Genomic DNA, 144179 nt, shown 5'->3' on the forward strand with positions numbered 1-144179 from the left:
GTTATTATTTGTTCATTGTTTTCTCGTCCAGCTTGCTATCATGATTTTGTTTTGCTAGCTGGAAGCTCTGGGATGCAGAGTGGCACCTCCGCACCGTGAGTCGGTGCGGAGATCTTTTTGCACACTCTGCGTGGTCTTTTTGTAGTTTTTTGTGCTGACCGCAAAGATACCTTTCCTATCCTCAGTCTGTTTAGTAAGTCGGGCCTCTCTTTGCTGAAACCTGTTTCATTTCTGTGTTTGTGACTTTCATCTTTACTCACAGTCAATATATGTGGGGGGCTGCCTTTTCCTTTGGGGAATTTCTCTGAGGCAAGGTAGGCTTTATTTTCTATTTCTAAGGCTAGTTAGCTCTTAGGCTGTGAAGAGGCATCTAGGCCATGTTAGGTACGCTCCATGGCTATTTCTAGTTGTGTGATAGGATTAGGGGTTGCAGTCAGCAGAATTCCCACTTCCCAGAGCTTGTCTTGTGTGAGTTTAACCATCAGGTCGTTCCTGGTGCTCCTAACCACCAGGTCCATAACAAAGGCCATTTTATGCCTGTACTGTGTGGTGACAGGAGATGAGAGCAAGCAGGATTAAGATTGAATAAAGCTTTATGTGATTGGGATAATGAAGCAGATTGAAAATGGGAGTGATAGTCTCAGTCTGTGAATACTAATCCCAAGATTCAAGCGATATATAGGGAACTGCTTTAGTTATATACTCTGTTTGACTGTGAATTGATTGATCTAATATATGCTCCAGTAATATAACCTTAATATTGCATTTTTCACACAGTGTTTGAAAGGAGGGTCAGCATTAAACCTCTCTTTGCTAATTTTGAAACTCATACCAAAATCTGAATTCAAATCTTCTTATGTCACGGAAAGTGTCATTTATGTATTTTGAGATGCACGAGTCAAAGTTTTTTGGGGAATTTAAAGAAAAATCTCATTAAAGGGAACCCGTCACCCCTCCCAGGCGTTTGTAACTAAAAGAGCCATTTTGTGCAGGATTCATGCTGCATTCTGACAAGGTGGCTCTTTTAGTTCTTGTTCCTGCCACTGCTCAAAGAATCGTTTATCAAATTTGTCCCTCATAACTGTTAGAATCTGTTTTGTTTTGACCATCTGCCATCTTGTGGTTTTCTGGTTGCTGGTTCTTTTCCCCTGGTGCTGGGTTGTCTGCACAGGGCGAATCTCGAACCATGTCTGCTTAAGTTTCCCATTCTCCTCCAGCCGCAGTGGAGCCTGCTCAGTGGAGACGTCAGTCCCGGTGTCTGGCTCAGGCTGATACTGGACAACTGGTTACTACTGCCCTTCCTGGCTCTGTTTTTGTAGCCAGTAATGTTCAGCAGCGAGCAGGTCTTTCTGGACCTAAGTCCCACTTTTCCCATACTGAACATGCCCACGGGGTGACCTTCCATTGGAGGTCTGGGGTCACATGCTCAGGTCCGGTAGCAGCTCCTATTGGCCCACCAGGAATGTCCTTGTCTGCTACAGCTATAAAAGGTTCACATGGCCGCACGGCCATGCGCTAGTATCAACCTATGTTTTGAGCCTTGCTGCTGTGTGGTCATGCTTGCATGTGGTCAGGGTTGGCTGAAATAAGCCCCTTGAATACCGGCACCTCCGGTGAGGAGTTGTTTGTGTGCTATGCAGACTGCATGACCACAGTTTTGCTATGTTTGGTAGCTGTGTTCCTCTATGAAGTTAACAGGGCACAGCGTTTCCCTATCCTAGCGATTCTGTGAAGTAACAGAGTTTGCTATTACTGCCATATAGCCCACCAATTGCTAGGAGCAGGTTCCTCTCCTGTACGGTGGACCCCGGGTTGCGAACGCACCTATTATTACATATATTTATACTCGGTGCGTTCCGCCAACCCTAACAGTCAATAGAATAACATTCAAGATACAACTCATATACAGTACAGACCTAAAGTTTGGACACACCTTCTCATTTAAAGATTTTTCTCTATTTTCATGACTATCAAAATTGTACATTCACACTGAGGGCATCAAAACTATGAATTAACACATGTGGAATTATATACTTAACAAAAAAGTGTGAAACAACTGAAATTATGTCTCATATTCTAGGTTCCTCAAGGTAGCTACCTTTTGCTTTGATAACTGCTTTGCACACTCTTGGCATTCTCTTGAGGAGCTTCAAGAGGTAGTCACCAGGAATGGTTTTCACTTCACAGGTGTGCCCTGTCAGGTTTAATAAGTGGGATTTCTTGCCTTTTAAATGGGGTTGGGACCATCAGTTGTGTTTTGCAGAAGTCTGGAGGATACACAGCTGATAATCCTACTGAATAGACTGTTAGAATTTGTATTATGGCAAGAAAAAGGAAGCTAAGTAAAGAAAACAACTGGCCATCATTACTTTAAGAAATGAATGTCAGTCAGTCTGAAAAATTGGGAAAACTTTGAAAGTGTCCCCAAGTGCAGTGGCAAAAACCATCAAGCGCTACAAAGAAACTGGCTCACATGAGGACCGCATCAGGAAAAAAGGACCAAGAGTCCACCTCTGCTTCTGAGGATAAGTTTATCCGAGTCACCAGCCTCAGAAATCGCAGGTTGAGAGCAGCTCAGATTAGAGACCAGGTCAATGCCACACAAAGTTCTAGCAGCAGACACATCTCTACAACTGTTAAGAGGAGACTTTGTGCAGCAGGCCTTCATGGTAAAATAGCTGCTAGGAAACCACTGCTAAGGACAGGCAACAAGCAGAAGAGACTTGTTTTGGCTAAAGAACACAAGGAATGGACATTAGACCAGTGGGAATCTGTGCTTTGGTCTGATAAGTCCAAATTTGAGCTCTTTGGTTCCAACCATCGTGTCTTTGTGTGACGGAGAAAAGGTAAACGGATGGACTCTACATGCCTAGTTCCCACCGTGAAGCATGGAGGAGGAGATGTGATGTGTGGGGGTGCTTTGCTGTTGACACTGTTGGGGATTTATTCAAAATTGAAGGCATACTGAACCAGCATGGCTACCACAGCATCTTGCAGCGGCATGCTACTCCATCCAGTTTGCGTTTAGTTGGACCAACATTTATTTTTCAATGGGATATTAACCCCAAACACACCTCCAGGCTGTGTAAGGGCTATTTGACCAAAAAGGAGAGTAATGGGGTGCTACGCCAGATGACCTGGTCTCCACAGTCACCAGACCTGAACCCAATCGAGATGGTTTGGGGTGAGCTGGACCGCAGAGTGAAAGCAAAAGGGCCAACAAGTGCTAAGCATCTCTGGGAACTCCTGCAATATTGATGGAAGACCATTCTCGGTGACTACCTCTTGAAGATCATCAAGAGAATGCCAAGAGTGTGCACAGCAGTCATCAAAGCAAAAGGTGGCTACTTTGAAGAACATAGAATATAAGACATAATTTCAATTGTTTCACAGTTTTTTGTTAAGTATATAATTCCACGTGTTAATTCATAGTTTTGATGCCTTCAGTGTGAATGTACATTTTTGATAGTCATCAAAATACAGAAAAATCTTTAAATGAGAAGGTCTGTCCAAACTTTTGGTCTGTACTGTAGGTTAAGCTCATATTTTCAAAGAGATGAACACTGTTGGAAAAGTAAAATTACTTTCTGAATTATTTAAGACAAAGACAGGAGATAAACCTTCTTAGTCATTTCCGTGAAATGAGTAATGTATTGTGATCAATAAATGTTGCATATTCTCTTGTTAACTTTAAAAGGAAGTTTATGAGTACACAATCAAATATGTGAAATTGCAGGTGCCATCACTTATTCAGAGGTTAAACCTATTTGCCAATTAAGTGCAATTGGAATTTCTATGTAGATGTTTTCAGTTCATTTAAAAAGGAAGAACTAGAAATATTAATCATTTATTTATTATGAATAAAGTATTTCTACTAAACTTGCTTTATGATCATGTGCAGGTCAGATCATAAGTGCATGGAATATTTTTTCTCCAAAATAAATTAAATCCTATTACTTTATATCTAGAAATATGTTGTTTGGATACAATATTTCTAAAATCAGATTTTTTAGATTTTCCATTGTCCCATACCTGAGCTCAGCACATAGCAGAGGTGGAGTGCTAAGAATGAGGATATACTGTTTTGATTTTGTAGTTTCATGTTTAAATTAAACATATGAGTGCTTGTCCCCCCACTGGCACCAAGTTAACAACTTTGCATATATGCAAACTCAAACAAGGAAAGATGTCAATCAGTTTTCTTCTTGATCAAGTTTCTTTCTTTATCAATTGTTCTTAAAAACCTTGACAAATCACCCTTAAAAATATTATTTTTCCTGTTTTATAATCTGTAACAAAACCAATAGGCAAAAATATAGCAAAAAATAACAACCATTTGTAAAGAATAATTAGCATCAGAATATTATAATTACAGAGTTTAAAAATTAGAATGCTTGGTGGTTGTGCAAAGAATTCAATTATTTCAGTGCAAAAGTTTGAGAAGAATTTGAAGATGTTGATATTTTTGCTAACATTATTCTGGAAGCCAAACTGATCTTACTAATGACAATTCTGTAATATATTGACCAAACAATAAGCCGAAGTAGTAAATTGGATATATAGTATAAAAAAAATTGTTGCCAGAATGCAGGTCAAGAGTCCATCAAATGTGGAAATAGATGACGACTATTATCCCTATGTAAGAAGTTAGATCCTGATGAATTAGTGTTAGAAATTCTGAATGAGCTAATATATCATTATAACAAACATTTTTGAAATTACCAGGAAGAAAAGATTTTTGATGTTTTATTTTTCACAAAACCTAGATCTCTGTGCCAATCAGAAAAAGATCTAGTGCCATGTGATGCAAAATGCCTTATAAGAATCCCAATCTTCCTCAATTATAGTACTGCGACAGTTTGAGAAAGATTCTGAGAATAAAAACATCACTTATGGTCGTAATCAAGACGCACTGTCCGATTTTCTACATCATGTACTAGTTGAACCTAAGATAAAAACAAAATCATCAAATACCTTTTAATGAGTAAAAGTAAATAGTAATGGTAATGGTACAGCATAATAATACTTAAATAACACTTTTGATCAAAAAAGCATAAAAGTCATCCCACTGTGACAAAATGTACCCTAATGAGGATGGTAAATAACTCTTGTAGTTCACCTCAGTATGTGTCAGAAGTAGTGTTGAGCATTCCGATACTGCAAATATCGGGTATCGGTCAATATTCGTTGTATCGGATTTCCGATACTGAGTTCTGATACTTTTACGATATCGAATACCGGAATCGGAAGTTCCTATAGTGCAATGATGCACTACAATGGAGTGTGGGAGTGCGGTGAGACTTTGTGTCTGTGTGTGTGGGCAGGGTCTGTGCGTGACCGTGGGGGTCTGTGCGGGCCTGCTGGGGGTCAGTACGGGCCTGCCAGGGGTCTGTGCGGGCCTGTCAGGAGTCTGTACGGGCCTGCTGGGGGTCTGTGTGGGCTGCAAGGGTTCTGTGCAGGCCTGCCGGGGGTCTGTATGGGCCTACCGGGGGTCTGTGCAGGCTGCCGGGGGTCTGTGCGGGCCTGCCAGGGGTCTGTTTGGACTTCCGAGCATCTGTGCGGGCTGCCGGGGGTCTGTGCCGGCCTCTCGGGGGATGTGTGTGTGTGTGTGCAGGCATCGTCCGATGGGACTACAAGTCCATTCGGGCTATGCCTGCTATAATGACAGTGATTGACACATTAGCCAATGATGGGACAGTAGTAGTCCCATCAGCCGGCTAATCTGTTGAATGTAAAAAAACCACAAGCATACATACTACATACAACATACTACATACTAGATACATACAACATACATACTACATACTACATACATACTACATAAATACATACAACATACTACATACATACTTCATACATGCAACATACATATTGCATGCATACTACATACATACTACATACTACATACATACAACATACAACATACATGCTACATACATACAACATACTACATACATACTACATACTATATACAATACATTCATACATTACATACAATACATACAGTACATATAACAGAGTACATACTCACCATCACTTGTCACTTTGTTCCCCGAAGCCAGTGTCAGCTGTAAAAAATATTAAAATAACAAACAATATACTCCCTGATCTGCAGAAATCCACGAGTGTCTCACCACGATCTCCTGTGGAGAACGGCAGCATCAGCTGATGCAACCACTCTCTCGGGGCTCCAGGAATACAATGACGGGAGGAAGGTATCCTTCCGCACTGTATTCCTCCGCCGCTGTAAAAAAATAGTCCCTAGTCTCACTTTTGGCATTGCTGTGTGAGAAATTTCCCACGCAGCAAATGCCATAAAGTGAGACTCTGAACTATAGTAACCTCTCAGTGATGCACTGCAGGAGCCATTGTCTTCTGTCAGTGTGTCACTGAAGGACCTATAGAGCAGTTACATCACCCGATGTCACTGTTTTATTGGGGAGATCGTCGTGGGACACTAGTTATTACTTGGACTACAGCGGACAGGTAGTATACGGTTTATTATTTTACGTTTTTTGTAGGCGCTAAAGTATGGTAAGTATAGTTAAATGAAAAATATTAAAATACTGTTTTCTGGCTGTGTCTATTTTTTTTAACTCTTTCACTATACTAGGATTAATAATGGATAAGCGTTTTATTCTGCCTCTTCATTATTAACCCAGCTTAATGTCACCTTACAATAGCAAGGTAACATTAACCCCTTATTACCCCATATCCCACCACTACACGGGAGTGGGAAGAGAGGGGCTAAGTGCCGGAATTGGTGCATCTTACAGATGCGCCATTTCTGGGTCGGCTGTGGACTGGTATTTGTAGCCGGGGGCCAATATCCATGGCACCTCTCTAGGCTATGAATATCAGCCCGCAGCTGTCTGCGTAGCCTTTCTGGCTATAAAATATAGGGGGACCCAATGTCATTTTTGGGGGGTCCCCCTATTTTAGTAGACTGTAGAGGCTACGCAGAAAGCTTTGGGCTGATATTCATAACCTGGGAGGGGCCAAGGTATTACCCCTTCCCAGGTTACAAATATTGGCCCCCGGCTGTCGACTTTCCCCCTCTGGTGCAGAAAATTGCGCGGGAGCCATGCCGTTTTTTTTTTTTCAAATTAAACGCTCATTAATGCCTCTTTTGCATTTGCATCGGTACAGGTCCGTCGCTATGCGTCGGGCTGATGTACCGACGCACGTTGTTAAATTTGTGCACGACATGGGCAGCGGATGTAGTTTTTCAATGCATCCAGTGCCCATTCTGAAGTTCGGGAAGGAGGGGGCGGAGTTTCAGCCGCACATGTGCGGTAGAAAATGGAGGACGCGATGGACAAAAAAAGTTCACTTGAATGTTTTCGTGCCGATGGTCCGCCAAAACACGACGGATCCGTTGCACGACGGACGCGACATGTTAGGGCAAGTTAGGTTAGAACCAAGAAAAGAAAAAAAGTAAGCGGCACAGCTCGACTTTCCAGAGATTAATAACTCGATGTGGAGAGTTTCCCAACAATAGGTAGTCCGGTCAGATGAAAGGCAGTGCTTGCGTGAAACAAAGTGTCCATATAAATAAAAAAGTAGAAAAAACGCAATAGCACTCACCAATCAGTGGCAATTCAAACGTCCTTTATTGGAGGATATAGCAAAACATCTTCGCGGTTCAAGGGAGGGAGTGAGAGAGGGAGTGCGACAGGCAAGACGACGACGGCCGTTTTGCGCTAATACCGAGCGCTTCCACGGGTCTGAGTCCAGGAGGAAGTGACGCCTAGATAAGCAGGTAAGAAACAACCGGCTCCTCCCGCGCCACCTCCCCCCGAAACACCCAAAGTGCACAGTGCGTGTTAAATTGACACAAAAACAAAACAATTAAAAACAACCACAGTTAGAGCACCTTATTACATACGGCAATATAGAATAATAATGGTAACCAATTATATCTGTCCAATCTATCCAGAATGCTGATAGTGTCCTCTATTCAAAGGTAAACTAAAGAATCCACTCCTGAAATTATCTCACTCATCAGGAGAAAAAAAAAAAAAAAGACAGAGAAAAATGTAGGCGGCTAGCAAATACTCACTGACATGACTTGTACAAAGCATAAGAGAACAAGAAAGGGATCGATCTAGGATGACAATCAAAACAGAGCAACAACAATAATCAATGACAACATTAGTATTTTATAAAAAAACAGACATATCAACACGATCATTGAGCCCTGCTGCACCAGTAGCTCTTGTCCGTATAATCCATTTAGTTTCTTGCCTCAATCGGATTCTATGCAGATCACCACCCTGCGTTGGTAGATTAACTCTTTCAAGGCCTGCAAACCTTAATACCTCTGGGTTACCCTGATGTTCTTCCCTTATGTGCTCAATTAATCTAGGGACACCTTTCCCTGTTGCAATAGATTTAAAGTGTTCACGGAAGCGTACATATAGGCAGCGAATCGTCTTACCGATGTAGAACCTCTTGCAAGGACAGAAGACTACATACACCACGTATTGCGTCTTACATGAAATGATGTGCCGTACTTGATGCATAATGGGGCCAATGTGTACCGTAGGACCTTGCACATGAAACTGACAAAACCGACAGTGACCGCAGCGGTAATTTCCCACTGGTGTGGTAAGTTCTAACCATGTAGATCTCTCTTTCGTGATCCGATTATGGACTAGCGAATCTCTGATACGTGCACTTTGTCTATTGGATACTAAAGGGCCCCCCATGGTCCTCCCCATGAGATCTCTATCTCTCTCCAATACATGCCAGTGCCTACGAATAGACGCTCTTATTTCTCTATCCAGAGGGCCGTATTGAAAACAGAAGGTAAATCATTGTCCGGAGGCACCAGATCGCCTCCCCCCACTCACCGGTGGTGACATTTCAACCCATTTTACGTCGGACGTCAATAGTTCCTCTGGGTAACCTCTATTCCGGAACCTCTCACAAAGCTCCTTGGATTGACGATCATAGCCTTCTTGTGTGTTATTTACTCGCCGTATTCTCAGCAGTTGACTATATGGCAGAGAACCCATAGTGTGGTATGGGTGAAAACTATTGAAATGAAGGATGGAATTCCCTGCAGTAGGCTTACGGAATAGGGAAGTATGTATGTTACCATCTATCACCTCTACCATAATGTCTAAAAAGTCAAGCTGAAGACCCCCGAATCTGTGGGTGAAGGACATCCCCATATTATTATTACCATTAAGCTAACTAACGAAAGAGTCAAATTCCGCTTCAGTGCCGTCCCATACCAAGAACAAATCATCGACATATCTTAAAAGACGTTTGATGTGTTTCAAAAAAATATTATTAATAGAATAGATGAAATCTTCTTCGAAAACGGCCATGTACAGATTAGCAAAAGTACATGCAGCCGGGGTCCCCATGGCGGTCCCCGTGGTCTGTCTGTACCAGGTGTCTAGGAAAGTGAAAGCATTGTGGGTAAGGATAAAATCCAAACCTCCACACACAAAGTTGATATAAGCCTGGCTCTTATCTGTAGATTTCAAAATTCGTTCAATGGTATCAACACCCATTTTTTGGGGGATCTGGGTGTACAGACTGACCACGTCAATAGACGCCAGGGAGAACCCCGGCTGCCATACAAAATCCTGCACATGCCTGAGAAAAGAATTAGTGTCCTTGATATAGGACGGCACTGTAGAAAGTAGAGGGCGTAGCAACCAGTCAATATATTGGGATAGGGGCTCAGTAAGAGACCCCACCCCCGACACAATAGGTCTGCCAGGAGGAGCAGTGGAGGATTTATGAACCTTAGGAAGGTAATACCAGTGAGGTTTTACTGGAAAACTAGGAAGCAACCTTTCAGCCTTCCTTTGAGAAATAACACCAACCTCCACTGCCCTTCTGAGGAAAGTACACAACTCCCCCTTAAATTTCTGAGTGGGATCACCACTTAACCGGACATAGGTTGTGGTGTCGGACAATTGACGATGCGCTTCTGTCAGATAGGATTCCCTAGGCAACAAGACCGTCTTACCCCCCTTATCAGCGGGGCGTATAATCACGTCAGTCCAGCTGGCCATCTCTCTCAAAGCTTGAGTTTCGCTCTGAGTGAGATTAGGAATGGCCTGCTTATATACCAGCGCTTCCATGTCTTTTAAGACTAATGTTTCAAAGAGATCGATCATGTTGCCAAGGGAAACCGGGGGTATAAATGAAGGAGGGATACCGCCCGTAAACGGAGGAATGGTACTGGGCCCAGAAATATCTACCTCATGTTCTACATTGGCCAGACTCAGCAAGCATGCAGCCTCATCATGTACAACCGCCAACGTGTCCTCTTGAGCATTAGCCATGAAACCTAATGGTCCAACCGCACATGGACATTCACCCTCTAACCTTGTAGATTCCATAGAATTAGATAGGAAATTCTTATAAAGATGTATTTTCCGTGTGGCCTTAAATAAATCAATCTGAAAAGAAACAAAGTCAAAACCCTCAGGTATACAATAGTTAAGTCCTTTGGACAAAACAGAAAGTTTAGCTGAGTCCAAGTCACGAGATGTCAAGTTGATCACAGAGTCCTCCAAGGAGGTCTTTAATGCTGCTCCTGTCTCCACGAGACGAACTTCCTTTTGCGCCACCTCTCGGGGCCGGCGTTTGCACTTACGCCTCCGTGTCTTTTTTTTTGCGGGACAAGAACGATTACGATTCTGGTAATATATTCACTTGGAATAAAGTGTCAAAGGATAACTCATCCTCTCAGACTCAAGGTGGAAGATTCAGACAGAGGAAATTTAATTCCAGGAGAAGGAGATGCCAGCAACACAATAATAGAGACTATTTGACAACGGAATCAGACTCCAGTCAGAGTGAAGGTCCGGGACCTCAAGGGGGATCCTCTGAGGATTTATCCGCAGGCACCTCAGTCTCTGCTCCAGCCCCTTTAGGAGGAAGACACGGAGGGGTAAGTGCAAACGCCGGCCCCGAGAGGTGGCGCAAAAGGAAGTTCATCTCGTGGAGACAGGAGCAGCATTAATGACCTCCTTGGAGGACTCTGTGATCAACTTGACATCTCGTGACTTGGACTCAGCTAAACTTTCCGTTTTGTCCAAAGGACTTAACTATTGTATACCTGAGGGTTTTGACTTTGTTTCTTTTCAGATTGATTTATTTCAGGCCACATAGAAAATACATCTTTATAAGCATTTCCTATCTAATTCTATGGAATCTACAAGGTTAGAGGGTGAATGTCCATGTGCGGTTGGACCATTAGGTTTCATGGCTAATGCTCAAGAGGACATGTTGGCGGTTGTACATGATGAGGCTGCATGCTTGCTGAGTCTGGCCAATGTAGAACATGAGGTAGATATTTCTGGGCCCAGTACCATTCCTCCATTTACGGGCGGTATCCCTTCTTCATTTATGCCCCCGGTTTCCCCTGGCAACATGATCGATCTCTTTGAAACATTAGTCTTAAAAGACATGGAAGCGCTGGTATATAAGCAGGCCATTCCTAATCTCACTCAGAGCAAAACTCAAGCTTTGAGACAGATGGCCAGCTGGACTGACGTGATTATACGCCCCGCTGATAAGGGGGGTAAAACGGTCTTGTTGCCTAGGGAATCCTATCTGACAGAAGCGCATCGTCAATTGTCCAGCACCACAACCTATGTCCGGTTAAGTGGTGATCCCACTCAGAAATTTAAGGGGGAGTTGTGTACTTTCCTCAGGAGGGCAGTGGAGGTTGGTGTTATTTCTCAAAGGAAGGCTGAAAGGTTGCTTCCTAGTTTTCCAGTAAAACCTCACTGGTATTACCTTCCTAAGGTTCATAAATCCTCCACTGCTCCTCCTGGCAGACCTATTGTGTCGGGGATGGGGTCTCTTACTGAGCCCCTATCCCAATATATTGACTGGTTGCTACGCCCTCTACTTTCTACAGTGCCGTCCTATATCAAGGACACTAATTCTTTTCTCAGGCATGTGCAGGATTTTGTATGGCAGCCGGGGTTCTCCCTGGCGTCTATTGACGTGGTCAGTCTGTACACCCAGATCCCCCAAAAAATGGGTGTTGATACCATTGAACGAATTTTGAAATCTACAGATAAGAGCCAGGCTTATATCAACTTTGTGTGTGGAGGTTTGGATTTTATCGTTACCCACAACGCTTTCACTTTCCTAGACACCTGGTACAGACAGACCACGGGGACCGCCATGGGGACCCCGGCTGCATGTACTTTTGCTAATCTGTACATGGCCGTTTTCGAAGAAGATTTCATCTATTCTATTAATAATATTTTTTTGAAACACATCAAACTTCTTTTAAGATATGTCGATGATTTGTTCTTGTTATGGGACGGCACTGAAGCGGAATTTGACTCTTTCGTTAGTTATCTTAATGGTAATAATAATATGGGGATGTCCTTCACCCACAGATTCGGGGGTCTTCAGCTTGACTTTTTAGACGTTATGGTAGAGGTGATAGATGGTAACATACATACTTCCCTATTCCATAAGCCTACTGCAGGGAATTCCATCCTTCATTTCAATAGTTTTCACCCATACCACACTAAGGGTTCTCTGCCATATAGTCAACTGCTGAGAATACGGCGAGTAAATAACACACAAGAAGGCTATGATCGTCAATCCAAGGAGCTTTGTGAGAGGTTCCGGAATAGAGGTTACCCAGAGGAACTATTGACGTCCGCCGTAAAACGGGTTGAAATGTCACCACCGGTGAGTGGGGGGAGGCGATCTGGTGCCTCCGGACAACGATTTACCTTCTGTTTTCAATACGGCCCTCTGGATAGAGAAATAAGAGCGTCTATTCGTAGGCACTGGCATGTATTGGAGAGAGATAGAGATCTCATGGGGAGGACCATGGGGTGCTCTTTAGTATCCAATAGACGAAGTGCACGTATCAGAGATTCGCTAGTCCATAATCGGATCACGAAAGAGAGATCTACATGGTTAGAACGTACCACACCAGTGGGAAATTACCGCTGCGGTCACTGTCGGTTTTGTCAGTTTCATGTGCAAGGTCCTACGGTACACATTGGCCCCATTATGCATTAAGTACGGCACTTCATTTCATGTAAGACGCAATACGTGGTGTATGTAGTCTTCTGTCCTTGCAAGAGGTTCTACATCGGTAAGACGATTCGCTGCCTATATGTACGCTTCCGTGAACACTTTAAATCTATTGCAACAGGGAAAGGTGTCCCTAGATTAATTGAGCACATAAGGGAAGAACATCAGGGTAACCCAGAGGTATTAAGGTTTGCAGGCCTTGAAAGAGTTAATCTACCAACGCAGGGTGGTGATCTGCATAGAATCCTATTGAGGCAAGAAACTAAATGGATTATACGGACAAGAGCTACTGGTGCAGCAGGGCTCAATGATCGTGTTGATATGTCTGTTTTTTTATAAAATACTAACGTTGTCATTGATTATTGTTGTTGCTCTGTTTTGATTGTCATCCTAGATCAATCCCTTTCTTGTTCTCTTATGCTTTGTACAAGTCATGTCAGTGAGTATTTGCTAGCCGCCTACATTTTTCTCTGTCTTTTTTTTTTTTTTTCTCCTGATGAGTGAGATAATTTCAGGAGTGGATTCTTTAGTTTACCTTTGAATAGAGGACACTATCAGCATTCTGGATAGATTGGACAGGTATAATTGGTTACCATTATTATTCTATATTGCCGTATGTAATAAGCTGCTCTAACTGTGGTTGTTTTTAATTGTTTTGTTTTTGTGTCAATTTAACACGCACTGTGCACTTTGGGTGTTTCGGGGGGAGGTGGCGCGGGAGGAGCCGGTTGTTTCTTACCTGCTTATCTAGGCGTCACTTCCTCCTGGACACAGACCCGTGGCAGCGCTCGGTATTAGCGCGAAACGGCCGTCGTCGTCTTGCCTGTCGCACTCCCTCTCTCACTCCCTCCCTTGAACCGCGAAGATGTTTTGCTATATGCTCCAATAAAGGACGTTTGAATTGCCACTGATTGGTGAGTGCTATTGCGTTTTTTCTACTTTTTTATTTATATGGGCAAGTTAGGTTAGGCTATGGGTTGAACTAGATGGACTTAAAGTCTTCCTTCAACCTTAATAACTATGTAACTATGTAACATGTGGCCATCCATCATGATCCATCGCTAATACAAGTCTATGGGTAAAAAACGCATCCTGTGAGCACATTTGCAGGATCCGTTTTTTTCCCAAAACGACAGATTGCGACAGATTGCTAAAAACGCAAGTGTGAAAGCAGCCTTAGAAACATCGGCCTTTCTATTATATATCAATGGATATATAAATCTATCGATATATTTATAGATATAATTCCAAAAAAGAGGAAGCACTCCATTGTTTCAGTAGAAAAATGTGCAGGATTTTAATCAACCGACATGTCTTGGTGATCAGCTACAAATGAGCCTTTCTCAAGCAGTGGGTGTATCTACATAATGTGTATTTATAGGTATCTTAACCATCCTTAATTATAGCTGATTATGATATACATTATAATAGTGCATAACATATTGTTAAAAGTGCATCATAACAAATTTGAATCAAAGTGCATAAGAGCAAATGTGCTTAATATCACTCTAAAACATATTATATTACTTATTGCTTATTTCAGATTGTATCCTATGCTGCACAACAGATCGCTATGTTATTTCTTTTGTTTTGTTTACACTCACCCTGTAAAACACATGTTATTCATGGAGGACACCATCCTCTCTATTCAGTGTTCTGCCTAGCCTATTGCTCATGTCTGAGCAAGTCATCAACAGGGAATGGATTACCAGCCAATAAACTCCTTTGTGTGGCATGTTTAGACAGAGGATGTGCCTGTCCTCTCTGAGTGGCCATGTTTGTTGTGGCACTTATCTTATAATCCTTTATCTCCCATTGTTTTTAACAAAGAAAGCCATATACACACATTTTAGTTCATAGCAAGCTCTTCTAGGTGGCATGTGTTAATTACCATAAGGACCTGTTGAGTGTATAATCCCACCCTGACTCACCAGACAGCACCTTAGGCCGCCTTCACATTGTGTTAACAGCAGCCCATTGAACACATACGTTACCGGGCTGCTGTTAACGCCAATATGACTGCCAATATGTAAGGACCCTTGACGTGGGTTGGCAGCTTAAATATTGTGGCCATAATATCGACCAATACCTTGCATACATTGTTATGTTTTTGGTGCACTGTATATTTTTCCAGGGTGCGGCTGGATGGCTCTGTATACTGTGGCCTCTGTTCACACAGGATGCATTATGGTTAGCCCGCTATATGGCATCATTAATAAGCTTTGAGCCATATATTTTGCATTCCTGTGTGAACATGCCACATACAGACTATTTGTTTGCACAGGTGCCCCAAGTGGCCAATTCCTGATCGTAGGGTGGCTGCTAGTGTTGGGCGATACCGTCCGATACTTGAAAGTATCGGTATCGGATAGTATCGGCCGATACCCGAAAAGTATCGGATATCGCCGATACCGATATCCGATACCAATACAAGTCAATGGGACACCAAGTATCGGAAGGTATCCTGATGGTTCCCAGGGTCTGAAGGAGAGGAAACTCTCCTTCAGGCCCTGGGATCCATATTAATGTGTAAAATAAAGAATTAAAATAAAAAATATTGATATATTCACCTCTCCGGCGGCCCCTGGACATCACTCGGTTAACCGGCAGGCTTCTTTGTTTAAAATGAGCGCGTTTAGGACCTGAGGAATGACGTCGCGGCTTCTGATTGGTCGCGTGCCGCCCATGTGACCGCGACGCGACCAATCAGAAGCCGCGACGTCATTCCTCAGGCCCTAAATTCCTAGAATGAGGAGTTTAGTGCCTGAGAATGATGTCGCGGCTTCTGATTGGTCGCGTCGCGGTCACATGGGCGGCACGTGACCAATCAGAAGCCGCGACATCATTCCTCAGGTCCTAAACGCGCTCATTCTAGGAATTTAGGGCCTGAGGAATGACGTCGCAGCTTCTGATTGGTCGCGTCGCGGTCACATGGGCGGCACGTGACCAATCAGAAGCCGCGACGTCATTCCTCAGGTCCTAAACGCGCTCATTTTGAACAAAGAAGCCTGCCGGTTACCCGCGTGATGTCCAGGGGCCGCCGGAGAGGTGAATATATCAATATTTTTTATTTTAATTCTTTATTTTACACCTCACTATGGATCCGATACCGATACCCGATACCACAAAAGTATCGGATCTTGGTATCGGAATTCCGATACCGCAAGTATCGGCCGATACCCGATACTTGCGGTATCGGAATGCTCAACACTAGTGGCTGCCTTATCGGTATTACTGCAGCTGTGTATCTGCCATCTTTACTTGGGTCCGCTGCACCTTGGCTAGTGCAATTGTTGGAGGCCTTGGACAGGGAAGCATCTCTGCCTGTGTACTGGTGTTTTTTGTTGTTTTTTTTTCGTGAAAATATTAAAACTGGGCCAAAATTGTTTTTGCTCATTTCAACTCCCAAGAATTTAAAATAAAGAAGTAATTAAAAGTCATATGTGTTCCAATATGGTACAAATACAAACTACAACAGGTTATGCAAAAGCAAGCCCTTCTACAGTCCTGTAAACTGAAAATTGAGCACAATATGGCTGTGAAAATAAAGTGATTTTGTTTTTGTCATGATCCTACATATCAATATAGCTATGTGAATTACTGTTGAATGACTGTCCTGTAGTCCAGTCTTGAGCAGGATATGCTGAGCTATCAGTATAGCGATAGGCAGCTTAGCCATCCAATCAGGAGCTGGAGTATGCTGAGTTGTGAGACGGAGCCTTGCCATTGAAACAGTTTGTGGATGACTTCTATATTAAAGGTTTGCTCATTTTAATCATATAATGTATTTTACGGACTATAAGACGCACCGTACCATAAGACGCTGTTAAGGACCGGCGGAACGCACCAAGTATAGATAATAAGAAACTAGGTGCGTTCGCAGTCCGAGGTCCACCGTGCAGGTAAAAGACCCTGCTGCTAGTAAGACGGACTATATGGCGGTACTAAGTATACACACATGGGTTAACTTCACCCTGCATGAAGGAAGCGATCCTGTTGCGTCACAGGACCTCAGTACCGCACATAAAGCGCGAGCAAGAAGTCAGCGGACTCAACCGCTACACAGGATTGAAGTCCGATTAGACACTTGCTGGCACAACACCGCAACTGGGTGTGTCAGAGGAACATAAATAATAATATAAAGGCACAAGAGTGCGTGCGGTGCCGCACTGACGGACGCCACTAACCACCCACGCTTGGGTCAGGAAAGCGCAGAGCAAGCGCACGGCGCCGTACTGGCGGACACAGCAACTGGTAGCTGTAATGTGTGTTTCGTGCTGTTGGATAAGTCGGGCGCTAGATAGCAAACATACACCTTCCGCGAACAGACATTCAATATGGAGGGTTATTTAAAGAGCGACTATCACTCACAACACACACACATATTTACAAGACAATACTAGCGCATGGCCGTGCGGTCATGCGCAGTTTATATAGTAGCAGCACAGGAAGCGGCTCTAGAAGTTTTGCCCTTTCAGGACCTGCCAAGAGGACCAATGGGATGTGCTGCAATACCTGAGCATGTGACCCTCGATCTCCAACGGGAGATCCTGCCCTGGGCATGCTCAGACAGAGAAAAGCAGGACTTAGATCCAGAAACGTCCACTCGCCGCTGCCCAGCACTGGCTTCAATGGCAGAAGCAGGAAAAGCAGCAGTAACTCTTCGCACAGAGTCAGACTGAGCGAGACGCTGTGATCGACGTCCCTGCTGAGCAGACTCCACCGCGGCTGGAGAAGAATGGGAGACCGCAGCGGAGACGGATCGAGATTCCCCCAGTGCAGCAGAGGAAACTCGACTCCTAACATGCCCCCCCTCCTTGGGCCTCGCCACGTTCGAAGGCAGCAATGAGCTGCGGGGCCCGAATGTGCTCAACAGGCTCCCAGGACCTGTCCTCGGGGCCATAACCCTTCCAGTCCACCAAATAAAATTTTTTGCCACATACCACCTTGCACCCCAAAATAGCGTTCACCTCATAATCGTCCGTAGACGAACCCGATGTCCCAGCAGATGACTCGGAAAACCGTGACATATACACAGGTTTCAAGAGGGACACATGAAAGGTGTCGGTGATACCCAGGCGTGGCGGAAGGGCCAAACGATAGACCACAGGATTAACCTGCTCGAGGACCTTGAACGGACCCAAGTAGCGAGGAGCAAATTTAGTGGACTCAACTCGCAGCCTGATGTTACGGGCGGAGAGCCACACCAAGTCGCCAGGAGCAAAGGTCGGAGCGGGGCGCCGATGAGCATCGGCGGAGGACCTCATTCTCTCCTTAGAGGCCCGAATGGCATCCTGAGTGCGGTCCCAAATATCCCGTGCCTCCACAAACCAGTCTGCCACCCTGGAGTCTGCGGAAGACACGGGCATAGGCACAGGTACCCGTGGATGCTGACCATAGTTGAGGAGGAATGGGGTTTGTCCAGTGGAGTCGGCTACAGCGTTGTTCAGTGCAAACTCTGCCCATGATAGCAAGGATGCCCAGTCATCCTGCCTGGCTGAAACAAAATGTTGCAGGTATGTGACCAAGGTCTGGTTGGCCCTCTCTACCAACCCATTCGTCTCGGGATGATAAGCGGAAGAGAGATTCAACTCAATACTGAGAAGACGACAAAGCTCTCTCCAGAACCGAGACGCAAACTGGGGACCCCGGTCACTGACAATTTTGTCAGGCATACCATGTAGGCGGAAGATGTGTTTGATGAACAACGCTGCCAAGGCCCATACAGAAGGTAACTGTGGTAGCGGCACCAAATGCACCATTTTTGAGAAATGATCGGTGATGACCCAAATGATGGTACAGCCGCGAGACTTGGGTAAACCCACAACAAAGTCCATCCCGACCATCTCCCAGGGCCTATCTGCCACCGGCAAGGGATAGAGCAACCCAGCTGGCCTTTGATGCGGAGATTTATTTTTGGCGCAGGAGACACACGCCAGAATATAATCCCTGACATCCCGGACCATATATGCGGCCACCAGTACGTCCTCGCCAGTAGCTCAGATGTCCTCTTTGTCCCAAAGTGTCCACCCACCCTGGACGAATGAGCCCAAGAGAGAACCTCCGGTCGCAAATTAATGGGCACAAAAGTCTTGCCCGGAGGCACAGACTCTAGCGAAACCGGCGCTACGGTTCTCAGGCTCTCGGAAGGGACAATAAGCCGAGGCTCCTCTTCCTCCTCCCCAGTTGACATGAGGGAGCGAGAGAGAGCGTCAGCACGGATATTCTTCTCCCCGGCGAGATAATGAAGGGAAAAGTGGAACCGGGAGAAGAACAGGGACCATCTGGCCTGGCAAGAATTTAGCCGCTGGGCTGTTTGTAAATAGACCAAATTTTTGTGGTCCGTGTAAACTTGGAAGGGAAACCGCGCACCCTCCAGAAGGTGTCTCCACTCCGAAATGGCCAACTTCATTGCTAGCAACTCCCTGTTCCCGATGGAGTAGTTTCTCTCTGCTGGCGTGAAGGTCTTAGAGAAAAAGAAGCATGGATGCTTCCGACCTTGAGCATCCTTTTGATAGAGGACTGCTCCAGCACAGCACCAACGGACGAGGCATCCACCTCCATTAGGAATGGCTTATCCACGTCGGGACAATGTAAGATGGGAGCGCTAGCAAAATGGGACTCAATAGAAGTGAAGGCCTTGGAGACCTCTTCCGACCACAATTTGGGATTCGCTCCCTTCTTGGTGAGGGCCACCAAGGGAGCTACCAGAGTTGAGAAGTGGGGAATGAACTGGCGGTAATAGTTTATGAACCCCATAAAGCGCTGCACCGCTTTAAGAGAATGGGGCTCTTGCCAGTCCATCACAGCCTGTAGCTTGGCAGGATCCATAGCCAATCCCTGGGCGGAGATGATATAGCCCAGGAAAGGTAAGGACTCCTGCTCAAACACACACTTCTCCAACTTCGCATAAAGAGAGTTTGCCAGTAGGAGGTCGAAGACTCTGCCAACATCTCTCCGGTGGGAGTCAATATCTGGAGAAAAGATGAGGATATCATCCAGATAGACTACAACCGAGGTGGAAAGCATATCCCGGAAGATGTCGTTGACAAAGTCTTGGAAAACGGCAGGTGCATTACAGAGTCCAAAGGGCATCACCAGATACTCATAGTGCCCATCTCTGGTGTTAAACGCCGTTTTCCATTCGTCCCCCTCACGGATGCGAATCAGGTTATAAGCATCCCGCAGATCTAGTTTAGTAAACACTCTAGCTCCCCGAAGCCTATCGAAAAGCTCAGATATCAAAGGCAAAGGGTACTTGTTCTTAACTGTGATAGCATTAAGACCCCTGTAGTCTATGCATGGACGTAGTTCTCCACTCTTTTACTGCACGAAAAAGAACCCTGCCCCAGCAAGTGACACTGACTTCCTGATGAACCCTCTTGCCAAATTCTCTTGAATGTACTGAGACATTGCCTCCGTTTCCGGGAGAGATAATGGATAGACTCGACCCCGGGGAGGCTCAGCACCAGGCAAGAGATCAATAGGACAGTCATAGGGGCGATGGGGCGGAAGGGTCTCCGCTGCCTTTTTGGAGAACACGTCTGCATAAGACCAATATTGCTTGGGGAGAGAGGAAAGATCTGCGGGTACCTCTGTAGTAGCAACCTGAACGCACTCTCGATGACACCTGTTCCCACAAGATTCACCCCATCCCAGAATTCTGCCTGAGGACCACTCGATGTGAGGAGAGTGGTACCGTAACCAAGGTATCCCTAAGAGAACCTCATCAACTCCCTCAGGAATGATGAGTAGAGATATAACCTCCTGATGAGATGGTGACATGGACAGAGTAAAAGGGATAGTTTGATGTGTAATCTGTGCGGGCAGTGTCGACCCATTCACCACTCGTACCGTTACTGGTTGAGATAGCATGACCAGAGGAATTGCGTGACGTTGGGCGAAGGCTGAAGACATAAAATTGCCCTCCGCCCCAGAATCCACGCAGAGTTCTACCGAGTGACAGGATGAGCCCAATGTTATTGTCCCCTTAAAGGACAATTTGGAGGCAAATGTCGCCGTGTCTAGTGCACCTCCACCAACTACCACTAGACGCTGACGTTTCCTCGACCGCTGGAGACATCTGGAGGCAAGATGTCCTGACTGTTGGCAAAGATGACAAATCTGGAGTGCACGAGCGGTGCGGGACTTAGATCCCGCTCGTGACTCTACCACAGGCTCATGGCACTCAGGAGCCTGGTCTGGAGATTCCAAAGATTTGGCGAAGGTGGGAGCCAGCCGAAACCTCTGCCTACACTGGGCTCGTTCTAACCTCCGCTCGTGAAAACGGAGATCAATACGAGTGGATAGAGTTATTAATTCCTCCAGTGTGGCGGGAATCTCCCTAGTGGCCAGGGCGTCCTTAACGTGGTTAGCCAGCCCCCTCCAAAATATTGGAATGAGAGCTTTATCCGACCACTCCAGCTCAGATGCTAAGGTGCGGAAGTGGACGGCAAAATGACTGACCAAGGACGAGCCCTGAGTCAATGCCAACAATTGGAGCGCCGTATCATGGGTGACACGAGGTCCTAAAAAGACCTGTTTCAGAGTGCTCAGAAACAACGGAGCACTCTGTACCACATGATCGTTACGCTGCCATAGCGGCGTAGCCCACTGCAACGCCCTGTCCGATAGAAGAGACACTATAAATCCCACCTTAGCCCGCTCTGTAGGGAAACGAGAGGCCAGAAGCTCGAGATGGATAGAGCACTGACTCACGAAACCCCTACAAGACTTACTGTCACCAGAGAATTTCTCTGGAAGCGGGAGGCGAGTTAGAGTCGGGACAGGAGCGGCAGTGGACAAGGTGGCTGCAGCAACACTAGCAGCCTGAACAGCGACAGCAGTGACATCCACAGCTGAGGTTGAACGCTCAAGAGCCGCCAACCTTCCCTCCAGCTGCTGGATGTACCGCTGTGAACGCTGATCGTCCATCATTTACTAGCCAGACCTTGGCGCTAGTATTATGTTAAGGACCGGCGGAACGCACCAAGTATAGATAATAAGAAACTAGGTGCGTTCGCAGTCCGAGGTCCACCGTGCAGGTAAAAGACCCTGCTGCTAGTAAGACGGACTATATGGCGGTACTAAGTATACACACATGGGTTAACTTCACCCTGCGTGAAGGAAGCGATCCTGTTGCGTCACAGGACCGCAGTACCGCACAAAAAGCGCGAGCAAGAAGTCAGCGGACTCAACCCCTACACAGGATTGAAGTCCGATTAGACACTTGCTGGCACAACACCGCAACTGGGTGTGTTAGAGGAACATAAATAATAATATAAAGGCACAAGAGTGCGTGCGGTGCCGCACTGACGGACGCCACTAACCACCCAGGCTTGGGTCAGGAAAGCGCAGAGCAAGCGCACGGCGCCGTACTGGCGGACACAGCAACTGGTAGCTGTAATGTGTGTTTCGTGCTGTTGGATAAGTCGGGTGCTAGATAGCAAACATACACCTTCCGCGAACAGACATTCAATAGGGAGGGTTATTTAAAGAGCGACTATCACTCACAACAAACACACATATTTACAAGACAATACTAGCGAATGGCCGTGCGGTCATGCGCAGTTTATATAGTAGCAGCACAGGAAGCAGCTCCAGAAGTTTTGCCCTTTCAGGACCTGCCAAGAGGACCAATGGGATGTGCTGCAATACCTGAGCATGTGACCCTCGATCTCCAACAGGAGATCCTGCCCTGGGCATGCTCAGACAGAGAAAAGCAGGACTTAGATCCAGAAACGTCCACTCGCCGCTGCCCAGCACTGGCTTCAATGGCAGAAGCAGGAAAAGCAGCAGTAACTCTTCGCACAGAGTCAGACTGAGCGAGACGCTGGGATCGACGTCCCTGCTGAGCAGACTCCATCGTGGCTGGAGAAGAATGGGAGACCGCAGCGGAGACCGATCGAGATTCCCCCAGTGCAGCAGAGGAAACTCGACTCCTAACAGACGCACCCCAAATTTGGGGTAATAATTGCAGGAAAAAAGATTTTTTATAAGATGGGGGTCCGTCTTATTATCCGAATTTAAGGTATCTTACCTGAGGGCAGGCGGTGGCAGAGCAGGGTCACAGGAGGCATGGTGTCAGCAGAGGCACGGTGGGTGGTATGCCGTGCACCTGAGCAGGGTCCGATCCTGCTTAGGTGGACAATGCCATGGAATGGTGTCCATGGGGGGTTTGTGGCAGTGTTGTGCGGTCACTTCCTCGGGTGTGGTGATGTCATGGCAAGGTATCCAAGGTGAGCATCAGAGCTGTGATAATCACCAGTTTCTCGGTGGTGGCGGCCATCTTCCTGAGGCCGCACATGCACAGATTGAGTACTCTGCTTCCCAGGGCTTCAGGAAAATGGCTGCGTGAGGCCATGAGTGCGCAGATGGAAATCGCGGCAGCCATTTTCCTGAAGCCGAGATCTCAATCTGTGAACTTGGCTTCAGGAAAATGGCCACCGCAATCTCAATGTGCGCATGCGTGGCCTCCCCTGGCCATTTTCCTGAAGCCCCGGGAAGCAGAAAACTCAATCTGTGCACGCGCGGACTCAGGAAGATGCCACCGCCACACAAGAAGCCAGGATTCACCCAGCTCTGTTGCTTGCCTTTGCCGCAGTGTCACCTCACCTGTGGAAGAGGCCCGGCTCACACCATACCGATCACCGTGCCTCATCATCCCCGTACCTCTGCCTCCACCATACTGCCGGTAAGCCTGCATTCCAACTATAAGATGCACCCCCATTTTCCTCACAATTTTTTTGTGCGTCTTATAGTCTGAAAAATACGGTATGCCTTTTTCATCCCCAGCCTAAGCGCTCCATTAAGAGCGCGACTCTTCTTTATTCAGTGTCTTAACTGACCGCTTAGCCATCCAATCTGGGCCAGGTTGTGTTGGACCTTCCCAACCTGCCTTCTGGTCAGGGTAATTACCTGGTTATTTAGCTGGCTCTCTGCCTTAAGGTACCATCACACTCAGCGACACTGCAGCGATATAGACAACGAGCTGACCTAAACTAGATTGCTGGAGCGTCGCTGTTTAGGTCACTATAGAGACGTCAAACACAGCAACTCCAGAACGATGCAGGAGCGATCCAGTGACGTAACGGTGACTCACTTCTCGTTCTTGCTGGTTGTTAGCTCCATGTCAAACAGCCGGAGTGTACCGATCCGACACACATCTAGGGGCCTTATGCTCGTTGCTGGCGTCATTGCTTTTGATGTCAAACATGATGATACACGCCGACCTGGCGACGAAATAAAGTTCTGGACTTCTAGCTCCGACAAGCGATGGCACAGCAGGATCCAGATCGTTGCTGCGTGTCAAACACAACGAGATCGCTATCGAGGATGCTGCGACGTCACGGATTGTTGTCGTTCTCTTTGCAAAGTTGCTGAGTGTGACGGTACCTTTAGATTTCTGCCAATTGTAGCCTAGCTCAAGTGGTGTATGTTTGCTCTGTGCTCCCAGTTTTGAACTCTGATCTTTGTTGCTCGACCTTGTTTTTATCTTGTCCATCGTTTTGCATAGCTCTTTTGTCATGAATTCTTGGAATTCTGACATCAGACTGTGTCCCCACTATGCCTTTTTCTCATCCTCTGTTTCTGATGTACCCTCTGACTTTTGATCTTGGCCATTTTGACTACCCAGCCTAACAACCTTTCTATGTGTAGTGATTAGCATCACAGTTTTGTAGTAGAACTTAAAAAAATGTGTATTATGGGTTCCATCTGTATTATTTGACTGTGAAAAAACAAATCTTTGCACAGTTTTATCTATAGAAAAAAGTTATGGGTTTTTTAAGTGATTTTTAGTGCAAAAGTAGTACAATTTTAATTAAACTATAGAAATTTAGTATACATGAATTCACCTACAGAATAAAGTATGTTTATGAAACTGAAAGGTAAACAGTGTTTAAAAAAATCAAGGATTACTTTACTTTTTGTTTAGTTCACCACACAAAAAGTGCGTTAAAAAGTCATCAAAACGTCACATGTATATCAAAATTGTGCAATTGAAAACTATAGGTACTAAAACTACACAGAAAACCCTCATTCAGTTCTGTTGATAGGAAATGTGAAGCTTGTGGCTCTCAGAACTTGGTGACTCAAAATCAAATTATTTTATTTTAAACAGTATATTTACTGAATCAGCAAGTAATGAAATATGAAACTATGAATTTGTCAGCAATGTAATTGCATTGACTCACAGACTAAAGTTAATACTTTATTTGTGCAGCACTTGATTAAATAGTATGAGATTAGCCATTTATTTATCATGAGAGTTAATAAGAGTTATTTGTTAAGTTATTTTTATTCTACAAAAGTGCCATTGACAAATACAACTCATCCCATTAAAAAAACAAGTCTTATATTGCTACGGCGACAAAAAAAAATGGCTTCAGGAATGTAATGGTGAAAAAAACTAAAAAGGCCCATTTTTAAAAGACTAACTATCACATATACAGTGGGGAAAAAGTATTTAGTCAGCCACCATTTGTGCAAGTTCCCCCACGTCAAAATTGACAAAACAAATCTAGAAAACCACCTTGTCTGATTTTTGTGATAGTTTTTACCCCATGAGGTGAGATCTTGCTTGGAGCCCTAGATCAAGGGAGATTATCAGTGGTCTTGTATGTCTTCCATTTTCTTATTGCTCCCACAGTTGACTTCATCACACCAAGCTGCTAGCCTATTGCAGATTCAGTCTTTCCAGCCTGGTGCAGGGCTACAATTTATTTTCTGATGTTCTTTGACAACTCTTTGCTCTTCACTATAATGGAGTTTGGAGTGTGACTATTTGAGGTTGTGGACAGGTGTCTCTTCTACTGATAACAAGTTGAAACAGGTGCCATTACTACAGGTAATGAGTGGAGGACAGAGGAGCCTCTTAAAAAATAAGTTGCAGGTCTGTGAGAGCCAGAAATCTTGCATGTTTTTAGGTGACAAAATACTTATTTTCCACATAATATTCAAAATCTTTTCAAGTCAGACAAGGTGATTTTTTTTTTTTTTTTTTTCTCAGTTTTGACTCTCATAGTTGTGGTTTACCTATGATGTCAATTACAAGCCTCTCTCATCTTTTTAAGTGAGAGAACTTGCACAATTGGTGGCTGACAAAACACTTTTTCCCCACTGTTTATAGCTGAGCATTCAGCTTATATTAGGTTCCAATGATAGTAGGAAAATCCACAAAAATAGATGATTTTTCATTAGTACTGTCATCCATATGCAATTATTATGTCAACCGTATGTCAGATTTTAACTTCTGCATGACATACGAATGATATCCTATTTTAAACCTTCATTTTAAAATAAAATACATCACCATATACAGTCAGTTACATATCTTAATAATTGCAATGGAGACATGAAAACTGTAGCCATACAGATGGTAACCCGCTTGTGATCCATGTTTTGAAAAATTGAAAAATAAATAAGATTTTTTCTAACAGAACGTCATTCCGTGTGTAAAAACATTTATGTAAAATACCTTTTTGACTTGGAATGGTCTTTTCTGATATCCATAGGCTACCTGCTTTGCAAGCAGACAGCACAGGGACATTTAATACGCTCATCTGAATGAGCTGATTAGACTATTGAATGTCCTGCTATTAATAAGATGAATATAATACTCTCATTTTGCTACAGAAATTAAAAGTACATGTAATTCTAATTCAACAATCCTGTTTGCATTTTTCATTTCAGTATCTCATTAAATAGTGTTTGTTAACACCAGATTAAACAACATTAATTTCTTAAAAATATCAGATAAGCATTTGCCTTGATAACTGTGACTTAATATCCTTATCATTTACATTTTATGCATTTTCTCAAAGCTAAAGTAGCACAGGCAATATTTCATTGTTAATTAAGTCATCATTAAGATTGTACTTTGATATTATTACACGTCTTGCTATAACATTTTTATATAGAAAGGATATTATTTAAAAGGAGTTTAATTAAATATGTGCCTTACAGATTCATTAATGAGGGCACTTTTAGATTAGTTTCACACATGTTTCTGTGATGTATGGACTGGCCATGCTCCCTGACCCAAACTCAGCAACCTTCTAGGCATCTATGAGGCTGTGAAGTTTGGTTCAGGAGACCCATCCCCAGTACCTCTATTGTGGTCTGGATAGAGACCACAAAACATCGATGTGTGAAATTGGCCTTGTTTTAACATTTTTTTTTGTAACACTTTGAGAGCTTCTCGGTATGTACCAAACCAGTTTTGAGCTCTGAAATACAAAAACATGTCCAAATAACATCAAGATAACTGTGTATACCTTTTTTATGTATATTAACCCCTTCATGGCCACAGCTGTTTCCGGTTTTGTGTTTTAGTTTTTCGCTCCTCTCTTTCCCAGAGCCATAACTTTTTTTATTTTTCCTCCAATATGGCCATGTGAGGGCTTATTGTTTGAGGGACAAGTTGTACTTTTGAATGACTACATTGGTTTTAGCACGTCATGTACTAAAAAATGGGAAAAACGTTCCAAGTGCGGTGAAATTGCTAAAAAAGTGCAATCCCACACTTGTTTTTTGTTTGGCTTTTTTGCTAATAATAATAATAATTTTTATTTATATAGTGCCAACATATTCCGCAGCACTTTACAATTAAGCGAGGACATGTACAGACAATAATTTCAGTACAATTTAAGACAATTTAAACAGTGACATTAGGGGTGAGGTCCCTGCTCGCAAGCTTACAATCTACAAGGTTGCTAGGTTGATTAAATGCTAAAACTGACCTGCCATTTTGATTCTCCAGGTCATTACCAGTTCATAGGCACCAAACATGTCTAGGTTATTTTTTATCTAAGTGGTAAAAAGTTTTTACAAACTTTGCTAAAAAAAAAGCGTAATTTTCCGATACCCGTAGCGTTTCCATTTTTCGTGATTTGGGGTTGCGTGAAGGCTTATTTTTTGTGTGCCAAGCTCAAGTTTTAATTATACCATTTTGGTGCAGATACGTTCTTTTGATCGTCCGTTATTGCATTTTAATGCAATGTCACGGCGATCAAAAAAACGTAATTCTGACATTTCTAATTTTTTTCTCACTACACTGTTCAGGTAAATCCTTTTTTTTATTGATAGATAGGGTGATTCTGAACGTGGAGATACCAAATATATGTATATTTGTTATTTTATTGTTTTATTTTGAATGGGGCGAAAGGGGGGTGATTTAAACTTTTATATTTCTTAAATTTTTTTCATATTTTTAAAAACTTTTTTTTACTTTTGCCATGCCTCAATAGCTTCCATGGAACGCTATAAGCTGGCGTGGCATGATCGGCTCTGCTACATAGGAGCACTGCTCAGATTGCTCCTATGTAGTAGAATTGCTATGAATGCCGACCACAGGGTGGCGCTCACAGCAAGCCGGCATCAGCAACCATAGAGGTATTCAATAGAGCTCTGGTTGTCATGCCGATGCATTGCTCACCCGAGATCACGTGATGATGGCTGGAAGCGCTAGTTAAATGCCGCTGTCAGCGATTAACAGCGGCATTTAACTAGTTAATAGCGTCGGGTGGATCGCAATTCCACCCACCACTATTGCGAGCACATATCAGCTGTACAAAACAGCTGACATGTCCTGGCTTTGATGCTGGCTCACCGCCGGAGTCGGCATCAAAGCGGGGATTCTGACCTCGGATGTACTTTCCCGTCCGAGGTCAGAAAGGGGTTAAAAACTGTAATATAACCTAGGTGCCAATCAATGAGTTGTTTATGCTTACGTAATTAAGCATCTCTTAGTCTATTGCTGTAGAGTCTACAGATAGAACAAAAAAATGAAGCTAGCACAAAATGTAAAATATGGACAAGCTCAGGCACCTCTTTAGTGAAATACTAAAACCATGGATGAGTTGTGTTTTATTGATAACAATTACACTAAAAGTAAAACACACATTTTTCTAAGGTAAACCTAGATCTTTTGCCATTTTGGCAAAAAAGGGTTGTCAGAAAGCAAAATAATTTTGCTGCTAATTAATCTATTTAATGCTGTAATCTAAGCTATTTTCTTATATGCTTGCCTTAAAAATTCCCTACTGTTCCCGAAGTACACTGTCTAACAGCTATTGTTTTTTCTCTACTTACTGTTTAATGATTACTCATTTGAGTATCCCAGTGCATGCTGGGATATTCAGACAAAGCATCATCAGAGCAGGGGGCATAGGCTGCTTTCACAGTCACTGTCACGGTCCTTGTCCCCTCCTTGAAATGAAGCCTCATCAGTGATGCTCATTTCAGTGGTGGTGCTGTCCCTGCTGTGTCCTCCATGTGCTCTCTCCACTGTACATTGTGTCTTCACTTGTCGGGGTAGATAGATAGTAATAAGCCGAGAACAGAGGTGGTGTCACTATACTGTGAGGTGCAGAAGACTAGAGGCACCCCGACGAGTGACGTCACTGATTTCTGCCGGGTATAGTGAAACCACTCAGTTCCCACTTTATTACTACTCATCTAGGCAAGACAACAGAGTGCACACAGAGGAGATCCTGCATTCATTGAACTGTGAGTGGGGGATATAGCAGGGAAACCACCACCCCTGAAAACAGCATCACTAAGGCTACGTTCACATTAGCGTCGCGTCGCTGTTGCGTCGGCGACGCAGCGGCGACGCACGGAAAAACGTGCGTCGTTTTTTGACGAAATCGGACGCACAGAAAATGCAACTTGTAGCGTTTTCTTGCGTCCGACGCTAGCGTCTAAAACGACGCACGTGTCGGAAAACGCGTGCAAAAAGACGCACGCGTCCCCTATGTTAAACATAGGGGCGCGTCGCCGCTGCGTCGCCGCTGCGTCGCCGACGCAACAGCGACGCACATTAGCGTAACGCTAATGTGAACGTAGCCTAACGGTGCTTTGTGTCACGGTGGGGCAGGGGCTGTGACAGTGACAGGAGACTCTGCCTCCTGCTCCGATGATGCTTCGTTTCAGTATCGCAGCATGCACTAACATACCCAAAAGAATCGTCATCACACAGGAAGTAGAGAAAAAAAAATAATGGCGATTAGATATCATAGTTAGGGAACGAAAGGGAATTTTTACAGCAAGTATATTAGAAAATAACTTAGATTGTAATATCAAATAGATAGGTACTTAGAAGCAAAATCACTTTGCTTATGGACCACCCAGTTAAACTAAATTCATAAAAAGCTTTAAGCCAAAACATAATTCCAAATTAGATAAACCAGCAGGGAGCAATAATCTTGCAGAATAAACGGTAAAAAACTGTTTCTAGATGGGAATCCCAATGCAGACTTTATATCCATTATTAATATGTATTCATTTTGATTTGGATTTAACAGCATAATGCATTGTCCTATATAAATTTATGTGCTTACCATCCGTGACCATTGACGTGCATGATATTCCTGAATATGTGACTATATGTAACTTTAATCTACAAGTATCAGCAGCCTTAAGGCCCCTTCACATTAAGCGACACTGCAGCGATTCCGACAACGATCCGGATCGCTGCAGCGTCGCTGTTTGGTCGCTGGAGAGCTGTCACACAGACCGCTCTCCAGCGACCAACGATGCCGGTAACCAGGGTAAACATCGGGTAACTAAGCGCAGGGCCGCGCTTAGTAACCCGATGTTTACCCTGGTTACCATCCTAAAAGTAAAAAAAACAAACAGTACATACGTACCTAACGCTGTCTGTCCTCCAGCGCTGTGCTCTGCACTCCTCCTGTACTGTCTGTGTGAGCACAGCGGCCGGAAAGCAGAGCGGTGACGTCACCGCTCTGCTTTCCGGCTGACCGACGCTCACAGCCAGTGCAGGAGGAGTGCAGAGCACAGCGCTGGAGGACAGACAGCGTTAGGTAAGTATGTACTGTTTGTTTTTTTTACTTTTAGGATGGTAACCAGGGTAAACATCGGGTTACTAAGCGCGGCCCTGCGCTTAGTTACCCGATGTTTACCCTGGTTACCAGTGAAGACATCGCTGGATCGGTGTCACACACGCCGATCCAGCGATGTCAGCAGGGAGTCCAGCGACGAAATAAAGTTCTGGACTTTCCTCAGCGACCAACGATCTCCCAGCAGGGGCCTGATTGTTGGTCACTGTCACACATAACGATTTTATTAACGATATCGTTGCTACGTCACAAAAAGCAACGATATCGTTAACAATATCGTTATGTGTGAAGGTACCTTTACAATGTAAATCATTTGAAAGTTTTATGTTCATTTCTAAAATAAAATTAATAAAACACATAATATCGTTGCAAAAAATAAAAATAACCCATTGATATAAAAAAGTATGTGTGCTGACTTTCTCATTTTTCCACAGTAAGCATCAATTCATTTTTCTAAATGATGTTTTCAACTTTTCAATATATAAAACTTTGCTCTTTGTCTTTAAGAAACTCTATTGATATGGATTCATGTTGATGCTATTCTATGTTCAACAATCAATAAAAAAATTAATTGCTATATTTTGTTTCCATTTTCAAACTGCCTATATAAAATAAATTACTTGTAGTTGATTCATTGGATTTTGTTATGGCACAAGCATTCTTTTACAATCAATGGAAGTTAAAGAAGTTGTCCACTACTATAACTTTTTTTTTCATAAATCTTGCTATTATGTGCCACTGAAAACATCTACTGTTTATTTTAGCAATATTACCTTCTATCATGCTGTAGCGGCACATCTTCAGTGCTGGATCCGGCTCTCATGGGGTTAATCGACAACTTCCTTTCACCTGACTTATTGTGCTCTAATACTACAAGTTCCATGATGCATTGCACTGCCCTCTAAGCCTGAACCTAGCACACCCACTCCAAAACACAACAAAACCCCTCCCTGCTCTCCCTCCTCTCTCTTCAAAAAGATTTGTGATGTAATTTCTGTCCAACCTCCTTTTTTACATTTGTCCAACCCACACTCCATTACACATAGATCGATAGATAGATATGGGATGGATAAATAGATACATACAGAGATATATCTACAGTATATCTATATCTATTTCCATAGATATGTCCATATCCATGTTTCTAAACTCCTTCACCCCTGAGGCTTTTTTTGTTTTTGTTAATCGCTCACCTTCCTTCCAGGGCCATAATATTCCCGTCAATATGGCCATGTGAGGGCTTGTCTTTTGCAGGACAAGTTCTACTTTTGAACGATATCATTGGTTTTACCATGTTGTGTAACAGAAAATGTGAAAAAAATTTAAAGTGCGATGAAATTGCAAAAAAAGTGCAATCCCACACTTGTTTTTTGCTTGGCTTTTTTGCTAGGTTCACTAAATTCTAAGGCTATGTACACACATTGCGGATTTGATTGTAGATCACAGCGTTTTTTGCCGCACGGAATTGCATCAAATCCGCAGTGTAGTGCCCTACCAATGTAAGTCTATGGGAGCCGCAGACTTGTTTTGCACATGCTGGGGATGTGTGTATGTGCAGGCATCATCCGATGGGACTACAAGTATGCAGCATCCAATCTGCAGCTAATCACGATGAAATCTGGACAGTGGACACGCACCCTACACTATCCATATATCTATCAATAGATATATCTATCCAGATATATCTATAGATATATATGAATATATAAGTGTATGTGTTAGGAGTCGAGTTTCCTCTGCTGCACAGGGGGAATCTCGATCCGTGTCTGCTGCGGTCTTTCATTCGGTATCGGCCGCAGTGGGCTCTGCTCAGCGGAGACGTCGCTCACAGCGTCTCGCTGAGGCTGATTCGGTGCATAGGGTCACTACTTCCTTTTCTGGCTTTCCTATGGTACCCTGCACTGATCTGCGGCGAGCGAGCCTCTCTGGGACTAAGTCCTTGTTTACTCACACTGAGCATGCCCAGGGCAGGGTCTCCCATTGGAGGTCGAGGGCCACATGTTCGCTCACATGCTCAGGTGCTGCAGTACATTCCATTGGTCCTCCTGGAAGGTCCTGAAAGGGCAAAACATGCTCAGGTACTGCAGCACTTTCCATTGGTCCTTCTGGAAGGTCCTGAAAGGGCAAAAACTTCAGTAGCAGCTTCCTGTGCTGCAACTATATAAACTGCGCATGACCACACGGCCATGCGCTAGTATTGTCTTGAAAATATGTGTGTGTGTAGATGGATGTATGTCGAAGGATGAAAGCTCCTAAATATCCCTCCCTAGTGTTGTTGACTGTTTGCGGATGATGGTAGCTATCTAGCGCCCGACTAGCCATCAGCACAAAACACACATAACAGCGTCTAGTTGCTGTGACCGCCTGTACGGCGCCGTGCGCTTTCCTTACCCAAGCCTGGGTGGTTAGCGGCGTCCGTTTGTGCGGCACCGCACGCACTCTCGTGCCTTTATTTACTATTTCAATAGTTTCCTTACACACCCAGTTGCGGTGTTGTGCCAGCAGTGGTCTAATCGGACTTCAATCCTAGTTGGGGTTGTGTTCGCTGACTTATTGCTCGCGCTCTATGTGCGGTACCGCGGTCCTGTGACGCAACAGGATTGCTTCCTTCACGCAGGGTGAAGTTAACCCCTGTATGTATACTTATAGTACCGCCATATAGTCCGTCTTACTTAGCAGCAGGTACTTTCCTGCACGGTGGATCCCGGGTTGCGAACGCACCAATTCGATCTAATAAACTATATATTTGGTGCGTTCCGCCAACCCTAACAGAATACTAGCGCCAGGATCTGGCTAAGTAATGGAGGATGAACAGCGATTGCAGGGGTACATCCAGCTGCTGGAGGGTCGGTTGGCGTCTCTTGAGCGTGCAACCTCGGCGGTGGATGTTACCGCAATAGCTGTTCCGGCTGCTAGCGTGGCTGCAGCAGCTTTACCCACTGCAACCTCTGTTCCGACCCTATCTCACCTTCCTTTGCCTGAGAGATACTCTGGGGACAGTAAGTCCTGTAGGGGTTTCATGAGCCAATGTGGTATACACCTCGAGCTCCTGGCTGCACGTTTCCCTACTGAGCGGGCAAAGGTGGGATTCATAATCTCCCTCTTGTCGGACAGAGCGTTGGAGTGGGCTACGCCGCTGTGGGAGCGCAACGATCATGTGGTGCGGAGTGTTCCTCGGTTTCTGGACTCTCTGAAACAGGTCTTTTTAGGACCTCAAGTCACCCATGATACAGCGCTCCAGCTGCTGGCTTTGACTCAGGGTTCAACCATGGTCAGCCATTTTGCTGTTCTCTTCCGGACATTAGCGTCTGAGTTGGAATGGTCAGATAAAACCCTCATTCCCGCATTTTGGAGGGGGCTGGCTGACCATGTGAAAGACGCTTTGGCCACTAGGGAGATTCCCGCCACACTGGAGGAGCTCATAGCCATATCTACTCGCATAGACCTTCGTTTTCACGAGCGAAGGTTGGAGCGAGCCCAGTGTAGGCAGAGGTTTCGGCTGGCTCCCACCTTCGCCAAACCTTTGGAATCTCCAGTCCAGGCGTCCGAGTCACATGAGGCCTTAGAGGTGACACGAGCGGGATCCAAGTCTCAGTCCGCCCGTGCACATAAGGTCCGTCATGTTTACCAGCAGTCAGGACATCTTGCCTCCAAGGGTCCTCAGCGGTCGGGGAAACGTCAGCGTTTAGTGGCAGTTGGAGGAGGTACACTAGACACGGTGACGTTTGCCTCAAAGTTGTCCTTCAAGGGGACAATTACCATAGGACCATCCACTCTTATGGTCGAGCTATGCGTGGATTCTGGGGCAGAGGGTAATTTTATGTCTTCCTCTTTTGCCCAGCATCACGCAATACCCTTGGTGATGCTCGCCAAGCCTGTGACCGTTCGAGTGGTAAATGGGTCAACACTACCCTCACAGATTACCCACCAAACCATTCCTTTCACGCTTTCTGTGTCTCCATCACATCAGGAGATAATCTCCCTATTAGTCATTCCTGAGGGAATTGATGAGGTCCTGTTGGGGATACCATGGCTTCGCTACCATTCTCCTCATATTGAGTGGTCCTCTGGGAGAATTTTGGGATGGAGTAAATCCTGCAAGGGTAGATGTCAGAGGGAGTGCGTTCAGGTTGCTACTACACAGGTACCCGCAGATCTTTCCTCTCTCCCCAAGCACTATTGGCCCTATGCAGACGTGTTCTCCAAAAGAGCTGCGGAGACCCTTCCGCCTCACCGCCCCTATAACTGTCCTATTGACCTCTTGCCTGGTGCTGAGCCTCCCCGGGGTCAAGTCTATCCGTTATCTCTCCCGGAGACGGAGGCAATGTCTCAGTACATCCAAGAGAATTTGGCAAGAGGATTCATTAGGAAGTCAGTGTCACCGGCAGGGGCTGGGTTCTTCTTCGTACAGAAGAAGACTGGAGACTTACGTCCATGCATAGATTACAGGGGTCCTAACGCCATCACCGTCAAGAACAAGCACCCATTACCCCTGATATCTGAGCTGTTTGATAGGCTACGGGGAGCGAGGGTATTTACGAAGTTAGATCTGCGGGGTGCCTACAACCTGATTCGCATCCGTGAGGGGGATGAATGGAAGACGGCTTTTAACACCAGGGATGGGCACTATGAATATCTGGTGATGCCCTTTGGGCTCTGTAATGCCCCAGCCATTTTCCAAGACTTTGTGAACGACATCTTCCGGGATATGCTCACCACCTCGGTCGTAGTCTATCTGGATTATATTCTCATATTCTCTCCAGATATTGACTCCCATCGGAGAGATGTTCGCAAAGTCTTCGACCTCTTAGGGGCAAACTCCCTCTACGCCAAGTTGGAGAAGTGTGTGTTTGAGCAGGAGTCCTTGCCTTTCCTTGGTTATATCATCTCTGCCCAGGGTTTGGCTATGGATCCTGCCAAGCTACAGGCTGTAATGGACTGGCAGGAACCCCATTCTCTTAAAGCGGTGCAGCGCTTTATGGGGTTCATTAATTATTATCGCCAGTTCATTCCACACTTCTCAACTTTGGTAGCTCCCTTGGTTGCCCTCACCAAGAAGGGAGCAAATCCCAAGTTGTGGTCAGAGGAGGTCTCCAAAGCCTTTCTCTCGATCAAGTCACACTTTGCTAGCGCTCCCATCCTACATCGCCCCGATGTTGATAAGCCATTTATCTTGGAGGTGGATGCCTCATCCGTTGGTGCTGGAGCAGTCCTTTTCCAAAAGGATGCTCAAGGTCGGAAGCATCCTTGCTTCTTCTTCTCCAAGACCTTCACACCAGCGGAGAGGAATTATTCCATCGGGGACAGGGAGTTGCTGGCCATGAAGTTGGCTTTTTCGGAGTGGAGACATCTCTTGGAGGGAGCGCGCTTTCCCTTCCAAGTCTTCACTGACCACAAGAACTTGGTGTATCTGCAAACGGCCCAGCGGCTGAATTCTCGCCAGGCTAAATGGTCCCTGTTCTTCTCCCGGTTCCATTTTACTCTCCATTTCCTCTCCGGAGAGAAGAACGTTCGTGCTGACGCTCTCTCATGCTCCGTGGTGTCATCGGAGGAGGAGGAGCCTCGGCTTATTGTCCCTTCTGAGAGCCTGAGAACTGTAGCTCTGGTTTCGCTAGAGTCTGTGCCCCCGGGCAAGACTTTCGTACCAGCTAACTTGCGACCGGAGGTTCTCTCTTGGGCTCACTCCTCCAGAGTGAGTGGGCATTTTGGGACCAAGAGGACATCTGAGCTTCTGGCGAGAACATACTGGTGGCCGCATATGGCCCGAGATGTCAAGGACTATATTCAGGTGTGCGTTTCTTGCGCCCAGAATCGGTCTCCTCGGCAACGGCCTGCTGGGTTGCTTTACCCTCTACCGGTGGCAGACAGGCCCTGGGAGATGGTCGGGATGGACTTTGTGGTGGGTCTACCCAAGTCGCGTGGCTGCTCCATTATTTGGGTTGTCACCGACCATTTCTCCAAGATGGTGCATTTGGTGCCGCTTCCTCGGTTACCCTCAGCACGGGCCTTGGCGGTGTTGTTCATTAAACACGTTTTCCGATTGCATGGTATGCCTGATAAGATTGTCAGCGATCGGGGTCCCCAGTTCGCATCTCGGTTTTGGAGAGAGCTCTGCCGTTTACTCAGCATAGAGTTAAACCTCTCCTCTGCATACCATCCCGAGATGAATGGGTTGGTGGAGAGAACCAACCAGACTCTGGTGACATATTTGTGACATTTCGTCTCTGCTCGGCAGGTGACTGGGCATCTTTTGTTGTGAATTCTGTGGCTGAATTCACTCCTGTGGTCACAAGTGGTACTGCAGCTTCTGAGCTTCCTCCCTCAGGTGTTCTGGTGAGCTCGTTAACTGCTTCATTACTTAACTCCGCCTGATGCTGCTATTCTTGCTCCTTGTCAATGTTTCAGTGTTGGATCTGAGCTTCTCCTGATTGTTCCTGTGACCTGCTGCTCTGTATAGCTAAGTGCCTTTTGTTTTTTTTGTTGTTTTTTTTTTCTCTGTCCAGCTTGTCTTTTGTTTTGCTGGAAGCTCTGAGACGCAAAGGGTGTACCGCCGTGCCGTTAGTTCGGCACGGTGGTTTTTTTTTGCCCCCTTTGCGTGGTTTTGCTTTAGGGTTTTTTGTAGACTGCAAAGTTCGCTTTACTGTCCTCGCTCTGTCCTAGAATATCGGGCCCCACTTTGCTGAATCTATTTCATCCCTACGTTTTGTCTTTTCATCTTACTCACAGTCATTATATGTGGGGGGCTGCCTTTTCCTTTGGGGAATTTCTCTGGGGCAAGTCAGGCCTATTTTTCTATCTTCAGGCTAGCTAGTTTCTTAGGCTGTGCCGAGTTGCCTAGGTAGTTGTTAGGCGCAATCCACAGCCGCTTTTAGTTGTGTTTAGGATAGGATCAGGTGTGCAGTCTACAGAGTTTCCACGTCTCAGAGCTCGTTCTTGTATTTTTGGGTATTTGTCAGATCACTGTGTGCGCTCTGATCGCTAAGCACACTGTGTTTCTGGATTGCCTTCATAACACCTGTCATTAGCAAACATAACAGTACAAGGAGCCCAAACTAATGATTCTCAATAGAGGGAAAGAAAAAGTTCTGACATCATTTTTTTTTTTTCCCCTAGACATTTGGGTGATTCTGGACACAGGTGTGGACATGGATATTCAGGGTCTGTGCTCTTCAATGGATAATCTCGTTATAAATGTACAAAAAATTCAAGATACTATTGATCAGAAATCTATGTTAGAACCAAGAATTCCTATTCCTGATTTGTTTTTTGGAGATAGAACTAAGTTTCTAAGTTTCAAAAATAATTGTAAGCTATTTCTGGCCTTGAAACCTCATTCTTCTGGTAATCCTATTCAACAGGTTTTGATTATTATTTCTTTTTTGCGCGGCGACCCTCAAGACTGGGCATTTTTTCTTGCGCCAGGAGACCCTGCATTGAGTAGTGTCGATGCGTTTTTCCTGGCGCTCGGATTGCTGTACGATGAGCCTAATTCAGTGGATCAGGCTGAGAAAAATTTGCTGGTTTTGTGCCAGGGTCAGGATGATATAGAAGTATATTGTCAGAAATTTAGGAAATGGTCAGTACTCACTCAGTGGAATGAATCTGCGCTGGCAGCTTTGTTCAGAAAGGGTCTCTCTGAGGCTCTTAAGGATGTCATGGTGGGATTTCCTATGCCTGCTGGTTTGAATGAGTCTTTGTCTTTGGCCATTCAGATCGGTCGACGCTTGCGCGAGCGTAAATCTGTGCACCATTTGGCGGTAATGCCTGAGGTTAAACCTGAGCCTATGCAGTGCGATAGGACTATGACTAGAGTTGAACGGCAGGAATACAGACGTCTGAATGGTCTGTGTTTCTACTGTGGTGATTCCACTCATGCTATTTCTGATTGTCCTAAGCACACTAAGCGTTCTGCTAGGTCTGCCGTCATTGGTACTGTACAGTCCAAATTCCTTCTGTCCATTACCTTGATATGCTCTTTGTCGTCGTTTTCTGTCATGGCGTTTGTGGATACGGGCGCTGCCCTGAATCTGATGGATTTGGATTATGCTAAACGTTGTGGGTTTTTCTTGGAGCCTTTGCGGTGTCCTATTCCATTGAGAGGAATTGATGCTACACCTTTGGCCAAGAATAAACCTCAATACTGGGCCCAGCTGACCATGTGCATGGCTCCTGCACATCAGGAAGTTATTCGCTTTCTGGTGTTGCATAATCTGCATGATGTGGTCGTGTTGGGGTTGCCATGGCTACAAACCCATAATCCAGTATTGGATTGGAATTCCATGTCGGTATCCAGCTGGGGTTGTCAGGGGGTACATGGTGATGTTCCCTTTTTGTCGATTTCGTCATCCACCCCTTCTGAGGTCCCAGAGTTCTTGTCTGATTATCAGGATGTATTTGAAGAGCCCAAGTCCGATGCTCTACCTCCGCATAGGGATTGTGATTGTGCTATCAATTTGATTCCTGGTAGTAAATTCCCTAAAGGTCGATTATTTAATTTATCCGTGCCCGAACACGCCGCTATGCGCAGTTATGTGAAGGAATCCCTGGAGAAGGGACATATTCGCCCATCGTCATCACCACTGGGAGCAGGGTTCTTCTTTGTAGCCAAGAAGGATGGTTCGCTGAGACCGTGTATTGATTACCGCCTTCTTAATAAGATCACTGTTAAATTTCAGTATCCCTTGCCATTGTTATCTGACTTGTTTGCTCGGATTAAGGGGGCTAGTTGGTTCACTAAGATAGATCTTCGTGGTGCGTATAATCTGGTGAGAATCAGGCAAGGAGATGAATGGAAAACTGCATTCAATACGCCCGAGGGTCATTTTGAGTATCTAGTGATGCCGTTCGGACTTGCCAATGCTCCATCTGTGTTTCAGTCTTTTATGCATGACATCTTCCGTGAGTATCTGGATAAATTCCTGATTGTTTACTTGGATGACATTTTGATCTTCTCAGATGATTGGGAGTCTCATGTGAAGCAGGTCAGAATGGTTTTTCAGGTCCTGCGTGCTAACTCTTTGTTTGTGAAGGGATCAAAGTGTCTCTTCGGTGTGCAGAAAGTTTCATTTTTAGGGTTCATCTTTACCCCTTCTACTATCGAGATGGATCCAGTTAAGGTCCAAGCCATCCAGGATTGGATTCAGCCGACATCTCTGAAAAGTCTGCAAAAGTTCCTGGGCTTTGCTAATTTTTATCGTCGCTTCATCTGTAATTTTTCTAGCATTGCCAAACCATTGACCGATTTGACCAAGAAGGGTGCTGATTTGGTTAATTGGTCTTCTGCTGCTGTGGAAGCTTTTCAGGAGTTGAAGCGTCGTTTTTGTTCTGCCCCTGTGTTGTGTCAGCCAGATGTTTCTCTTCCGTTCCAGGTCGAGGTTGATGCTTCTGAGATTGGAGCAGGGGTGGTTTTGTCACAGAGAGGTTCTGATTGCTCAGTGATGAAACCATGTGCTTTCTTTTCCAGGAAGTTTTCGCCCGCTGAGCGTAATTATGATGTGGGCAATCGAGAGTTGCTGGCCATGAAGTGGGCATTCGAGGAGTGGCGTCATTGCCTTGAAGGAGCTAAGTATCGCGTGGTGGTATTGACTGATCATAAGAACTTGACTTATCTCGAGTCTGCCAAGCGCTTGAATCCTAGACAGGCCCGTTGGTCGTTATTTTTTGCCCGCTTCGACTTTGTGATTTCGTACCTTCCGGGCTCTAAAAATGTGAAGGCGGATGCTCTGTCTAGGAGTTTTGTGCCCGACTCTCCGGGTTTATCTGAGCCAGCGGGTATCCTCAAGGAAGGAGTCATTGTGTCTGCCATCTCCCCTGATTTGCGGCGGGTGCTGCAAAAATTTCAGGCGAATAAACCTGATCGTTGTCCAGCAGAGAAACTGTTCGTCCCTGATAGGTGGACTAATAAACTTATCTCTGAACTTCATTGTTCGGTGTTGGCTGGGCATCCTGGAATCTTTGGTACCAGAGAGTTAGTGGCTAGATCCTTCTGGTGGCCATCTCTGTCACGGGATGTACGTACTTTTGTGCAGTCCTGTGGGATTTGTGCTAGGGCTAAGCCCTGCTGTTCTCGTGCCAGTGGGTTGCTTTTGCCCTTGCCGGTCCCAAAGAGGCCTTGGACACATATTTCGATGGATTTCATTTCTGACCTTCCCGTTTCTCAAAAGATGTCAGTCATTTGGGTGGTCTGTGATCGCTTTTCTAAAATGGTCCATCTGGTGCCCTTGGCTAAATTGCCTTCCTCCTCTGATTTGGTACCTTTGTTCTTTCAGCATGTGGTTCGGTTGCATGGCATTCCTGAGAATATTGTTTCTGACAGAGGTTCCCAGTTTGTTTCAAGGTTTTGGCGAGCCTTTTGTGGTAGGATGGGCATTGACCTATCTTTTTCCTCGGCTTTCCATCCTCAGACTAATGGCCAGACCGAACGAACCAATCAGACCTTGGAAACATATCTGAGATGTTTTGTTTCTGCAGACCAGGATGATTGGGTGTCCTTTTTGCCGTTGGCTGAGTTCGCCCTTAATAATCGGGCCAGCTCGGCTACCTTGGTTTCTCCATTTTTTTGCAATTCTGGGTTCCATCCTCGTTTCTCTTCAGGACAGGTTGAGTCTTCGGACTGTCCTGGTGTGGATTCTGTGGTGGATAGGTTGCAGCAGATCTGGACTCAGGTAGTGGACAATTTGATCTTGTCCCAGGAGAAAGCTCAACTTTTCGCTAATCGCAGACGCCGTGTGGGTCCCCGACTTCGTGTTGGGGATCTGGTTTGGTTATCTTCTCGTCATATTCCTATGAAGGTTTCCTCTCCTAAATTTAAACCTCGTTTTATTGGTCCGTATAGGATTTCTGAGGTTCTCAATCTTGTGTCTTTTCGTTTGACCCTCCCAGACTCCTTTTCCATACATAATGTATTCCATAGGTCGTTGTTGCGGAGATACGTGGCACCTATGGTTCCATCTGTTGAGCCTCCTGCCCCGGTTTTGGTGGAGGGGGAATTGGAGTATATTGTGGAGAAGATTTTGGATTCTCGTGTTTCTAGACGGAAACTCCAGTATCTGGTTAAATGGAAGGGTTATGCTCAGGAAAATAATTCCTGGGTTTTTGCCTCTGATGTTCATGCTTCCGATCTTGTTCGTGCCTTTCATGCGGCTCATCCTGGTCGGCCTGGGGGCTCTGGTGAGGGTTCGGTGACCCCTCCTCAAGGGGGGGGTACTGTTGTGAATTCTGTGGCTGAATTCACTCCTGTGGTCACAAGTGGTACTGCAGCTTCTGAGCTTCCTCCCTCAGGTGTTCTGGTGAGCTCGTTAACTGCTTCATTACTTAACTCCGCCTGATGCTGCTATCCTTGCTCCTTGTCAATGTTTCAGTGTTGGATCTGAGCTTCTTCTGATTGTTTCTGTGACCTGCTGCTCTGTATAGCTAAGTGCCTTTTGTTTTTTTTGTTGTTTTTTTTTTCTCTGTCCAGCTTGTCTTTTGTTTTGCTGGAAGCTCTGAGACACAAAGGGTGTACCGCCGTGCCGTTAGTTCGGCACGGTGGTTTTTTTTTGCCCCCTTTGCGTGGTTTTGCTTTAGGGTTTTTTGTAGACTGCAAAGTTCGCTTTACTGTCCTCGCTCTGTCCTAGAATATCGGGCCCCACTTTGCTGAATCTATTTCATCCCTACGTTTGTCTTTTCATCTTGCTAACAGTCATTATATGTGGGGGGCTGCCTTTTCCTTTGGGGTATTTCTCTGAGGCAAGTCAGGCTTGTTTTTCTATCTTCAGGCTAGTCAGCTCCTCAGGCTGTGCCGAGTTGCATAGGTAGTGACAGGCGCAATCCACAGCTGCCTTTAGTTGTGTTTAGGATAGGTTCAGGTATTGCGGTCTACAGAGATTCCACGTCTCAGAGCTCGTTCTATTGTTTTTGGGTTATTATCAAATCACTGTATGTGCTCTGATTGCTGGCACACTGTGTCACTGGATTGCCTACATAACAGTACAAGGAGCCAACCTAATGATTCTCAATAGAGGGAAAAAAGAAGTTCTGACATCATTTTTTTTTCTCAGCTCTGTGTTCAGTCTTTTTTTTCCCCTAGACATTTGGGTGTTTCAGGACACAGGTGTGGCATGGATATTCAGGGTCTGTGCTCTTCAATGGATAATCTCGTTACAAATGTACAAAGGATTCAAGATACTATTGATCAGAAATCTATGTTAGAACCAAGAATTCCTATTCCTGATTTGTTTTTTGGTGATAGAACTAAGTTTCTTAGTTTCAAAAATAATTGTAAGCTATTTCTGGCCTTGAAACCTCATTCTTCTGGTAATCCTATTCAACAGGTTTTGATTATTATTTCTTTTTTGCGTGGCGACCCTCAGGACTGGGCATTTTCTCTTGCGCCAGGAGACCCTGCATTGAGTAATGTAAATGCGTTTTTCCTGGCGCTCGGATTGCTTTATGATGAGCCTAATTCAGTGGATCAGGCTGAGAAAAATTTGCTGGCTTTGTGCCAGGGTCAGGATGATATAGAAGTATATTGTCAGAAATTTAGGAAGTGGTCTGTACTCACTCTGTGGAATGAATCTGCGCTGGCAGCTTTGTTCAGAAAGGGTCTCTCTGAGGCTCTTAAGGATTTCATGGTGGGTTTTCCTATGCCTACTGGTTTGAATGAGTCTATGTCTTTGGCCATTCAGATCGGTCGACGCTTGCGCGAGCGTAAATCTGTGCACCATTTGGCGGTATTGTCTAAGATTAAACCTGAGCCTATGCAGTGCGATAGGACTATGACCAGAGTTGAACGGCAAGAACACAGACGTCTGAATGGTCTGTGTTTCTACTGTGGTGATTCCACTCATGCTATTTTTGATTGTCCTAAGCGCACTAAGCGGTTCGATAGGTCTGCCGTCATTGGTACTGTACAATCCAAATTCCTTCTGTCCATTACCTTGATATGCTCTTTGTCATCGTATTCTGTCATGGCGTTTGTGGATTCAGGCGCTGCCCTGAATCTGATGGATTTGGATTATGCTAAACGTTGTGGGTTTTTCTTGGAGCCTTTGCGGTGTCCTATTCCGTTGAGAGGAATTGATGCTACACCTTTGGCCAAGAATAAACCTCAGTACTGGACCCAGCTGACCATGTGCATGGCTCCTGCACATAAGGAAGTTATTCGCTTTCTGGTGCTACATAATCTGCATGATGTGGTCGTGTTGGGGTTGCCATGGCTGCAAACCCATAATCCAGTATTGGATTGGAACTCTATGTCGGTATCCAGCTGGGGTTGTCAGGGGGTACATGGTGATGTTCCATTTTTGTCTATTTCGTCATCCACTCCTTCTGAGGTCCCAGAGTTCTTGTTTGATTATCAGGATGTATTTGAAGAGCCCAAGTCCGATGCCCTACCTCCGCATAGGGATTGTGATTGTGTTATCAATTTGATTCCTGGTAGTAAATTCCCTAAAGGTCGATTATTTAATTTATCTGTGCCTGAACACTCCGCTATGCGCAGTTATGTGAAGGAATCCCTGGAGAAGGGACATATTCGCCCATCGTCATCACCACTGGGAGCAGGGTTCTTTTTTGTAGGCAAGAAGGATGGTTCGCTGAGACCATGTATTGATTACCGCCTTCTTAATAAGATCACTGTTAAATTTCAGTATCCCTTGCCATTGTTATCTGACTTGTTTGCTCGGATTAAGGGGGCTAGTTGGTTCACTAAGATAGATCTTCGTGGTGCGTATAATCTGGTGAGAATCAGGCAAGGAGATGAATGGAAAACTGCATTTAATACGCCCGAGGGTCATTTTGAGTATCTAGTGATGCCGTTCGGACTTGCCAATGCTCCATCTGTGTTTCAGTCTTTTATGCATGACATCTTCCGTGAGTATCTGGATAAATTCCTGATTGTTTACTTGGATGACATTTTGATCTTCTCAGAGGATTGGGACTCTCATGTGAAGCAGGTCAGAATGGTTTTCCAGGTCCTGCGTGCTAATTCTTTGTTTGTGAAGGGATCAAAGTGTCTCTTCGGTGTGCAGAAAGTTTCATTTTTGGGGTTCGTCTTTTCCCCTTCTACTATCGAGATGGATCCGGTTAAGGTCCAAGCCATCCAGGATTGGACTCAGCCGACATCTCTGAAAAGTCTGCAAAAATTCCTGGGCTTTGCTAATTTTTATCGTCGCTTCATCTGTAATTTTTCTAGCATTGCCAAACCATTGACCGATTTGACCAAGAAGGGTGCTGATTTGGTTAATTGGTCTTCTGCTGCTGTGGAAGCTTTTCAGGAGTTGAAGCATCGTTTTTGTTCTGCCCCTGTGTTGTGTCAACCAGATGTTTCTCTTCCGTTCCAGGTCGAGGTTGATGCTTCTGAGATTGGAGCAGGGGCGGTTTTGTCACAGAGAGGTTCTGGTTGCTCAGTGTTGAAACCATGTGCTTTCTTTTCCAGGAAGTTTTCGGCTGCTGAGCATAATTATGATGTGGGCAACTGAGAGTTGCTGGCCATGAAATGGGCATTCGAGGAATGGCGTCATTGGCTTGAAGGAGCTAAGCATCGCGTGCTGGTATTGACTGATCATAAGAACCTTACTTATCTCGAGTCTGCCAAGCGCTTGAATCCTAGACAGGCCCGTTGGTCGTTGTTTTTTGCCCGCTTCGATTTTGTGATTTCGTACCTTCCGGGCTCTAAAAATGTGAAGGCGGATGCTCTGTCTAGGAGTTTTGTGCCCGACTCTCGGGGTTCATCTGAGCCGGCGAGTATCCTCAAGGAAGGAGTCATTGTGTCTGCCATCTCCCCTGATTTGCGGCGAGTGTTGCAAAAATTTCAGGCGAATAAACCTGATTGTTGTCCGGTGGAGAAACTGTTCGTCCCTGATAGGTGGACTACTAAAGTTATCTCTGAACTTCATTGTTCGGTGTTGGCTGGTCATCCTGGAATATTTGGTACCAGAGAGTTAGTGGCTAGATCCTTCTGGTGGCCATCTCTGTCACGGGATGTACGTACTTTTGTGCAGTCCTGTGGGATTTGTGCTAGGGCTAAGCCCTGCTGTTCACGTGCCAGTGGGTTGCTTTTGCCCTTGCCGGTCCCAAAGAGGCCTTGGACACATATTTCGATGGATTTCATTTCTGACCTTCCCGTTTCTCAAAAGATGTCAGTCATTTGGGTGGTCTGTGATCGCTTTTCTAAAATGGTCCATCTGGTGCCCTTTGTTAAATTGCCTTCCTCCTCTGATTTGGTGCCTTTGTTCTTCCAGCATGTGGTTCGTTTGCATGGCATTCCTGAGAATATTGTTTCTGACAGAGGTTCCCAGTTTGTTTCGAGGTTTTGGCGAGCCTTTTGTGACAGGATGGGCATTGACCTGTCTTTTTCCTCGGCTTTCCATCCTCAGACTAATGGCCAGACCGAACGAACCAATCAGACCTTGGAGACATATCTGAGATGTTTTGTTTCTGCAGACCAGGATGATTGGGTGTCCTTTTTGCCGTTGGCTGAGTTCGCCCTTAATAATCGGGCCAGCTCGGCTACCTTGGTCTCTCCATTTTTCTGCAATTCTGGGTTCCATCCTCGTTTCTCTTCAGGACAGGTTGAGTCTTTGGACTGTCCTGGTGTGGATTCTGTGGTGGACAGGTTGCAGCAGATCTGGACTCAGGTAGTGGACAATTTGGCCTTGTCCCAGGAGAAGGCTCAACTTTTCGCTAATCGCAGACGCCGTGTGGGTCCCCGACTTCGTGTTGGGGATCTGGTTTGGTTATCTTCTCGTCATATTCCTATGAAGGTTTCCTCTCCTAAATTTAAACCTCGTTTTATTGGTCCGTATAGGATTTCTGAGATTCTCAATCCTGTGTCTTTTCGTCTGACCCTCCCAGACTCCTTTTCCATACATAATGTATTCCATAGGTCGTTGTTGCGGAGATACGTGGCACCTATGGTTCCATCTGTTGAACCTCTTGTCCCGGTTTTGGTGGAGGGGGAATTGGAGTATATTGTGGAGAAAATTTTGGATTCTCGTGTTTCTAGACGGAAACTCCAGTATCTGGTTAAATGGAAGGGTTATGCTCAGGAAGATAATTCCTGGGTTTTTGCCTCTGATGTCCATGCTCCAGATCTTGTTCGTGCCTTTCATGTGGCTCATCCTGGTCGGCCTGGGGGCTCTGGTGAGGGTTCGGTGACCCCTCCTCAAGGGGGGGGGGGGGTACTGTTGTGAATTCTGTGGCTGAATTCACTCCTGTGGTCACAAGTGGTACTGCAGCTTCTGAGCTTCCTCCCTCAGGTGTTCTGGTGAGCTCGTTGGCTGCTTTGTTATTTAACTCCACCTGATTCTGTCTTCCTTGCTCCTTGTCAATGTTCCAGTGTTGGACCTGAGCTTCTGGATCTTTCCTGTGGCCTTCTGCTCTGCTTAGATAAGTGTTTCTTTGCTTTTGTTGCTACTTTTTCTGTCCAGCTTGTCTATTCATTTTTGCTGGAAGCTCTGAGACGCAAAGGGTGCACCGCCGTGCCGTTAGTTCGGCACGGTGGGTCTTTTTGCCCCCTTTGCGTGGTTTTTTGCTTTAGGGTTTTTTGTAGACTGCAAAGTTCTCTTTGCTATCCTCGCTCTATCTAGAATATCGGGCCTCACTTTGCTGAATCTATTTCATCCCTACGTTTGTCTTTTCATCTTGCTAACAGTCATTATATGTGGGGGGCTGCCTTTTCCTTTGGGGTATTTCTCTGAGGCAAGTCAGGCTTGTTTTTCTATCTTCAGGCTAGTCAGCTCCTCAGGCTGTGCCGAGTTGCATAGGTAGTGACAGGCGCAATCCACAGCTGCCTTAAGTTGTGTTTAGGATAGGTTCAGGTATTGCGGTCTACAGAGATTCCACGTCTCAGAGCTCGTTCTATTGTTTTTGGGTTATTATCAAATCACTGTATGTGCTCTGATTGCTGGCACACTGTGTCACTGGATTGCCTACATAACACTAGTGGTCCAGGGTATCTCTTTTCAAATTGAACTTACGTTCGAATGAGTAAGTTTGATCATGCGCGACATAAGCGATTTACGTGAATAACTTCTGAACTACACATAGAGTTGATAATTTTTTTGGAAAATGTTATTCAGGACATTGATATGTTCATTTTGAGTGCTATTGGTCCAGGGTACCTCTTTTTAAATTGAACTTATGTACGATTGAGTGCGTTTGATTATGCATGACATAAGCGATTTATGTGAATAACCCAGGACCACAAGTAGTCAAAATAAACATCTCAAAGCCCTGAAAATTTTTTTACTTAAACAATATCCACTCTATGTATAATTCATCATACATGAAAATCTAATAGCTAACTAATAACTAATAGCTAACTGCCATACATGAAAATCTAATAGCTAACTAATAACTAATAGCTAACTGCAGACTAACTTGAGTTCGGTAAATAATTAGTGACCTGTTAAACAGTATAAAATGCTATCGGGTCATATTGACCAGAACAGTACAAGTGTAACAATCAGAGTGTAGCAAAAAGTAAACAAAATAACAACACTCATAGTAAGAACCCCTCAAATGAGGAAATGTTAATTAATCACAAATTTCAGATCCGCCTACTAAATAATCTGCAAGGTCTCAAATTTAATTTCGTTTCATATGGACCCAAACAGAACAGCAGGGTTAAATAAACATGGGCTTTTAAATGTTTTTGAATGCTTGACTTGAATGGTCTTCTGACTTTCCCTTGCTGCACATTGAGCTTCTGTGCAAACAATATGCTCCAGGAACGGTGAGCTGACAAATATATTTTTTCTTCTTGGCTACATGAAGTTACAAAATAGAACAGGATAAGGAAAGAAAAAAGCTAGTACCTGTAAGATACTGCTGTATTCAAGAGGCATGTGTAGTAGTCTAATAATAGACTATTACAAAAATGAAGTGATATTTCTTTAGAATGTGACAAAGTTAATAAAATGTGCTTGCCTGTCTTATCATTCAGCTTTCTATAACATATTCCTGTTTTCAGGATTTTGTTTCAGATGCAAAAATAGCACTCAAAGGTTTAAAATTGCTCTCCCTATTTGCAGTGTGTGAAGAATTTAAAAGGTTTTTATTCAGGCGCACTCACTGCAGTATTTCTCAGATCAATCCAGTCCCAGTCACACTGAATTATTTTGCAGCTTCAGCACTTCCTGATATCACTTGAATCTTTTGACTAGCCCTCCCATTTTAATCTGCTTGAGCATTGAAAGTAGTTGACGACAATCATATTAGGCATCGTTCTATAAATAGGTAGAATGAGCTGTATGCTATAACTTCTGTACCTACACTGTGCAAGCATTAAATGGAAGTCTTTGGTTGGCCCCCACCGTTTATACTGCTAGTAATAGCATTCTTTGATTGGTTGCACTAGACCATCTGATGTGATGTAATAGCTGCAAGATAATTTGATGAAGCCTGGACAGTGGCACCTGATGCCATTCTACTCTGTGACTCTTCAGCAGTTTGTGAAATGGCGAAGGGTATTTTTTTGACTGATCTCTAATTGAATTACATAGCGTTCAAATTCATGTTGACCTGTACATTTCAGAAAAGTTGACTTAAAGTCGATCATCCATGGATTGATACACTCATCTCAAACGCGCCACGGCAATTTCTGGAGGCCAGAATCTCGCTGATTTATAAAGAAGGGAAAGACCCCGAACAATGTGGCAGCTACAGGACTATATCTTTACTAAACACGGGTTTAAAATTATATTCAAGAATGCTGGCCAACAGAGTTGCGGTCGTGCTTCCTCAACTCTCAACTAATCTCCTTAAATCAAATTGGTTTTGAGAAATATTTCACTGGCACTAATGAGTTTAGACGCTGAGAAAGCTTTCAATAGGGTGGACTGGCTCTTCCTGCAAGAAACTTTATTAAAATTTGGCTTTTCTTCATCTTCAGTGACAGCAATCATGGGCATGTACATAATCCCCACAGCAAGAATCAGGCTAAATGGATCCCTTACGGAATCGTTCCAAATATTTAACGGAATGAGACAGGGATGCCCCTTGTCCCCGTTACTTTTTGTCTTGTCTCTAGAACCCCTCCTGCAGGCTATTCAACAAAGTGTTGAAATTGATGGTCTACAAATACAGGACAATTACTACAAAACAGCGGCCTTTGCAGATGACCTTCTGTTAGTAATACCAAACCTTTAAGTAGCATTCCTGCAATAATAAAAGTCCTGGATAGATACAGTAAGCTAGCCAATTATAAAATTAACGAAACCAAGTCAGAGATACTGAACTTGGGCTTTCCTAATGATTTGGTGAAGAACATCAAGGCCACCTTTCCCTTTCCCTGGCAATCTAAAAGTATAACATACCTAGGTATTCAGATAAGTGCTTCTCATAAAGACCTTTTTGAACTCAATTACACACAACTATTTCAAACCATATCCGCTAGCCTTCGTTCCTGGAAATATACTTTTCTATCCTGGATAGGAAGGAAGAACAAACTTAAGAGCCTAATACTTCCAAAATTTATCTATGTTTTCAACATGCTCCCAATTGAAATACCCATCTCCTTCCTGACTAAAGTTCATTCCTCTTTTTTAAATACATATGGCAAAAATGCAAACCATGTCTTAACTCTAAATCCCTTACCCTGCCAAAAGACATGGGTGGTAGGGGTGCCCCTGATATAGTTAAATATTATCAAGCCGCTCATCTAGCTAGAACAATATATTGGATTAGAAACATGGGGGATAAACAATGGCTGAATATAGAGAGAGCAATGTCTCCTCATCCCCTGCATGTTATAGTATTGGGATATAATACAATACAGAACCCAACTGAATACAAAAATATACATACATTAGCCACAATCAAAGTATGGAAGAAACTGGGCAATGACTTGTTTGGAAACGTCTACCCATTAACTAAGGTAACAGACCTAATAGATTCTCTCCCTCAACGCGCCACACATACTCCGATTGAGCAATTAGATGGGGCGCTTCTCTCATTACAGGAACTGCACAAGATCCCTGGGATATCGGGTGTCACATTTCTCCAACATGGTAAACTTTCACACATTCTTGGCCCACGAAACCATTCAGCTGAATTAACACTAGAAGTCCCAGAGAGGGGTCATTTAACATTTCTACCTTTGGAACCTTTGGAGCTTGAAATTTCTGGGACTTCTAGTGTTAAACAGAACTCTAACTCCATATGAGGTTTATGCGCCAGTTCGAAGCCCCACACTAAAACCCTCTCAACAATCTACCAACCCCTACTCAAAATAGATGTACCTCTGAAGCGGGCATACTTAGCCCGATGGGAAAGAAACATTGGCTCCCCCTTTACTGAGCAGCAGATTTACCAAATCTATAGTAATTCTCATGGCCATCCGCCTGTGTTCGTATTCAAGAAAATTCTTACAAAATTATTACTAGGTGGTACATCACACCAAAACGGATACAAAGATGGCACCAGATTTCAAACAATAGTTGTTGGAGATGTGGAGATAGCGAAGGCGACTATATACATATCTGCTGGTCTTGTCCACGGCTATATCTATACTGGAAAGAGGTGACCTCAGTTATAAATAAGTTGCTGGGTGGGGGGATCACTTTGAAACCAGAAAATGTTTTCCTGAATCTGCCAATCTGGCCCAATGATAGTCGCGCCAATAAACTAGCTCATTTCATACTAGCAGCCAGGAAATCATTGATCCCAACCAACTGGAACTCATCTACAATACCCTGTAACCAGCAATTGTACTCTAAAATAGATCAGTTGTTCCATGTAGAAGAGCTAGAGCAAGGGTTAACCACACCATCCTTACATTTTTTAATGCATGGACACCATGGATCCAATATAGATCTCAAACAACCTTCTTTGCGGCAATTTCAAGATAACTACATCACATCCCAAGGTGCTCCCTTAACATCCCTACACCTACTTCCCCCCTCATCTTTCCTCCCCTGCTTTCTCCTCTCTCTCCATCTCTCTACATCCTCTACCCGGAGTCCCTCTCCTTGCCTCTTCTACTTTATTTCTTACTCTGATGCTTAAAATACATTTACAAACAAGAAGATAACCGTACATCATTAAAATACGGTGATTTAGTTTAATAACGACAGATATTTGATGTATACTATGCTTGTATTACATTTAATTGACTTTACACTGTCACAGTTATTTTATGAAATGATTGTAATACGCTAATTTTCTCAATAAAAAGAACATTGAAAGAAAGAAAGATACACTCATCTCTACTAAGTAGTCATTGTTCAAGGACATTATAGTTATAAAAGTTATCTGAAGGAGAATGTGTCTGTGTACTAGAGCTGAACTGTTGATAATCACATGAGCACAATTGTAATGTCCGCATTGTCATCTCAACAAAACAGTGTCTCAAGGTAACAAGGTTCTTGTATGAGTTACAAGGTAAAGCCGCATTCACATATCCTCATGTTATGGTCTCAGCGATACAAAGACTGTCTGCAGGACTCCTGACTTGAACTTGAATCTTCATTGGCATATGAGATGCTGTCACGTTCTGGTCAGGAGACTCGCGGCCAATTTAGGCATCATATTCCGTACTCAGATCTTGACACATAGATACGTGAATGCTGCATTATAGATTCACCTTAATCAAAATATCTGATGCGTTGCTACTTGTTTAAAAACTGACCTCTTTCACAAATATATACAATGAAATATCATAAAAGTAACCTGAATGACAGTATACAGGCCTTTAAAATTGAGACTATTAACAATTTTTAACTACTGTCCTTAAAATTCAGTCATGGTCCTTTTTTTCACCACTAAGTGTGCAATTGACTTTTCAAAAGAATAGACTCTAAAGAGCAGCTTTGGGATTTTGGGAAATGTTGGGTTGTGTTCAAATAGGTCAAGTGCTTTTACAATACTCTAGCTAATAAAAGATATGGCAGTAACGCACTAGACATTATATTGCAAACCAAAACAGAAATGATAATGAATGGATGCTCTTCACATTTTGTAACAAGAGATCAAAGATCAATTTAACTAATACCTCTCTAAGGATAGTGCTTGCTGGAAGGATGGTTTACTTAACTTTTTTTGCCACTAGTGAAATCTAGAAAAACATGTATGGAAGGAAGAGTTGGATGATAGCCAGACTGGTAAGAAATGTTATTAAAGAAGGGTGAGTAGCGTTTAGAGCCATTCTTATGTTTAAATGACACTACTACAACTTTAATTCTAATTTTTACTGTTCTCATACTCATTCTCATTTTGTTCTCATTATCCTCATGCCTTATTAAAATTTAAGACAAAGAGGTTACCTCCCTTCTCTAAATATAACTTTGGGAATATCTTATCTCCATAGGATTTAACATTCTATCTTCACAATGATATGCCAATCTGGCCTGTTAGGAGAAACACATTTAATGTCTGCCGGTCTTGTAAATGGTTGACCAGAAGGATATTTGTTTTTATTTTACTTCTTCCTATTCTATTTGACACAAAGAGATCTTCATTAGAGTCGTCCCTTGCATGATCTCCTATGAAAAATAATTGTCTTCAATGTTCAACCTTTAACTCTGGTGTGAACATGTATGGAGCAAGCTCAGAGGCTTAGCCTGTTCCTTAGATGACAGATGACAGCTGAGCTGTACAGCCAGGACATGGATCTAATAGAAATGATCTTACCTAGTTTTGAATGCTGCTGTTTAACCACTTTGAAGCCGCAATTAGTTGATGACAGCAGCATTAAATGGTCTAATCTGTGAAGGAGGATGTGAATGAAGCGTGCTGATGGGATGCCTAAGTAGTCAGAGGCCCATTGGAAGCCTCCATTATTCTTATATTTGTACGCCTATCAAACTTCATAAAAACTAGGCAAAGTGACTATATTAGTGTTACAGTGTATTAAACATGCAAACAGGTTATGATCCCTTAGGGGAAGCTAAGAAAGGTGAAAAAAGATTATGTTGTAAAATATAATAATATATTTGGTATGTCTGTGCCCTGAAAAGGCATAATATATCATAATCTAGTCCATATATGTCTCTCCTTGCTTAAAACAAATAGAAAGTGATTAAAAAGTCATATATGCTACAGAATGTTAAACTACAGCACACGCCCTAAAAAAGTCATAGTGTCATAATGAAAAAAAAAATTGGAACAAAGCAATAGACACAAACCATTTTTTTCTAAAATGTTAAATTTTTTAAAAACAGCAAGCAAAGAAACTATATACATTTGATATCTCTGTAATTATACTGATAAGGCCGGGGACACACACAACGTATAAAAAAATGGTCCGTTTTTGACGGACGAGAATCGCACAAATGTTACCAAAACAGTGATCCATGTGCAGTGCGAGGATGCGATTTTCTCGCATCAAATGATCCGTATGACATCCGTGTGACATCCGTATGGCATCCGTATGGCGAGATTTTCTCACACACTTGCAAAATGAGAAAATAATGGCTGAGCCTTTCCTGTCACCTGCCCAATGCCTGAGAATTTCTTGCAAGTCACACTGATGGTCCGTGTGCTGTGCTATTTTTTCTCACCCCCATAGACTTTCATTGGCGGTTCTCAGCCGAGATACGCGGACAATCGCAGCATGCTGCGATTTCACTTGGATCCTGAATACGGCCGAGAAAATATCGGATGATGGGAGCTGCCCCATAGATTAACATTGGGACGAGTGCTATGCGTTTTGTTATCGCATTGCACTCGTCCGTATTACGGTCTAGTGTGACCCCGGCCTTAGGCAAATAAACTTACACAATCATTTTTACAACACAATAAAAATCCTAAAAACAAAACCCAAAAAAGAAAGAAAAGTAACTGTGCTGTGTATGTTTCACCCTCTTAGGGCAGTTCCACACCTCCAGATAATTTCGGTACCGGAAAAATCTGTACCGGAATTATCCGTGTCCGAGTGCCAGTGCGTTTCTGTGGCACATCAGTGTGGCACACGTGCGGCACACTTGTGCTGCCCGTGTGCCCACTGGGTACCATACGCACCGTGCAGGAGACAGCGCTAGAGTTTAGCGCTGTCCCCTGCATCTGGTGCTGAAGCCACGATTCATATCTTCCGTGCAGCAGCGTTTGCTGTAGAGAAGATATGAATAATCGTGTTTAAAATAAAGCTCCATGTGACCACCCCCCTCCAACCCCCTGTGCGCCCCCCCGCTGTTATTAAAATACTCACCCGGCTCCCTCGCTGGCTGGCGTTGCTTCCTGTCCTGGCCGCAGCTTCTACTGTATGAGCGGTCACGTGGGGCCGCTCATTTACAGTAATGAATATGCGGCTCCACCCCTATGGGAGGTGGAGCCGCTTATTCATGATTGTAATGGGTGGCCCCACGTGACCGCTCATACAGTAGAAGGTGCGGCTAGGACAGGAAGCAGCGCCAGCCAGCGAGGGAGCCGGGTGAATATTTTAATAACAGCGGTGGGCTGGCCCACAGGGGGTGGGAGTGGGCTGGGCACATGGAGCTTTATTTTAAACTTGATTATTCATATCTTCTCTACAGCAAACACTGCTGCAGGGAAGATATGAATCGCGGCTTCAGCACCAGTGGGGGGACAGCGCTTACAGTAGCGCTGTCTCCTGCACAGCACACGGACTGCACACGGACAACGTCTGTGTGCGGTACGTGTTTTACACGGACCCATTGACTTTAATGGGTCCGTGTAATCTGTGTGCTCCCACGAACACTGACATGTCTCCGTGTTTGGCACACGGAGACACGGTCCGCAAAAAATCAATGACATCTGCACAGATGCATTGATTTCACTGTGTCTATGTGAGTCAGTGTCTCCAGTACGTGAGGAAACTGTCACCTCACGTACCGGAGCCACTGACGTGTGAACCTGGCCTTAGGCTATGCTCACACGTTGCATTTTTGCAGCTTTTTATGCAAATTTTTAGCTGTTTTTCACAGCACAAGCAAAGTTTATGACATTTCAGAAATCTCATGCGCACACCTTGTATTTTTTTCCTGACTGTTTTGTCAATGAGCTGCGTTTTTGCAAAATGCAACATGTCACTTCTTTCAGCGTTTTTTCAACGTTCTTGAGTTTTTTCACCCATTGAAAACAATAGGTAGTGTAAAAATGCTGCAAAAACCTTGCAAAAAATGCAGTTATCAGATTTTGCTGCATTTTTGGTGCCAAAATCTCATGAAGTAGAATCAGATTATTTTTTTACTAAACTTTATTGGCATGCACAATAGACAAATGTACCCTGACAAAACTGCAGTAAAAAAAACCCAAAACACACCAAAAAAGCTATAAAAATGCAGCTAACACTCAGCAAAACATGTTTTTTTAGCGTTTTTTCTTTGCTGATAAGAGAGCATGTGTGTTAAAAAAACATCAAAAACGTGTGTGAACATACAGTAGACTTAGAATTGTTAAGCCATTTTTCTGTATGATATGTAGAAAAGTGATCACTGCCATTCAAAACTTCAATGAACACACATGCTCAGTTTAGGGGCACAAGTAGGTGTCCTCTGTGGTATAAAAGAGTAAGGAGCTAATAGACGTCTGACAGCTGTTTATCACTTTTGAGAAGAAAATGGAGCACTTTGTAATTCAAGAAAAGTCTACAGTCAGCAGCATATATGTATATATAATTCTTTAAGACAAATCTTTGTGTAATGATACAATGTCAATGTACTTGAGTGGGAAACAAATAGCTTTAAATGAGTTATAATGAGAGAGATGTCAAAGCTTAACACTTGCAAGTACTTAATTTCATGATATCTGAGTCTGTATTCTCTGATAAGGTATAGCATTTCCTACTCCATCCTTATAATTATGATACTACAAAATGATATAATACATTGTAATCTTTGCACAATAAATAACAGAAGATGACTCATATTGTACTGGATGCATTAGTGTATGGGAATCTTCAATTTGCTCGCCATTAGTGAAACACTATCTGATAATGTTTCCCTTTCTCTTCACTTTTTCATGCTCAAGTCATTTTCTGCTTCTTTCACCATTCAATATATATTGATTTAAGTACATTGAAGTTTCCATTGTCTACAAAAGTTTTGAACATGATACTTAGTAATTGCTTTATTAATATTAAATATACTCTATTTCTAATAACCATTTGGAATAGAAGTAAATGACATAATGCATTTACATTAAGAAAGCAATGTGGGTAACCTTGTCCTCTACTTAAGATGCAATGGCAAACACATTCATTTCTTTATGTCAACCAAATTATTGCAGAGCTAGTATAGCAAATGGTGGAAGCAATAAACATGGAAAAGTAATATATAAAGAGAAATTAGACATAAAAATAAAATGAAAAATGTGTATTTTACATCTTAACCAGAGGCGGTTTAAGAGCAGCCAGGTCTCTGGGCAGTTTAAAGAGTGTGGTCCACCCAGGACATAATATAATATGCCAAATGAGTTTCTTGAACTGTCATGTGATAGGTCACATGATGAACGCACAGGTACTCGATGCCCATGCAGGGACAGAGAGAGGAGCAATTATTTTTCTCCTTTATGTACAGGGCTATACATAATATATCACTATATATAATGATGAGCAAAAACATTCAGCACTATTCATTACTAGTTCAAATAGTACTATGTTAGGGCTATTCGCTACTTGCCCAATAATTAGGCATTTGCCTTGGTATGTTCAAGTGACCAACCCAGCATGTTTGATGCTTTATTTGCAGCCAATGAACATGCTGGGCTGGTTTGTAAATCATACCAATGCCAGTGCCATCTTTGATGTGGCATTATTGTGGTTGGCTGGCCTTCCAGCATCATAGGGATTTTTTAAAGTCAAGTAAATAAGGCAGCACACTGCAGCGCTGAAACATGCAAACATGAAACACAAAAATTGAACTGCATTACTGCACTAGAAATATGAAAAATGTGAGCATTCAGCACATAAAAATGGCCACTTTAGGGCATCTCTCTTATACCAGGTCCTACGCTTACCTTACCTCGCTGAGAATAAACGTCTCCATCTGAATGGGTACCTGTGAAACCTCTTCTTAGACTAAAATTCTCTCTCTCTGTGGAGGGGTTATGGACCTGTTGCAATTAAAACACCTGTGCCTAAGAGGCAGAGTGCTCGGTCAGAAGGCTAAAGAATACATTTAAAAAAACTGACCGTCACATCCAAACATAGACTAAGTGTGAACATTTGCTGAACCTAGAGTCACCAACTCGTATACAGTCAAGTTAATAAGGCAGCACACTGCAGCGCTGAAACATGCAAACATGAAACACGAAAATTGAACTGCATTACTGCACTAGAGATATGAAAAATGAGAATCTCAAACCACCTCCGCTCCGTCTTCCATTCTCCTCCAGCCGCAGTGGAGCCTGCTCAGCAGAGACGTCGGTCCCAGCACCTGGCTTAGGCAGATACTGTGCCTTTGGTTATTGCTGCCCTTCCCAGCTCAGTCATTGTAACCAGCACTGATCAGCAGTGAGCAGGCGCTCCTGGGACTAAGTCCTGCTTTTCTTCTTCTGAGCATGCCCTAGGGACGAACTCTCATTGGAGGTCGGGGGTCACATGCTCAGGTCCTGTGGCAACTCCTATTGGACCACTAGAAAGGTCCTGGACAGCTACAACTATAAAAGGTTTGCATGGCGCCACAGCCATGCACTAATGTAAACCTGTTATGGTGTGTGTGTGGATGTATGCCTGTTCTGTTGAATGCTCCTAAATTATACCCATTCCTAGTGTTGTTGACTGCTCGTGAATGGTGATGCTACCTAGCTTCTGACAGTGCTATCCTAAACACAAAAGCATGATCCCTACTGTGTCAAACCAGCAGTGACCGCCAGTACTGCCCCTTGCACAATTAGTGCACTTTCCTAGCCCTGGTTAGGGTGGTTAGTGGCATCCGCCAGAGCGGTGCTGTATGCACTCTGTGTGGTAAATCTTTAATTAGTCCTGACAACTGGTTAGTGTAGGGTGGGAACTCCGACTTGATCTCAGCATCTGACTCAGGGCATCCTCAGGCGCGGGATCAAAAGCCATTGAGTGTCAGAGCGAGATCAATCACCAGCATAGTGGGGGTGAATTTCAGGGATCTCATTAGCGTCCATCTGCTGCACCCTGTGACTGCTAACAGGGCACAGCATTTCCTTGTTTCCCTGCAACTCTGTGAAGCAACAGAGTTTGCATCGGTTCATACCGGTTGACAGAACCCGTGTTTATTCTGGCGTAGTACCGCCATATAGTGCCACCATTACTTAGCAGCAGGTTCTATCTCTACACGGTGGACCCTGGGCTGCAAACACATCTTATTACTATCTTTATATTTATTCAGTGCATTCTGCCAGCCCTAACACCTTGTTTTTGTTCTCATTACTTGTCCAGCATGGATGGATGAAGAGGAGGAGGAGGATATGCATCGTGAGGAGGAGAGGATGGTTAGTGTTGTTCCTGGTGAGGACACTGAGCGTATTAATTCTTTGTAGTCTGCCGCACATGGCAGAGTTCATGTTCTGATGCCTTTCCCAAGTCCCTCGTATGAAATACATTTTGTTCACCATGAAATACAGGCTGTGCACCTTTCTTGACCCACGGTACAAGGAGAAATTTGCTTCTCTAATGTCAGAGGCAGACGTGGCATTTTTAGTGCATACATGCCAGAGGGCAGAAATGGAAGACTTGCTCAAAAGATTACCCTCAGACAATGCTGGTGGCAGAGGTAAATGCTCTTTTCACCAACCAGGATTGTAGGGGAGAGCCACAAACACCAAGAACAGCTCAGGGTGGAAAAATGTCTACCAACTGGGCTGTTTTCATGAGACCATCCCATTAGCAATGGATACCTGTGGGTGTAACTATGATGAGGAGGGAGATGTTGAAGGACTATTTATGTGACCATACCAACGTCCTTCCGGATTCTTCAGTGCCCTTTAACTATTGGTTGTCCAAGCTGTACATTTGGATCGACTTCTCATTGTACGCCTTGGAGGTGCTACCATGCCCAGCCACGAGTGTGTTGTCTGAGTGGGTTTTTAGCTCAGCAGGTCTAATCCTAAAGGATAGGTGCACATGTCTGTCAATGGAAAATTCAGACACCCTGACTCTTCTAAAATTGAACAAGGGCTGGATTTCCTCTGACATTGTAAGCCCTACCGATGACAGCAATGCCATGTAAATGCAGGCCAAATGTTTTTTTGGGAAGTTGTCTTAACATCCATCCCTTACCATCCAAAATATTTTTTCTCAGGAAATCAACGCCTCCTCCTCCTCCTGCAACAAGTGTTCATATATGTATACCCCACATACTGTAGGTATTGTTTTGTACTCTTTTAAACCATTGGGTATTTTGCAATGATGAAACTTGTACTTTATATCTCTACCTCTTGTAATAACTGCTAAGTGTATTGTGATGTCCCTATCACAACGTCATTCAGCTGGTCTGAGAAAGACCTCTTGGCTAATATTTTTAAACCTTTGACCATTGTGCAGTGTTTAAACTTCTTCTCCCTATCTCTACCTATTCTAATAACTTCAAAATATATTATAATATATTTTTTTACTGTCTTGCCCTTCTCACGGTCTCTTTAAGCATGTATCTGGTAGCCTAGTGTTGTTTTTGGATCTACACTTGGACATTTTTGAGCATAAATGGATTAATATGCTCCACACAATTCTTCAGGCTTCAGCCTTACAGAGAATGAAAATATGAGTAATGAATCATGCTCTATATAAATGTATATACTGCTATTTCAAAATTCTTACCCACACATCTGTTTAAGGCCAGAGTCACACTACAGCGAGATACGGCCGAGTCTCGCAGGTTAAAAACAAGCTCTGGCACCAGCACTCCGGAGCGGAGCGTGCGGCTCCATGTATTGCTGTGCGGCCGCACTGGAGTGGCAGTGCCAGAGCTTGGTTTTAACCTGCGAGACTCAGCCGTATCTCGCTGTAGTGTGATCCCGGCTTAAAAAGGAAAATTCTACATAATACCTCTGTTAGCATATGCCATATACTGTTCATATATACGAAGCTAACCAGTAGGTGGGCGGAACACCTTGGTATAAAATATGTGTCTATGAAACCACTGGCCCTTGCCCTGTGTTATGTTATTCTCACTCTGCTGTCCAGGAAGAAGGCGCTGAGGCCTCCTTTCCACAACCTGCCATTGCACAGACACAACAGTCAGCAACCACGTCCAGTTCGTTGTCACAGTGCAGCATTCAGTTATCCCTTATCAGCTTATACAGCTTTGGCAAAAATTAAGAGACCACCACATCAAAACCCTGTCAGGCAGCCCGATCTCCAGATCTGAGCCCCGTTGAAAACCTCTGAAATGTAATCAAGAGGATGATTGATAGTCACATGCCATCAAACAAAAAAGAATTGCTTACATTTTTGCGCCAGGAGCAGTGTGAAAGACTTGTGGAAAGCATGCCAAGATGCATGAAAGCTGTGATTAAAAATCATGGTTATTCCACAAAATATTGATTTCTGAACTCTTCCTGAGTTAAAACATTAGTATTATTGTTTCTAAATGATTATGATTTTGTTTTCTTTGCATTATTTGAGATCTGAAAGCATTGTTTTTTTTTTAATTTTGATCATTCTCTCCTTTTCAGAAAATGAATACAAAATTTATTGCTTGGAAATTCGGAGACATACTGTATTGTCAGAAGTTTATAGACTAAATGAACACTTTACATTTTACTCAAAAATATATCAATAAAGAGAAAAATTAGGCAAAATGAAAATTTTGCAGTGGTCTCTTAATTTTTGCCAGAGCTGTATGTCTGTGCACAAATTGTTAGATAGGGCATACATAGTAACATAGTAACATAGTTAGTGAGGCCGAAAAAAGACATTTGTCCATCCAGTTCAGCCTATATTCCATCATAATAAATCTCCAGATCTACGTCCTTCTACAGAACCTAATAATTGTATGATACAATATTGTTCTGCTCCAGGAAGACATCCAGGCCTCTCTTGAACCCCTCGACTGAGTTCGCCATCACCACCTCCTCAGGCAAGCAATTCCAGATTCTCACTGCCCTAACAGTAAAGAATCCTCTTCTATGTTGGTGGAAAAACCTTCTCTCCTCCAGACGCAAAGAATGCCCCCTTGTGCCCATCACCTTCCTTGCTATAAACAGATCCTCAGCGAGATATTTGTATTGTCCCCTTATATACTTATACATGGTTATTAGATCGCCCCTCAGTCGTCTTTTTTCTAGACTAAATAATCCTAATTTCGCTAATCTATCTGGGTATTGTAGTTCTCCCATCCCCTTTATTAATTTTCTTGCCCTCCTTTGTACTCTCTCTAGTTCCATTATATCCTTCCTGAGCACCGGTGCCCAAAACTGGACACAGTACTCCATGTGCGGTCTAACTAGGGATTTGTACAGAGGCAGTATAATGCTCTCATCATGTGTATCCAGACCTCTTTTAATGCACCCCATGATCATGTTTGACTTGGTAGCTGCTGCCTGGCACTGGCTGCTCCAGGTAAGTTTATCATTAACTAGGATCCCCAAGTCATAGTAACATAGTAACATAGTAACATAGTTAGTAAGGCCGAAAAAAGACATTTGTCCATCCAGTTCAGCCTATATTCCATCATAATAAATCCCCAGATCTACGTCCTTCTACAGAACTTAATAATTGTATGATATAATGTTGTTCTGCTCCAGGAAGACATCCAGGCCTCTCTTGAACCCCTCGACTGAGTTTGCCATCACCACCTCCTCAAGGCAAGCAATTCCAGATTCTCACTGCCCTAACAGTAAAGAATCCTCTTCTATGTTGGTGGAAAAACCTTCTCTCCTCCAGACGCAAAGAATGCCCCCTTGTGCCCGTCACCTTCCTTGGTATAAACAGATCCTCAGCGAGATATTTGTATTGTCCCCTTATATACTTATACATGGTTATTAGATCGCCCCTCAGTCGTCTTTTTTCTAGACTAAATAATCCTAATTTCGCTAATCTATCTGGGTATTGTAGTTCTCCCATCCCCTTTATTAATTTTGTTGCCCTCCTTTGTACTCTCTCTAGTTCCATTATATCCTTCCTGAGCACCGGTGCCCAAAACTGGACACAGTACTCCATGTGCGGTCTAACTAGGGATTTGTACAGAGGCAGTATAATGCTCTCATCATGTGTATCCAGACCTCTTTTAATGCACCCCATGATCCTGTTTGCCTTGGCAGCTGCTGCCTGGCACTGGCTGCTCCAGGTAAGTTTATCATTAACTAGGATCCCCAAGTCCTTCTCCCTGTCAGATTTACCCAGTGGTTTCCCATTCAGTGTGTAATGGTGATATTGATTCCTTCTTCCCATATGTATAACCTTACATTTATCATTGTTAAACCTCATCTGCCACCTTTCAGCCCAAGTTTCCAACTTATCCAGATCCATCTGTAGCAGAATACTATCTTCTCTTGTATTAACTGCTTTACATAGTTTTGTATCATCCTTCTACCGGTCCTTCTCCCTGTCAGATTTACCCAGTGGTTTCCCATTCAGTGTGTAAAGGTAATATTGATTCCTTCTTCCCATGTGTATAACCTTACATTTATCATTGTTAAACCTCACCTGCCACCTTTAAGCCCAAGTTTCCAACTTATCCAGATCCACCTGTAGCAGAATACTATCTTCTCTTGTATTAACTGCTTTACATAGTTTTGTATCATCTGCAAATATCGATATTTTACTGTGTAAACCTTCTACCAGATCATTAATGAATATGTTGAAGAGAACAGGTCCCAATACCGACCCCTGCGGTACCCCACTGTTCACAGCGACCCAGTTAGAGACTATACCATTTATAACCACCCTCTGCTTTCTATCACTAAGCCAGTTACTAACCCATTTACACACATTTTTCCCCAGACCAAGCATTCTCATTTTGTGTACCAACCTCTTGTGCGGCACGGTATCAAACGCTTTGGAAAAATCGAGATATACCACGTCCAATGACTCACCGTGGTCCAGCCTATAGCTTACCTCTTCATAAAAACTGATTAGATTGGTTTGACAGGAGCGATTTCTCATAAACCCATGCTGATATGGAGTTAAACAGTTTTTCTCATTGAGATAATCCAGAATAACATCCCTCAGAAACCCTTCAAATATTTTACCAACAATAGAGGTTAGACTTACTGGCCTATAATTTCCAGGTTCACTTTTAGAGCCCTTTTTGAATATTGGCACCACATTTGCTATGCGTCAGTCCTGCGGAACAGACCCCGTCGATATAGAGTCCCTAAAAATAAGAAATAATGGTTTACGTATTCGTTAGCAATTAACATTGTCCTGTGCTGGACAAAGACCATGGTTGACTTTTCCAGGCTCCTAAATGAGACTTCTGTCTCTTTATTAAACTGTTGCTTCCCTTACACTTTCTAAATTTGGGACCTTACAGTTTCCGCATATTTTAAGCATGTCTACGAGTCTGGGTTAATATGCTTCACAGATCTATTCAGGCCAAAGCCTTACACATATTGGAACATTGTCATCGCCATGCTAAGGTCTTTAGATGATCTCTGTAGCACTCTCTGTCACCTGAGTAATACACTCCACAAACCTCAACACTGTTGCTGTGAGTGTATACTGTAATTACTCCAATGTTGCTCACAGCCATGCAAAAGACTGCTTTGATGGGTAGTTTTCTGAAGAAGTGAGTAGATTTGTGCAGAATGGTCAATGTGTTATGATCTGGTGATTAAGGAGCGACATGCGTCTAGCTCTGAGCAGGTGGCAACTATACTGACCGCAGTCCCTAAGCTCAACACAACACTAGAAGCAGCCGTGGAATGCTCCTAACTCTGCCTAGGCATCTCGTCACAGCCTAAGAGCTAACTACCCCTAAAGATAGAAGCAGGAAAACTATCTTGCCTGAGAGAAAATCCCCAAAGGATAGATTAGCCCCCCACAAATAATGACTGTGAGAGGAGAAGGAAATGACATACGTAGTATGAAACAAGATTTAGCACAGGAGGCCACTTCTAGCTAGATAGAAATATTACAGGACAGAACGCTGTGCGGTCAGTAATAAAAACTAGAAAAAGTCCACCGCAGAGAAATGCAAAAATCTCCACACCTGACTAAAGGTGTGGAGGGCAAACTCTGCTGCCCAGAGCTTCCAGCTTAGCTGAATAGATCCATACTGAAAAGCTGGACAAATGAACAAAAACAAAGAAAGTGCTGAACAACAAAGTCCACAACAAGAGAACCGCAAAAGGACAAGCAAGGACTTAGCTTTGATGAACTGGTCAGAGTGTCAGGAAAGTCCTAAGAGCATTGACTCCAGGCAGGAACAATTGACAACTGGCATTGAATGAGGGATAAGGCCAGACTAATATAGCCGAGCCAGAAAGACGATCAGTGAAAACAGCTGCTGAAGCTAAATCCAAGAAGCAGCCATACCACTCAAAACCACAGGAGGGAGCCAAAAAGCAGAACTCACAAAAATGCTACTTACAACCACCGGAGGGAGCCCAAGAGCGGAATTCACAACACAATGGCACTCCTGGATCTTTCCCTTGAGAAGGCTGCTTCCAAGTAAAATAAGGCTTTTACATGTTCCTGACATGGGTTTTAGGCCTGACAGACTGACTACAGTACAAACCCTTGCTTGCATACACTGTATTCTGAATTGAATTCTAATGCTTTTGGTGTCTGGTAGAATCCAATTAACTGACATTAACTGACATTGATCATACAGCTCATCCAACTCGTGTATTATATTCACCCTACAATGGCTTCACCTGCTATCACAGTGGTTCCATTGGGATCTGGTGGCAAAAATAAACTGTGGACCTTAAAAAATGCAGGTTTCACAGCACCTGGTGGCCCTCTGAAAACTAAAAGTGAGGGCCACGAAATGCAGTGGACATGGTGGTGGTGGCGGGCAAAGACTAAAATTCAATTGAGCTTTTTTAAAATGGCATGGACAAGTAGATGGGGAATATGTATTCTACCATATGGCTAACTATTTAGCATAAAGGAAGGACCTCTCGAATGTTGGAGTGAAAGCTCTCTCAAATGTACAGTGGATGCGGAAAGAATTTAGACCCCTTTACAATTTTCACTCGCTTTATGGTAGCTATTTGGTAATTTCAAAAAAGTTAATTTTTTTCTCATTAATGTACACACTGAACCCCATCTTGACTGAAGAAAACAGAAATGTAGAAAATTTTGCAAATTTATTAAAAAAGAAAACCTGAAATATCACATGGTCATAAGTATTCAGACCCTTTGCTCAGTATTGAGTAGAAGCACCCTTTTGAGCTAGTACAGCCATGAGTCTTTTTGGGAATGATGCAACAAGTTTTTCACACCTGGATTTGGGGATCCTCTGCCATTCTTCCTTGCAAATCCTCTCCAGTTCTGTCAGGTTGGATGGTGAATGTTGGTGGACAGCCATTTTCAGGTCTCTTCAGAGATGCTCAATTGGGTTTAGGTCAGGGCGCTGGCTGGGCCAGTCAAGAATGGTCACGGAGTTGTTCTGAAGCCACTCCTTTGTTATTTTAGCTGTGTGCTTTGGGTCATTCTATTGTTGGAAGGTGAACCTTCGGCCATCCATTGAGCATCACTACTGGATACTCACAACTTTCATGAGGTAAAATCAGCTTTGTGGAGTGAAATAGCACTTTATAAATAAACAATCTAAATAAATTTGCAGCGAGCACTATACAGAGTAGTAGTAATAAGAGCTTATATAGTACAGAAAAACAGATCTATACTCAAATTCCATCCATCTACAGTAACTTGCAAATAAAGCAGTTTTTTAGTCCAAAATATCAAAAATAGTTTATTAATATAACAAATCAACAAACAGGTGTAAGAAGAGCAGAAGGGAGTCATACACACAGTGTAGCACAGTAGCCCAAACGGAGCAGCTGACGGTACGTGGGGTGAATCATATATATCTTATGGGGAAATTCCACATTATAAGGCTGGCCCAAAGCCACAAGGGGCTGAAACAGTAACAGAGCCACACTCCCATGGTAGATTGTCAAATCGTACTATACCACATAGGGAGAGGAAAAGTCCCCCGATCTTACCCGTAATCAGTGCACCAACCACCGCAGCATCCACTGCTCACCCCGACGCGCGTTTCGGAATGAAACCTTCCTCAGGGGGCGTGTCGTGGTTAGCTGCTCATGGCGTTTTAAAGTGTGTGAAATTGCACTATACCGGAAATAAGGCAGCGTCGCTATGGTGACGAGTATACCAGGCTCCAAGTTGCACCGGAAATGCGTCATCATCACCAAGGTGACAAGGATGCTTAGAAAACACAGCGCCCGCAGAACAGCTGACACCGGCACACGTGGGGCCCCATGTGACCGGACAACAGACCAGCCGCAAGGCACGGAGTCCACCAACCACCCGCGCCTGCGCACCAAGGATACAGCAGGATCCAAACAATCACAGGACTCTGATACACACGCACAAGCGTCACACGGGGCTGGACAAAAGATAACCGCAATAAATAAAAAGGCCGATGGCGCTTGTGCACAACCAGGAATCCAAACACACCAAATTAGCAGGTAACCACTAAACTAGTAAGGAACGTATACAGTATGCAGAAGGATAAACATGTGCATAGTAATGTCATGGCAGTACATATATACGTAATTCCAAAGATCTATGGCAATAATACATAATCTATACACTGTATGGATAAATAGTTACATGAATAAAAATACATGCTAATCATCATAATGAGATAATATACCACGAACGGCGTATTAAATGAGTAGCGAGGACAAGATATCGAACTCAGCAACCATCCAACAATCGAATGGAGAACCATAGAGGGACTAAATTATTTCCTTAATTATATTTAGTTTCTTGTATGTATAATTTTCCTTGTATGAGGACAGTCCACAGAAGCAGAATTTTGTTGACTATGCAGATATAGTGTCCAAGCCAAGGGTCAGACGAAACCGTCGTATCCACAGTGTAAGATGGAATTGGTGTCCTAAAGCCCATGACAATCCAGAGGCACAATGAATATACTACAAAGAATACAAAACAAATATAAACAGTTAAAAACAGTTAAAAACAATACACTGCAGCATGAGCAAGCGTGCAACAGCGGGCGATCACAAAAATGGGGCAAAGGAGAAATTCTCATTTAATCCATGAGGATGAACTCTCCCAAGGGTCCATATCCAGCGCGACTCCATCATACCCAAGCGTTTGGACAGCTGGCCCCCCCCGAATATTAATACGGAGGGCATCGATACCACGTACCCGCAATAGTGAGCCATCACAATCGTGGAAGATCTTAAAATGACGTGGTATCGTCTTGAGGGTGGAAGTGTCCACCTGTGCAGATGCCGCCTGGATGCCCAGGACGTGCTCCCGCACACGGACCTTAAGCTGGCGAGTAGTCAGACCAACGTATATCAGGCCACATGGGCATGATGCATAGTACACCACATATCTTGTAGTACATGTAATATGTTGTCTGATATTGAAGCTATTCTTGCCGCTAGAGTCCGTGAAGGAAGCACACCGATCGATGTTAGGGCAGGCGACACATCTACCACAGGGGACACAACCACCCCCACTCGGACGACCATCCAAAAATGTGTATGGACGTGACCCAACATAATGGCTCTTGGTCAAATGGTCTCTCAGGTTCTTGGAGTGACGGAACGTAATAGACGGCCTAGTAGGGAGAAATTTACTGATTATAGGGTCAACTGTCAGGATAGGCCAAGCTTTTTCTAATGCAGCCCTCACTCTTTTAGATTGTGAACTAAACGTGGTAATAAATCTAACTTCGTTGCCCTGACCACTAGTTTTCATTTTGGCTCCACACAATAGATTGTGGCGAGAGGTGTATTTTGCCCTATGGTATGCTCTTTTTAGCACTCTATTACTGTACCCTCGTAACTTAAACCGCTCCCTTAGTTCCAAGGATCTTTTTTCGAAGTCCGATTCGGTTGAACAGATGCGGCGTAACCGCAAAAACTGTCCGATGGGAATTGATTTAACCATATGGGATGGATGTCCCGAAGAAGCATGAAGGAGTGTATTAGTGGCGGTGGATTTTCTAAAAATGTCTGTCTGTGCCATCCCTACCGCATCCCTAGAAATGGTAACGTCCAAGAAATCTATCTTATTTGTTCTCCATACAAAGGTTAAATGGATATTACGGTCATTACTGTTAAGTGTGGAGATAAATTGCGCAAGGTCGGTGGGTGTGCCCTGCCAGACGAAGAAGATGTCGTCGATGTATCGCGTCCAAAGTGGGACACGGTCCACCAACCCCTGTTCGTCGGACAGGAAGAGGTCTCTCTCCCACAACCCCAGGAAAAGACAAGCATAGGAGGGCGCAAAAGAAGCCCCCATAGCCGTCCCCTGGAGCTGAAGGTAGAAAGACCCCTTAAAAACAAAAAAGTTATGGGTAAGGGTAAACTCCAGTAGTTCCAGCAGTAGGTCCCTCAAACCACGAGAAAGCGTGGACATGGCAAGGTAGTAACGAACGGCAGCAATACCATCAAGATGTTTAATGTTGGTATAGAGGGACTCTACATCAGCTGAAACCAAAAGAGTATCCCCCCCAAAACACAACCCATCCACCTTGCGCAATAACTCCCCAGTATCCTTAAGGAAAGAAGGAAGGTTGATGACCAAGGGTTGGAGGTGGAAATCAATCCATCTATTTATGTTCTCAAGGAAGTTTCCCCTACCTGAAATTATAGGCCTCCCTGGTGGTGACGTGGTATTTTAATGTATTTTCGGGAGGAGATATAGAGTGGCTATGGTAGGTTCAGACACCACCAATGCGGAAGCCAGGTCCTTGGTGATAACGTCGTCCTGTAACGCCTGCTTAATTATGGTCTCCAACTGGGCACAATATGCAGAGAGGGGGTTATAGGTCAGCTTTTTATAACAGGTTGTATTGTTTAACTGCCGAAACGCCTCCCTCTCATACATAGCCGTTGGCCACAGGACGACGTTACCACCTTTGTCCGCTGGCTTCACTAAAACATCCGGTAGTTTCTGAAGGACCCCAAGTCTAACTCTCTCCTCCCGTGATAGATTATCATGGGGAATAAACCCAGGGATTTTATTAAACTCCTCCGTCACCACCTTAACAAAGAGGTCTATGTTCGCACATGATGACAGGGGGGGAAACTTCCTGGACCGGGGGCGTATCGAAGGAGGAACCTTACCTCCTTCGTGCAAGTGCTCCACCGCCAGTTCCTCCAAGATCCTTAGCGCATCTTGTTCCTCCTCGGTAGGAAATAACAATTGTAAGTCGTTGTTATAAAAATATCGCTTAAACAGTAATGACCTTGCAAAGATATTTAAATCTTTCACCGTTGTGAAAACATCAAATTTTGATGCAGGTGAAAAGGACAGACCCTTCCCAAGTAGTTGGAGGTCAGCATCAGACAGACAGTAGCTGCTCAAATTGATCACCTTATTATCCTTGTTATTGGAGTAAGATGATGTCGCAGCAGATCTTTTATAAGGATGGAATGAATGATCACGTAATCTAGTTCTATCCAATCCGCCTACTCCTCCTTCAGATGCAGAAAAAACATCAGACCTTCCACTAGTAGATGATATGGAGGCAGTTGAAGGAGTCCTGCGGAGACCCAGATTATTTTTACTCCTACATAGATACACTCTCTTATTTTGATAATCCCTAAGATCCCTATTATCTTTAAGGATCTGGGATTCTTGGATTTTTTTAACTAGTGTATCCACGGATTTTTCAAGTTCAATTTCAAATTGTTGGATTTTATCCGCAGGACAATTAGCTCGGATATCCACTTGAGCTTTATCAATTATGCCATCAAGTTCAGAGATACCAGTAGCATTGAGATTGATCAAAAGCTGCATCAAGGTCAATGAGCATATATTACAGGCATCCTCCCACTTAGAGATAAATTGCTCATCCTCCACTGGGTACGACGGAATCACACGGACACGAAGACCCCTGGGAATCATCTTGGTATTAACATATTTTTCCATAAAGGATCGATTCCACCAGATCCTGGTACATCTGGCGATCATAGTCTTCATGGATGCCAACTTCTCCTCCCATATAGGATCACCTAGCTGCTGCACGCCACTCCCGCTGCCCCCAAACACCTGATCCATCTGGTTGAGCCAAGATTGTTCTTTGGCTCGGTAGTCCATACTGTCACCAAAGGAACCTGTGCATAACACAGACAAAATTAGTACAAAGTAAAAATACAGTGACATTGTCTAAACATGGGGGCAAAAATAGCCAGTGTTGTAACAAGGGCAATAAAGCCCAAACAATACCCCAATGTAACAGGACAAATAGTGAGACAGACTGCAATATATAGCATAAACAAACAAAAAAAGCACCTAAAGCAGTTTTTTAGTCCAAAATATCAAAAATAGTTTATTAATATAACAAATCAACAAACAGGTGTAAGAAGAGCAGAAGGGAGTCATACACACAGTGTAGCACAGTAGCCCAAACGGAGCAGCTGACGGTACGTGGGGTGAATCATATATATCTTATGGGGAAATTCCACATTATAAGGCTGGCCCAAAGCCACAAGGGGCTGAAACAGTAACAGAGCCACACTCCCATGGTAGATTGTCAAATCGTACTATACATAATGTAAGAGACACCACATAGGGAGAGGAAAAGTCCCCCGATCTTACCCGTAATCAGTGCACCAACCACCGCAGCGTCCACTGCTCACCCCGACGCGCGTTTCGGAATGAAACCTTCCTCAGGGGGCGTGTCGTGGTTAGCTGCTCATGGCGTTTTAAAGTGTGTGAAATTGCGCTATACCGGAAACTTTTTTGTTTTTAAGGGATCTTTCTACCTTCAGCTCCAGGGGACGGCTATGGGGGCTTCTTTTGCGCCCTCCTATGCTTGTCTTTTCCTGGGGTTGTGGGAGAGAGACCTCTTCCTGTCCGACGAACAGGGGTTGGTGGACCGTGTCCCACTTTGGACGCGATACATCGACGACATCTTCTTCGTCTGGCAGGGCACACCCACCGACCTTGCGCAATTTATCTCCACACTTAACAGTAATGACTGTAATATCCATTTAACCTTTGTATGGAGTGCAAATAAGATAGATTTCTTGGACGTTACCATTTCCAGGGATGCGGTAGGGATGGCACAGACAGACATTTTTAGAAAATCCACCGCCACTAATACACTCCTTCATGCTTCTTCGGGACATCCATCCCATATGGTTAAATCAATTCCCATCGGACAGTTTTTGCGGTTACGCCGCATCTGTTCAACCGAATCGGACTTCGAAAAAAGATCCTTGGAACTAAGGGAGCGGTTTAAGTTACGAGGGTACAGTAATAGAGTGCTAAAAAGAGCATAACATAGGGCAAAATACACCTCTCGCCACAATCTATTGTATGGAGCCAAAAGTAAAACTAGTGGTCAGGGCAACAAAGTTAGATTTATTACCACGTTTAGTTCACAATCTAAAAGAGTGAGGGCTGCATTAGAAAAAGCTTGGCCTATCCTGACAGTTGACCCTATAATCAGTAAATTTCTCCCTACTAGGCCGTCTATTACGTTCCGTCGCTCCAAGAACCTGAGAGACCATTTGACCAAGAGCCATTATGTTGGGTCACGTCCATACACATTTTTGGATGGTCGTCCGAGTGGGGGTGGTTGTGTCCCCTGTGGTAGATGCGTCGCCTGCCCTAACATCGATCGGTGTGCTTCCTTCACAAGAATAGCTTCAATATCAGACAACGTATTACATGTACTACAAGATATGTGGTGTACTATGCATCATGCCCATGTGGCCTGATATACGTTGGTCTGACTACTCGCCAGCTTAAGGTCCGTGTGCGGCAGCACGTCCTGGGCATCCAGGCGGCATCTGCACAGGTGGACACTTCCACCCTCAAGACGATACCACGTCATTTTACGATCTTCCACGATTGTGATGGCTCACTATTGCGGGTACGTGGTATCGATGCCCTCCATATTAATATTCGGGGGGGGGCCAGCTGTCCAAACGCTTGGGTATGATGGAGTCACGCTGGATATGGACCCGTGGGACAGTTCATCCTCATGAATTAAATGAGAATCTCTCCTTTGCCCCATTTTTGTGATCGCCCGCTGTTGCACGCTTGCTTATGCTGCAGTGTATTGTTTTTAACTGTTTTTAACTGTTTATATTTGTTTTGTATTCTTTGTAGTATATTCATTGTGCCTCTGGATTGTCATGGGCTTTAGGACACCAATTCCATCTTACACTGTGGATACGACGGTTTCGTCTGACCCTTGGCTATACACTATATCTGCATAGCCAACAAAATTCTGCTTCTGTAGACTGTCCTCATACAAGGGAAATTATACATACAAGAAACTAAATATAATTAAGGAAATAATTTAGTCCCTCTATGGTTCTCCATTCGATTGTTGGATGGTTGCTGAGTTCGATATCTTGTCCTCGCTACTCATTTAATACGCCGTTCGTGGTATATTATCTCATTATGATGATTAGCATGTATTTTTATTCATGTAACTATTTATCCATACAGTGTATAGATTATGTATTATTGCCATAGATCTTTGGAATTACGTATATATGTACTGCCATCACTGCCTAGCGGCCTCGACCAATCAGAGAGGCGGGATTTCCAGGACAGACAGACAGACAGACAAACAAACGGAAAAACCCTTAGACAATTATATATATAGACTTACCTGCTCCCAGCGCTCCTGACGCTCCCTTTGCCTGTCACAGCTGTCTTCGGTGCCGCAGCCTCTTTCTCTATCAGCGGTCACCGGCACCGCTGATTAGAGAAATGAATACGCGGCTCCACCCCTATGGGAGGTGGAGCCGCCTATTCATTTTTCTAATGAGCGGTCCCACGTGACCGCTGAAGAGGGGAAGAAGCTGCAGCACAGAAGACCGTGGGACGGCAGGGGGAGCGCCAGGATCGCTGGGACTAGGTAAGTATACCTCAGCGCCCTCTCCCCCTCACCCGCCGACCCCACCGCTACCGTGACTCGAGTATAAGCCCAGAGGGGCACTTTCAGCCCAAAAATTTGGGCTGAAAATCTCGGCTTATACTCGAGTATATACGGTATATAATTTTACACTAATGGAAATGTGCAAGCCAGGTGTTTCCTTATTTTCTAAAAGTTTCAATATAAATAAAGATAAACATAAAAAATGAAGCAATCCAAGCATGAGAAAAATAAATAGAATATAACATATCCCATTTAGTACAAACTGTGCAAATAGTTTCTCAATGCATATTAATATTAACCTGGTAGTTAAGTTGTTAAACTATTATTGGAACAACATCTTATAACATAAGATCTCAACGCCAATTAAATTTTGCTTTTAAAACTTTGAAACACCTTATTCCATCTTTCATCTCCCGTACTTATCTGTCTGCTAACTAATGTCTGAATTTCAATCTTGGATCTGTGTTAAATGTAGCATTGGAAAAATGAATCCATCTGAAGAATCTTTTAATTAAATTTTCCCTTCTGTCATGTGCTTCTGACAGCAACATTAAATTTTTGCACACATTTGGTAGGAAAGGTATATGAAAAAATAATGAGGCTTGGAAATAGAGTAAGTAGATGAACTTTATCAAGTAAATAAATCTATAACTACAACTTTTATTAAAAAAACACCAAACCCACTTTGTGCTATCATAACGGCTCTGACCCATCACAAAACCTTAAAAGATGGTCAGAAGTATGTGGAATTTTCTGTATATTCCGAGATTTGTCCTACATGGACCAGACTTTTAAAGTATATAGTATTTTTCAGCAAATTGAAGCTGCAGGCTGGGGAGTGACCACATAATGTGTAGTGATGGGCGAGCACTAAAATGCTCGGGTGCTAGTTGCTTGGGTCAAGCAGATTGGAATACTCAGGTACTCGACCAGAGCAAGGAGCCCAATGTAAGTCTATGGGAGACCCAAGTATTATTACCTACCAAGTAGGTCTAAAAACATTTGAAAATGATGGAAACACTGCTTAGATGACATGGAAACATCATGGGGATTGCTCATGGAAGCATTCCTGACTCCTAGTTCACAGCTGTAAACATTTTGTTCCGAGATTCATGCCATTTTTCCCGGTGCAAGAAAAAACACACTAAAATAAAAAAAATGGATTTTTCTGGGAAATATGTTAACCCCTTCCCGACCCATGACGCCACATAGGCATCATGAAAGTCGGTGCAAATCCGACCCATGACGCCTATGTGGCGTCATGGAAAGATTGCATCCCTGCAGATCGGGTGAAAGGGTTAACACCAATTTCACCCAGCCTCCAGGGACAGGGGGAGTGATACTTTAGCCCAGGGGGGGTAGCTTCACCCCCCATGGCTACGATCGCTCTGATTGGCTGTTGAAAGTGAAACTGCCAATCAGAGCGATTTGTAATATTTCACCTAAAAAACTGGTGAAATATTACAATCCAGCCATGGCCGATGCTGCAATATCATCGGCCATGGCTGGAAACACTGATGTGCCCCCCCACCCCACCGATCGCCCGCCCAGTCCACCGATCTGTGCTCCGCTCCCCTCCGTCCTGTGCTCCGCTCCCCCGTCCTCCTGTCCGCTCCCCCGTGCTCCTATGCCACCCCCCATGCTCCGATGCCCCTCGTGCACCCTTGCCCCCCCTTATACTTACCGAGGCTCCCGGTGTCCGTCCGTCTTCTCCATGGGCGCCGCCATCTTCCAAAATGGCGGGCGCATGCGCAGTGCGCCGGCCGAATCTGCCGGCCGGCACATTCGTTCCATGTACATTTTGATCACTGTGATAAAACCTATCACAGTGATCAAAATAAAAAAAAGTAAATGAACCCCCCCTTTATCACCCCCATAGGTAGGAACAATAATAAAATAAAGAATTTTTTTTTTCCACTACAGTTAGAACTAGGGTTAGGGTTAGGGAATGTGCACACGTATTCTGGTCCTCTGCGGATTTTTCCGCAGCGGTTTTTATAAATCCGCAGTGCAAAACCGCTGTGGATTTATTGCGGATTTACCGCGGTTTTTCTGCGGATTTCACTGCGGTTTTCTATTGGAGCAGTTGTAAAACCGATGCGGAATCCGCAGAAAGAAGTGAAATGTGCGGAATGTAAACCGCTGCGTTTCCGCACAGTTTTTTTCTGCAGCATGTGTGCAGCGTTTTTTGTAAACTCATGGGAAACTGCTGCGGACCCGCAGCGACGGAAATGCTGTGGATCTGCAGCGTTTTCCGCATTGTGTGCACATACCCTTAGAATTAGGCTATGTGCACACGATGCGGATTTGGCTGCGGATCCACAGCGTTTCCGCCGCTGCGGGTCCGCAGCAGTTTTCCATGAGTTTACAAAAAACACTGCGCACATGCTGCGGAAAAAAACTGCGCGGAAACGCAGCGGTTTACATTCCGCACATTTCACTTCTTTCTGCGGATTCCGCATCGGTTTTACAACTGCTCCAATAGAAAACCGCAGTGAAATCCGCAGAAAAACCGCGTTTTACACCTGTTCATCAATAGGAATCCGCAGGTGAAATCCGCACAAAAACACTGGAAATCCGCTGGAAATCCGCAGGTAAAACGCAGTGCCTTTTACCCGCAGATTTTTCAAAAATGGTGCGGAAAAATCTCACACAAATCCGCAACGTGGCCACATAGCCTTAGGGTTAGGGTTGAAATTAGAGTTAGGGTTGGAATTAGGGCTAGGGTTGGAAATAGGGTTAATATTAGCTTGTGGTTAGGGTTATGGTTAGAGGTGTGTTGGGGTTAGGGTTGTGGTTAGGGGTGTGTTGGGGTTAGGGTTTGGATTAGGGTTAGGATTATGTTTAGGGTTGGGATTAGGGTTAGGGGTGTGTTGGGGTTAGGGCTGTGGTTAAGGGTGTGTTGGGGTTAGGGTTGTGATTAGGGTTATGGCTAGAGTTGAGATTAGGGTTAGGGGTGTGTTGGGGTTAGTGTTGGGGTTAGAATCGAGGGGTTTCCACTGTTTAGGCACATCAGGGGCCTCCAAACGCAACATGGCACCACCATTGATTCCAGCCAATCTTGCGTTCAAAAAGTCGAATGGTGCTCCCTCCCTTCCGAGCCACGACATGCACCAAAACAGTGGTTTACCCCCACATATGGGGCACCAGCATACTCGGAACAAACTGGGCAACAACTATTGGGGTCCAATTTCTCCTGCTACCCTTGTGAAAACAAAAAACTGCTTGCTAAATCATCATTTTTGAGGAAAGAAAAATTATTTTTTTATTTCCACGGCTCTGCGTTATAAGCTTCTGTGAAGCACTTGGGGGTTCAAAGTGCTCACCACATATCTAGATACGTTCCTTTGGGGGTCTAGTTTCCAAAATAGGGTTACTTGTGGGGGGTTTACTGTTTAGGCACATCAGGGGCTCTGCAAATGCAATGTGACGCCCGCAGACTATTCCATCAAAATTTGCATTTCAAAACGCCACTACTTCCCTTCCGAGCCCCGACGTGTGCCCAGTCAGTAGTTTACCCCCACATATGGGGTATCAACGTACTCAGGACAAACTGGGCAACATTTATTGGGGTCCAATTTCTCCTGTTACCCTTGTGAAAATAAAAAAAACTGCTTGCTAAATCATCATTTTTGAGGAAAGAAAAATTATTTTTTTATTTCCACGGCTCTGCGTTATAAACATCTGTGAAGCACTTGGGGGTTCAAAGTGCTCACCACATATCAAGATAAGTTCTTTGGGGGGGTCTAGTTTTCAAAATGTGGTCACTTGTGGGGGTTTCTACTGTTTAGGCACATCAGTGGTTCTGCAAACGTAACATGATGCCCGCAGACCATTCCATCAAAGTCTGCATTCCAAAACGTTACTACTTCCCTTTTGAGCCCCGACATGTGCCCAAACAGTGGTTCCCCCCCACATATGGGGTATCAGCGTACTCAGGACAAACTGGACAACAACTTTTGGGGTCCAATTTCTCCTGTTTCTCTTGTGAAAATAAAAAATTGCGGCTAAAAAATAATTTTTGAGGAAAGAAAAATGATTTTTTTATTTTCACGGCTCTGCGTTATAAACTTCTGTGAAGCACTTGGGGGTTTAAAGTGGTCACCGCACATCTAGATTAGTTCCATGGGAGGTCTAGTTTCCAAAATGGGGTCACATGTGGGGGAGCTCAAATGTTTAGGTACACAGGGGCTCTCCAAACGCGACATGGTGTCAGCTAACGATTGGAGCTAATTTTTCATTCAAAAAGTCAAATGGCGCTCCTTCCCTTCCGAGCCCGGCCGTGTGCCCAAACAGTGGTTTGTGACCACATATGAGGTATCAGTGTACTCAGGAGAAATTGCCCAACACACTTTAGAATCCATCTTATCCTGTTGCCCATGTGGAAATGAACAAATTGAGGCTAAAATAATTTTTTTGTGAAAAAAAAGTACTTTTTCATTTTTACGGATCAATTTGTGAAGTACCTAGGGATTCACAGTGCTCACTATGCATCTAGATAAGTTCCTTGGGGGGTCTAGTTTCACTTGTGGGGGAGCTCCAATGTTTAGGCACACAGGGGCTCTCCAAACGAGACATGGTGTCCGCTAAAGATTGGAGCCAATTTTTAATTGAAAAAGTCAAATGGCGCTCCTTCCATTCCGAGCCCTGTCGTGCGCCCAAACAGTAGATCCCCCCCACATATGGGGTATGGGCGTACTCAGGACAAATTGTACAATAACTTTTTGGGTTCAGTTTCTCTTTTTACCCTTGGGAAAATAAAAAAATTGTTGCTAAAAGATCATTTTTGTGACTAAAAAGTTAAATGTTCATTTTTTCCTTCCATGTTGCATCTGCCGCTGTGAAGCACCTGAAGGGTTAATAAACTTCTTGAATGTGGTTTTGAGCACCTTGAGGGGTGCAGTTTTTAGAATGGTGTCACTTTTGGGTATTTTCAGCCATACGGACCCCTCAAATTGACTTCAAATGTGAGGTGGTCCCTAAAAAAATGGTTTTGTAAATTTCGTTGTAAAAATGAGAAATCGCTGGTCAAATTTTAACCCTTATAACTTCCTAGCAAAAAAAATGTTTCTTACAAAATTGTGCTGATGTAAAGTAGACATGTGGGAAATGTTATGTTATTTATTAACTATTTTGTGTCACATAACTCTCTCGTTTAACAGAATAAAAATTCAAAATTTTAAAATTGTGAAATTTTCAACATTTTTGCCAAATTTCCATTTTTTTCACAAATAAACGCAAAAATTATTGACCTAAATTTACCACTAACATGAAGCCCAATATGTCACGAAAAAACTCAGAACCGTTAGGATCCGTTGAAGCGTTCCCGAGTTATTACCTCATAAAGGGACATTGGTCAGAATTGCAAAAAACGGCCAGGTCATTAAGGTCAAAATAGGCTGGGTCATGAAGTGGTTAAGGTACATCCTTTGCAGGTTAATGACTTGCCTGTAAGGCCAAATAATTAACCCCAGACCGAAATGTTCCTCCCCCGCTTGGGCTCAGTTCACACACAATTTTTTTAAGCGTTTTTCAACTTTAACATTGCTTTCAGCTAGTACAAATGAATTCACTGGGAAATGCCATTGTAACATTTAACAACCCTAGCTGGCCATGTGGTGTGTGACACATAAGCAGACCCATCTTGTTTTATTTATGAAGGAGGGACTCAAAGTCACAGAGCCTATTTTTACTGGTGCATCAGGCGTCATTAATCTTCTTAAAGGGCCATTATTAAACAGTGGATTTCCCAAACTGTTGTAGCTTATGCTGTGAGTGGATGGGCTGCCAAGAATTATGACGCACCACAGTACTCTTTTCTTAAGATGTCCAGAAGGGCCTCTTGAAAAATGTGGCATTGAATGCAAGGTCTGCCCTGCTACCAATTCATATGCACCCCAATAAGCCTTTGAATACACATACTGGATGGGCCCTGGAAAATCCACTTCACAATATGCATTTTGTACTCCCGTACTCTTTTTGTTACGCATTCACAGCGAGGCCAGCCTTGCTGCATAGTCATATGCGCCCCATTACACCTTGGAACCCACATACTGGATGGGCCCATGAAAATCCACTTCATAATATTTATTTTCTACTCCCCATTCCTTTGTTTACATAGTGACAGCAATGTCTGCCCTGCTGCATAGTCATATGCACCCCATTACACCTTGAAACCCACATACAGTATGGGCCCATGAAAATCCACTTCACAATATGCATTTTGTTCTCCCGTACTCCTTTTTTTACACAGTGAGAGCAATATCTGCCCTGCTGCATAGTCAAATGCATCCATTACACCTTGGAACCCACACACTGGATGGGCCCATGAAAAGCCACTTCACAATATGCATTTTGTACTCCCGTACTCTGTGTTTTACACATTGGCAGCAAGGCCAGCCCTGCTGCATATTCATATGCACCCCATTATGCCTTGGAACCCACATACTGGATGGGCCAATGAAAATCCACTTCACAATATGCATTTTGCATTCCCATACTCTTTTTGTTACGCATTCACAGCAAGGCCAGCCCTGCTGCATAGTCATATGCATCCATTACGCCTTGGAACCCACATTCTGCGTGGGCCCATGAAAATCCACTTCACAATATGCATTTTGTACATCCATAAGTCGCTAATAACAGACATAAAAGGTCTAACATAATCTACCAAAGTGATTATTAATGGGGCTTCAGTGCAAGGTTTCCAACACATAAAAGTAAATGGCATTTCCATGCCCAAAAAAAATTAATTACACCTCCATTTAAAGTTTGCGCTTTCTCCACAGAAACACTTGAAGATCATTATATTTTTTTTCAACTGTTATTGTATTGTATTGTATGTAAGAAAATAATGTTGCTTCCCTGAAATCGTCTTCTGATGTAAAAGAAAAGCATTCAGTAAACTGTTAAACTGTAGGCAAAGATTGTACATTGCAAGATGGTGGACGTTAAAGAAGGCATAGTTCCAAAAGATTATTTTCAAATGTCAGAAAAGTGCGTTCTTCCTTTACCAAATCCATTTCTTAATGTTCAAATAAAAAATCACATATAAAATCACACCAAGTTAAGGAGAACTGACTGCAAGGAAAAAAAGGAAAGAATTGTATCTCTTCCACCAAAACATGCTAAAACTTCAGAGTTGTGGCTGATAGACATATCACCAATGAGTCCAAAAGCGAGTGAAACAGATTACTTTAAATCCTTGCAAAACTATAAAGTTTACTAATGTGACACAAAATGATGTCTGCTTTCAGTTAAGCTTTTGAGAATACCCAGCAATGCAGTCTGAATGACGTGATTGGAGACAGGAGACTGTTAGTTTGAAAAAAAAAGTGTGTACCATGAAACCTCAAGCTGTCAAACCCTTTCCTGGTTTTCAAATGGTAATGGAATCCCAACAACATGTTGAGAGCAAGATGCACTACATTGAAGGACGATCAACGTTTTTGTATTTTTTTAATGGTATGATGGTTCCTTCTTTGCACAATTATTTACAGGAGAATTTGGCACTTTTCTTTGCCAAGTTTTTAACACTAAGGTTCAGATACGGCTTTAAAGAAGGCTAATACTTGCAACACAATGCAATTTTATTTCAAAGTACAAAATTCAAGGAATAGTATGATTGAATAGTATTAGTGCATACACTTTTTTATATGTTAACATACAAAGGATAAACACATGTAAGGATTAAATACAAATAATGAATAAGTACATATAAAGATTAACTACATACAGTGTACTTATATCATCACCAAGAGGCTTTTAAACATCATCCGTCTGGAATATCAGAGAAGCAACACCAAGACAGAGAACTCCTCGGAGATTCACTACATTGCATGGGTGTCCCCAGTTATGCAGGTATGATCACACTGTACATGTACAGGTACCCCAGTTTTTGCATCTGTCTTAGTCATGTTTCTCTGGTCTTATATATTCATTTACACTATGTAGTAACTCTAGTTTCACCCAGCCTTTCAAGTAGCCAGCTTTTAAAGTCGGATGAAACTGAGATATCATGGAGTCATCAGACAAGGGGCTATAAACCCTTAGAATATAAAAGCCACAAGCATTTAGATAAAACCACCACAGGCAGAGGTTCAGTAAAGATTAATGCTTTACAATGACAAACAACAAACATATGGAAGCTTAGAGCTGTTTGTGAAGTGAACAAACAAACATTTCTCAAGATTGTGTCACTAAGAGCATTGTCTGTTACATCTGTAAATGTTTTACAAGAAATGCAGCTATGTAATTGTCTGAATGCATTGGGTATATTTCAATCTGGATTCAAAATGGCCATTTGTATATTCGCACTACACTATTAACAGCAATCATATCCATATTCAGCCTTTCTAGAAAAACTTAAGCTTAACCTATTGAGTACTCTGGATAATCATGACAATCTTCTTGACGAGTATCTATAGGTAAGTAATGTTAAAACTAGCTGCTACTATGCATTCCAAAATAAAAGTGAGAACTGCAAGAATATGAAGATGTTCTAAAACATAACTGTGACCATGCTCAATTTTCCATAACTGTTCCGTTCGGCTGTGTAGTAAATATTGGAGACACAATACATGATCTGACATCCTTTCAAATAATTACTTTACAGATAAAAAGAGCATTTATTATTTTTCCTGTTTATTATCCTTGAAAGAAAAATGGAACATGCAGTCTCCCTCATACAAGTTATCTCAGCCAAAATTGATTAAGTCCTCTGCATCTACAAGCATTCAGCCATCACTTTTTGTATTGAACTCTTACCATTTGATGCAGCCAAAGTTATGGCTCTCAAGGAGAGAAACTAATATAGTGGACAAAGAAATATTTGTAATGAACTACTGAGCCAAACTAACAGCATTGCTTTGCTTTATCAAATTTATATCAAGTGTATTTTGTCCAATGTCAGCAACCAGGCAACACAAAAAGGATCTTTTCAAGTGAGCTCTTTAACCCCTTCATGACCAGGGGATTTTTCGTTTTTCCGTGTTCGTTTTTCGCTCCCCTCCTTCCCAGAGCCATAACTTTTTTATTTTTCCGTCAATTTGGCCATGTGAGGGCTTATTTTTTGCGGGACGAGTTGTACTTTTGAACGACATCATTGGTTTTAACATGTCGTGTACTAGAAAACGGGAAAAAAATTCCAAGTGCGGTGAAATTGCAAAAAAAGTGCAATCCCACATTGGTTTTTTGTTTGGCTTTTTTGCTAGGTTCACTAAATGCTAAAAATGACCTGCCATTATGATTCTCCAGGTCATTACGAGTTCATAGACACCAAACATGACTAGGTTATTTTTTATCTAAGTGGTGAAAAAAAATTCCAAACTTTGCTAAAAAAAAAAAAAAAAAAATTGCGCCATTTTCCGATACTCGTAGCGTCTCCATTTTTCGTGATCTGGGGTCGGTTGAGGGCTTATTTTTTGCGTGCCGAGATGACGTTTTTAATGATAGCATTTCGGTGCAGATACGTTCTTTTGATCGCCCGTTATTGCATTTTAATGCAATGTCGCGGCGACCAAAAAAACGTAATTCTGGCGTTTCGAGTTTTTTTCCCGCTACGCTGTTTAGCGATCAGGTTAATACTTTTTTTTATTTGATAGATCGGGCAATTCTGAGCGCGGCGATACCAAATATGCGTAGATTTGATATTTTTTTTATTGATTTATTTTGATTGGGGCGAAAGGGGGGTGATTTAAACTTTTATGTTTTTTTTATTTTTTTCACATTTTTTTAAACTTTTTTTTTTAACTTTTGCCATGCTTCAATAGCCTCCATGAGAGGCTAGAAGCAGGCACAAGCCGATCGGCTCTGCTACATAGCAGCGATCTGCTGATCGCTGCTATGTAGCAGAATTGCACGTGTGCTGTGAGCGCCGACCACAGGGTGGCGCTCACAGCGACGGGCAATCAGTAACCATAGAGGTCTCAAGGACCTCTATGGCTACAATGGAGACGCATCGCCGACCCCCGGACATGTGACGGGGGTCGGCGATGACGTCATTTCCGGCCGCCCGGCCGGAAGCGGTAGTTAAATGCCGCTGTCTGCGTTTGACAGCGGCATTTAACTAGTTAATAGGTGCGGGCAGATCGCGATTCTGCCCGCGCCTATTACGGGCACATGTCAGCTGTTCAAAACAGCTGACATGTCCCGGCTTTGGTGCGGGCTCACCGCGGAGCCCTGCATCAAAGCAGGGGAGCCGGAATCGGACGGTATAGTACGTCCGATGCCGGTAAGGGGTTAAGGTACACAAATGTTATGAAGTCTTTGCCAGCAAGGATGTGGTTTCACCAATGGGGGGTACCTTTTTAAAAATATATTATGGCCATCACAGTCTCCCTTGCCCAAAATTCACCGGCCTACAACAGTACAGAGCACGTTCACACTGGTCGCACTTTTGTGTGCAGCAGTCCTTTTTATTGCTGCCATACTTGTCCTGAGATCATTGTAGGGAGATTGGAATTTTACTACAGTCCTGGTATTTTTTCATATATCTTCCAGCCACTTTCTGCCAATTTGTTGTTGTTTTATGCACAGGGCCTGAGGTTTTGTTTAGTCTCCCCACCAAAAAAGTGAGATTCAAATGATCACAAAGTGGATATATTTTAGTCCTGTTAGTTTGTGGTATATCAGCCAGCTACTTTCTGCCACTTACATTGTGTTGTTTTATGCACAGGGCCTGAGGTTTGGTTTAGTTTCCTTCTCCTCCCCCCCAAAAAAAGTGAGATTCAAATTATCACAAAGTGGATATATTTCAGACCTGTTAGTTTGTGGTATATCAGCCAGCCACTTTCTGCCAATTACATTGTGTTGTTTTATGCACAGGGCCTGAGGTTTGGTTTAGTCTCCCCCCCAAAAAAGTGAGATTCAAATTATCACAAAGTGGATATACTGCGGTCCTGTTAGTTTGTGGTATATCAGCCAGCCACTTTCTGCCACTTACATTGTGTTGTTTTATGCACAGGGCCTGAGGTTTGGTTTAGTCTCCCCCCAAAAAAATTGAGATTCAAATTATCACAAAGTGGATATATTTCAGGCCAAAAACGTTTGTCAAAAACGAAAACAGTTTTAGGACAGCGTGGCCATCCGGTGAAAGTAGCACAGTGTGCAATCCCTGAAAAGGTATTCCATAGTAGGAAGAGTGCAGTGTGGCAATTTTTTAACCAAGATCCGAATGATCAGTCAAACGTTATCTGTAAGAAATGCTCAAAGACCTTTAGCAGAGGGAAGAATCTTCAAAATTGAAATACAACGTGCATGCTTAGACATTTAACCAGCATGCACTTGCAAGCCTGGACTAACTACCAAACGTCCTGTACCGTTGGTGCACCTGCTCAGAATGAAGGTAGTCAGCAACGCTACATTGCTTTCCTCACTGTAAGCAGACTGGTTAGGATACCACCAGCAGCAAATGTGGAGGTATCATTGCAAGGCCAAAGCAGTCAGGGAATCACAAGGTTATTGGTAGAAAACACTGTATGTAGGCCAACATCGAGAATACCATCATGAACCCTCTCTCAATCCGCCATGTCCACCATCACCACCACCGCTAGTTCCACCATATGCACCTCTCCAGTCCAGCTCACCCTACAGGAGACTCTCGTTAGGAAAAGAAAGTATTCATCCTCTCATCCACGTACACAGTGTTTGAATGTCCACTGTCATGATCCCAATGGCAGGGGATCACAAAAGGACAAGCACAAAAACAAAACAAGCTCTAGGGTGATGGAACCTGAGCTGACCGCGATCCTGAACCTAAACACACAACTAGCAGTAGCCGGGGAACGTGCCTACGATGATTCCTAGACGTCTCGCGCCAGCCGAAGGATTAACTTCCCCTATAAGAAGAAACACAGACCTCACTTGCCTCCAGAGAAACACCCCACAGAAATAGCAGCCGCCCACATGTAATAACGGTGAAATGAGAGGAAAGCACATACGTAGTTATGAAAATAGAATCAGCAAAAATGAGGCCCGCTAAAGCTAGATAGCAGAGGATACAAAAGTGAACTGCGCGGTCAGCGAAAAACCCTTCAAAAAACCATCCTGAAATTACTTGAACTCATGTGCCAACTCATGGAACATGAGGAGTAATTTCAGCCCACTAGAGCAACCAGCAGCAAGGAATCACATATCTGCAAGCTGGACTAAGACAAAAATTAAGCAAAACGTGGAACAGGAAAATCAAAACTTAGCTTGTCCTGAAGATAACAGACGCAGGGAGCAGAGGTAAAAAGACACGCTGATTACATTGATAGCCGGCGAGGAAATGACAAAAAAGCCAGGTTAAATAGGAAACTCCCATAACCTGATGGAACAGGTGGACACCAGAGACCGCAGAGAACACAAGTCACCCAGTACCATCAGTAACCACCAGAGGGAGCCCAAAAACAGAACTCACAACAGTCCACAATGCTAGACTAATGTCGTTAAAGATGATGCCCTACCGGTTGGTTGAAAGCGAAGCTTTCAAAGCCTTGATGGCTTACGCAGTACCACGCTATGACCTACCCAGTCGACACTTCTTTGCGAGAAAAGCCATCCCAGCCCTCCACCAGCATGTCAAAGACCGCATTGTCCATGCACTGAGGCAATCAGTCAGTAGAAAGGTGCACTTCACAACAGATGCATGGACCAGTAGGCGTGGTCAGGGACATTACATGTCCATCACGGCACACTGGGTTAATGTGGTGGATGCAGGGTCCACAGGTGACAGCCACAGTGGCACAGTTCTGCCTAGCCCACAGTCTAGGAAACAGTTGGCTGTAGGCGTTCGCCACCCCTCCTCCTCCTACAGAAGTGAAAGCTCATCCACAGAGCGGTCGCACGACCACTCCATCCGCATCTGCCAGTGTTGCACATGAGGTGTCCCAATATCGAACAGCTAGTGGTAAGCGTCAGCAGGCTATGTTAGAAATTAAGTGTTTGGGCGACAACAGATACACCGCGGAAGTACTGGCCGAGTTCTTGCAGCAACAAACTCAGTCATGGCTGGGCAGTGTACATCTTGAGGCAGGCAAGGTAGTCAGTGATAACGGAAGGAATTTTATGGCTGCCATAGCCCTTTCAGAACTGAAACACATACCTTGCCTGGCTCACACCTTGAACCTGGTAGTGCAGTGCTTCCTCAAAAATTATCCGGAGTTACCAGCCCTGCTCCTGAAGGTGCGAAGACTTTGCTTGCACATCCGCCGGTCGCCCGTACATTCCAGCTGTATGCTGAACCATCAGCACATTAAGCACATTAAGTGCAGACGACGCCATCATAAGCTTGAGCATCCCACTAATGCGTCTGCTGATGCAAAGTTTTATGCACATTAAGGAGCAGGCGTCTGCAGCCAAGGAGGAGGGAAGCCTTGATGACAGTCAGCCACTGTCTGCTCAGGGAACTCTCCTGGACGAGGTGGCAGACGAAGAGGAGGAGGATGATGGGAATGAATATTTATGGGAGGAGGATGCTTCACAGGGGGCAATAGAAACTGGTGGCGTTGCAAGGTTTTTTTGCAGGACACAAGTGATGTTGATTTGAAAGAAAGTACTCCTCAACCCAGCACAAGCGGTGAATTGACACCTGGAACATTGGCCCACATGGCTGAGTATGCCTTGTGTATCCTAAAAAGAGACCCCCGCATTATCAAAATGATGACCGATGACGATTACTGGTTAGCCTGCCTCCTAGATCCACGATATAAAGGAAAATTACAAAATATCATGCCACTTGAGAACCTTGAGCAAATATTGGCTACCAAACAAGCAACTCTTGTAGACCGTTTGGTTCAGGCATTCCCAGCACACAGTGGCGGTGATGGTTCTCACACGAACCATAGGGGGCAATATGGCAGATGTGTTAGAGGTGCACAAATCCGAAGTGGCATTCGACAGAGGGGTTTTATGACCAGGTTGTGGAGTGATTTTGCAATGACCTCTGACACGACAGGTACTGCTGCATCGATTCAAAGTGACAGGAGACAGCATTTGTCCTGTTTGGTTACAAACTACTTTTCCTCCCTTATCAATGTTCTCCCTCACAGGTCATTCCCCTTTGATTACTGGGCATCTAAAATAGACACCTGGCCGGAATTGGCAGAATATGCATTACAGGAGCTCGCTTGCCCTGCTTCTAGTGTGCTATCAGAAAGAGTCTTCAGTGCTGCTGGCTCAATACTGACCGAAAAAAGGACATGTCTGGCTATTCAAAATGTTGATGATCTAACCTTCATTAAAATGAACCAATCATGGATTTCAAATTATTTTGCCCCACCATCTCCTGCTGACACGCAGCTTGCCTGAAAAATGTCTTGCTTTTGGCTTCCTCTTACTGACTTCTTCAATTCCGCCATTTGCAGCTGCTGAATGTCCACCATAGGTCATTTTTATACCTCCCTAAATGGGCTGACTCCCCCCACAGGGCCGTGGTCACCACCTGGTGCAAGCACCCGTGCGAGCGCCGTTTGCCTGGACAGGTGGGTGTGCCCACTCTTGGGTGACGGCACTGGGACAGGGTTCCTCATAGTACAATGAAGTGTCTCTCACGGTGGTGGTGCACAACCAACATCAGACACACCGTCGTAATATGAGGGGCCTTGTGCCAGTACCGCCACCCACAAGAGAGTGTTCCCCCCAGCTCGAGCAGTGCTCTACCACTTGCAATACTTAACTCTCCCTGCTCCACCACTGTGTAGTCTGTGCTGTTAAATCCTTCAATGGCACTGTCAATACAAATTTGTTGAAATGATAGATGATAGTTAAAATATACAGGGGCCCTGGCCTCCATTTAGACCAGTTAGTATTTTACGCGTACTACCACTGTCTGCTACTCTGCAGAGGAGCCCACCCCTGTACCTAGCTATGCCACCTGTTTAGTCCTGTTACCAATTTTGAACTGAATTTAGCCTACTTTTTTATTTTGGGCCTACTAACTGTGTCTGCGCCACTCATTACAATTGTCCTCCACTTAACAAAGCTATGTCGCCTGTTTAGTCCTGTTACCAATTTTGAACTGCATTTAGCCTACTTTTGTATTTTGGGCCTACTACCTGTGTCTGCGCCACTCATTACAATTGTCCTCCACTTAACAAAGCTATGCCGCCTGTTTAGTCCTGTTACCAATTTTGAACTGCATTTAACCTACTTTTGTATTTTGGGCCTACTACTTGTGTCTGCACCACTCTTTACAATTGTCCTCCACGGAACAAAGCAATGCTGCTTGTTTAGTCCTGTTAACAATTTTGAACTGCATTTAGCCTACTTTTAATTTTGGGCCTACTAACTGTGTCTGCGCCACTCATTACAATTGTCCTCCACTTAACAAAGCTATGCCGCCTGTTTAGTCCTGTTACCAATTTTGAACTGCATTTAGCCTACTTTATTATTTCGGCCTATATATGTGTTTCCTCCTTATCCTGCCCATTGCCCAGCCACTGCTAGATGAGATTGCTGGTACATTGACCCAGACCATTACATTCCCCTTGCACTCTACACAGCCTGAATCTGACCCTGCTGAAAGTCAGGTTACCCTTCCCGCATACTATACCACCTTACATGGGGACAAAGACGAAGGTGCAGATGAAAGTGCAGGTTCCTTCATCAGGTGGGGGGGCATACTCGTTGGCGACATCACTGGCACAGGGCCCCTCATAGTATGCAAAAGTGTCTCTGGCAGTGGGAGGCGCCACCCGCCGTCAAACACACCGCTGTACTATGAGGGGGCCTTTGCCAGTGCCAAGTGCCAACGAGTGGGCCCCCCTGCTTGCTCAGGATCACAGCACTTGCAAAGTTGAAATACTTACCTCTCCCTGCTCCACCGCCGTGACGTGTTCCGTGTTTCCTGGGCCCACGAAAATCTTGAGCCAGCCCTACCCCCCAAAACTTTCGCCAAATGACACCCTGTTTTCAATGCCTAACTTCTATTATAAAGTAAATTAAGATTGACAAGCTTAAGAAATAAGTATTGATGTTTTTGGCATTAAAATGGGCACTGTAGGAGTTTTCCTGTCCTCCACTCACTGCCGACTTTGATTCCCCATTGACCTGCATTGGGTTTCGGGCTTCGGTCGGCCACCGACTTTTCGCAATAATCGGCCGATTTCACCCGACCCGACTTTTGACAAAGTTGGGTTTCGCGAAACCCGACTCGATCCTAAAAATGTAAAAGTCGCTCAATTTTCCTTCCGAGCACCAACTGGCAGTATTGGAGCCCAGGGAATCTAGGAGGAGCAGAGTGTAAGCCGAGGACTGCACTGGAGGCAGTTTATTTTCTGTTGTTGTGTCTGCATGGCAGTCGCAGGACCCGTTGCCGGCTACACAGAAGGGTAACAGCTGGCGTTACTGTACCCCACTGACACATGAGCGAGTGTTTTTCTCTGTGCAGGAAGCACTTCCGAGCATTAACTGGCAGTATTGGAGCCCAGGGAATCTAGGAGGAGCAGAATGTAGGCCAAGGCCTGCACTAGAGGCAGTTAAATATCTGTTGTTGTGTCTGTGTGGCGGTCGCAGGACATGTTGCCGGCTACACAGCAGGGGAACTGCTGGCGTTACTGAACCCCACTGACACAGTGGCGAGTGTTTTTATCTTTGCAGCCAGCACTTCCAAGCACCAACTGGCGGTATTGGAGCCCAGGGAATCCATGAGGAGCAGAGTGTAGGCCAATGCCTGCCCTGGAGGCAGTTAAATATCTGTTGTTGTGTCTGCATGGCAGTTGCAGGACATATTGCCAGCTACACAGCAGCGGAGCAGCTGGCGTTACTGAACCCCACTAACACTGGAGCAAGTGTTTTTCTCTGTGCAGACAGCACTTCTGGGCAACAACTGGCAATGTTGAAGCCCAGGGAAAGCAGGAGGAGCAGACTTTATTTTTTGCAGCACACACAGCAGGGGAGCAGCTGGCATTACTGAACCCCAATAACACAGCAGCAAGTGTTGACTGTGCAGACAGAACTTCTGAGCAACAACTGGCGATGTTGAAGCCCAGGGAAAGCAGGAGGAGCAGACTTTAGCTTTTGCCGCACACACAGTAGGGGAGCAGCTGGGGTTACTGAACCCAACTAACACAGGAGCGAATGTTTTTCTCTGTGCAGACAGCACTTCCAGGCAGTGTTGAAGCCCAGGGAAAGCAGGAGGAACAGACTTTAATATTTGCCACACACACAGCAGGGGAACAGCTGGCGTTACTGAACCCCAATAACAGAGGAGCAACTGTTGACTGTGCAGACAGCACTTCCGGGCAACAACTGGTAGTGGTGTTGAAGCCCAGGGAAAGCAGGAGGAGCAGACTTTAGTTTTTGCCGCACACACAGCAGGGGAACAGCTGGCGTTGCTGAACCCCAATAACAGAGGATCAACTGTTGATTGTGCAGACAGCACTTCAGGGCAACAACTGGTGGTGTTGAAGCCCAGGGAAAGCAGGAGGAGCAGACTTTAGTTTTTGCCGCACACACAGCAGGGGAGCAGCTGGTGTTACTGAACCCCAATAACACGGCAGCAAGTGTTGACTGTGCAGACAGCACTTCCGGGCAACAACTGGCGGTGTTGAAGCCCAGTTAAAGCAGGAGAAGCAGAGTGTAGGCCAAGACCTAATTGTAGCAAGTTGAAAGGGAACCTTTAACCCCCAGGCGTTTGTAACTGAAAGAGCCAACTTGTGTAGCAGTAATGCTGCAAAAGGAAAAGGTGGCTCTTTTAATTATGCTCCTTGCAAACGCAAACCTAAACACTTCTAAAATGTGTCCCCTGATACCATGAAACCCTACCGGAGGTGGGACTTCCCTTCGTAATGACACGCAGCACAGCCATCATCCCTACCCCCTTGGCGGTTCCTCAGCGTTGTTTGAATATGTCCCCGAGTCTGCGCTATTATGTTAAACCTTGGCCATGCGCAGTTAGCGCTGCTCGTCTTCTGACAACATTTGGTGTCAGGCGGACTGAACCTGTGCGGCCGCGCAGCCCGAGATCTCGCCTCGCAGTGTCTTCTGATTTAATCGTACTGTGGGCCTGGGATTCACGGGCATGCGCAGTGCATATCTTTGCCTCTCACTCACCTCCTTCTTGCTTCTTCAGACTGTGCAGCATCACGGCCGTGGCATGCTATTAGGGATCAGCTGATGGCACAGTCTGAAGAAGGCAGAGGGAGATGAGTTAGAGCCTGAGGTGAAGATATGCGCTGTGAATGCCCATGAATCCCATGCCCGCAGTGTGATTAAATCAGAAGACACTGCGAGGCGGGATCTCAGGCAGCGCGGCCGCACAGGCACAGTCCGCTTGACACCAAATGATGTCAGAAGACGGGCAGCGCTATCTGCGCATGGCCAAGGTTGAACATAACAGCGCAGGCTATGGGACAGATTAAAACAATGCTGAGAAGACGGCGCCTGGTGCCAAAGGGGTAGGAATGACGGCTGTGTTGCGTCTCATTAGGAAGGAAAGTTCCACCTCTGGGCCGGTTTCACGGTGTGAGGGGACACATTTTATAATTGTTAAGTTCAGCGTGTGCAAGGAGCATAACTAAAAGAGCCACCTTTTCCTTGTGTAGCATTACTGCTGCACAAGGTGGCTCTTTCAGTAACAAATGCCTGGGGGCGCAGGTTGCCTTAAATTTCAGATGTAGTGTCAATGTGGCTGTAGCAGGACACATTGTCGGATACACAGCTGGGGATGAGCTGACGTTACTGAAACCCAATAACACTGGGTCATGTGTTTTGACTGTGCAGACGGCACTTCTGAGCAGCAACTGGTGGTGTTGGAGCCCAGGGATTACAGTTCAGGTGGTAGAAACATGAATGCAACAGGAGACCTGGATACTGTAGCCAACCAATTTATTAATCTGGAAGAGGAGTTGCAAATTCCTGTGAGATCCAGGCCTTGTTCATTTTCAGAAAAGTAAGCTGGTCAATGTTATCGGAGGCTAGTCGCATGCGATGATCTGTTAGTATACCACCTGCGGCACTAAAGACGCATTCCGATAATACACTAGTAGCAGAGCAAGCCAGCACCTCCAATGTATACTAGCTAAGCTCTGGCCATGTATCCAGCTTAGAGACCCAAAACTTGAAGGGGGAAGAGCCGTCTGGGAGTACACTGAGAGGGCAAGCCATGTAGTCTGTCACTATCTTTTGGAAACGTTGCCTTCTGCTGACAGGAGCTGTCAGTAATGGTGTAGACATTTGTGGTGGGCACACAAAAGTTTGCCCCAGTTGGGCCATACTGGTCTTGCCTTGTGCTGAGGGACTGCTTCTGCTCCCTGTTTGTGCTGACCTTCCTCCACTGCCTCGACGCACTGAGCTGCCTTGTAAAGCACTAGCAGCACAGCTCTCAGTTGGACAGGAGAAGATGATGGAATGCACCAGTGTGTCTATGTACTCCCGCATTTTACGCTCCCGGTTCAACGGTGTTATGAGGGTTTGTAAGTTGTCCCGGTAGCACTAATCTAGGAGGGTGTACACCCAATAATCAGTCGTGTTGAGAATGTGGGCAATGCGGCAGTCGTTTTTCAGGCACTGCAGCATGAAATCAACCATGTGCTGCAGACTGCCAACTGGCCAAAAAGCGCTGTCCCCTGCTTGAGGCGTGATCTCTGCCTGCACTGCATCACCCCAGCCTCGCTCTACACACTGACTACTTGAGAATTGTGTAACTCCCTCCTCTGGACCGATGTCTTCCTCCTCCATTGACTCCTCCTCATCCTCCTCACAAAGTGTCCACTGCCTAGGTCTTTGTAAGGAACCACGTTGCGCTGACTGTCCAGAAGCAGATGGAATTGGTGACTCCTCATCCTCCACCTCTTCCACAGCATCATCCCTTAGCGCTTGCAGTGTTCTTTCAAGCAGGCAGATAAGGGGGACTGTCATGCTGAATAGTGCATCATCTGCACTCGCCATCCATGTGGAATCATCGAAGGCATGCAAAACCTGGCAGATGTCCTTCATAGTGGCCCATTCAGTGGTTGTGAAGTCTGAATGGCGCGCAGTGCGACTTCTTTGAGCCTGATGCAGTTGGTACTCCATTACTGCATGCTGCTGCTCACGCAACCGCTCCAACATATGTAACGTGGAATTCCACCTGGTGCGATGTTCCGGAAGGTGGAATCGGCACGGCAGAGCTGTAATGCACGATCTTGCCGTGCTGGAACGTCGCAAGTGAGCACACTCTAGGCGGACCTTGTGCAGCATCGCATCAAGATTCGGATAGCCCCTCAAAAAACTCTGCACAACAAAGTTGAGCACATGTGCCAGACATGGGATGTGAGTGAGGTTGCTTAGGGCCAGAGCTGCCACCAGATTTCGGCCATTGTCACACACTACCATGCCTGGCTGGAGATTCACTGGCACAAACCACACGTCGCTCTCCTGCTTGATGGCATTCCAGAGCTCCTGCGCTGTGTGGCTTCGATTCCCCAAAGAAATTAATTTCAGTACGGCCTGTTGACATTTGGCCACGGCTGTGCTCATATTGGTCGTAACAGGTAAGGGAAACTGAGGGAAAGGTATCACCCCTGTCCATGGTGACTGATCCACGCATCAGTGATGAGGTGGACCTTGCTACTGTCGGCATTCAGTAGTGCGTGTTTTATGTGTCCCTCCACATGCTTTTGCAGGGTAGGGATGGCTTGCCTGCTGAAATAAAAGCGGCTGGGCACATTGTATTGTGGGACTGCCAATGCCATCAAGTTACTGAAGGTGTCAGTCTCCATCAGCCCGAATGACAGCATTTCAAGGGACAGTAGTTTTGCAATGCCAGCATTCAGAGCCTGTGCTCGGGGGTGGTTTGCCGAGAATGGCCACCTTTTCTCCCATGCCTGTGCTACCAATGGCTGTAGACTGGGCTGGGAGTGTGAGGATGACTGGGAACGTGGTGATGTGGGTGGAATTACACAGGGTCCCTGGACAACAGTGCCAGAGGTTCTTCCATGGCGATCCTGTGAGGAAGCCGAACCAGCTGTGTGTGAGTTGGAGGAAGAGGCAGCAACATGAGCTGAAGAGGTGGTAGGTGCCGCTGTAGGTTGGCCTAGGTCTTCAGTGTGTTTTTGTAACTCCACCGCCTGCTTGGTCCGCCCATGTTTCCACATATTTGTGGTATTGAGGTTGCTGACACTTTTCCCTCTTTTGACTTTCTGATGACACACATTGCATTTGACAAAGCAAATGTCATCTGCAACTGTGTCAAAAAAGGACCAGGCACTGCAAGTCTTGGGAGCACCTGTTTTGGCTTTTGGAAGAGCCATGCTCCGAATGGGTGCCAAAGTAGAGGCTACAGGCACCGCAGTCTTCCCCCTCCCTCTCCCTCTTTGGGCCGTTTGGGGAATCTCTTCCTCAGAGCTGCTCCCACCACCTTCCTGTATCTCACGCCACGATGGGTCAAGGACCTCATCATCTACACTACCCTCTTCCACCAACTGCTTCTCCTGGGTAGTCTCAGCAGCACAGTAGGCACCAGAAAGTGGCACCTGAGTCTCATCATCAGATGCGTACTGAGGTGTGCTGACCGGAGGCACTGGCCCACCCGTCTCTTCAGAATCAGAGAGACAAAGCTGTTGGGCATCACTGCATACTGCCTCTTCTTCCATTTCTCCAATGCTGTTTGGCTGGCCCCCGCTTTCCAAGCCAAGAGATTCAGAGAACAGAAGTAGAGATGGCTCCTGTCCTGGGCTCTCTGACTGCCTGGGCAATTTGGCAGGTGGTGAAGAGACAGATGGGTGCTCTCCAGTGCTCTGTGCCTGCGAGGATGTGGCACTAATTGAATTCGATGCGTTAGCTGCCATCCATCTGACAACGGCTTCAATTTGATCTTCCCGCAGCAGCGCGGTACGGCGATCTCCTACAAAGCTGCGCATGAAGGACTGTTCCTTGCTGAAACTGGGTGATGGTGAGTCACCGGTGTCCGCAGCAGGCACAGAATCCCCACGTCCTCTCCCTGCTCCATGCCCACGTGCCTTACTCCATGCCTTCTTCATCTTGGTAGACTGATAAAGATAGGCAGAAAAGTACTAAGGGCTTAGTGTGCTTATTCCTGAACTGCTCCTAACTAGTATAAGAAACACTAATTTTCTAAAGTGTGGACTAGACTTTTATATGAGCTAATGTGGCCTACACAACTGTAAAGTGGTGTGTTTGGTGAACTTTATTTATTTATTTTTTTGCAGAACAGACTACAGAGTGAGCTGCACTCACACACAGACCGTGCAGACAGCTGTGAACGGCGCTGCAAGGCCAAAACAAGCTCCTCTATGTAATCCTATATAGTGTTTTTCCACAATCTAGCTGGATACGGAGGGAAAGCCACTAATAGGATAAATTTGAAAAAATGTGCAGCAGGCTGCACTAATTGAGAAACGGACAATGGAACGGTATGAGGCAGTGACGCACCCTGAGCTGACTACAACCGGCTGTGGCAGTAGAACAGACTACAGAGCAAGCTGCACTCACACACAGACCATGCAGACAGCCATGAACAGCGCTGCAAGGCCAAAACAAGCTCCTCTATATAATCCTATATAGTGTTTTTCCACAATCTAGCAGGATAAGGAGGGAAAGCCACTAATAGGATAAATTTGAAAAAATGTGCAGCAGGCTGCACTAATTGAGAAACAGACATGGAACGGTATGAGGCAGTGACGCACCCTGAGCTGACTACAATCGGCTGTGGCAGTAGAACAGACTACAGAGCGAGCTGCACTCACATACAGACTGTTCAGACAGCCATGAACGGCACTGCAAGGCCAAAACAAGCTCCTCTATGTAATCCTATATAGTGTTTTTCCGCAATCTAGCAGGATACGGATGGAAAGCCACTAATAGGATAAATTTGAAAAAATGTGCAGCAGGCTGCACTAATTGCAAAAAAGGACAATGGATTGAACAGTATGAGGCAGTGACGCACCCTGAGCTGACTACAATCAGCGTTGGCTGCGGACAGACTACAGAGTGAGCTGCTCTCACACACTGAGACCTTACAGACAGCTGTGAACAGCGCTGCAAGGCAAAAACAAGGTTCTCACACATCGGTTGCTAAATTAGCCTGGGTAAAGCACTATGAAGCAAATCGCTATCTCTAAACTGACCCTCAGTCAGAACACAGCATCCTGTCCCTAACTGAATTCACAGCAGAGTGAGCCCAAAATGGCGGCAGCGACTTTCATAGTGCATCATGACATCATTTCAGCAGCCAATCACAGCCATGCCAGTAGTTACATGCCTACCATGCAGAACAGGATGTGCCCACACTTCTAATCATTCCTCATTGGCTGAATTCAGGCTCTTAGAATTATGGGAACTTCCGATTCCAGTATCCGATATACTGAAAGTATTGGAACTCGGTATCGGAATTCCGATACCGCAAATATCGCCCGATACCCGATACTTCCGGTATCAGAATGCTCAACGCTACTCATGAGGTTTCTGATACCCCATAATTGGTGGAAAACTACCATTTGGGTGCATGTCAGGGCTTGGAAGGGATGGAGCATCATTTGACTTTTGGAACTTAAAATTAGCTGGAATCAAGAACGGACTACTGACTTCTTAACATCTCTTAAGAACATAGGGAGACTTCCGATAAATTGTTTGTTAGTCTCTATGGATGTGAACAGCTTGTACACGAGTATAAGACACCAGGATGGGATAGAGTCGGTCATGTCCTTTCTATCCTCCCATACAAACTTCTCCATTCAACAACAAAAATTTTGCAAGGACTTACTCACGTTGGTGTTGACACGTAATTTTTTCATTTTTGAGGATCAGTTTTTCATACAGAGGAATGGGACTGCCATGGGGTCCAACATGGCACCCCCGTATGCGAATATGTTTATGGATCGCTTCGAGTTATCCTATGTCTACACACATCCCAGTTTCATATCTTACGTGATCTATTGGCGGCGCTATATAGACGACGTCTTTCTTATATGGACTGGTGACATAGAAACTCTTTTTAACTTTCACAGAGACCTCAATTCAAGTTTACCTGACCTTACTTTTTCATTGTCTCATGATCCTGTCTCCATGAATTTTTTGGACACTAGAGTCATCATTAATGAATATAGAGAAGTTGAGATGGATCTCTTTGTGAAATCCACAGACAGGAACAGTCTCTTAAAATATGACAGTTGTCATCCTCATCACATTAAAAGAGCTCTCCCTAAATCTCAACATGTTAGGGGTTGTGTTATGAAAGGCAATTCAGTACTACAATGGACATAGCGGTCAGAGCACATACAGTGATCTGACAATAACCCAAAATCATAGAACGAGCTCTGAGACGTGGGAACTCTGCAGACCGCAATCCCTAATCCTCTCCAAACAACACTAGAGGCAGCCGTGGATTGCGCCTAACTCTGCCTATGCAACTCGGCACAGCCTGAGAAACTAACTAGCCTGAAGATAGAAAATAAGCCTACCTTGCCTCAGAGAAATACCCCAAAGGAAAAGGCAGCCCCCCACATATAATGACTGTGAGTTAAGATGAAAAGACAAACGTAGAGATGAAATAGATTCAGCAAAGTGAGGCCCGACTTTCTTAACAGATAGAGGATAGAAAAGGTAACTTTGCGGTCTACACAAAACCCTAAAGAAAACCACGCAAAGGGGGCAAAAAGACCCTCCGTACCGAACTAACGGCACGGAGGTACACCCTTTGCGTCCCAGAGCTTCCAGCAAAAAATTAGACAAGCTGGACAGAAAAAATAGCAAACAAATAGCAAAGAAGAACTTAGCTATGCAGAGCAGCAGGCCACAGGAATGATCCAGGGAAAAGCAAGTCCAACACTGGAACATTGACAGGAAGCCAGGATCAAAGCATTAGGTGGCGTTAAGTAGAGAAGCACCTAACGACCTCACCAGATCACCTGAGGGAGGAAACTCAGAAGCCACAGTACCACTTCGCTCCACCAACAGAAGCTCACAGAGAGAATCAGCCGAAGTACCACTTGTGACCACAGGAGGGAGCTCTGCCACAGAATTCACAACAGTACCCCCCCTTGAGGAGGGGTCACCGAACCCTCACCAGAGCCCCCAGGCCGACCAGGATGAGCCACATGAAAGGCACGAACAAGATCGGGAGCATGGACATCAGAGGCAAAAACCCAGGAATTATCTTCCTGAGCATAACCCTTCCATTTAACCAGATACTGGAGTTTCCGTCTAGAAACACGAGAATCCAAAATCTTCTCCACAATATACTCCAATTCCCCCTCCACCAAAACCGGGGCAGGAGGATCAACAGATGGAACCATAGGTGCCACGTATCTCCGCAACAATGACCTATGGAATACGTTATGTATGGAAAAAGAATCTGGAAGGGTCAGACGAAAAGACACAGGATTAAGAACCTCAGAAATCCTATACGGACCAATGAAACGAGGTTTAAACTTAGGAGAGGAAACCTTCATAGGAATATGACGAGAAGATAACCAAACCAGATCCCCAACACGAAGTCGGGGACCCACACGGCATCTGCGATTAGCGAAACGTTGAGCCTTCTCCTGGGACAAGGTCAAATTGTCCACTACATGAGTCCAAATCTGCTGCAACCTGTCCACCACAGTATCCACACCAGGACAGTCCGAAGACTCAACCTGTCCTGAAGAGAAACGAGGATGGAACCCAGAATTGCAGAAAAATGGCGAAACCAAGGTAGCCGAGCTGGCCCGATTATTAAGGGCGAACTCAGCCAAAGGCAGAAAGGACATACAGTCATCCTGATCGGCAGAAACAAAGCATCTCAGATATGTTTCCAAGGTCTGATTGAATCGTTCGGTCTGGCCATTAGTCTGAGGATGGAAAGCCGAGGAAAAAGACAAGTCAATGCCCATCCTACCACAAAAGGCTCGCCAAAACCTTGAAACAAACTGGGAACCTCTGTCAGAAACGATATTCTCTGGAATGCCATGTAAACAAACCACATGCTGGAAGAACAATGGCACCAAATCAGAGGAGGAAGGCAATTTAGACAAGGGTACCAGATGGACCATCTTAGAAAAGCGATCACAGACCACCCAAATGACTGACATCTTTTGAGAAACAGGAAGATCAGAAATAAAATCCATAGAGATATGTGTCCAAGGCCTCTTCGGGACCGGCAAGGGCAAAAGCAACCCACTGGCACGAGAACAGCAGGGCTTAGCCCGAGCACAAATCCCACAGGACTGCACAAAAACACGCACATCCCGCGACAGAGACGGCCACCAACAGGATCTAGCCACCAACTCTCTGGTACCAAAGATTCCAGGATGACCAGCCAACACCGATCAATGAACCTCAGAGATAACTTTATTGGTCCACCTATCAGGGACAAACAGTCTCTCCGCTGGACAACGATCAGGTTTATTAGCCTGAAATTTTTGCAGCACCCGCCGCAAATCAGGGGAGATGGCAGACACAATTACTCCTTCCTTGAGGATACCCGCCGGCTCAGACAAACCCGGAGAGTCGGGCACAAAACTCCTAGACAGAGCATCCGCCTTCACATTTTTAGAGCCCGGAAGGTACGAAATCACAAAGTCAAAACGGGCAAAAAACAGCGACCAACGAGCCTGTCTAGGATTCAACCGCTTAGCAGACTCAAGATAAGTCAAGTTCTTATGATCAGTCAATACCACCACGCGATGCTTAGCTCCTTCAAGCCAATGACGCCACTCCTCGAATGCCCACTTCATGGCCAGCAACTCTCGGTTACCCACATCATAATTTCGCTCAGCAGGCGAAAACTTCCTGGAAAAAAAGCGCATGGTTTCATCACTGAGCAATCAGAACCTCTCTGCGACAAAACAGCCCCTGCTCCAATCTCAGAAGCATCAACCTCGACCTGGAACGGAAGAGAAACATCTGGTTGACACCACACAGGGGCAGAAGAAAAACGACGCTTCAAGTCTTGAAAAGCTTCCACAGCAGCAGAAGACCAATTGACCAAATCAGCACCCTTCTTGGTCAAATCGGTCAATGGTTTGGCAATACTAGAAAAATTGCAGATGAAGCGACGATAAAAATTAGCAAAGCCCAGGAACTTTTGCAGACTTTTCAGAGATGTCGGCTGAGTCCAATCATGGATGGCTTGGACCTTAACAGGATCCATCTCGATAGTAGAAGGGGAAAAGATGAACCCCAAAAATGAAATCTTCTGCACACCAAAGAGACACTTTGATCCCTTCACAAACAAAGAATTAGCACGCAGGACCTGAAAAACTGTTCTGACCTGCTTCACATGAGACTCCCAATCATCCGAGAAGATCAAAATGTCATCCAAGTACACAATCAGGAATTTATCCAGGTACTCTCGGAAGATGTCATGCATAAAGGACTGAAACACTGATGGAGCATTGGCAAGTCCGAATGGCATCACTAGATACTCAAAATGACCCTCGGGCGTATTAAATGCAGTTTTCCATTCATCTCCTCGCCTGATTCGCACCAGATTATACGCACCACGAAGATCTATCTTGGTGAACCAACTAGCCCCCTTAATCCGAGCAAACAAATCAGATAACAATGGCAAGGGGTACTGAAATTTAACCGTGATCTTATTTAGAAGGCGGTAATCTATACAAGGTCTCAGCGAACCATCCTTCTTGGCTACAAAAAAGAACCCTGCTCCTAATGGTGACGATGACGGGCGAATATGCCCCTTCTCCAGGGATTCCTTCACATAACTGCGCATAGCGGCGTGCTCAGGCACGGATAAATTAAACAGTCGACCTTTTGGGAATTTACTACCAGGAATCAAATTGATAGCACAATCACAATCCCTATGCGGAGGTAGGGCATCGGACTTGGGCTCATCAAATACATCCCGGTAATCAGACAAGAACTCTGGAACCTCAGAAGGGGTGGATGACGAAATTGACAGAAATGGAACATCACCATGTACCCCCTGACAACCCCAGCTGGACACCGACATGGATTTCCAATCTAATACTGGATTATGGGCTTGTAGCCATGGCAACCCCAACACGACCACATCATGCAGATTATGCAACACCAGAAAGCGAATAACCTCCTGATGTGCAGGAGCCATGCACATGGTCAGCTGGGTCCAGTATTGAGGCTTATTCTTGGCCAAAGGCGTGGCATCAATTCCTCTCAATGGAATAGGACACTGCAAGGGCTCTAAGAGAAACCCACAACACTTAGCATACTCCAAGTCCATCAAATTCAGGGCAGCGCCTGAATCCACAAATGCCATGACAGAATACGATGACAAAGAGCAGATCAAGGTAACGGACAGAAGAAATTTTGACTGTACCGTACCAATGGTGGCAGACCTAGCGAACCGCTTAGTGCGCTTAGGACAATCAGAGATAGCATGAGTGGAATCACCACAGTAGAAACACAGCCCATTCAGACGTCTGTGTTCTTGCTGTTTAACTCTGGTCAAAGTCCTATCGCACTGCATAGGCTCAGGTTTAAGCTCAGGTAATACCGCCAAATGGTGCACAGATTTTCGCTCATGCAAGCGTCGACCGATCTGAATGGCCAAAGACATAGACTCATTCAAACCAGCAGGCATAGGAAATCCCACCATGACATCCTTAAGGGCTTCAGAGAGACCCTTTCTGAACATAGCTGCCAGCGCAGATTCATTCCATTGAGTGAGCACGGACCACTTTCTAAATTTCTGACAATATACCTCTATCTCATCCTGACCCTGACAAAGAGCCAGCAAATTTTTCTCTGCCTGATCCACTGAATTAGGTTCATCGTACAGCAATCCGAGCGTCAGGAAAAACGCATCGATATTGCTCAATGCAGGATCTCCTGGCGCAAGAGAAAATACCCAGTCCTGAGGGTCGCCGCGCAAAAAAGAAATAACAATCAAAACCTGTTGAACTGGATCACCAGAGGAGCGAGGTTTCAAGGCCAGAAATAATTTACAATTATTTTTGAAACTCAGAAACTTAGTTCTATCTCCAAAAAACAAATCAGGAATAGGAATTCTTGGTTCCAACATAGCTTTCTGATCAATAGTGTCTTGAATCTTTTGTACTCTTGCCGAGAGCTGATCCACAAATGAAGACAGACTTCTAATGTCCATCGCTACACCTGTGTACTGAACCACCCAAATGTCTAGGGGAAAAAAAAGGCAAAACACAGTGCAAAGAAAAAAAAATGGTCTCAGAACTTCTTTTTTCCCTCTATTGAGAATCATTAGTACTTTTGGCTTCCTGTACTGTTATGAAAGGCAATTCAGTACTACAATGGACATAGCGGTCAGAGCACATACAGTGATCTGACAATAACCCAAAATCATAGAACGAGCTCTGAGACGTGGGAACTCTGCAGACCGCAATCCCTAATCCTCTCCAAACAACACTAGAGGCAGCCGTGGATTGCGCCTAACTCTGCAACTCGGCACAGCCTGAGAAACTAACTAGCCTGAAGATAGAAAATAAGCCTACCTTGCCTCAGAGAAATACCCCAAAGGAAAAGGCAGCCCCCCACATATAATGACTGTGAGTTAAGATGAAAAGACAAACGTAGAGATGAAATAGATTCAGCAAAGTGAGGCCCGACTTTCTTAACAGATAGAGGATAGAAAAGGTAACTTTGCGGTCTACACAAAACCCTAAAGAAAACCACGCAAAGGGGGCAAAAAGACCCTCCGTACCGAACTAACGGCACGGAGGTACACCCTTTGCGTCCCAGAGCTTCCAGCAAAAAATTAGACAAGCTGGACAGAAAAAATAGCAAACAAATAGCAAAGAAGAACTTAGCTATGCAGAGCAGCAGGCCACAGGAATGATCCAGGGAAAAGCAAGTCCAACACTGGAACATTGACAGGAAGCCAGGATCAAAGCATTAGGTGGAGTTAAGTAGAGAAGCACCTAACGACCTCACCAGATCACCTGAGCGAGGAAACTCAGAAGCCGCAGTACCACTTCCCTCCACCAACAGAAGCTCATAGAGAAAATCAGCCGAAGTACCACTTGTGACCACAGGAGGGAGCTCTGCCACAGAATTCACAACAGGGTTGATAGAATTGTGTCCAACCCCGAAGTTAGCTACATCAGACATCAGGAAATGAATGAGAAATTCCGTGCTAGGGGATACCCTGATCATGTCCTTACATCTAGCAGGGATACAACCAGACTTGATGTACGTTCTAAGACCCCTAGGATGGCTTTTGTTAGTACATTTCATCCCTTGAACCATCTTATTAACAAGTGTATCCTTCAACATTGGGATATTTTAAAGAACGCATATCCACAGATCAGAGAGTTTGATTCCAAACCAATAATCTGCAGTAAACGCTGCTCTAACATTAAGGACCACTTAGTTAGGGCTGATGTAGGCCCTAGTAATAGGGGTCTAACACAAAGGGTTTTGACTTCACCTTGCAACGGCACGTTTCCGTGTCTAAGTTGTCACCAGTGCTCTAATGTGTTGAAGGGTGACTCTTTCACACACCCACGTTCGGGGAAGAGATTTCCAATTAGGGGACAGTTTACCTGCAATTCGTCCTTCGTTGTTTATTTAATAAGGTGTCCTTGTGGTCTCGGATATGTTGGGGAGACTACTCAACATATCCGAGACCGCATTTCTAAACATAAATCTACCATCAGGTGTGGTAGGACCCTTTTAGCTATTCCTGCCCATTTTCTACAGAACAACCATAATGTGGCCCAACTTAGGTTCCAAGTAATAGATCATGTACCTGTTCTTAGGAGGGGGGGGGAGACAGGATTAAAAAATTAAAAGAGCGGGAATCCTTTTGGATTTATACGCTACAAACTTTGTTCCCGCATGGTTTGAACAGAGAATATGAGGTCTCTTATTGATTATATTCTTCATTATATTCTTCCTCATACTGAATCAGTTACATGGTATGTTATATTAGATTGTCCGTTTATATGCAAATATATGCCGTGATATTGTGATATACCTTATAACCTTCCCCCTATGTATCCAGCCTTAATCTCCTTGCATTTTCATTGGAGTCCTCCTAGGTTTCTTAATTAATATGAGTTTCTTCTTTTTTTAATATCATACAAGTGCCAGTAAATATACCTAAATGTAACCCTCTATGCATTCACTTGTTATACCGCTAGATCAGCTGTTTGATTTATGGTTCTCTTTCTCTGTTACATCACAGCACTCGGGAGTAAATTAGAGTCCGGGCTTGGGCTCTTCTGTGCAGGCGCACTATTTCGGCTTTCCTCTGCTTTTCCCGTCTCTCTCCGGACCTCTGTGCACACGTCTGTCTCTTGCACTCTCACCCGAAAGTACTCCCACGGGCACGAGCGCCAGAACAGGATAAAAAGCCGGCCGCACATTAGCTATTCACTGCCTCCCGATAGCGGTTCTCCTTTTGGTCGCAGCAGCACCTATACGGCGGTACTCTACACTAGGGTAATTAGTTCATCTTTCTAATTTGTATGCGGTGCGGTCACCATACTGGTCTAGTGCTCTAAAGCGTCTTATGTATATTTGTTCCCACAGTGGGTCTCCCTATCCGGCTCTCTACCCATTTGCAAGTATGAGAACCTTGTCTCTTTTTTTCTCTTTTTTCGCTGTATTTCTATATGACGGACTGTCTGAGGGTCCGCCTGCTGTTTAGACTTTGATGCAGTGTTTTACTCTTATGTCAATCACACCTCCTAATGGAATTAGAATCAGTGTGTGCTTTTATAGTGGTATATTCACATATATGTTATAGTTGAACAAAAGCTTATTCAATATAGGTGTCTCCCCTAAGATGACCGCTTACTTTATAGTTAACACTTTATGGAAACACCATACTATGTGATGCCTCCTCATTAGGTATAATATGTGATTGTCACTCTATGACATTTATATGGTGAATAATGTAAGATTTACACATTAACCCCTTCATGACCCAGCCTATTTTGACCTTAAAGACCTTGCCTTTTTTTGCAATTCTTACCAGTGTCCCTTTATGAGGTAATAACTCAGGAACGCTTCAACGGATCCTAGCGGGTCTGAGATTATTTTTTTGTGACGTATTGGGCTTCATGCTAGTAGTAAATTTAGGTCAATAAATTCTGCGTTTATTTGTGATAAAAACGGAAATTTGGCGAAAATTTTGAAAATTTCGCAATTTTCACATTTTGAATTTTTATTCTGTTAAACCAGAGAGTTATGTGACACAAAATAGTTAAGAAATAACATTCCCCACATGTATACTTTACATCAGCACAATTTTGGAAACAAAATTTTTTTTTACTAGGAAGTTATAAGGGTTAAAATTTGACCAGCGATTTCTCATTTTTACAACGAAATTTACAAAACCATTTTTTTTAGGTACCACCTCACATTTGAAGTCAGTTTGAGGGGTCTATATGGCTGAAAATACCCAAAAGTGACACCATTCTAAAAACTGCACCCCTCAAGGTACTCAAAACCACTTTCAAGAAGTTTATTAACCCTTCAGGTGCTTCACAGCAGCAGAAGGAAACATGGAAGGAAAAAATGAACATTTAACTTTTTAGTCACAAAAATTATTTTTTAGCAACAATTTTTTTATTTTCCCAATGGTAAAAGGAGAAACTGAACCACGAAAGTTGTTGTCCAATTTGTCCTGAGTACGCGGATACCTCATTTGTGGGGGTAAACCACTGTTTGGGCGCAAGGCAGGGCTTGGAAGGGAAGGAGCGCCATTTGACTTTTTGAATGAAAAATTGGCTCCAATCTTTAGCGGACACCATGTCACGTTTGGAGAGCCCCCGTGTGCCTAAAATTTGGAGCTCCCCCACAAGTGACCCCATTTTGGAAACTAGACGCCCCAAGGAACTTATCTAGATGCATAGTGAGCACTTTGAACCCCCAGGTGCTTCACAAATTGATCCGTAAAAATGAAAAAGTACTTTTTTTTCCACAAAAAAATTCTTTTAGCCTCAATTTTTTCATTTTCACATGGGCAACAGGATAAAATGGATCCTAAAATTTGTTGGGCAATTTCTCCTGAGTACACCAATACCTCACATGTGGGGATAAACCACTGTTTGGGGACATGGTAAGGCTCGGAAGTGAAGAAGCGCCATTTGACTTTTTGAATGAAAAATTATCTCCATCGTTAGCGGACACCATGTCGCGTTTGGAGAGCCCCTGTGTGCCTAAACATTGGCGCTCCCCCACAAGTGTCCCCCTTTTGGAAACTAGACCCCCCAAGGAACGTATCTAGATGCCTAGTGAGCACTTTAAACCCTCAGGCGCTTTACAAATTGATCTGTAAAAATGAAAAAGTACTTTTTTTTCACAAAAAATTTTTTTTGCCTCAATTTTTTCATTTTCACATGGGCAATAGGATAAAATGGATCATAAAATTTGTTGGGCAATTTCTCCCGAGTACGCCGATACCTCATATGTGGGGGTAAACCACTGTTTGGGCACACGGCAGGGCTCGGAAGGGAAGGCGCGCCATTTGACTTTTTGAATGGAAAATTAGCTCCAATTGTTAGCGGACACCATGTCGCGTTTGGAAAGCCCCTGTGTGCCTAAACATTGGAGCTCCCCCACAAGTGACCCCATTTTGGAATCTAGACCCCCCAAGGAACTTATCTAGATGCATATTGAGCACTTTAAACCCCCAGGTGCTTCACAGAAGTTTATAACGCAGAGCCATGAAAATAAAAAATAATTTTTCTTTCCTCAAAAATGATTTTTTAGCCTGGAATTTCCTCTTTTGCCAAGGGTAATAGGAGAAATTGGACCCCAAATGTTGTTGTCCAGTTTGTCCTGAGTACGCTGATACCCCATATGTGGGGGTAAACCACTGTTTGGGCGCATGGCAAGGCTCGGAAGGGAAGGCACGCCATTTGGCTTTTTAAATGGAAAATTAGCTTCAATCATTAGGGGACACCATGTCAAGTTTGGAGAGCCCCTGTGTGCCTAAACATTGGAGATCCCCCAGAAATGACCCCATTTTGGAAACTAGACCCCCAAAGGAACTAATCTAGATGTGTGGTGAGGACTTTGAACCCCCAAGTGCTTCACAGAAGTTTATAACGCAGAGCCATGAAAATAAAAAAAAAAAATTATTTTCTCAAAAATGATATTTTAGCCTGCAATTTTTTATTTTCCCAAGGGTAACAGGAGAAATTTGACCCCAAAAGTTGTTGTCCAGTTTCTCCTGAGTACGCTGATACCCCATATGTGGGGGTAAACCACGTATTTGGGCACATGCCGGGGCTCGGAAGTGAAGTAGTGACGTTTTGAAATGCAGACTTTGATGGAATGCTCTGTGGGCGTCACGTTGCGTTTGCAGAGCCCCTGATGTGGCTAAACAGTAGAAACCCCCCACAAGTGACCCCATTTTGGAAACTAGACCCCGAAAGGAACTTATCTAGATGTGTGGTGAGCACTTTGAACCCCCAAGTGCTTCACAGAAGTTTATAATGCAGAGCCGTGAAAATAATAAATACGTTTTCTTTCCTCAAACATAGTTATTTAGCCCAGAATTTTTTAATTTTCCCAAGGGTAACAGGAGAAATTTGACCCCAATATTTGTTGTCCAGTTTCTCCTGAGTACGGTGATACCCCATATGTGGGGGTAAACTACTGTTTGGGCACATGCCGGGGCTCGGAATTGAAGTAGTGACGTTTTGAAATGCAGACTTTGATGGAATGCTCTGCGGGCATCACGTTGCGTTTGCAGAGCCCCTGATGTGGCTAAACAGTAGAAACCCCCCACAATTCACCCCATTTTGGAAACTAGACCCCGAAAGGAACTTATCTAGATGTGTGGTGAGCACTTTGAACCCCCAAGTGCTTCATAGAAGTTTATAATGCAGAGCCGTGAAAATAATAAATACGTTTTCTTTCCTCAAAAATAAGTATTTAGCCCAGAATTTTTTATTTTCCCAAGGGTTACAGGAGAAATTGGACCCCAAAAGTTGTTGTCCAGTTTCTCCTGAGTACGCTGATACCCCATGTGTGGAGGTAAACCACTGTTTGGGCACACGTCGGGTCTCAGAAGGGAAGTAGTGACTTTTGAAATGCAGACTTTGATTGAATGGTCTGCGGGCGTCACGTTGCGTTTGCAGAGCCCCTGGTGTGCCTAAACAGTAGAAACCCCCCACAAGTGACCCCATTTTAGAAACTAGACCCCCCAAGGAACGTATCTAGATATGTGGTGAGCACTTTGAACCCCCAAGTGCTTCACAGACGTTTACAACGCAGAGCCGTGAAAATAAAAAATAATTTTTCTTTCCTCAAAAATTATGTTTTAGCAAGCATTTTTTTAGATTCACAAGGGTAACAGGAGAAATTGGACCCCAGTAATTGTTGCGCAGTTTATCCTGAGTATGCTGGTACCCCATATGTGGGGGTAAACCACTGTTTGGGCACACGTCGGGGCTCGGAATTGAGGGAGCACCATTTGACTTTTTGAATACGAGATTGGCTGGAATCAATGGTGGCGCCATGTTGCGTTTGGAGACCCCTGATGTGCCTAAACAGTGGTAACACCTCAATTCTACCTCCAACACTAACCCCCCCAAACCCCTAACTCTAATCCCAACTGCAGCCATAAGCCTAATCACAACCCTAACCCCAACACAACCCTAACCACAACCCTAACCCCAACACACCACTAACCCTAACCACAACTCTTATTCCAACCCTAACCCTAAGGCTATGTGCCCACGTTGCGGATTCGTGAGATTTTTCAGCATCATTTTTGAAAAATCCGCGGGTAAAAGGCACTGTGTTTTACCTGCGGATTTTCCGCGGATTTCCAGTGTTTTTTTTTGCGGATTTCACCTGCGGATTCCTATTGAGGAACAGGTGTAAAACGCTGCGGAATCCGCACAAAGAATTGACATGCTGCGGAAAATACAACGCAGCGTTTCCGCGCAGTATTTTCAGCACCATGGGCACAGCGGATTTGGTTTTCCATAGGTTTACATGGTACTGTAAACCTGATGGAACACTGCTGCGAATCCGCAGCGACCAATCCGCTGCGGATCCGCAGCCAAATCCGCACCGTGTGCACATAGCCTAATTCTAAAGGTATGTGCACACGATGCGGAAAACGCTGCGGATCCGCAGCAGTTTCCCATGAGTTTACAGTTCAATGTAAACCTATGGGAAACAAAAATCGCTGTACACATGCTGCAGAAAAACTGCACGGAAACGCAGCGGTTTACATTCCGCAGCATGTCACTTCTTTGTGCGGATTCCGCAGCGGTTTTACAACTGCTCAAATAGAAAATCGCGGTTGTAAAACCGCAGTTAAATGCGCAGAAAAAACGCGGTAAATCCGCCATAAATCCGCAGCGATTTAGCACTGCGGATTTATCAAATCCGCAGCGGAAAAATCCGCAGAGGAACAGAATACGTGTGCACATACCGAAACCCTAACCCTAGCCCTAGCCCTAACCCTAACCCTAGCCCTAACCCTAGCCCTAACCCTAGCCTTAACTCTAACCCTAGTCCTAACCCTAGCCCTAGCCCTAACCCTAACCCTAACCCTAGCCCTAACCCTAACCCTAGCCCTAACCCTAACCCTATTCTAACATTAGTGGAAAAAAAAATCTTTATTTTTTTTTATTGTCACTACCTATGGTGGTGACAAAGGGGGGGGGGGTCATTTATTATTTTTTTTATTTTGATCACCGTGATAGATTATATCTCAGTGATCAAAATGCACTTTGGAACGAATCTGCCGGCCGGCAGATTCGGCGGGCGCACTGCGCATGCGCCCGCCATTTTGGAAGATGGCGGCGCCCAGGGAGAAGACGGACGGACCCCGGCAGGATCGGTAAGTATGATGGGGTGGGGGGAGCACGGGGGGGTGGATCGGAGCATGGGGGGGTGGATCGGAGCCCGGGAGGGGTGGAATGGAGCACGGGGGGGTGGAACGGAGCACGGGGGGTGGAACGGAGCATGGAGGGGTGGAACGGAGCATGGGGGGTGGATCGGAGTGCAGGGGGGGTGATTGGAGCACGGGGGGTGACTGGAGCACGGGGGGAGCGGACAAGAGCACGGAGGGGAGCCGGAGCAGTGTACCGGACAGATCGGAGGGCTGGGGGGGCGATCGGTGGGGTGGGGTGGGGGCACATTAGTGTTTCCAGCCATGGCCGATGATATTGCAGCATCGGCCATGGCTGGATTGTACTATTTCACCAGTTATAATAGGTGAAATATTACAAAATCGCTCTGATTGGCAGTTTCACTTTCAACAGCCACCCCCCCTGGGCTAAACTACCACTCCCCCTGTCCCTGCAGATCGGGTGAAATGGGAGTTAACCCTTTCACCCGATCTGCAGGGACGCGATCTTTCCATGACGCCACATAGGCGTCATGGGTCGGATTGGCACCGACTTTCATGACGCCTACGTGGCGTCATGGGTCGGGAAGGGGTTAAGGGGGTCATATTGAACTTTGTTCCCCTTTTATTTTTATTTCTAATTTGATGTTTATGTTTATGTTTCTGTTTTTTGTCACATCTCTTCATATGTGTTTCAGAGGGACATTGAATCTCTTTAAAAAGGCTTCACAGCCGAAACGTTGAGATTAAAAGGATTTATCATACCCTACATGTGATAGGGAAAAACATTTCAGATACCGTAGAAAACTCAGAAGGGAAGGAACCCCTTCACAACATGCACCGTACTAGTACATGTCATGTCCCTCCTTTGATGTGGGCTCCGGCGCTGAGCCCACATCAAAGTCACGACATGTCAGCTGTTTTGTACAGCTGACATGTGCGCGCAATAGCGGCGGGTGAAAATGTGATTCACCTGCCTCTATTAACTAGTTAAATGCTGCTTTCAAACGCTGACAGCGGCACTTAACTACCGGTTCCGGCCATCGGGCCAGAAATGTGCGCATTGCCGACCCCTGTCATGTGATCGGTGGTCAGCAATGCGTCGGCATGACAACCTGAGGTCTCTTTGAGACCTCTATGGCTGTTGATGCCGGCTTGTTATGAGCACCACCCTGTGGTTGGCGCTCATTGCAAGTCTGTAATTCAGCTGCATAGGAGTGATCTGATGATCTGAGGATCGCTCCTATGTAGCAGAGCCGATCCAGTTGTGCCAGCTTCTAGCCTCCTATGAAGGCCATTGAAGCATGGCAAAAGTAAAAAAAAAATGTTTTTAAAAATATGAAAAAATAAAAAAATATAAAAGTTTAAATCACCCCCCTTTCGCCCCATTCAAAATAAAACAATAAAAAAATCAAACATACACATATTTGGTATCGCGGAGTTCAGAATCACTCGATCTATCAATTAAAAAAAATTAACCTGATCGCTAAATGGCGTAGTGAGAAAAAAATTAAAAACGCCAGAATTAAATTTTTTGGTCGCCGTCACATTGCATTAAAATGCAATAACGGGCGATCAAAGGAACGTATCTGTGCAAAAGTGATATCATTAAAAACATCAGCTCGGCACACAAAAAATAAGCCCTCACCCGACCCAAGATCCCAAAAAATAGAAACGCTATGGGTATCGGAAAATGGCGCAATTTTTTTGGAATTTTTTTCACCACTTAGATAAAACATAACCTAGACCTGTATGGTGTCTATGAACTCATAATAACATGGAGAATCACAGTGGTAGGTCAGTTTTAGCATTTAGTGAACCTAGCAAAAGAGTAAAACAAAAAACAAGTGTGGGAATGCACATTTTTTGCAATTTCACGAAACTTGGAATTTTTTCCCATTTTCTAGTATAAGACATGGTAAAACCAATGGTGTCTTTCAAAAGTACAACTTGTCCCACAAAAAATAAGCCCTCACATGGCCATATTGATGGAAAAATAAAAAAGTTATGGTTCTTGGAAGGAGGGGTGCAAAATACAAATATGCAAAAATGAAAAAGGGCTGTGTCTTGAAGGTGTTATAGTGCAGATTTTGTTGCTATGATTTGCGGGTGCCATGTCACATTGGCAGAACCCCTTAGGTGCCAGAACAGCACAACCCCCTATAAGTGACCTAATTTTACAAGCTACACCTCCTAATGAATTCATCTAAGGTTGTGGAGATCATATTGACACCATGGGTGTGTAGCAAAATTTTATACCAATGGGATGTAAAAAAGAAAAAATAAATACATTTCCACCACAAAATTTTGGTTTTAGTCAAATATTTTACATTTTCACATGAGAAAAGGGGTAAAATTGGCACCCACATTTGACACAGGATTTCTGCTAAATTTGGCAATACTCCATATGTGGCTGTAAAGTACTGCTTAAATACATGGTGAAACTCGGGAAGGAAGGATTTCTATTTAATTTATCATAGAATATTTTGCGGACTCCGTATACAGATCCTTTAAGTGCCAGAAGAATAGAAACTTCCCTCAAGTGACCTCAATTTGGAGATTACACCCCTCTGGGAATTTATCTACAATTGCAGTGGCAATTTGGACCCCATTGGATTTTACCATAAACAAGCAGCAATGTAGGTTGCTGAGTGAAAATTTCAAATCTGTCTTTGTAGTGCCCAGAACAACATAGTGCCCAATGATTATAGTGCCCGATACATGGTAGTGCCCAGTACAATGTAGTGCCAAGTATGTTGTGCCCAGCTAGTGTTTCTGGAGACATGAATCCCATAATTTAAATGGGATCTCATCGCTACAAGAACACCAAACATGTTAATGCTAACTGTGATTTAGGTACACTGAGTCTCAGAAGGGAGAGGGAGACATTAAGAATTGGGAATGCAGAATTTCATTTGGTGAGTGAGGAGCCATAGCACTTTTCCAGAGCCTTTGTACTACCAGTAACGTGGAAGCACTCTACACTTCCATTGACAGATGACGGACCTGAGTGAGACTTGTTTTTTTTTGTGGATTGATTTGAAGCTTTTATTGGGAACATTTTAGATTCCATTTTGGATAACTTTCATCTGGCCCTCTATGCTGACCACTTACATTGGGGTGTGCATCTAAATGTCCAAATTACGTGATTCACATGAAACCAAGGGATCCATTCTGGATTCCTTCTTGCAGTGTCCTTCTTTACAGAGGTGCACAAAACTGGGATCAGCTGTGCTTTTGTGCACACTTAAAAGACTGACACCACCAAATCATAGGTCAAACGGCATTCAAAATGTCTCCATCTGCTTCATTATAGAGAATTTTCCATCATAAATATATATTTTATAAAATATAAATTAAAATGAAATTGCAACCCGGGGTCCACCGTGCAGAGATGTAAAACTGCTGCTAGAGTGAACAATGACGGAATAAAACAGCGAGTGTTACCTTAAACGCACTGTGTTAACACCACACAGTATGAACAGAATACAGAATACCTAGCTCTGGCCCGGTTCTAACACATCGGGTATTCTAGAATATGCATGTCCACGTAGTATATTGCCCAGCCCACATAGTATATTGCCCAGTCACGTAGTATATTGCCCAGCCACGTAGTATATTGCTCAGCCACGTGGTATATTGCACAGTGACGTAGTATATTGCCCAGTCACATAGTATATTGCCCAGTCACGTAGTATATTGCCCAGTCACGTAGTATATTGCCCAGTCACGTAGTATATTGCCCAGTCACGTAGTATATTGCCCAGCTACGTAGTATACAGCACAGAGCCACGTAGTATACTGCCCAGTCACGTAGTATATAGCACAGCCCACGCAGTATATAACAGTGGCCACGTAATATATAGCACTGCCTATGTAGTATACAGCACAGAGCCACGCGGTATGTAACACAGCCCACGTAGTATACAGCAGTGTGGGCACCATATCCCTGTTAAAAAAAATAATTAAAATAAAAAATAGTTATATACTCACCTCTTGGGATCCAGCGGAGCTCCGGCGATAGACGCGCGGCTGCCACCATCTTCCGTTCCCAGGATGCATTTCGAAATTACCCAGATGACTTAGCGGTCTCGCGAGACCGTTAAGTCTTCTGGGTAATTTTGCAATGCATCGCCGGGAACGGAAGATGGCGGCAGGCGCGAGCGGCTCAGCAGACAACGGAGGGTGAGTATAGCAGGTTTTTTGTTTTTTTAATTATTTTTAACATTACATTTTATTACTATTGATTCCGCATAGGCAGCATCAATAGTAAAAGGTTGGGGACACACAGGATTAATAGCGCGGTAACGCAGTGCGTTACCCGCGGCATAACGCGGTCCGTTACTGCCGGCATTAACCCTGTGTGAGTGGAGGGGAGTATGCGGGCGCCGGCCACTGACTGCGGGGAGTAAGGAGCGGCCATTTTCTTCCGGACTGTGCCCGTCGCTGATTGGTCGTGGCTGTTTTGCCGCGACCAATCAGTGACTTTGATTTCCAGGACAGACAGAGGCCGCGACCAATCAATATCCTTGACAGAAAGACAGACAGACAGAAAGACAGACAGAAAGACAGACAGACAGAAAGCCAGACAGAAAGACAGACAGACAGAAAGACATTCAGACAGAAAGACAGACAGAAGTGACCCTTAGACAATTATATAGTAGATAAAATATAAATTAAAATGCAATTGCAACCCAGGGTCCACCGTGCAGAGATGTAAAACTGCTGCTAGAGTGAACAATGACGGAATAAAACAGCGAGTGTTACCTTAAACGCACTGTGTTAACACCACACAGTATGAACAGAATACAGAATACCTAGCTCTGCTATCTTCACAGAGAGGTAGAGCTCCAAGTTTGCTAAATATTGAACCCTGTTAACTTAACAGGGAAGATAGCACATGAAGAGAGCTTGCTCTGCAACTAAACTGTGCTAACTGCACACATGGATGAAGCAGACGGTAAGCCAAGAGAACGAACTCATATGACACTAGGTACAAAACCTGTAGCTTTTGAAGAGCAGTATAGCATAAGGGTTGAACTTGCTCTGCAACTGAATTGTGCCAATCGCGCATGTGTGCGAAACAGATGCTAAGTCAAAAGGCTAGCTACCCCAGTTCTGACACTTCTGAACCAGTACCTGACCGGCACCCCTGCCATCTAGTAGACTAGTGACTCAGGCGTAGAGTCAAGGGTACAAAACCGCATGAGTGTGTTACTTGCCAGACAACATGTGAAGTCTCTGAGCGAAGACACAGACAGAGTGGTAGAGTAGCCACCCATACACACCAAACATAAATGATACTAGCATGCCCATATGTGCCTCTGAGAGCCTTTTAAATGCTAGGCTCCACCCCAAACACTCATGCCCAGCCGGCCTTGTCATCGCGAATGGGTCAATCAGGAGCTGCACGTCACCAGAGCAGCTAAAGTCCAACCACCAATGAGAAGACGCCACATCACGGACATACTCAGTAAGGTGATCTCTGGACTTAGACTCCAGAGGGCAAGCCTGCACCTGTATATTACTGGTTGCCATAGACTTGGATGGAGAGCCAACACTAACCAAGCGTATAGCACGAGCCTGAGCAAGACGCTGGGACCAACATCTGTGCTGATCAGTAATCACAGTGGCCAGACTTGAATGGGAGACCACAGTGCTAGATAAGACTTGGAATCTATCCCGCACAGCAGGAGAATCCTGACGCCTAACAATGGGTTCAGTCTGAATCACGTATTCCATATCGATCTCAACACTTAAGAATTTAAAGTGCCCTAGTTACAGGTCATATTAACCCCATAGCAATCGCTGATGCACATTTTAATGGAGACAGTTAAGGATACTTATTCCTCAGCACCACTTTTAATGGAATAAGCCTGTAGCACCCCCCAGCATTGAAAAATCTCTGGAGTCTCAGCTACAAGTGGGTAGCTTTGTGGGTGAGGGTAATAAGTTTGTACTGGATTCTGGAGTGGATGTTTAACCTGTGTAATAACTGGCACAAGTTAGATGGCATCGGTCACTTAGGGGTTAACCATATTATTGGAACCAAATGTTTAATAATGCATCAAGTACAAAAACGTTGCTGAGTATTACAAATATAGTCTAGCGTATATGCAGAAAGCAAAAACTTGTAGCTATCATGATACAGACAAAATGATTACTTTACACCATGGGGAAAGTAAGTATTTGATACAATGCTGATTTGGCAAGTTTTCCCACCTACAAAGAATGGAGAGGTCTATAATTTTCTGTGTGAGAGAGAATCTAAAAATAAAAACCAGAAAGTCACATTGTATGATTTTTAAATAATTAAATTGCATTTTTCGCATGGATTAAGTAATTGATCACCTACCAACCATCAAGAATTCTGGCTCTCACAGACCTGTTAATTTTTCTTTAATGGGCCCTCATACTCTGCATTCATTCAGTAATAATTGCACCTGTTTGATATTGTTACATGTACAAAAGACACCTGTCCACACAATCAATAAATCACACTCCAACCTCTCCACCATGAACAAGATCAAAAAGCTGTTCAAGGACACCATGGCTGAAATTGTAGATCTGCACAAGGCTGCGATGGGGTACACAACAATAGGCAAGCAGCTTGGTGAGAAGTCAACAATTGTTTTCACAATTATTAGAAAATGGAATAAATACAAAATGACTGTCAATCTTCCTTTGTTTGGGGCTCCATGCAAAGTCTCATAGGATAAGGAGGATTCTGAGAAAGGTCAGGAATCAGCCCAGAACTACAATCCAGGTCAATGATCTGAAGAGAGCTAAGTGGACAGTCTTAAACATTATCGTTAGTAACTCACTGCACCATTATGGATTAAAATCCTGCAGGGCACGTAATGTCCCACTGCTCACACTAGCACATGTCCAGGCCAGATAAAAGTTCATCAATGACCATCTGGATGATCCAGAGGAGACATGTGAGAATGTCATGTGGTCAGTTTAGACCAAAATAGAACTTTTTTGTATCAACTCCACTCGCCGTGTTTGGAGGAAAAATAAGGATGAGTAAAACCCCAAGAACACCATCCCAGCTGTGAAGCATAGTGGCTGAAGCATCTTACTTTGGTTGTGCTTTTCTGCAAAGGGGAAAGGACAACGGCACCACATTGAAGAGAAGATGGATGGGTCATGTTCTCATGTTCTTTATTCTGTATTTTTATTTTTATTCTTTTATAATTTTTCATGTTCATTTGCCTTTTATTTGTATTGTTTTTAGATGTAATAAATACACTTCTGCCCATTTAATACCCCATTATCCTGAATTTGAACCTTCTCTTTTCTCAACCAGCTATTGTATGCAGATATCAACCTATTTAATTTCAAGCTGGGAAGGGGTTAACTTGTCCAATGTAGATCATTAATTTAGCTCTCTTTAAATACCCCCTTTTTGTTACACTGGTCATCAGCTTATGAAGGTGGATTCAACGCCGAAAAGCTTTGTGAGGAGATAATGACCAAGTAAAGAAGTTTCTTTTCTATCTAAAACAAGTGTCTGTCTTGGTCTGACTGCCCTAATAAGCCGTACTTTTCCTTCTTTGCATTTTACACCCTTCTGGGTGAGTGGCTTGGTGCAGCATGAACCCAGCAGAATATCAACCATTCTGTAGGACCTGAAAGACGGAGGACCTGCAGTGACATCAGCATCACGCGACATTCCATGTGACCAGCTAACCGCTGAACCTGGAAGCTGGGATGGCAAATGGAGCACAGTAAGCAGTGCAGGCTCTGCAAACATGGTTATGCCGGCAGCATAACCACGGCAGGTTAGTGTACTTTGTTATGAACCGCCTCCATTTCACCACCGGGTATCACATCAAAAGTGCCCCCTCCTCTCTATTTCGTTTCTAAAAAAATTTGCAGTCTTACATTTCTCAGTCTTACATTTTCATGTGGTCTGTGGAACATTTCTGTTATATCTAACACTCCTAAAAAGCGATAAAAAAATGAGCTAGATTGCACTTCTCACTCATACAGTATTCCATGGTTTGGGGAAAATTTATGTGATATTATCTAACACTGCAAAAAAGTTTTTAAAAAATGGCTAGATTATAGTGCTCATCTATACACTATTCCATGGTCTGGAGTACATTTTCTGTGATCTATAAAGCGGAAAAACAGGCGCTGAAATTTATGACAGTCTTAAATTTCTCAGCGATGCAGAATTACATGCTTTGTGGTACATTCCTGTGGCATATATCACTACCAAAAGCATTGAACATTTTTCAGAATTGAATTTGATTTTCATCCATACACTTTTGTGTCTTTCTGTTACATTATAGTGATATTAACCCCTTCCCGACCTTTGACGCCACGTAGGCGTCATGAAAGTCGGTGCCATTCCGACCCATGACGCCTATGCGGCGTCATGGAAAGATCGCGTCCCTGCAGATCGGGTGAAAGGGTTAACTCCCATTTCACCCGATCTGCAGGGACAGGGGGAGTGGTAGTTTAGCCCAGGGGGGGTGGCTTCACCCCCTCGTGGCTACGATCGCTCTGATTGGCTGTTGAAAGTGAAACTGCCAATCAGAGCGATTTGTAATATTTCACCCATTATAACGGGTGAAATATTACAATCCAGCCATGGCCGATGCTGAAATATCATCGGCCATGGCTGGAAATACTAGTGTGCCCCCACCCCACCCCTCCGATCGCCCCCCCACCCCCCCGATCTGGCCGGTACACTGCTCCGGCTCCCCTCCGTCCAGTGCTCCGCTCCCCCCCGTGCTCGTGTCCGCTCCCCCCGTGCTCCAATCACCCCCCCGTGCTCCAATCACCCCCCCTGCACTCCGATCCACCCCCCCCGTGCTCCGTTCCACCCCCCCGTGCTCCATTCCAGACCCCCCGTGCTCCGTTCCACGCCCCCCGCGCTCCGTTCCACCCCTCCCGCGCTCCGATTCCCCCCCCGTGCTCCGATCCCCCCCCCCATGGACCCCCCACCCTATCATACTTACCGATCCAGCCGTGGTCCCGTCCGTCTTCTCCCGGGCGCCGCCATCTTCCAAAATGGCGGGCGCATGCGCAGTGCGCCCGCCGAATCTGCCGGCCGGCAGATTCGTTCCAAAGTGCATTTTGATCACTGAGATATAATCTATCTCAGTGATCAAAATAAAAAAAATAATAAATGACCCCCCCCCTTTGTCACCCCCATAGGTAGGGACAATAAAAAAATAAAGAAATTTTTTTTTTCCACTAATGTTAGAATAGGGTTAGGGTTAGGGGTAGGGTTAGGGTTAGGGGTAGGGTTAGGGTTAGGGTTAGGGTTAGGGGTAGGGTTAGGGTTAGGGTTAGGGGTAGGGGTAGGGTTAGGGTTAGGGTTAGGGTTAGGGGTAGGGTTAGGGGTAGGGGTAGGGTTAGGGTTAGGGGTAGGGTTAGGGGTAGGGTTAGGGTTAGGGGTAGGGGTAGGGCTAGGGTTAGGGTTAGGAATGTGCACACGTATTCTGGTCCTCTGCGGATTTTTCCGCTGCGGATTTGATAAATCCGCAGTGCTAAACCGCTGCGGATTTATGGCGGATTTACCGCGTTTTTTTCTGCGCATTTCACTGCGGTTTTACAATTGCGATTTTCTATTGGAGCAGTTGTAAAACCGCTGCGGAATCCGCACAAAGAAGTGACATGCTGCGGAATGTAAACCGCTGCGTTTCCGTGCAGTTTTTCCGCAGCATGTGTACAGCGATTTTTGTTTCCCATAGGTTTACATTGAACTGTACACTCATGGGAAACTGCTGCGGATCCGCAGCGTGTGCACATACCTTTAGAATTAGGCTATGTACACACGGTGCGGATTTGGCTGCGGATCCGCAGCAGTGTTCCATCAGGTTTACAGTACCATGTAAACATATGAAAAACCAAATCCGCTGTGCCCATGGTGCGGAAAATACCGCGCGGGAACGCTGCGTTGTATTTTCCGCAGCATGTCAATTCTTTGTGCGGATTCCGCAGCGTTTTACACCTGTTCCTCAATAGGAATCCGCAGGTGAAATCCGCACAAAAAACACTGGAAATCCGCGGAAAATCCGCAGGTAAAACACAGTGCCTTTTACCCGCAGATTTTTCAAAAATGGTGCGGAAATATCTCACACGAATCCGCAACGTGGGCACATAGCCTTAGGGTTAGGGTTGGAATTAGGGTTGTGGTTAGGGTTAGGGGTGTGTTGGGGTTAGTGTTGTGGTTAGGGGTGTGTTGGGGTTAGGGTTGTGATTAGGATTATGGCTACAGTTGGGATTAGGGTTAGGGGTGTGTTGGGGTTAGTGTTGGAGTTAGAATTGAGGGGTTACCACTGTTTAGGCACATCAGGGGTCTCCAAACGCAACATGGCGCCACCATTGATTCCAGCCAATCTCGTATTCAAAAAGTCAAATGGTGCTCCCTCACTTCCGAGCCCTGACGTGTGCCCAAACAGTGGTTTACCCCCACATATGGGGTACCAGCATACTCAGGACAAACTGCGCAACAATTACTGGGGTCCAATTTCTCCTGTTACCCTTGTGAATCTAAAAAAATGCTTGCTAAAACATAATTTTTGAGGAAAGAAAAATGATTTTTTATTTTCACGGCTCTGCGTTGTAAACGTCTGTGAAGCACTTGGGGGTTCAAAGTGCTCACCACATATCTAGATAAGTTCCTTGGGGGGTCTAGTTTCTAAAATGGGGTCACTTGTGGGGGGTCTCTACTGTTTAGGCACACCAGGGGCTCTGCAAACGCAACGTGACACCCGCAGACCATTCCATCAAAGTCTGCATTTCAAAAGTCACTACTTCCCTTCTGAGCCCCGACGTGTGCCCAAACAGTGGTTTACCCCCACATATGGGGTATCAGCGTACTCAGGAGAAACTGGACAACAACTTTTGAGGTCCAATTTCTCCTGTAACCCTTGGGAAAATAAAAAATTCTGGGCTAAATAATTATTTTTGAGGAAAGAAAACGTATTTATTATTTTCACGGCTCTGCATTATAAACTTCTATGAAGCACTTGGGGGTTCAAAGTGCTCACCACACATCTAGATAAGTTCCTTTCAGGGTCTAGTTTCCAAAATGGGGTCACTTGTGGGGGGTTTCTACTGTTTAGGCACATCAGGGGCTCTGCAAACGCAACGTGACGCCCGCAGAGCATTCCATCAAAGTCTGCATTTCAAAACGTCACTACTTCAATTCCAAGCCCCGGCATGTGCCCAAACAGTAGTTTACCCCCACATATGGGGTATCACCGTACTCAGGAGAAACTGGACAACAACTTTTGGGGTCAAATTTCTCCTGTTACCCTTGGGAAAATTAAAAAATTCTGGGCTAAATAATTATTTTTGAGGAAAGAAAACGTATTTATTATTTTCACGGCTCTGCATTATAAACTTCTATGAAGCACTTGGGGGTTCAAAGTGCTCACCACACATCTAGATAAGTTCCTTTGGGGGTCTAGTTTCCAAAATGGGGTCACTTGTGGGGGGTTTCTACTGTTAAGCCACATCAGGGGCTCTGCAAACGCAACGTGACGCCCACAGAGCATTCCATCAAAGTCTGCATTTCAAAACGTCACTACTTCATTTCCGAGCCCCGGCATGTGCCCAAACAGTGATTTACCCCCACATATGGGGTATCAGCGTACTCAGGAGAAACTGGACAACAACTTTTGGGGTCAAATTTCTCCTGTTACCCTTGGGAAAATAAAAAATTGCAGGCTAAAAGATCATTTTTGAGAAAATAATTTTTTTTTTTATTTTCATGGCTCTGCGTTATAAACTTCTGTGAAGCACTTGGGGGTTCAAAGTCCTCACCACACATCTAGATTAGTTCCTTTGGGGGTCTAGTTTCCAAAATGGTGTCATTTCTGGGGGATCTCCAATGTTTAAGCACACAGGTGCTCTCCAAACGTGACATGGTGTCCGCTAATGATTGGAGCTAATTTTCCATTTAAAAAGCCAAATGGCGTGCCATCCCTTCCGAGCCCTGCCGTGCGCCCAAACAGTGGTTTACCCCCACATATGGGGTATCAGCGTACTCAGGACAAACTGGACAACAATATTTGGGGTCCAATTTCTCCCATTATCCTTGGCAAAATAGGAAATTCCAGGCTAAAAAATCATTTTTGAGGAAAGAAAAATTATTTTTTATTTTCATGGCTCTGCGTTATAAACTTCTGTGAAGCACCTGGGGGTTTAAAGTGCTCAATATGCATCTAGATAAGTTCCTTGGGGGGTCTAGTTTCCAAAATGGGGTCACTTGTGGGGGAGCTCCAATGTTTAGGCACACAGGGGGCTCTCCAAACGCGACATGGTGTCCGCTAACAATTGGAGCTAATTTTCCATTCAAAAAGTCAAATGGCGCGCCTTCCCTTCCGAGCCCTGCCGTGTGCCCAAACAGTGGTTTACCCCCACATATGAGGTATCGGCGTACTCGGGAGAAATTGCCCAACAAATTTTATGATCCATTTTATCCTACTGCCCATGTGAAAATGAAAAAATTGAGGCGAAAATAATTTTTTTGTGAAAAAAAAGTACTTTTTCATTTTTACAGATCAATTTGTGAAGCACCTGAGGGTTTAAAGTGCTCACTAGGCATCTAAATAAGTTCCTTGGGGGGTCTAGTTTCCAAAATGGGGTCACTTGTGGGGGAGCGCCAATGTTTAGGCACACAGGAGCTATCCAAACGCGACATGGTGTCCGCTAACGATGGAAATAATTTTTCATTCAAAAAGTCAAATGGCGCTCCTTCCCTTCCGAGCCTTACCATGTGCCCAAACAGTGGTTTACCCCCACATGTGAGGTATTGGTGTACTCAGGAGAAATTGCCCAACACATTTTAGGATCCATTTTATCCTGTTGCCCATGTGAAAATGAAAAAATTGAGGCTAAAAGAATTTTTTTGTGAAAAAAAAGTACTTTTTCATTTTTACGGATCAATTTGTGAAGCACCTGGGGGTTCAAAGTGCTCACTATGCATCTAGATAAGTTCCTTGGGGCGTCTAGTTTCCAAAATGGGGTCATTTGTGGGGGAGCTCCAATTTTTAGGCACACGGGGGCTCTCCAAACGTGACATGGTGTCCGCTAAAGAGTGGAGCCAATTTTTGATTCAAAAAGTCAAATGGCGCTCCTTCCCTTCCAAGCCCTGCCGTGCGCCCAAACAGTGGTTTACCCCCACATATGAGGTATCAGCGTACTCAGGACAAATTGGACAAGAACTTTCGTGGTTCAGTTTCTCCTTTTACCATTGGGAAAATAAAAAAATTGTTGCTAAAAGATAATTTTTGTGACTAAAAAGTTAAATGTTCATTTTTTCCTTCCATGTTGCTTCTGCTGCTGTGAAGCACCTGAAGGGTTAATAAACTTCTTGAATGTGGTTTTGAGTACCTTGAGGGGTGCAGTTTTTAGAATGGTGTCACTTTTGGGTATTTTTAGCCATATAGACCCCTCAAACTGACTTCAAATGTGAGGTGGTCCCTAAAAAAAATGGTTTTGTAAATTTCGTTGTAAAAATGACAAATCGCTGGTCAAATTTTAACCCTTATAACTTCCTAACAAAAAAAAATTTTGTTTCCAAAATTGTGCTGATGTAAAGTAAACATGTGGGAAATGTTATTTATTAACTATTTTGTGTCACATATCTCTCTGGTTTAACAGAATAAAAATTCAAAATGTGAAAATTGCGAAATTTTCAAAATTTTCGCCAAATTTCCGTGTTTATCACAAATAAATGCAGAATTTATTGACCTAAATTTACCACTAACATGAAGCCCAATATGTCACGAAAAAACAATCTCAGAACCGCTAGGATCCGTTGAAGCGTTCCTGAGTTATTACCTCATAAAGGGACACTGGTCAGAATTGCAAAAAACGGCAAGGTCTTTAAGGTCAAAATAGGCTGGGTCTTGAAGGGGTTAAGCTCCCTAAAAACGCAATGACTGCTGTAAGTGACCAATTTTTTTTTATTTTATTACAAATAAACTTGGTTTCAAAAGACCAAGCAATTAAACAATCTGTAAGATGTACGGTAAGAGATGGGGAAGTGGAGGTGCTGATAATGGTGTGCACAGAGACCAAGGATGTGGGACAGGTGAGACTAGACCTGTAACTGGAACACAAGAAACACTCCCATCTGTGACACATAGATTCCTGACCCAATTTTGCAGTGAAGCATTGTACACCACCTCCAAAGCCAAAACAATGTGAACAGGTGGTCATTTGGATAGCAGATAATGCTTCCAGCAGGCTTGGCAGCACTACCCAGTCTTCCACATGGTCTCAGCAGCCTACAGTCTAGAAATTTTAGAATGGCGCAGCATGGATAGATGGGGCAGGGCCTGTCCTAGCATTTCTAGCCTGCAAATTGACCATTAAGAGGTTGGAGAGTGGAAGGTGTAGGTCTGGTGCTATGAGACCCCTTCCACTACAGGCAATGCTCCAGATGGAGACCCAACTTGGAGTATCTACATTTCAAAAAATGATTGTCACAAACCACTAAAGTGGCATCAATTTCCCCAGAGTAGAAATAGTGTAATGGTCCTCTTAGACCTCTTCAACTACAGGCATTCCAAAATTATTATTTAGTAAAAATAGTATGATGTGGTTCTGAGACCCCCTTCCACTACAGGCAACCCACCAGATGGAGACCCAACTTGGAGTCTCCACATTTCAAGAAATTATTGTCACACACCACTAAAGTAACATCAATTTCCTCAGAGTAGAAATAGGATAATAGTGCTCTGAAACCCCTTTGGATATAGGCAGCCCACTAGATGGAGAACCAACTTAGAGTCTTTCAAAAATATATCTACAAGTTGTTCTGCTGTGCTGCTGACAAAGAAAGGGAGTTGCGTAGCCTGTCCAGTAACAAAAGTTGTCAGTTGTCTTTGGATAGGACGAGCTGGTGTTTGTTCAGTAAAGCTTTCAGTAATATTGCTGTCTACTCCACTTGCTCCTCGAACACCAAGCCTATTCATCCTTCAACCATGACCTCACTGTTTACAACCCTGGGCCCAGACATATTCACCCATCTTTAATTTAACAATCAGTATTTATTTACTAAGATAGTGTGGCTGGACCACAGAATTAGCACAAAAGATTTATATGCTGAAATGTGGACTAGTGACTGCACAATACAATCAGCACAAAGGATTTTAAAACTGCATTGTGGATTGGTGGCTGGACCACACAATTAGCACAAAGTATTTAAATGCTGAAATGTGGACAGGTGGGTGGACCACACAATTAGCATAACGGATTTATATGTTGAAATGTTGACTGGTGGCTGGACTGCACAATTTGCACAAACAATTTATATGCTGAAATGTTGACGGTGGCTGACTCTTATATATTTTTAGGTTGATTTTGTTGGTACATAAGTGTCAAAAAATTGTAAAAAAAATTTGTTTTATTATATTGATAACCCATACACTATTCCGTGGTCTGGATTTAATTTTGTTGCTATATAACCCTGCAAAAAATTAACCAAAAACTTCACCATTATTAAATTGCTCCTCCACACAAAATAATGTATTCTTACGTATATTTTGCTGGTATATACCTTTCAAAGAACTTGATAAAAATCTTCTTGGGTACATTTTGTTACTATATAATCCTCAAAAACATGTTAAAAATGTATTGGTATTAAATTGTTCATCCATAGACTTTTTTATATATTCTTGGGTAGATTTCAGTGGTATATAAGACTCAAAATACTTTTACAAAACTTTATCAGCATTATATTGCTCACCCACAGACTATTCTGATATCTGGAGTACATTTCATTGGTATATAACCCTCAAGAATCTTGTTTAAAAATTTATTGGTATAATATTGCTCATTCATAGGGCATTACATCTTCTTGGGTACATTTTGATACTATGTAAGTATGTAAGCCTAAAAAAACTTAAGCCTACAATGTATCTGTATTATAGCGCTGATCCATATACATTTACATATTCTTGGGTAGATTTCAGTGATATATAAACCTCAAAAAACTTGTTAAAAATGTTATTGGTATTTTATTGCTCGTCCATAGATTGTTCAGTGGTCTGCAGTATATTTCCTTGGTATATAACCAAAAAGCATAGACTTTTTTGAGTCTTGGTGTACCAATACATGACAATTTGAACAGAATATGTGTGAGGTTCTCCTTTATGTCCAATACAGGTGTTTCTAAGTCCCTCATTTTTGGCAGTTCTTGCTTCCTTCATAAATGATATTGAAATTTGCTATTTTTCAATTAAAAAAAAACATTTTTGATTTTCTTAAACTATATTTTTAAAAAATCCTTTTTTAATGTGGCCTTGCATTCAAGTCATTATACAGGAACAATGATTTTTGCCTTTTTTTTCTGTAAAAAGCAATTTCTCATCAGTTTGGAATGTATTTATTGTTTTATTTTATTTATAAAGTGGAGTAAAGTGTGCCACATTTTTCTCAGCAGCGATCTGGGAGTAAGAGATGCTTCCAAGGGTCTTCCCTATGCGGTTCTCCTTCAATTTAGCACTTTTCCCATCCATTTGAACATTTTCAATGCCCCCAGAACTCTTTGCAGAATCTGCCAGAAAAAAAGATCTGATTTGTCATTCCCTCTCATTATGCTCATTACTCGAAATGAACATTCAAAACAAGGAATTGCAAAGAGCTTCCAAGCATGTTAGTGCCCACTCATCTATAATTGTGAGATTTTGGCAAACAGCCTCCTTCCCCAATAAAAGCATTGAAGTTGGGCCGTGGCTAGGTCTTCCAGCATGACAATGACCCAAAACACAAAGCCAGGACAACTGTGGAATTATGAAGCATTTCAAAGTCCTGAGATGGCCTAGCAAATCTCCAGACCTGAACCCAATGAAACATCTTTAGATTGAGTTGAAATTCAATGATACCCAGCAACATTCATGAAACCTGAATGATCTGGAGAAGATCTGTATGGAGGACTGGGCCAAAATTTCTGCTGCAGTGTGTGCAAACACGGTTAAGAACTACAGGAAATGTCTGACCTTTGTAATTGCAAATAAAGGTTTCAGTACCAAATATTTAAATTATTTTTTCTATTCTATCAAATATATATTCCATGCAATAAAATGCAAATTCTCTCACAGTTGACGTGTACCTACGATAAAAAATTACAGACCATTCTCCATTCTTTTATACATATTAGTCCAAAAGAAGTCAAGAACACATTCCAGTATACTACAACACAAAAAAAGCCTACCAAGTATATTAACCAGGCCACAGAATGTTTTAGTTCAAAAAGTAGAAATTTATTAATGATAAATAGAATAAATTGTTTTTTCACTACAAAATACAAAGAATGCCTCCAATCCAATTAACCGGCTTTATGTGCGGTGCAGATATAAAGCAATAGCAAGTTTAAAGATATATATAAAAAAAACACATTTTTATTACTTAACCTGTATCTATGGCTGAAGCTGTATATTTATGTTCTAGTAGGTTGCTAGAGAAAAAAACCTGTTGTACCATGGTGCCGATATGTTCATGTAAATGGCTGAAAAAAGAACCTATAAGGCTTATATCAAGGTACAGAAAGTCGACCATAAATATGGCCACATCACCATATGTTATACGGCACCTGAATCATGAGGTATACCTAACTTACAAGCAATTGTTGCACAGAATGACCCCAGCAATAACCTAATCGAGGATCATAATTACCCCTGCACACTCACACAAGGCCAGGTGGAATACCCCTACACGCGTTTCGATAAGACTCTTCTTCCGGGGGCATTCTCCATTCTTTGTAGGTTGAAAAACTTGCAAAATGGGCAGTGTGTCAAATACTTATTTTCCCCACTGAATGTGATGAATGAGTTTAATATTTCATAATACTCCAGCAAGCAGAAGTCCTTACTTTACCAGAGGCCACAATTATATGTGGAAATGATATGTAAACTTGAATTATATTGATAAATACTGTAATAACTATGCCATTTCAATACAACCAAAGTTTAGTTGCAAAGCATTGCTCTCAATTTCTGAAATTGATTTCCTTTGCTATAGAAAAATGTGAAGCTCGCTTAGAGAAAATGTATCTTGGGGGCATTCTGTAATGAATGATTTAGCTTACAGAGAGAAAGCACTTGTGCTATTTTGAGAAATGGAAATACAGAAATATAGTTACTGGCAGCACCTAAAATACAGCCATGCCTATTTCGTGACATAATTGTTTTTTTATGAGAATCTCCATTGCTTGGTAATGTTGTATTAGATCTACCTTTTACATATTCCTAATTACCTTTCTCCTGTAGGAAACACAATTAAAATGTATAACTAGTATATTAAAATGTCACAGCTGGATAACAAAATCCTTATCATGTACTAAGTGGTAAAACGGATAGAGCTCATTTGTCTAATTTTCCTAAATTGTATATAAATCTTATTGTGATCACTTAAATTCATGCTGATAATGCTGGTTTTATTATGTTTTCCTTCGGTGCTCAGGAAATGAAATTACAATACACCCTCCAAGCTTTCTATGAGCTGAGGATAAGGTTGTCACAGAATTATGAATGGCATATTAAAGACGGAGAAGATGAGTTGTATGCAATATTCACTTGCAGACATCTCCTTTCACCGAGAAATATTATAATATTTTCACCTGAACAGAACTGAACAGAAGACAAGAGAGACATTCCCAAATCTCTTGGGATCTACATATCAGCTGGTAGCCAATCTGTGCTGACAGGAGATATTTTGTGGACATGCATCTTCTGGTTCTGTTAAACACAAAAGCTGGGCATCATTTAAATGGTCGTATGATTATGACAAGGTACACAAAATATGCAAGATGAATTGAACATTGTTTCTAATGTTTTGGAATATATATTTTTTCAAATAAATATTTACAGGAAAATAAGTCATGTTTTAAGAGTCTGAATTTAGCAATGTTTAACCCCTTTCTGACATTAGACGTACTATCCCGTCGAGGTGGGGTGGGCCCCTATTACCACTGACGGGATAGTACATTATATGCGATCGGCAGCGCTCACGGGGGGAGCGCCGCCGATCGCGGCCGGGTGTCAGCTGCCTATCGCAGCTGACATCCAGCACTATGTGCCAGGAGCAGTCACAGACCGCCCCCGGCACATTAACCCCCGGAACACCGCGATCAAACATGATCGCGATGTGCCGGCGGTACAGGGAAGCATCATGCAGGGAGGGGGCTCCCTGCGGGCTTCCCTGAGCCCCCCAAAGCAACACGATGTGATCGCGTTGCTGCGAGGGTCTCTTACCTCCCTCCCTGCCTGCTCCAGGCCTGGATCCAAGATGACTGCGGATCCGGGTCCTGCAGGGAGGGAGGTGGCTTCAGAGAGCCTGCTCAGAGCAGGCACTGTGAAGCCTGCAGTGCTGTGCAAACTGTCAGATCATCGATCTGTGATGTCCCCCCCGGGACAAAATAAAAAAGTAAAAAAAAAATTTTCCAAATGTGTAAAAAAAAATAAAAAAAAATATTCCTAAATAATGGAAGTTAGGGCAGTGAGGATCTGGAATTGCTTGCCTGAGGAGGTGGTGATGGCGAACTCAGTCGAGGGGTTCAAGAGAGGCCTGGATGTCTTCCTGGAGCAGAACAATATTGTATCATACAATTATTAGGTTCTGTAGAAGGACGTAGATCTGGGTATTTATTATGATGGAATATAGGCTGAACTGGATGGACAAATGTCTTTTTTCGGCCTTACTAACTATGTTACTATGTTACTATGTTACTATGTAATGAAAAAAAAATATTATTCCCATAAATACATTTCTTCATCTAAATAAAAAAAAAACAATAAAAGTACACATATTTAGTATCGCCGCGTCCATAACAACCCGACCTATAAAACTGGAACACTAGTTAACCCCTTCAGTAAACACCGTAAGAAAAAAAAAAAAACGAGGCAAAAAACAACGTTTTATTATCATACCGCCGAACAAAAAGTTCAATAACATGCGATCAAAAAGACATATAAATAACCATGGTACCGCTGAAAAAGTCATCTTGTCCCGCAAAAACCGAGCCGCCATACAGCATCATCAGCAAAAAAATAAAAAAGTTATAGTTCTGAGAATAAAACGATGCAAAAATAATTATTTTTTCTGTAAAATAGTTTTTATCGTATTAAAGCGCCAAAACATAAAAAAATTATATAAATGAGGTGTCGCTGTAATTGCACTGACCCGAAGAATAAAACTGCTTTATCAATTTTACCAAACGCGGAACGGTATAAACGCCTCCCCCAAAAGAAATTCATGAATAGCTGGTTTTTGGTCATTCTTCCTCACAAAAATCGGAATAAAACGCGATCAAACGATGTTACGTGCCCGGAAATGTTACCAGTAAAAATGTCAACTTGTCCCGCAAAAAACAAGACCTCACATGACTCTGTGGACCAAAATATGGAAAAATTATAGCTCTGAAAATGTGGTAACGCAAAATATATTTTTTGCAATAAAAGCATCTTTCAGTGTGTGACAGCTGCCAATCATAAAAATCCGCTAAAAAAACTCGCTATAAAAGTAAATCAAACCCCCCTTCATCACCCCCTTGGTTAGGGAAAAATTAAAAAAAATTATTTATTTCCATTTTCCCATTATGGCTAGGGTTAGGGTTAGGGCTAGGGTTAGGGCTAGGGTTAGGTCTAGGGTTAGGGTTAGGGTTAGGGCTAGGGTTAGGGTTAGGGTTAGGGCTAGGGTTAGGGCTAGGGTTGGGGTTAGGGTTAGGGCTAGGGTTAGGGCTAGGGTTGGGGCTAGTGTTAGGGTTAGGGCTAGGGTTATGGCTAGGGTTAGGGCTAGGGTTAAGTTTGGGGCTACAGTTAGGGTTGGGGCTAAAGTTAGGGTTAGGGTTTAGATTACATTTACAGTTGGGAATAGGGTTGGGATTAGGGTTAGGAGTGTGTCAGGGTTAGAGGTGTGGTTAGGGTTACCGTTGGAATTAGGGTTAGGGGTGTGTTTGGATTACGGTTTCAGTTATAATTGGGGGTTAGGATTAGGATTAGGTTTAGGGCTAGGGTTAGCGCTAGGGGTAGGGTTAGGGGTAGGGTTAAGGTTAGGGCTAGGGGTGGGGTTGTGGCTAGGGTTAGGGTTTCAGTTAGAATTGGGGGTTTCCACTGTTTAGGCACATCAGGGGCTCTCCAAACGCGCCATGGCGTCCCATCTCAATTCCAGCCAATTCTGCGTTGAAAAAATAAAAAACAGTGCTCTTTCCCTTCCGAGCTCTCCCGTGCACCCAAACAGGGGTTTACCCCAACATATGGGGTATCAGAGTACACAGGACAAATTGGACAACAACTTCTGTGGTATAATTTCTCCTGTTACCCTTGGGAAAATACAAAACCGGGGGCTAAAAAATAATTTTTGTGGGAAAAAAAGTTTTTTTATTTTCACGGCTCTGCGTTATAAACTGTAGTGAAACACTTGGGGGTTCAAAGTTCTTATAACACATTTAAATAAGTTCCCTGGGGGGTCTAGTTTCCAATATGGGGTCACTTGTGGGGGATTTCTACTGGTTAGGTACATTAGGGGCTCTGCAAACGCAATGTGACGCCTGCAGACTATTCCATCTAAGTCTGCATTCCAAATGGAGCTCCTTCCCTTCCAAGCCCTCCCATGCGCCCAAACAGTAGTTCCCCCCCACTTACGGGGTATGAGCGCACTCAGGACAAATTGGACAACAACTTTTGTGGTCGAATTTCTCCTCTTACCCTCGGGAAAATACAAAACTGGTGGCTAAAAAATAATTTTTTGGGGAAAGTTTTTTTTTTTTATTTTCACGGCTCTGCGTTACAAACTGTAGTGAAACACTTGGGGGCTCAAAGCTCTAACAACACATCTAGATGAGTTCCTTAGGGTGTCTAGTTTCCAAAATGGTGTCACTTGTGGGGGGTTTCTACTGTTTAGGTACATTAGGGGCTCTGCAAACGCAATGTGACACCTGCAGACCATTCCATCTAAGTCTGCATTCCAAATGGAGCTCCTTCCCTTCCGAGCCCTCCCATGCGCCCAAACAGTGGTTCCCCCTCACTTATGGGGTATCAGCGCACTCAGGACAAATGGGACAACAAATTTTGGGATCCAATTTCAACTGTTACCCTCGGGAAAATACAAAACTGGGGGCTAAAAAATAATTTTTGTGGGAAAAAATGTTTGTTTTATTTTTACGGCTCTGCATTATAAACTTCTGTGAAGCCCTTGGTGGGTCAAAGCGCTCAAAACACATCTAGATAAGTTCCTTAGGGGGTCTACTTTCCAAAATGGTGTCACTTGTGGGGGGTTTCAATGTTTAGGCACATCAGTGGCTCTCTAAACGCAACATGGCGTCCCATCTCAATTCCTGACAATTTTGCATTGAAAAGTCAAACGGCGCTCCTTCCCTTCCGAGCTCTCCCATGCGCCCAAACAGTGGTTTACCCCCACATATGGGGTATCAGCGTACTCAGGACAAATTGTACAACAACTTTTGGGGTCCAATTTCTTCTCTTACCCTTGGGAAAATAAAACATTGGGGGCAAAAAGATAATTTTTGTGAAAAAATATGATTTTTTATCTTTACGGTTCTGCATTATAAACTTCTGTGAAGCACTTGGTGGGTCAAAGTGCTCACCACACCTCTAGATAGGTTCCTTAGGGGGTCTACTTTCCAAAATAGTGTCACTTGTGGGGGGTTTCAATGTTTAGGCACATCAGTGGCTCTCTAAACGCAACATGGCGTCCCATCTCAATTCCTGGCAATTTTGCATTGAAAAGTCAAACGGCGCTCCTTCCCTTCCAAGCTCTCCCATGCGCCCAAACAGTGGTTTACCCCCACATATGGGGTATCAGCGTACTCAGGACAAATTGTACAACAACTTTTGGGGTCCAATTTATTCTCTTACCCTTGGGAAAATAAAACATTGGGGGCAAAAAGATAATTTTTGTGAAAAAATATGATTTTTTATCTTTACGGTTCTGCATTATAAACTTCTGTGAAGCACTTGGTGGGTCAAAGTGCTCACCACACCTCTAGATAAGTTCCTTAGGGGGTCTACTTTCCAAAATGGTGTCACTTGTGGGGGGTTTCAATGTTTAGGCACATCAGTGGCTCTCTAAACGCAACATGGCGTCCCATCTCAATTCCTGACAATTTTGCATTGAAAAGTCAAACGGCGCTCCTTCCCTTCCGAGCCCTCCCATGCGCCCAAACAGTGGTTCCCCCTCACTTATGGGGTATCAGCGCACTCAGGACAAATTGGACAACAAATTTTGGGGTACAATTTCTCCTGTTACCCTCGGGAAAATACAAAACTGGGGGCTAAAAATTAATTTTTGTGGGAAAAAATGTTTGTTTTATTTTTACGGCTCTGCATTATAAACTTCTGTGAAGCCCTTGGTGGGTCAAAGCACTCAAAACACATCTAAATAAGTTCCTTAGGGGGTCTACTTTCCAAAATGGTGTCACTTGTGGGGGGTTTCAATGTTTAGGCACATCAGTGGCTCTCTAAACGCAACATGGCGTCCCATCTCAATTCCTGACAATTTTGCATTGAAAAGTCAAACGGCGCTCCTTCCCTTCCGAGCTCTCTCATGCAACCAAACAGTGATTTACCCCCACATATGGGGTATCAGCGTACTCAGGACAGATTGTACAACAACTTATGGGGTCCATTTTCTCCTGTTACCCTAGGTAAAATAAAACAAATTGGAGCTGAAGTAAATTTTTTGTGAAAAAAAGTTAAATGTTCATTTTTATTTAAACATTCCAAAAATTCCTGTGAAGCACTAGAAGGGTTAATAAACTTCTTGAATATGGTTTTGAGCACCATGAGGGGTGCAGTTTTTAGAATGGTGTCACACTTGGGTATTTTCTATCATATAGACCCCTCAAAATGACTTCAAATGAGATGTGGTCCCTAAAAAAAAATCGTGTTGTAAAAATGAGAAATTGCTGGTCAACTTTTAACCCTTATAACTCCCTAACAAAAAAAAATTTGGTTCCAAAATTGTGCTGATGTAAAGTAGACATGAGAAATGTTACTTATTAAGTATTTTGTGTGACATATCTCTGTGATTTAATTGCATAAAAATTCAAAGTTGGAAAATTGCAAAATTTTCATAATTTTCGGCAAATTTCCGTTTTTTTCACAAATAAATGCAGGTGCTATCAAAGAATTTTGACCACTATCATGAAGTGCAATATGTCATGAGAAAACAATGTCAGAATCACTGGGATCTGTTGAAGCGTTCCAGAGTTATAACCTCATAAAGGGACAGTGGTCAGAATTGTAAAAATTGGCCCGGTCCATAACGTGCAAACCACCCTTGGGGGTAAAGGGGTTAACCCTTTCAAGGCACTCGCCATACATGTACAGCCCAAGTCAGAATAGGGTGTATGAGGCCGGTTGAAAAGGTGAGCCCACCCGTTATCCGGAAGGTAATGGCTATGGGTTACAGCCAGGACCTGCCTCTAGCATCAGCTATTGTTAACCTGTTAAACTATCTTTCAAACTTTGACAGTTAAATTAAAAGGAGTTCTGTGGATATAATCCGCGCTGCTGAAAAAATGTAGGCCCATTCGTGTTAAAAAATGGAAAATAGTGGTTTAATCTACGTGATTCAAAGTCCAAATGGCTTCTTCATCAGGAAATTACTACATACAGAGACAGAGAAAGGTTGCTGTTTAAATAGATGAAAAAAAAAATATCATGTCACAAACTGTGTCAGAGTTCACAGGGTTAACACATGATATAACATATGATATGTAGACTTGAAATATAATAAACAATTCCATAATCCTTGTAGCGCTGGAGTCCTGGGTTCTAATCCCACCTTGGACAGCATCTGCAAGGAGTTTGTATGTTCTCTCCGTGTTTGCATGGGTTTCCTCCGAGTTCTCCGGTTTCCTCCCACATTCCAAAGACATACTGATAGGGAATTTAGATTGAGAGCCCCATCGGGGACAGCGATGATAATGTGTGCAAAGTGCTGCAGAATATGTTAGCGCTATATAAAGATTATTATTATTATAATCATGACAGTATTTTATTTTTGTATAATACAATTGTGAAAGAAGAAGAGAACAAAAAAAGAAAAGGACGAAGAAAATAAAAAGAGAAAAAATGAAAGGTCGGGGCATGAACCTGGGATTTAAAAAGAATACATTCAAGTGATGAGCTTTTTTGGTGATGAGATCCATATGAGCCATAATTTCAGATGAGAATTATTGGAGAAAAGGAAGGATAGCCACCATCATTTAATAAAAGGGAAAGTATCTATTTCATATTTCATTGGTTAAAAACATAGCTGAAAATGTGTTTGAAATATTATAATTTTCTAATAAAGTTCTTACATAAAATCTTAATAAAAATATATAATTATCCTTAGAAAAATTGATAAATTAATTAAAAATGCCCAGTTCCATCATATTATTTCATAGATTCTTGTTATTTAAAAAAAGTTAGATTAAATATTCAGATATTTAGAAATGCACAACATGGGAACACCTTAGTGTGTAGTTATTGTCATTGTTTCACAAGTAGTGACATCAGTCATGAGAACCACCCTGAATATTCAAACAAGAATCGTGAAATAATGGAGACAGCACACGGCTACATTGGAAGATATCCGTAAAAAAAATCCCCCAGAGAGTGACATACAGCAAGCCTGCACAGCAATCTGTACACATCGCAGATATTCAAGGTCCTGGATTTCAAAGGAAAAAAAGAGGGTAAGACTTATAACTATAATGTCAAAAAAGTAGGATGATTGCAAGATTAAAACTCAAATAGACCCTTTGATATAGGTTATTCATTAAACTTGCCTCAGTGGAACAGAGGCGAGACAACAAAGCAATGCCAGCAATCAGAAAAAGCAGTGATCGACCCCAGGATGGGGAGAATGCACCAACATTAATGGACATGAGAGCAAAACAAAGGCATCCAGAGACGCATTTTCTTGTAAAATTAATTTAAAAAGTGTATTTACTAAGTAATGACAATTTTATAGATATACAGAAATGAGAGCTGTAGTGAAACTGATTGGATTGATGATTTGAGGAAAGAAATTATTAAGCCATGAGATTATTTTCAGTATAACATATCTGGAAAATAACATTTAATATTCTTTTTAATTATTAAGTTTATTATGAGCGTGAATCTTACTAAATAGTGAAAATAAACCTATGAAGGTGGCAGTTGTGGTAGAACAAATACCCGCTATTTGAGACTAGAAGTTGCTCTAATAAATCATGCGCAAATAATATATTTTTTATTTTTCTTATTTGTTATGGCAATATTAATTTAAGACATCCCTATCAACAAAAGATTTTTTAATTCAATTTAGCACTTTTTTAGGGTAAAACATTTTTTAGCACTTGCGGCGATTCTGAACGCGATGATACCAAATATGTGTATTTTTTCAATTGTTTTATTTTGAATGGGGCAAAATGGGGTGATTTGAACTTTTACATATTTTTTAATATTTGTAAAAACATTTTTTTTTACTTTTCGCTTGCTTAAAATGATCTCCATTGGAGACTAGAAGCTGTGATTATCCGTTCCCTTCTGCTATACACAGGCGATGTTCAGATTGCCTGTGTGTAGCAGATATGCTCACTTGCTCATAGCAATCCGACAATGATAACCACAGGGGTCTGCTGCAGACCCAAGGTTGTCATGCCAATCAATCAGCGACTCGCAGTCATGTGACAAGGGCACCGATGGGCAGGATTAGTGATGCACTGCCGGCGCGATCACATTAAATGCTGCTTCAGAGATTGACAGCGGCATTTAACATGTTAAGAGCAGTGGGTGGATCATGATTCCACCTGCAGTTGTTAGGGGCCCATGCCAGCTTTTCAAAAAAGCTGACGTGTTGGGAGAGATGTAGGATCAGCGCCGGAGCCAACTTCAACTGTACATGTACGGTGCATATCATAAAGGGGTCAATAAAAATGTCCCATCCAGCAAAAAATAAGTCATTGCACAGTTTCAATGGCAAAACAAATTCAAATGTTACAGGTCTCGAAAAATGGCGACACAACCCCATACATTTTTTTTTAAAACTTCTGATTTTTTTTTCACAACTAAAATGGTAAAAAAAAACTAGACATGTTTGGTATCACTGAAATCATACTGATGAGCATAATTATACTGCAACTTCATTTTTACCACAAAACAAACACCATAAATCAATTCCCAGAAAATGTCAGAATTGCATTTTTTTCACAATTTCTTCCCACTTAGAATTTTTTTCCCATTTTCCTGTACACTATGTGGTAAAATGAATGGTGTTATTCAAAAGTACAACTCATCCCGTAAATTCAAGCACTCTTATATCTATATGGACAGAAATAAAAAGTTATGCCTTTGGGAAAAATGGGAAGTAAATAACAAAAATGCAAAAATGATAACTGTCCATGTTGAGAAAGGGTTAAAGAGGCTGTATGGTCAGATGATATTGGTGACATATACTGTAGGATATATACAAATAGAGAACAAGACCAGCATATCCAAGCTAGTGTGAACAGGTGCCAACCAAAAAAAACATATAGGTTGAAAAATGATAAATGTTGCACCATTGTTTACCAAGAATGATTACTCTAGTACATTGAAAATGTGCCTTGTTCTCTATTTGTATTAAGCCTTTTTGGACATATGTATGGACTCCTAATAGCCACAGGTGATTTTAAGTAGTTAGCTGGTCATGTCCTCACCCATAAATTGTAGGCTTTTTTTTGCCCAGGAGAGGTGACAAAACAGGACAGGGACCCAATTACGAAGGACGTCTTGATGTGGCAATTGGGCTCACATACATTGGCCAATTTATGTGCAAAGTACCTTCCTTTTTTCAAAGCAATTTTTGCAGATAAATATTTCATGTGTACATTCTATAGTGCTTTTTTCCTATTTTCTATGGCAGTAATGCATTTTCAATGTTCTAGAATAATCATTCTTGGTAAATATAGGTAGGAGATGTCATTCGACTGAGATCAGTGTGGATCCAACACCAAGCACAACTATCAATAAGTATATGAATAAGAGTTCATATGGAGTGCTGCTATACATTAAATGGAGCTGCACTTTGCAGCTCTATTCCATGTGTTTTTATTCAGCTGCTGCATTAAATGTCCCAGACTGTTCAATTGACTACATTGGTAAAACGAAATGTTATTCAGTTGGAGTACATGTAATCATTATAGTGATACTAGAAATAGGCCCGATGCTATGGCATCAGGATTGCGGTGAAATTAACATCTGTGTATGCTTAGTGGCATTGACAGAAGCAGAGGACATGTCTCACACCTTTTGCGCTTTCCAACAAACTGTATTTTTCGGATTATAAGACACACCCCAAATTTTGAGGAGAAAAATAAGAAAAAAATATTTTTTAATAAGATAGTGGTGCTTCTTACAATCCTTGCATCTTATTGCTTACCGGGGGTGGTGGCTGCGGTGAAGCTGGGTCCCAGGGTCGCTGCTGGAGAAGGCAGGAGTGGGATAATGCTGCAGGCCGCAGGCAGAAATGAGTGGGGCTCCGATGTGTGGTGCACTGCTGCGGAGTATTGTGCTGCTGCCGGTTGTGTCGGGTGCCTGGCGGTGTTGCGGGTGTCTCTGATGCCCAGCTCTGCTACGGATGTCTCCAGTGCCCATCGTTGCTGCCCGGGACTCTGCTGACATTTTGTGACAGGCCAGAGCCCCGGCACTTCCACGGTTCTATGTGCGTCCATGAACTGCGTCTGCACAAGTGACGCTGCCGCAGTGCCTTATCGGATTCGGGGACAGCGGCCAGAAGTCCCAACTGGCAATTATTATATAGGATATTGAATTAAAAGGACACACAGTAACAAAGCATCGTACTGACCCCATGATTCTAAAATTAATGACCGTCAATACATCTTTTAACTGACCTGAGATATAGGAGAATATCATTCCTATACAGGTAACAATACAGCAGTTGTATGGGCTGTACACTATTGTTGCCAACTTGCATCAGCCACGATCAGTGTTGTCACTGTCCAAATCTGTTTAAACCCTCAGATGCTGCTGTCAATTTTGACTATATCATATAAATGTTTAAAAGAGTGTGGGGGCTTCCTCTTTATCCCCAACAGCACCCTGAGATCATGATTGTGTGGTCCTGATGTTTGCTATGGCAATTCAAGGCCAAATAGCGGCCTTAGAGTCTGCCGGCTTCACTGACCTGTTCAAAAGTCAGCGATATTTGGGTGGTAAAAATCAACTTTTTCATTCTTATCATGCTACTTTGTATTAATTCCTGAAAAGCACCTGAATGGTTAATAAACTACCTGACAGCAGTTTTCAATATGTTGAGAGGTGCTGTTTTTTAAATGGTATCACTTTTTGGGGTTTTCCAAAATATAGGATCCCTAAAGTCACTTCAAACCTGGAGAGGTCGCTAAAAAAATGAATTTGTAAATTTCCATGAAAAATTACTGCTACATTTTTAAACCTCCTAAAATGCTAATAAAATAAAATAACATTTTACTAATGGTGCTGATGTAAAGCAGACATGTGGGAAATATTATTTATTTATGGTTTGCTACGGTATGACTATGTGAATTAAAGGGATAATCATTCAAAGTTCGAAAATTGCTAATTTTTTTACAATTTTGTCAAATTTCTGATATTTTTTATAAACAAACACAAAACATATCAACCTAATTTTACCATTATCATAAAGTATAATGTGTCATGAAAAAACATTCTCAAAATCACTCAAATTTGTCTAAGCATTCCAGAGTTATTACCACATAAAGTAACACTGCTCAGATCTAAAAAATTTGGCCCCTTCACTAAGGGGTTCATTGTTGAAACAATATAAAAGAGAGGGAAAATGGAATCACATATCAATACCCTAAGAGGGACTAACTGAAAACTTCAGTTTTGGAGGCATTCTGTGAGCCCGTTGTTGAAAATAATGCCAGAAGTGAGTTATTTCATTAAGTAGGTGTATGCAATAAATTATACAAAGGAAATATAAACCTATAAAAATTTCATTTAGATTTTAGGAATGAGTAGATTGATATGCGGAAAAGTGTGCTCGAGCTGAAATTCCTACAATTAGCAGTTTCTGAGATTCATTTTATGATTCACAGAAAAAAGAAAAAACTTGCCGTGTACCATTCCTCACACTGCTGAAGCATTACAGAGTTGGTTACAGTCTTTTGCCTCTTGTCTACCAGTTATCTATCTCATATGCAATGTTTTGAGATATGATGTATGCTGATAAAGGGATAAAACTGGTAGTTATGAGAATAAACCCCTGATAGAAGTGGTGTGAAGTAATTTCCCATGGAAACTTTGCATGAAGTTTCATTTTGTCTGGAATAAGAATCCTGCTTACTCACTTTATGACCAGAAGTATTTTGTTCACTAGCTGTGTGACAGCTACATTCATCCAACGCTCTCCTATAGTCATGCTTACTTCTCTGAAATAAGCCTCACTGGTGATCCCATTCTAACTCTGGGTCAGAATTGAACTGCTACAACAGTTGAGAATAAATATTTTGGGGAAAATTTGATGCAGATGGTGAGTGCAAATTATGAGAGATCTGGTTATCTTTAGTTAATATAGTTTCCAGAAAAACCTGTTTATTAACAAACATGTACAGTTGTGCTCAAACGTTCACACACCCCGGCAGAATTTTTGCTTTTTTGGTCTTTTTTCAGAGAATATGAATGATAACACCAAAACTTTTTCTCCACTCATTGTTAGTGGCTTGGTGAAGCCATTGATTGTCAAACTACTGTGTTTTCTCTTTTCAAATCATAATGACAACTAGTGTTGAGCGATACCGTCCGATACTTGAAAGTATCGGTATCGGATAGTATTGGCCGATACCCGAAAAATATCGGATATCGCCGATACCGATATCCGATACCAATACAAGTCAATGGGACACCAAGTATCGGAAGGTATCCTGATGGTTCCCAGGGTCTGAAGGAGAGGAAACTCTCCTTCAGGCCCTGGGATCCATATTAATGTGTAAAATAAAGAATTAAAATAAAAAATATTGATATACTTCAATCAGACCAATCAGAAGCCGTGACATCATTCGCAGGTCCTAAATTCCTAGAATTAGGAGTTTAGTGAATGAGAATGACGTCGCGGCTTCTGATTGGTCACGTGGCGGTCACATGAACGGCACGCGACCAATCAGAAGCCGCGACATCATTCGCAGGTCCTAAACGTGCTCATTTTAAACAAAGAAGCCTGCCGGTTACCAGCGTGATATCCAGGGGCCGCCGGAGAGGTGAATATATCAATATTTTTTATTTTAATTCTTTATTTTACACATCCCTATGGATCCGATACCGATACCCGATACCACAAAAGTATCGGATCTCGGTATCGGAATTCCGATACTGCAAGTATCGGCCGATACCCAATACTTGCGGTATCGGAATGCTCAACACTAATGACAACCCAAAACATCTAAATGACCCTGATCAAAAGTTCACATACCCAATACTGTGTGTTGCCCCCTCTAACATCAATGACAGCTTGAAGTCTTTTGTGGTAGTTATAGATGAGGTTCTTCATTTTCTCAGATGGTAAAGCTGCCCACTCTTCTTGGCAAAAAGCCTCAAGTTCCTGTAAATTCCTGGGCTGTCTAGCATGAACTACACGTTTGAGATCTCCCCAGAGTGGCTCAATGATACTGAGGTCAGGAGACTAAGATGGCTGTTATGACCTGGTGGTTAGGAGCACCCGACCTGAGAGTTAAACTCATACAGGATGAGCTCTGGGATGTGGGAGCTCTGCTGACCGCAAGCCCTAATCCTATCGCACACACTAGAAATAGCCGTGGAGCGCTCCTGACGCTCCCTATGCGCCTCGTCACAGCCTAAGAGCTAGCTAGCCCTAGAGAAGAAAATAAAGCCTACCTTGCCTCCGAGAAATTCCCCAAAGGAATAGGCAGCCCCCCACATGTAATGACTGTGAGTAAAGATGAAAGTCACAAACGCAGAAATGAACTAGGTTTCAGCAAAGGGAGGCACGACTTACTAAATAGACAAAGGATAGGAAAGGAATTTTTGCGGTCAGCACAAAAACCTACAAAAGACCACGCAGAGTGTGCAAAAGGGTCCTCCGCACCGACTCACGGTGCAGGGGTGCCACCCTGCATCCCAGAGCTTCCAGCTAGCAAGACAAAAACAAGATAACCAGCTGGACAAAGAAACAAGAACAATAATAACAATCAGGAACTTAGCTTCTGCAGGAGAAGACAGGACACCAGACAGATCCAGGAGCGAACTAAACCAATGCTAAAACATTGACAGCTGGCATGGAGAAATGATCTGAGTGGAGTTAAATAGAGAAGCCAACCAAAGGATAAACCACGTCACCTGTGTAAGGAACCTCAGAAGCAGCAGCTCCACTCACAGCCACCAGAGGGAGCCCACGGACCGAACTCACCGAAGTACCATTCACGACCACAGGAGGGAGCTCGACAACAGAATGCACAACAGATGGCCACTCCAAAACCTTCACTTTGTTCTGCTATAGCCAATGACAGGTCAACTTGGCCTTCTGTTTTTGATCATTGTTAGGTTGGAACGTCCAAGTACGTCCCATGCGCAGCTTCCCGGCTTATGATTGCAAAACTGTCTCTATTATTTGCTGATAAGATGCAGCATTCATCATTGTTTTAACTTTGACCAAGTTTCCTGTGCCTTTATACCTCACACATCCCCAAGACATAAGCAAATGTGTTTACAGTAGAGATGGTGTTCCTTTCATCATAGGCCTTGTTGACCCCTTTCAAAAAACTTTTATGATTGTGGCCAAAAAGTTCAATTTTAGTCTCATCACTCCAAAATACCTTGTTCCAGAAGTTTTGAGGCTTCTCTCTGTGCTGTTTTGTGTATTGTAGGCTAGACACTTTGTGACCTTTGCGCAGTAATGTTTTTCTTGGCAGCACGACCATGCAGTCCATTTTTCCTCAAGTGCCTCCTTATTGTGCATCTTGAAACAGCAACACTGCTAGTTTTTAGAGAGTCCAGTATTTCAGCTGGTTATTTGTGGGTTTTTCTTTGCATCCTGAACAATTTTCTGGGAGATGTGGACAAAATGTTTGCTGTTCTACCTGACCAATATTTTTTTTTACAGAGCCCTTTATTTTCCATTTGTTAATCACAGTTTGAACACTGCTGACTGGCATTATCAATTCCTTGGATATCTTTTTGTATCCCTGTCCTGTTTTATACAATTCAACTATCTTTTCCCATAGATCCATTGACAATTCTTTTGCTTTCCCCATGACTCGCAATGCAGAAATGTCAGTGGCTGGATGAAAGATGCAAACGTCTGTCTGGATCCCAGAAACTCACTTAGTTTTTATGCACAGACACTGATTACAAGCAAACAGGTCACAGGTGAGGATGTTATCTTTAGTAGTCATTCAAACTAATTTGTGTCAATTTCTGTGCATGTTATCAGGCCAAAATCACCAGGGTATGTGAACTTTTGATAAGGGTTTGTTTGGATGTTTTGGGTTGTCATTATGATTTAAAAAGAGAAAATACAGTAGTTTGACAATAAATGGCTTCACCCAATTACTAACAAGGAGTGGAGTTTTGGTGTCATCATTCATATTCACTAGAAAAAGGCCAAGAAAGCAAAAATTATGCTGGGGTATGTAAACTATTGAGAACAACTGTATGTAAAACTAAAAAGAATTATGGAAGTAATCAATTTTGCAAGCTATCTGAAAAA

This window comes from Ranitomeya imitator, chromosome 5 (genome assembly GCF_032444005.1).
Source record: "Ranitomeya imitator isolate aRanImi1 chromosome 5, aRanImi1.pri, whole genome shotgun sequence".
NCBI lineage: Eukaryota > Metazoa > Chordata > Amphibia > Anura > Dendrobatidae > Ranitomeya > Ranitomeya imitator.